General features: G+C 36.5%; 1 pseudogene; it reads left to right on the top strand.

Annotated features, from left to right (window-relative positions):
• Window positions 1-33,779: 33,779 nt before the first annotated feature.
• LOC119545167 lies at window positions 33,780-109,201 on the top strand (annotated as a pseudogene).
• The last annotated feature ends 34,978 nt before the right edge of the window (window positions 109,202-144,179 follow it).

Genomic DNA, 144,179 nt, shown 5'->3' with positions numbered 1-144,179 from the left:
GCCCCAAAATAAGCAAGCCTTCTAGCTTCTGAAAGCATGAGCCAATAAATACCAGTTGTTAAATCAACCCATTGTATGGAATTTGTTTAAACTGCAAGGAAACTAAAACACTTCCTTTATTGACTGCCTGTTTCAGCAGTCATGTGAGCATCAGGTGCAGCACTGAGTGCTTTTGGTACATTAAGTCGGATCTTTAAGACAAACTTGCAAAATGGTCAATATTAATCACATGTAACAGATGAGCAAACAAGATGTTAAAGAGATTAAGTCAGGAGGCCCCAGGTAATCCCTGGTAAATGATAGAGCCAAGATATAAACCCAGCATATAAGACCCATGTACTTGCCTTGGATTCATCTGGATCCAATGTCTAGAGCTACATTTCACAAAATCTATTTGCAGCAAAATAACAGTAATGCTTCTAGCTTTTACATTTAAAAGGGTTCTATGATCAAGAGTGGGAAACATTAAATTAGAAAAGTAATTTATACCAATGTTTATTGAGAGTCTGTAATAAGAACACTAATCCAATCCTTATTTTTGTATAGTTAAGCAGGCCAGCACATAATCCACAAGTGACATTTTCAGGGTTAAAAGTCTAATCTGCGGCAGCACAAAAATTACCTTTCAAATCAGCAGTTAATTCCACTATATCAGTCACATATCAAGGACAAGGGCCTAGATAAATACTCTCCTTAAAGTTTTTTTTAGCAATTAGCAACATTATTCTCATTATCTTCAAAATGAGTTACGTCTGCTCTTACTACATGCTAACAGAGTGGCATGGCACTGGGTTTCTACCCAAACACAATTCATAAATTTATTTTTGAAATCCTTGCCCAGGCATGCAGGACTATAGGCACTTAAGGAATTCTGGTTCCATCAAGTGATGAGAAGCCTCCGTAGCAAAGGCTGGAACAGGCCTGGACTCAAGATCCTCTCTTGCCTACATAGAAAAATGAGGCTACTATTTAATATGCACCCATGTGCCCAGTGAATTCTGCTAAGTACTAAAAGCTACTTTTTCCCCACAAATGAATGACTTAAGAAAATGTTCAAAAGCTTAACTGCATATCCAACCAAACACCCACCATTCTCAAACCTCATGCTCCGTTTTCACCACAGCTATACTAATCTTTTTAAAACCCAGTTCAGACTGAATTGATCACCTGCTCAAGAATTTTGCATGGCACTCTTCGGTCAGCAAGGTAATATCCAAATCCCTTAGCCTATCATTTATGATTTTCCCAAAATATGGCCCAAGACTTATTCACTATTTATACTTTATTTTCAGAAAATATCACAACTTGCTGTTTTTCCAAATGAGCCCTGTACTTTATTATTGTTGGGTCTTTGCTTGTGTTTTCTCCCGTTCTGAAATTTTTTTTTTCACCACCACTTAGCACAATCCTATTCATTATTCATCTCAAAGGCAAATTCCACCATGGAGTCTTTCTTAATTTCCAAATCAAAAGAAAGTTGTACTTTTACTGAACTCTTTGGAAAATTGCTTATAAAACTCATCTGACACATTAATACTCATGATTGTACTTGTATTTTACTATAATCTGAGAGGAGAGAACTCACTCCCTCACTCTCCCCCCACCATTCTACAACTAAAGAAGTTAGGAATTAATGAGGCAGTTCCAGGTCAAACATCTAGTAAAGACAGAAATGGGATTCAAATTAATTTCACTGAATCAAAACTCTGAGCTCTTTTAATAAGGAGAGTAACTTATTTTTGTATGCCAACTCACCGTATGCTCCTTCACACTTTATTTTCCTAGAGTTTTCTCCACTTTTCAATTCCTAATTGTTGGCGTGTCTTCTCGGGTTTTTCATCTTCTCTATGTATACTCACTAACATAGTTTAAAATACTATCTATGTGCTGGTGGCTCCAAGATTTACATATCCAACTTCAATCTCTCAGTTGAGCTGCAAACTAAGATATCCAACCACCTGCTCAGAACTTGCATTTGGGTATAATAGACAATTTAAACTTAAAATATTCAAAGCAGATTCCCTGTTTCTCTCTCCCACCAAAATAAATCCACTTATCTCCTTTATCCCCATCTCACCAAACAGTACACCTTCCACCCTGTAGTTCTTTCACATTTACAAATAACCCACAAGTTCCATTAGCAATTTTCAATATCCCTTACCATTTCTCAGCACCTGCATTCTTATTATGTTAATTGAAGCTACCAAAATAACTTGCCTGGAAGTTACCAAATTCTCATAACTGGGTCCTCCTCTTCCAGTCCTGCCTTATGCAGCATACTTCCACTTTCCGTTATAGACCCACTCACCACTCTTCTCTATCCCACCCTGGGCCTCGGGAGGCTGACTTGAATGGACTGTGCCATGAGGCTCCCTTATACTCTGGCTTCAATTGAGTTTAACCAACAGGGAGCATCAGCAAGTCAGGAGTAGAGAGGAGGGTGAGGGAAAAAGAGATAAATCCCCAGGCTTTTTCTGTGCATAGCGACCTACAGATTGACCTGTTCTTGAACTAAAGATACTGCTCTTCATACAGCTCTTTAAAGCTCTTCCCATTTCTCTAACTGCTCCATTCCTCTGTTCCGGTGGAACCAGGGGGTGGCAAACGATCCCATTTTTGTCTGTAGGTTAATGCCTAATAGTTTGCTGATTTGTTACATCTTTATGAACAGAGCCTCATTAAGCTCTCCACAAACTAGACAATTTGAGTGTGTCATTTGTTTCCAGTAAGGACTCCAGCTGATACACATCCTATGACTTATTCTACACATATCAACAAGAATTATCTTTTTAAAAATAAGTCAAACCATAAATCTTTTCTTCTCAAAGCCCTCCAGTGACTTTGCAATACATTTAGAGTAAGATCCAAATCCTAACTGTGGATTCTGAGACCCTATAGAAGCCGGCATCTGCCCACAACTCCAGCTTCATCTTCTCTTCTCTCCCTCAATCTCTCTGTTTCTGCTGTCCTGACCTTCCATCTGTTCCTCAAGCAAGACTATTTTGAGCTTGTTCCTATCTCAGAACCATTGCATTTTCTATGTGTTCTGCCTGAAATCCCCCTCATGCACAGTGATCATTACTTGCTTGCTAATATAATTTAGGTATCATTTAGAAGGGTATCCTTAATTACACTTTCAAAAATAGTCCTCATCTTTATTTGAGTATCTAGCCCTTTGCTTGACTTTAATTTTCTCCTGTCATTTATCTCCATCCAAAATTTTATTTTGTATTTACCCATTTATTTCAGTATTATTTGATTCATTCACTAAAATATAAGGTTCACAAAATGAAGGACTTTACCTCTTAGTCATTCATATATACAGAGTGTGTAAAGGATGTCTGCCATGTACTAGTGCTATGAAAAAAAGCAAAGAATTATTTGAGCATATGAATGAATGAATGCTTCAGTAGGAATCTAGATAGGTACCATTATAATCACCATTATATAGATAAGGAACTAGTAAATGGCAGGCCTGGGGATATTGAAATATTTTAGTAAAGGCAAGAACTATGTGTAAGTACACCTTTTATTTCCCTTAGACCCCGCACAGTGCTTTGCACATAGACATCCCTCAACTGACTGATGTTCATTAATGATGAGAGCTTTATAAGGAAGAGCAATGTGGAAGCGATGTGGAGACTGACATCTAGAAGGGAAGTTATTTACGAATTTATTTAAAGTTAAGTAAATATTTTCATCTAGTTTTCACAGGGTAAATTGATCATTATAGAGACATTTTAATGAAAGCATCTGTGTCCATTACATTCAAATACTAATGATTTACATATATCTACTTGCAACTGTTTACTAAATTGGTAGATTATCCAGGCCTTCGGTTACTGCTTGTCTTTTGGAAGTTCTGTCCTTTAGACATTTAATGACTTTCTGGTAAATTTATCAAACACTTTATGTAGGAAGAAGAAATTCAGAAATTCATATTGGTCATTTTAAAATTTTTTATTAGTAGCTCTCATATAAGCAAGGGAAAGAATTTTAGAAAAAATATTATGTGAATCCTAACTTTGAATTCAGCTTTGCAACTAATTTTTTCAAACTTGTACTGAATATGTAAATATTGATTGTGTAATATGTGGGATTAAAAAATGTAGATATTTACCCTGCTCTGTATTGTTTGGTTAAGAAACACATACACACAAAGGAAGTAGATACCAAGTTCAAGACAAGATGTTATATAAGACCATACAGGGTATAGTGGACCAGACTTGCATAGGATTTCCAAGGCCATCTAATATGATTTCAAGAATCTTGATTTGGTTTAACCAGATGGTTACAATGGTAGTATGATTAACATCTATAGCAATAGTAATGGAATTCTGTTGTGCTTTTTCATGATTGTGAACTTTAGAATCTTGATACTAGTATAGACTCTGGGTGCATTTTCTTTTTCTGAAAAAAACGATAGCTGTGAGCATTTTTTGGTCACAATATTGTAAAACTACTTAGAACATATATTTCTTGGAATTGAAGAAAAATCCCAATTACAAAAACTTTAGACTATAAAAAATTCAGAAAATTTAATGACTGATTTTAGGAACTGTACACTCAAGGTAAGGCAAAAGAACAGATTAGAATGCCCAAATTTAATTACAATTAGCAATTAGAAAAAAATATATAAATACTTCTCAAAGGTACATAATGCCTTCATATATTCCCTTTATGTAATTCTACATTCTTATGTTCGTCTTAATGTGAAAGATTCTTTAAAATAATTTTAAGCATAATTGTTTCTGGCTGGTAAGTTGCTACTAACTATTCTACTTAAGGACAAGAGCTCTTTTGTGCAACATTTATTACATTAAAATGTTTAAAAAATCATTTCACGACATTTAGTGAGCACTAGGCCCTAAACATATTCTTTAAGATTAAGTTGAGTAAAGAATGATTAAAGTTTCAGATGTTTGAATTCAATGTCATGAACAGCAGTAAAAACAAACTAGGACATTTATAATGATACAGATTATAAGCTACAATGAAAATTTTTATGCATCAAATACAACAGTGGTAAAATTCATAGCAAAAACTATAAGAAACATAGAAAGACTAGAAAAAATTTTTAAGTGATTTTAATTTTAGAATAGTTTTAGAAGTTGCAAGAATATTACAGAGACACACACAAAGGTTTCCTATTGTTAAAACCACTATGGTATATTTGTCACAACTAGTGAGCTATTTATTAATAAATAAAGTCCATACTTTATTCATATTTCCTTTGTTTTTGCCTTGTCTTTTTTCTATTCCAGGATATCCCATCCAGGTTACCACATTATATTATCTCCTTAGGTTCCTTTAGACCTTGACAGTTTTGAAAAGTAATGGACAAGTCATTTTCAGAATGCCTTTAAATTTTGGTTTGTCTGATGTTTTATCTCATGTTTACAGTGTCTTAGGGTTCTCCAGAGTAACAGAATCAGTATCAGATTATAAATAAGGAGAGAGAGAGAGAGAGAGAGAGGGAAATTGATTCATACAATCAAGGGGATTGGCAAGTCTGAATTTTGTAGGGCAGGCTACAAGCTGAAAACACTGATGGAAGTGAAGTTACATTCCCCAAGAGAAGCTGGCTGGCTGGAGAAAAGGCAGAAATTCTTCTTTCTGTCTTCTGAAATCCTCAGTTCTGGCTTTAAAATCTCCAACTGATTGGATGAAGAAAATCCCCATGTTGTTGAGGGCAGTCTCCTTTGTTGATAGTAGATACAGTCAGCCATTAGATGTAATTAACTGACTTAATGATGCAAATCCATCTAAGACACACCCTCACAGTAGTAATCAGTATGGTGCTTGCTTGACCACACAACTGGACACTACAACCTAGCCAGGTTGACACATGAAATTAACCATCAGAGTGTTAATGGTTTTCAAAAGAAAGATCACAGAGGTAAAATGCCATTCTCATCACATATCATGGATATGTGCTATTAACATGACTTATCATGTTAATAAAGATGGCATTAATCTTTATCCCCAGGCAGAGGTTGTGCTTGCAGGTTTCTTCACTGTTGTTCTTATCAAGCTTTCCATACTGTACTGTAGAGGGAAGTTAACATGTACATCTTACAGAAAACAGGTGGACCATTATGCTCCACCTCCTTGAAGGAGCATCTACATAAATTATTTGGAATTCTTCTGCATAAGAGATTTGTCTATTCACCCCATTTATTTATTCAATCATTTATTTATATCAGTATGAACACATGAAAATTTACTTTATATTTTGGGTTATAATCCAATACTGTGTTATTTATTTGATTGCTCAAATGTTCCAGCTTTGGTCATTAAGAGCTCTCTCAGTTGGCTAATATGCCACTTTGACATATTTCTATTGTTTTGTTTCTGAAGACTTCCTTATTTTCTGGCATGGCAAGATGCTCAATAACTCATCTTGTATATTCCCTGCCCCAGCCCTAGAATCAGCCATTTCTCTAAAAAGGTTTGGTTCCTTCTGTTGAAGAATGATACTATAAACTAAGATCTGAATGGTGGGTATGCTGTTAATAATTTATTTGCTTCTGCATCCTCTTAGCAGACAGAGCTAGGAAATATATGTGTTTATACTAACCTGACTATACACATATATCTACAATTAAATCTCTATCTCTATATCTATATCATCTATCTGTCCATCATCCATCCATCTACCTATCTATGTATCTATGTATCCATCTGTCTCAGTTTACCAGGTCTGCTATGACAAATACCAAAGCCTATTGGCTTTAAAAGCAGGCATTACTGTCTCACTCATTTGTCTCACTGCATGTGGGTGATGGCAGTCTCCCATCACAGGATGATCCTTTTCTCTCCTTATGTCTGCTCTTCAGGTTTCTGCTGATGTCTGGCTTCTCTGACTTTTGGTGTCTACTGGATTCTTCTGATTGCAAATGAATCTCCTCTCTATATAAGGCCTCCAGTCATACAGAGTAAGGCCCTTCCTGATTCATCTTAACTAAAAATAACATCTTCAAAAGGTTCAGTTTACTGAGGGGTTCACACCTACAAGAATGTGGATTAAGATTTGAACATGTCTTTTGTGGAGGACATGATTCAATTCCCTACACTAAGATCTATTATCCATCTAGCTATCTAGCTATCATCTATCGTCATCTGTTTCCATCATTATCTAATTTACCTAAAAATATGTTCATACCGATGTCTCTACCTTTCATCTAGTACCACATGGTTCATTCTAGACTTTTGCCTTTGCTTATCTTTACTCTCCCACACCAATATTAAGAAACCTAGATCCTAACATCTGCAATCCATTTACTTATTTCTTCAACCCCAGTATACATGCAGAGTGGTTTTAGAGTTGTTAAACCATAACCCTGTAGGAAACAGCTTTACCAATGAAAGTACCATGCTATGTACAGTTCCTTTATTCTTTAGTCTACAGTCTCTACTTATTTCTTAAATTACTTAGGTAAGCACCTTATTTTCCCAACCCCTTCAGTGTTTATGCCATGTTAGAGTATCATACAGAAGAGTTTCACTGTCCTAAAAAGACCCTGTATTTTAGCTATACAAATCTTATTTCTCCCTAAAGCCTTGGAAAACACTCATCTGTTTCCATTTCTATACTTTGCCTTTTACAGAGTGTCATAGAAATGAAATGATATAGTATTTAGTCTTTTTGGCTCCTTTTACTTAGACATACACATTTAAGATGTATCCATGTCATTCTTTGGCTTGAGAGCTCATTCATCTTATTACTGAATAGTAGTCTGTTAAATGGATGTAGGCTTTTTTAACCCATTCACTTACTGAAGTGCAACCAGTGTTTGAAATTATAAATAAAGCGCCTCTAAAGATTTGTGTGCAGAAATTTGTATGGGTATAAGTGTTCAAATCAGACAAATACTTTTAGGTACAATTGCTGAATCAGATTGTAAAGCTATGTCTGACTTCATGTAAGAGTGCCAAACTGTCTTCTAGAGTGACTGCACCATTTTGCATTCCTATCAGCAACGAATAAAGTGCCTGATGTTCCATATCCTCACCAGCAATTAATACTATTAGTTCTTTTGGATTTTAGCATTCTAATAGGCATATAGTGGTATTTTATTGTTTTAATATTCACTTCCCTAATGGCAAATGATGCTGAACAACTTTTCATATACTTATCATATACTTATCATCTTTTCATATACTTATCATCTTTGATGAGATTTCTGTTCAGAAATTTGACCAATTTTTAATCGAGTTGTTTGTTTTCCTCTTGTTAAGTTTTACGGGTTCTTTGTATATTCTAGATACAAGTCTTTTATCAAATAAGTGTTTTGTAAATTTTTTCTCTCTGTATGTGGCTTTTCTTTTCATTCCGATAGTAGTATCTTTTGCAGAGCAAAAGTTTTTAATTTTAATAAAATCTATGTTATCAATATTTTCACTCATGAATCAGGCTTTTGGTGTTGTATCTAAAAATTCATCACCAAACTCTAGGTCACACAGATCTCCTCCCATGTTTTCTTCTATACGTTTTATAATTTTGTATTTTATATTCACATCTTTGATCCATTTTTAGTTAATCTTTATGCAAGATGTGAGGTCTGTGTCTCAGATTTTTTTTTTAACATATGGATGTCTAATTGTTCCAACATCAGTTGTTGAAAACTTTCTCCATTGAATTGCCTTTGTACCTTTGCCAAAGATCAGTTGGCTATATTTGAGTGGGTCTATTTCTGGGCTCTCTATTCTGTTCCTTGATCAATATGTATATTCCTTCGCCAACACCATTCTATCTTTGTTACTGTTGATTCTTTTTTATAAATTTATTTATATATTACATTTATATTACATAGATTCATAAAGTTATAATAAAGATTTAAGCAGTTTTATTCACATACCATACAATCTATCCAAAATGTACAATTAATGGCTCTTGGTATTATCACAGAGTTATGCATTCACCATCACAGTTAATTAGAGAACATTCTCATTGTTCCTATATATGTGTGTGTGTGTGTGTGTGTGTGTGTGTGTATATATATGTGTGTGTATATATGTGTGTGTGTATATATATATATATTCCATACCCCTTAAACCCATTATTGATGCTTAGCTTTAGTGTAATACCTTTGTTACAATTGATGAAAGAATATTACAATGTTACTGTTAACTATAGTCCTTAGTTTGCATTAATTGTATTTTTTCCCATATACCACCCTATTATTAACACCTTGTATAGTGACAGATTCTTGAAAAAAGTGATACATTCTTGAAATCAAGTGCAATCTTGAAATTGTGTTGTCTTGAACTCAAAAAATTTTTCTCCAACATTGTTCTTTTTCAGAACTGAGTTGGCTATTCTAGATTCATAGACTTTCCATATAAACTTTAAAATTAGTTATGGGTTGAATTGTGTCCCTTCATCCCCCCAACCCCCACCCCCACTCCCCCAAAAAAGATATGTTGCAGTCCTAACTCCAATTACCTATGAATGTGATTATTTGGAAACAGGGTCTTTGCAGATGTAATCAAGTTAAGATGAGATCATACTGAATTAGAATGAAACTTAATCCAATAAGACCCATGTCCTTATAAGAAAATGAGAAGAGACACAGATGCTTACAGAGAGAACACTATGTGAACACAGAAACCTCAGCAGAGAAGGCCAAGTGGAGACGAAGGCAGAGACTGGGAATATATAGATACACGACATGGGAAAACAAGGATTTCTGGCTACCACTAGAAGCTAGGAAGCGGCAAGGAAGGATTTTTCCCTAGAGCCTCAGAGACAGCATCATCTTGTTGAAACCCTATTTGACTTCTAGTCTTCAGAACTGTCAGGGAATAAATTTCTGTTGATTTGAGCCACCGCGTCCATGGTAATTTATTTGGGCAGCCCTAGGAAACCAACACAGTCTATATTTTTAAAAATGTCTGGTTGGATTTTGATTGGGATTGCATTGAATATACAGATAGAGTTGGAAATAATTGACAACTTAAGAATATTGAGTCTTCCAATTCATGAATACAATATCTCTCTATTTGTTTAGATTTTCTTTTATTTCTTTCATCAACTTGTAATTTTTGTATACAGATTCAGCACATATTCATTATATTTATACCTAAGTATTCTTTTTTTGTGCTATTTTAATTTTTTATATGTTTATTTGTGTTTTTACTTTCAATTCCAATAATCCTTTGCTGGCATATAGGAACATATTTGATATTTATATATTGACCTTGTATCCTGCAAACTTGCTATTTTCACTTATTAGTTCCAAGATATTTCTTTCTTTTTTTGGTAGCTATTTTGGATTTTCCCTGCACTCAGTCTCCAGCAGTTCATCAAAAATGCCATTTAAGTGTTTCTTCAAATGTGAGGATTCTTGCAGCTTCTGCTCCAGGTAAGCAAATTTTAGGAACTTTATCTCTGTGGCTCTGCTTGTATCTCAACATTTTGGGGTTCCAGTTCTCTGATGGGTAAAAAATAACAACTGATTTTCAGTTTGTTCAGTTTTTTCTTTTTCTTCCTCTTTTTAAATTATTTATTTATTTATTTATTTGGCCAAAAAGAAGTAAATTTATTTTATTTACTCAGTATTTATTTTATTTTATTCCATTTTCTTTTTTAAAAAAATACTTTATTTATCAAAAAAATTTAAAAATAAACAACATTTCCAGACAAAATAAAACAAAGGTATAGGAAAAACAAATATCCTGAAATAATGTCATTACTTCCAATATGCTACAATATGCTCCATAAATAGGGGGAATCTTAAAATTGAACTAATCACTGTGTTTTGAAATCTATATCCTGAAAATAAAGAACAAAATTTATTTTTAAATGCTTATCAAGTATTTACAAAAGTTGATTATTTAAAAATATGACACCACAAAGTAAAACTTTAGACAGTTTTAAAGCTAGAAAGATTCTTATTATATTTAATATGAATATTATCAAACATGATTTTAATAGTAAAAGTAATGTTATAATTTTATAAGTAAATATTTTTTGTAACTTAACTGGAACTATTATTTACTTTACCACATTTAGCACTAGTACCAGGCTGGTCTATTTTGTTTTCTTAATTTAATAATTTTCAACTACATGTCAATGTTTAGTAAAGCAATATGTGGCTACGAAAATTATGCTAACTGTAACCAAGAATATATAACTTATTTTAGTTTTTAAAAGAATGTTATTTTAAAACATTCCAATTGAAAATAATTGATATTTTTTTAAAACATCAAAATACCCATTTACGAATTTAAAATCCAGTCTGAGTATTTGCCCATCACTAAATCCTGAAATAACTGCATCCAACATTTAGAACAGAGCATAGCAATATATGCACATTTTGTACATCTATAATTTTGCATAATTTTTAAGATGAGTTTTAAAATAGAAGCAATTTGCAATCCCTTTCAGATCATGGTCACTCTTTTCAACCCTATAATGAGAAAATCCAAATTTCTTGTAGGAAGATTTCAGCCACTGTAGAAATCATCAGGATCTATAGCAAGGTTTTCATCCATTATGTTTCTCATTGTTTGTCTCTTACCCAATTTTTCTCTCTGTCTGTTTTGTTGGGGACCCTTGTTTAAAAGAAATACCTAGTTGTACTTCGCTCTGCAAAATCCATTATTGAAATTAGATGTTTTTTACTTCTATGCTTTTTTTTTAATAAAACAACTTTTCTGTGCTTTTGAGTGAAGGAATAGATTGGTTTAAATATTTTTAACCAAGCTGTTTTAGTTTTGCTCAGTTTGTGGCTGACGTAATTGATATTTAAACACTGAGCTTGCAACCTGAGATTTCATAAAGAGCACAACTTTTGAAAATCAACTGAATCATTTGGATATATAGTATGAGTTTTCTTTTTTATGATAAATATTCCTTGTGGCTTTAGGTCTCATATCTTGAAAAGCTTTATGTTAGAATATGAGATAAAGTGAAGATGGAATGACTATTAGAAAGAATTAAAAATCATCTTTATAAACAAGTGAAAAGTAAGAAGGGCACAATACGATTCTGTTGCAGGAATGTTTATATGTCAGTATTTTGAACTCTCAAAAATAAATCAATAATTTTAAATAAGATCTTTCTTTTCAAAAGAAGCTAAAGGGAATAAGAAGAACTTTTCAATCATTTGAGAGAGAAATGAGTCCACTGGGGAACTTAACATGGAGGTTTGATGTGGGTAAAGAAAAAAACAGAGTCCAAAGCAGACTTTTTAAACATATTTAAAATATTTCCTTTTCATTATTTCTTTTAAAGCTTTCAAGATTTAATCAGTGCCATGAGGGATTGAGTAGGAAATCGTTAAAAATAATTGCTCACAATAATCATAAGCAGTCTGAATTAAAATAAGCAGAGAATGAAAGAAGATGCAGTAAGTATAAACTTGCTTTTAAAAACAAATGCAGAGGGAGTGCAGCTGTGAGTGACGTTTTGAAGAGGAGCAAGCTTGCTAGAGAGGAACGTCCTTGGAGAAAGCCATTTTGAAACCAGAACTTTGGAGCAGACACCAGCCACGTGCCTTCCCAGCTAACAGAGGTTTTCTGGACGCCATTTGCCATCCTCCAGTGAAGAGGATGGTGGATGCCAGGGAGTGTGGAAGTCCCAAGTGACACCCAGGCTTCTCATGACATTCTGCAACACACAGGAGGAACCAGCCACCCAACCTGCATTCTGCCCTGAGGAAACAAACACATGACTTACAATCAACACTGAGGAATCTGCCATCCAACTTCCATCTGAAGAGATTAACCCTGCTGTGCATGATAAACCTGTAATCACTTCTTCTGAGCAAACAGCTCTCACTCCTCCATCTGAAGAGAATAATCCTGTTTCAGCAGATGAAACGGCAATGGAATGCTCTGAGAATCCCATGGTGTGCACAGCTTAGAGGCAAGGGTGAAACATGGAAATGCCAAGAGGAATCCACCCCAATGCCAGGTTCCACAAGGAATACTAAAAGGAGCTTTACCAGCTGAGAAAAAAAAAACAAGAGAGAGACTTGGAGAAGGCCACAGAAGTGATGAGTGAGGGTAACTTAAAGGGAATAAAGAGAGGGAAAAAATAGATCTGACAAATAAAATCCAAAGAATAAAATGGTTGATTCAAGAACTGCCTTCACACTAATAACATTGAATAAGAATGGATTAAACTCCCCAATTAAAAGATATACAGATTGGTGGAATGGATTAAAAATTATGGACAATAAATATGCTGTTTACAAGAGACTCATTTTAGACCCAGCAACACAAAGAAATTGAAAGTGAAAGAATGGGAAAAGATATTCTATGCAAGCTACAGCCAAACGAAAGTAAGTATAGCAATGCTAATCTCATATAAAATAGACTTTAAATGCAAGGATGTCATAAGAGACAAAGAAGGACACTATATACTAGTAAAAGGGACAATTCACCAAGAATAAATAGCAATCATAAATGTTTATGTACCCAATAAAAGGGCTCCAAAGTACATGAGACAAACACTGGCAAAATTGAAGGAAGCAATAAATGTTTCCACAATTATCATGGGAGTCTTCAATACACCACTCTCTCCTATAGATAGATAAACCAGACAGAGGAAAAATAAGGAAATTGAGAACCTAAACAAAGTGATAAATGAATTGGACTTAACAGACATTATAGAGCATTACATCCCAAACTACAAGTATATACATTCTTCTCTAGTGCTCATGGATCTTTCTCCAGGATAGATCATATGTTGGGGCATAAAATGAGCCCCAATACATTTTTAAAAGATTGAAATTATTCAAAGCACATTCTCTGAGTGCAGTGGAATGCAACTAGAATTCATTAACAATCAAAGATCTAGAACAGTCACAAATATCCTAAACACACTCCTAATCATTCAGTGAATCAAAGAAGAAATTGCAAGAAAAATTGCTAAATATATAGAGTCAAAAGAAAATGAGAACACAACATATCAAAACTAATGGGATATGAGGAAGATGATATTGAGGGGGAAATTTATAGCTCTACATGCATATGGTAAAAAGGAAGAAAGAGCTAAAATCAAAGAACTAATGGAATAACCAAAGAAGATAGAAAATGAACAGCAAACTATTCCTAAAGCAAGTGGAAAGAAAAGAAATAAAAAGGATTAAAGCAGAAATAAATGATATGGAGAACAAAAAATAAAGAGAATAAATAAAACCAAAAGTTTATTCTTTGAGAAGATCAATAAGATTGGCAAACCCTTAGCTAGACTGACAAAGTAAAAAAGAATGAAGACTCAAATAAACAGAATAATAAATGAGAGGGGGGACATTATTGAGGATCCTAAAGAAATTTTAAAAATCATGAAGATACTACTAACAATTGTATACCAACAACATTTCTTAGAGGAAATGGATAATTTCCTGGAAACACATGAACAACCTAGACTGACCAGAGAAGAAATAGAAGACCTCAGAAAACCAATCACAAGTAAAGAGAAACAGTCATCAAGAAGCTTCCTACAAATAAAAACCCAGGGCCACACTGTTTCACAGGGGAATTCTATCAAACTTTCCAAAAAGAACTGACACCAATCTTACTGAAACTCTTTCAAAAAATTGAAGAAAATGAAACACTACCTAACTCATTTTATGAAGCCAGCATCACTCTAATACCAAAACCAGATAAAGATTTTACAAGAATGGAAACCTAAAGGTCAATCTCCCTAATGAACATCGATGCTAAAATTCTCACCAGAATACTTGTAAATTGAATCCAAAGACACATTAAAATAATCGTATGCCACGACCAAGTGGGGTTCATCTGAGGCATGCAATATAAGAAAATCAATCAGTGTAATACAACACATTGACAAATCAAAAGGGAAAATCAAAAGATCATCTCAATAGATGCTGAAAAATCATTTGACAAAATTCAGCAACCTTTTGATAAAAAAATTCAAAAGCTAGGAAATGAAGGAAACTTCTACAATATGATAAAGGGCCTATATGAAAAACCCATGACCAGCATAGTACTCAATGGTGAGAGACTGAAAACAATCCCTCTAAATCAGGAATGAGACAAGGATGGCTGCTGTCACCACTATTATTCAACACTGTGCTAGAAGTTCTAGCCAGAGCAATCCAGCAAGACAAAGAAATAAAACACAACTAAATTGGAAAAGAAGAAGTAAAACTGTCAATATTTGCAGATGATATTATCTTATAATTGGAAAACCCTGGGAAATTGGTGGCACAGCTACTTGAGCTAATAAGTTCAGTAAAGTGGCAGGATACAAGATAAATCCACTTAAGTCAGTAATGTTCCTATACAGTAGAAATGACCTAATGGAAGAGATACTCAAGAAAAAAATTCAATTCACAATAGCAACTGATAAAATCAAGAACCTAGGAATCAACTTAATGAAGGATGTAAAAGACCTCTACACAGGAAATTACATAACTTTACTAAAAGAAATAAAAGGAGATCTAAAAGGATGGAAAGATATTCCATTTTCATGGATACGAAGGCTATATGTTGTTAAGATGTCAATCCTACAGAAACTAATCTACAGATTCAATGTAATTCCAGTCAAAATTCCAACAGCCTACTTTGCATACTTGGAAAAGCTAGTTATCAAATTTATTTGGAAGGAAAAAGACCTCAAATTGCTAAAAACATAAAAATGAAAAACCAAGAGGGAGGATTTTCACTTGCTGATTTTGAAGCCTGCTATAAAGCTACAGTACAGCATGGTGTTGGCACAAAGATAAAGACATTGATCAATGGAATTGGATTGAGAATTCAGAAATAGACCCCCAGATTTACAGTTGACTGATTTTTGATAAGGCCCCCAAATCCACTGAACTGGGACAGAACAGTCTCTTCAACAAATGAGTCTGGAAGAACTGGATACCCACATCCAAATAATGAAAGAGGAACCCCACCTCACACCCCTATATGAAAATTAACTCAAAATGAATCAAAGACCTCGGTATAAGGGGAAGTACCATAAAACTCCTATAAGACAATGTAGGGAAACATCCCCAAGACCTAGGATTATGAAGTTGCTTCTTAAGCCTTACACCAAAACACAAGCAATGAAAACAAAAATAGATAAAAGAATTCCTCAAAATCAAAAACTTATGTACCTCAGTGGAATTTGTCAAAAAAGTGAAGAGGCAGCCAACTCAATGGGAGAAAATATTTGGAAACCATGTATCTGATAAGAGAGTGATATCTTGCATACATAAAGAAATCCTACAACTCCACAACAATAGTACAAACAATCCAATTATAAAATGGGCAAAAGATATGAACATACATTTCTCCAAGGAAGAAATACAGATGGCTTAAAAACGCATGAAAAAAATGTTCTTCTTCACTAGCTATTAGGGAGATGCAAATCAAGACCAAAATGAGCTATCAACTCACATCAATAAGAATGGCTGCCATTAAACAAACTGGAAACTACAAATGCTAGAGAAGATGTGGAGAAGTTGGAACTCTTATTCATTGAGTTACCCTATGATCCAGCAATTTCACTTCTGGGTATATACCCAGAAGTTATGAAAACAGTGATATGAACAGCTATTTGCATGCTGATGATCATAGTGGCATTATTCTCAATTGCCAAGAGATGGAAACAATCCAAATGTCTTTAAACAGATGGGTGGCTAAAGAAAATGTGTTATATACACAGTGGAATACTATGTGGCAGTAAGAAAGAACAAGGTCATGAAACATATGGCAACATGAATGGACCTTGAAGACATAATGCTGAGTGAAATAAGACAGACACAAAAGGAGACATTGTGTGTGTTACCATTAATGTGAACTCCATGAAAAATGTAAAATAAGTGTCTTTTAACATAGAACATAATGGACCTAGAGATAGAAGCTAGTGAAGAGGGAATGATAATCTAATATGTACAGATATGATAATGAGGGTGAATTTGATGGTATGGAAATGGTCAGGTGTGTAACTATGGTTTATTAATGGAATTATAAGTATCAGTGACTTGTTGAAGGTGAACATGTTCATAAATGGTTGGTTAAAGGCATGTTACCCACACAGTAGCACCATGAACTTAACTGTTATAATGATATACTTATAAGGTTTGACACTGGTGCAGTGGGTAAACAACAGAGTGGTATATGGAAAAGCTACTTATTACATATTAAAAAGTATGTTTAGTAGAAATATCTTACCAACAGTACACTAATACTAGGGATGAATAATTAGCAGCTGATAAGAGCTCTGGGATGTATTATGTTATAATTGTTTAAATCTGTGAGTGATCATTGTACAACTAAGTAAAGATAATGTAAAAACTGATCATTTAGCTTGGGATATAATATATATTAAGTGAAATTGGGAACCCAATACTTAATAAATCAAGGCCTTGACTTGATGCTTGCTCTTGTGAAACTTAGGGTTTTAAATTGGAGGCTGAGCCCTCCTATAATTATGCCTAAGAGGCATCTCCCAGGAACCTCTTTTGTTGCTCAGATGTGGTCTTTCTCTCTCTAAGCCCAACTTGGCAAATAATTGCATTAACTTCCCCCCATGAGGGACATGACTCCCAGGTGAATGAATCTCCCTGGTGATGTGGGACATGATGCCCAGGAAAGAGCTGGGCCCTGGCAGTGAGGGATTGAAATTGTCTGCTTGATGAAAAGGGGGGAAAATCATAAGGAGCTCAGGTCAAAATGTCTGTGAGATCCCAAATAGAGTTGAGAGGCTATTCTGGAGGCTTCTCTTATGCAAGCCCCAAGAACACATCCCAAATGGCCACAATATGCCATGCCCTTACCAAAAGAAGTTCTTAAATATCTAGGTCCCTACCTGAGAGTCAATAAAATATTCACTCACTAAGTTTTATCTCCCAGAAACTTAAATCCACCAGAGTGTTCCTATGCCAGACAAGTCCTAAAACCCAGAGGCAACAGCCTCTTTAAGAACAATAATCAGATGCAGCCCCTTTCCCCATACTGTCAACATTCCCTTTCAATATGAACAAGTTAGGGTGCTCACTGTCTAGACACTCCTGAAAATGGAGAAAAAGATTAAGTGAGAGGAAGGGGTAGCACCAAACAAGATATTATTTAACAAAGGTGTATGTATACTGATACTTTGTATAAGTAAATATATATAATGATATGCTGGGGTGTTGGAATAGCTGAAAGGAGGTAAATGACATGGTGGAAATGTAACCTATAACATTCTTTGAAATTTATTCTATAGCTTTTTGTTGTTTTGTACTGAGTCTTCACCTTTCTGCATATAACCTGTGTTGCATAATAAGGAAACAAGTGAAACTGTGGGAGTGTAACATAACAATTTTTGAAATTGCCTATATAACTGCTTGTTGAGCTGTACATCAAAAGTTAACACATTTCAGTATGCATGTTATATTTTGCAATAATGGAAATAGCTGAAGTTGTGGAACTGTGACCCATGATATTCTTTGAAATTTACTCTCAAACTACTTGTCAAATTGTACTTTGAAGGTTATCACTGTTGTGTATACATCTTAAAGTTCACAATAAAAATGGATTAAAAATGAAAAAAAAAAAAATGCATAATGGAAGGACACAGTTAACACTGTATTTGAAATTATTAGTCACTGGCAAGAAATCACAAGCATTTGAGTTCAAATGAATAGTGTTACTGTTTGTATTCAGTTATCACAGTGGGGATTTTTTTGTTTCCTAAGTCAATTCACAGCATATTAAGGGAGATATTTCCTTAAGTATGTCATCTCTGTGTTAAGGAACTTCTAAAAAAAGCTTTGTGTAAATAGCATTTTATTGTTCTCATAATAGTTTTATTTAATATATTTTAAAAAAAAGAAAAAGAAAACAAAGGATCTTAAGAGACCTGCTTGTATAGACCTGAAAAGATAATGATAAATGGATGACAAAAGAAATGCAAATTTAAACCTCAATGAGATACCATTTCTCACCTCCCGGTTTGGCAAAAATTCAAAGATTTGCCATGTGGGGAAAAGAATGTTTTCATACAATGCTGATGAGAGTTAAAATGGAAACCCTTATAAAGAGAAACTTGACATATAACAAAATCATATAAGGATTTGCCCTTGATCCTGCAATCCCACTTCTAGAAATTTCTCCAACTATGAAACAACATATATGCACAATAATTTATTGTGGTATTACTATTAACAGCAAAATATTGAGAACAACCTAAGTACTCATTCATTGGAATCTTACTGAACCGACCATGGAATATCCACAAATTGGAGTGTCTTAGTTTGCCAGGGCTGCTTTAGCAAAATACTACAGACTGGCTGGCTTAAACAGTGGGAATTTATTCTCAGAATTTTGGAGGCTTGAGGTTCAAAATCAAAGCATCATCAGGGCTATACCTTTCTCTGAAGTCCATGGTGTTCTGGTGTGGCTTGTCAGCAATCCATAAGTCAATCTTTGCCTCTGTCACGTGGCTCTCTCCCTGTGTGTCTCCCACTGACAATGTTAAAATTGCTTCTGCTTATAAGGGCTTCAGTCATCATTAAAACCCACCCTGATTCAGTTGAATTTGACTAGACAATTTGACTAGACTCTTCAAATGATTAAAGAAAATGAAGAAATAAGGGAGCTGTGGAGTCTCAAGGTTGACTGAAGATACATTAATATACAAATGCATTATGTGAATCATGATTAGTCTCTGAATAAAGGAACATTGTCATCATTGTTGGGGATTGAATCATGCCCCTTACAAAAGACATGTTAAAATCTTAATCCTGTGTCTGTGAACCTGTTTGTAAATAGTATCACTGAATATGTTAAAGTGAGTCAAGGTGTGGATGCATTCAAAGATCCTATTTAGGTGTGGCACAATGTAAAAGGGTGGACCTTAAACTATTGAGAGGCAGAAAAACAAGTCAAAGACCTCAAGGATTGTGACAAGCCATTACCAGAACACTACAGACTCTCTGAGAAGGCCCAGTCTTGCTGTCAACTTGATTTGGAACTTCTGGTTTCTAAAATCACAGCCCAAAATTCTTGTGGATTAAACTAACCTATTGTGTGGTATTTGTCGTAGCAGCCCTAGCAAACTAAGACAATCATTAATAACAACAAGACACCACAACTTATAAAGGACATCTTGGGACAATTGAGGACATTTGAGTATGGACTATATCCTTGTTGGTGTTATTGAAGTAATGCTGATTTTCCAGGTGATATTAACTAGTGATATGGTTTTGCAGGAGAATGCCCTTGTGAGAAGCATGCTGAAGTACTCAAAGGTGAAGGGTTATTATGTCTCAGCCTACTATAATGTGTTTCACAAAAAGGAAGTGTGTGTGTGTGTGTGTGTGTGTGTGTGAGGAGAAGGAAAGATGGGAACAGGCATGACAAGATTTTTACTAGTGATAACCTGTTAAATGGTAAGTAGGTTTTTATTGTACTATTCTATCACCTTTTCTGTAGGTTAGAATTATTTCAAAATAAAAGGAAATTAAATATATAGAAAAAGTTTTATATAATTTATATATATAAATAACTTTTAACTTCCTTGTTTCTTTGATCTTGCAATATGCCATAATAAAAAGAATTATCTGGAAATTGTGTTGCCATTATCATTTATAAGTACAGATTTGAATTGTTGTGGCTCACTGAGACCATCACTGGAAAGAAAAATAAAATAAGAAAAGATTATAAAAGCAAAACTTTTATTTTATGCCTGCATAATGTGAAAGTGAGGGAGACTATTGGAGAGAAGGATATTGACAAATATGTTAACAAAATCAAACAATCTGTGCTTTTTTCAAAATAACAAGGAATATAGATTGTTCAGATACTATAAATTGTATCATTCTTTTGTTAAAATTATTGTTCCAGTAATGATAGTTTAACCCCATTAATAAGATCTTTATTAAGAAGTTTAAAATCATCAGAAAATATTGGTATTTACTTTAACAAATATTTCTTGAAAATCTACTATGTACAGAACAGAGATGCATGTTATAAAAGGAATTATGCAGTCCCACCATTCCATAAATAATAGTATTTTCAGTATGTGTTTTAGAAATGACAAAGGAATAAGTAATAGTTCATGTCCTGTTTACTAAAAATGAAAGATTATGCATGAATAATTTATTTTGGTTAGTCTAAAAAAAATCAAAAGTATTTTAAAGTAGAATTAATATGAAAGATTAAACAATGTGGTTGGGATATTTTCTGAAATTTTTCCTTACAAACAATAGTAACTTTTATCAATAAATAAAAGCTTTAAACAAAAACAAACGACCAAATGCACTGCTACCTTTCCAGAAAAATGTGTATATTATTAAGAATGACAGTTTTAGAATCAGTCTTTTTACATTTATATTCTACATCTCTCACTTAATAATTGTGAGCACATGCAATTTACCTGCCATCTCTGTGTTCCTTCATCTGTGTAAAGGATTGAGATAATACTTGTAAATTTCTCACCATAGTGCTTGGCACATAAGAATCCCTCCACAAATACTGGCTTATATTACTCTTACTAACCTTGTTAAAAAGCAATCTGTAATTGTTATATCAAGTATAAATAAGAATAGTTTCAAAGGAGGTGATATAAAATTAGTTAGTTAATGTATGAATTGCAGGAGCAAGACTTATAACAGTAAACATTGTTTATTTATAAACATAAACATTTTCTAATGTACAGGAGTCTAAAAGTAGGATCAAAACTTTCTTCAGGCTTTTCTGTATGATTGCCAAAAAAAAGAAGAAACCAAAGATGAAAAACAGAAGCTGTGGACCATGCATGGCCACTCTAACCTTGGACAGACAGCTTACTTCTGGCTCAATATTTGCCAGCACAGAATACCCTGACCTATTAATGCCCATCTCTTGTAATGGCAGTAGAAGAAAGCTGCCGGAGGCTCCCCATTCACAGGGAAATTCCAGACTCTTTTATTAGGTTGTTATTTATTTTGACAATAGTGAATATGTAAAAAAGAAAGTTAAGCTTTTTGTAAGAATGATTTAAATTAGTGGTTTATAGCTCCTAAAATTAGTCCAATATTGTGTTTTTCTCACATTTAACAATCTTAGAGAACATCTATCCTCTTATGTTTCTATTTGTGTAAAAACAACCAGAGCTGACCTCTGAGGTATTTTCAATTTCCCTGGTATCAAAAACAGAGTTTACCTCCTAAAATTGTTTACCATTTCACTAAATTTCCAGACTGCTACATAGAAGAGAATGATCAGCCATCACAGTTCTGTATTGCATTTGTAAAACTACTAATTCACATGAAACTTTACAATATCCCTGAACACATTTTGCTCATTTTCCCCATCAGATCCAGTTGAGCTGGCATGGCCTGTGGAGCTGCGATAGAAAGACCATTGCTCCAGTTTCCCAAGGGAGCTCCTCTTCTTGTTGACCACATTGGTATAGATTCAGCTCTAGCACACAGTAATCAGATTTATTCAATCCTAAGAACTTTCTTTTTGTCATGTTAATATTTCTGAAACCAGCCAGCAAATTAAAATTCATGTCCATTTGCCTGCCATTTTCTTTTTTCTTGCTTTCTAAGGGTAGTTATTAGATCTATGAGACATCATGCAATTGATGTTTCCTAGTGTCAAGGTACTATGGCCTTTAGCTTTTAGTTTCTATGATTACTAGTTAAATAAGTCTTATCTTAGAAGATATTATAAAGATGTAGTTGCTGTCTATCATAGAGCATTTATGGGTTTTCAATTTTCAGACAGTCAAGTCCTAGGTACTCCTCTGAATAAATTCCTAGATTGTTCTTTACATCTCAGTGGTTGTGGTTGTTACCTCATGGACCTACTTCTTGGAATGGATGAGTGGATGAACCTTGAAGACTGACCTAAAAGCAACCAATTCTAGGCTTGACTGCAGCCAATATGGTAACCTGACACCCATGCACACAGAAGGCAAGAAGCCAAAGGCATGATGTAAAGATGAGAGCAGAGCGAGAGATGAGATAGAAAAGTTAAAACCATGCCAGTGAGCTCCTGAACCTGCAAGTTGGAGCAACAGAAGCCCACTTCTTGGGAGACAACCGCTGGTATGAATGTTAGCTAATTACATCCACTGTTGGAACACCAGAGTGACGTGTCCTGAATGACATTCTAGTTCCCTATGATTCTCTATGATCCCTAACTGGGTGACTGTGTTCTAAATATTCTAAATGATGCCCTTCCTTCACTTTATTATTTTTTCCCTAAACTAAGGCCCTATTACCTGAGCTAGCTAGTTATGACTCCAGAGGAAAAGTTTAAGTAAATAGTATTATTAATATACATGACTTACCAGAGTTAAGGTGGAGAATACCAATTTGTGACCAAGAGTTTTTATCCAATCTAGAAGCCCCAAACAAGAAGTTCTATTATTTTGATATATTCTGGCCTGTGGCCATCAGAACCTGACAGGACACTGACCTGACATCATCATACATTTGGCCCATATCCTTGTTGCCTCTTCACTGAGGATCAGGATTATAAAGTTTTTATTTGTTCCTCAGGCTATATAAACAGATGCCATTGTCTGAGAGTTTCAGGTTGATTACCTCAATAGAGGATAATAAGACATTTTAAAGAAAAGTCACTGCATCAGTCAGATTTCTGCAACTAAAAAGGAAAGAAAAAAGTCACTCTAGGAATTTGGAGTAAAACAAGATGTAACAGACTTAACAGACTTCACAACTATTGGAATGGCTGGGAAAATAATATTCAGGAAAGCCACTGTTGGCTTTTAGCAAATTTGGAAGAGCAGTAATTGCAAGGAAGCTGCTGTCCAAGACATCAGCTGCCTTTAGCAGCAGAATCAGGAGGGTGCCTGGAAGCAGCTGGGAAACCCCTCTGCTTGCTACTTGCTAATACACACATACCTGCTGTTAAAATAAAATAGAGGAGGCCATTAGATGGGCAAGAAGCCTTGGCCAGTCCCTGACCAACAAACCCTGAATCCAAATAACATGATTCAAATTTGGGAGAGGCAACCTTACTCTAAATCCTGGGGCACTAAGTGTTAGAGCTTTAACTCTAGCCAATTAGAAATAGAATTTAGGGAAGGGCCTTCCACCAGAAACTGTCCAAGTCAGGTAATGTAGCCTGGAAATACAATCAGAACTTTCTCCTCACCTGCTTCTGTGTTTGCTCCTCAGCTATCACTAGAGAATACTGACTTTTCTCTCACTCCAATCATTCTAATCTCCCCTGAGCACCTGGGATTGCTGCAGCTGAACCCACATCATGCTGACAAAAGATTCTGGGAAGTATAGTTCCCAGATCTCTTCCTTGAAACCAAAGGGGGAATGTAACAAGGGATGAGAAGGTATCGACTTGGCAACAAACAATCCTACATAACAACTAACGAGCTCCCAGATTATATGGTTTAATAATCCTTATAGTACCTTGTTCTGGTTTGCTTTTGCTGCCATTATCCAAAATACCAGTAATGGATTGGCTTTTATAAAGGAGTTTATTTTGTTACAAACTTATAGTCCTAAGGCCATAAATTAAGACATCAACAAGATGTTCCCATCACTGAAGAATGGCCAATGGAGTCTGGCCTGTCAGCTGGGAAGGCACGTGGCTGGTGTCTGCTGTTCCTTTGTTCCCAGGTTGTGTTTCAAAATGGCTTTCTCCAAAAATAGTCTCTGTTTGCTTCTTCAAAACCTGTGCATCTAAGTGTCAGGGTCCTTCCTCTCCTAGCTTCTCCAGAGCAAACTGTTCTAGCATCTCCAAATGTCTTCAAGCATATCCACATGTCAGCATCAGTGTCAGCACTTAGCTTGTTTCCAAAATGTCCTCTCAGCTGCTCTGAGCTCCTTTTGTTTGTGAAATTTTTTATAGGATTAAAGTGATTAAATCAAGACCCGTTCTGAATGGATGCAGTCCATATCTTCATAGAAATAATCACCCACAGCTGATTGAGTCACAACCCCATGGAAACAATCAAAAGATTCCCACCTAATCAACATTAATACATTTGCCCCCAAAAGATTGCTTAAGAAAATATGGCTTTTTGGTGGACATAGTACATCCAAACTAGCACAGACTGTAAGAGGTAAACAAAATGTTCCTGAGATATCACATCCTTAGTGGTCTTGAGCCTTCAGAAAAGCCAGTGATGAACTTGGAGGGAAAAAGCTTTTCATTTCCCTATCCTGTAAGTGAGGATCATTTGAACCTCCTCCACACAGAGAGAACTACTGGTCAAAGGACAGATGATTTTGCCCATTAGATCCCACTCCTCCTCCTTGATATCAGCATAACAAAGAAGGAAGGTTGAGTGAGGAAGAGAAATGAAGTTAATATTGTTTTTAACCTCTTCCTTTTTCTGGGTCTGTTATTCACGTATCAGACATGAGCTGAAGGAAGGGTAAGGAGTTGAAATGAATGGGAGATTCAAATTTAAATCCAAATGAACTGAGCCTTTAATATTTCAAACTGCATCTAAATACAAAAATGACCCAGAATGCCAGTCTTTGGGGAGAAAGCACTGCCTTGCTGACACTTAGATTTTGGACTTTTCATTCCTTCAAAACTGTAAGCTGAGATAGCCAGGAACTGTGTGGAACAGACACCTGAGGGAAATCTGTGATCAGTCATGCATCATACAACAGTCTGGAACATGTGGAGCAGCTGAGATCAGTAAAACCTGTAAGTTCCTGTGGCCAGGGAGCCTGTGCCCCTCCCCTCCTGGCATGCCAGACTGTTTTGTGGCTGGTTTCCTGAGGGAGGAGAGGGCTGTTGATGCTGGGAACAACCTGGCTCCAGTTGCAGAACTGATTAACAAACTCAGACTGCTGAACAAAAACTCCAACCATAGATAAACTGAGACCAGACACTGGAGAATCTGGGAGCAGTTAGCCTGGTGGAGTGGAGACAGGGCTGGCAAAAACAGCAAAAAAACAAAAAAAAACAAAAAAAAACAGAGACTTTTGGAGTTGGAGGCAAACATAATATGGAGAAGGGCTGGTCTCCAACAGAATCAGGCACATATGCAAACCCAGGAGGCCAGGGCCCTTCTCTGAAAAGCGGATTCCTCTGGTTTCTTGTTTCCTCTTCAATTGCTCTCCAACTCCTTATCTTTTTGCATTTCAATAGCCCATCAGAACTCCTGTGTCAACCTGGCCCCCCTGCAAGGGCAGAATTAAAGTTGTCTCAGAGTAACTATCCAGTTGGAAGAGATAATAAGACTAAAAGGCTTTTTTTAAAAATAGTCTATACTGGGCCTTTCTTTTTCTTTCTCTCTCTCTCTTTTTTTTTTTTTTTTTTGTTATCTTTCTCTGTCTCTGTCTTTTTTAAATAACTATTCTAAGCAGCCCATTACAGAAAGCCTCAAAGACTTGCAATTGGCTGCTGGACTCAAGCACGAGCAGAGCTAAGATAGTTCTGAGAGACAAAGCAATGACTCTAGTGAGGGAGACAATTCCCTAAAGGGCATAATTCCCCCAAGAAAAGGGGGGCATGGTTCAGCTCAATTGGCAGCCTTCCTTCAGGAAACTCAGACACCAGAGGCCGGAATTCAGAAACCAACTTCAGTCAGCCACACCCCTGACAGGGTCAGGGTCACTGGGAGAACTAAAGGCTCCACACTTCCTTACACTGGTGGAGGAGCTGCAGGCTGGCAAGTGCCACCTGCTGGACAGGATAGGAAAAGCAAAGAGGCTAAAGGCTTTGCAGGAGAGTCTCATTCTCAAGGAAACTCCATATGCTCCTCCTGAGACCTGACCATCCCTGGCCTGGGAAAACCTGACTGGGGTTGACCATATCTTAAGAGACCCTCTCACAAAAAGGCTACATAGAGGCAGGGCAAGAAACATAAAAACAAGAGGTGAAAAACTCTGGTCAACTAAGTAGAACCTGAGTTAAAGGTCTAGAATAAGTTGAACTGAACACCAAAGGTTAGAGAACAAAGCCAACCAACAAGAAAACCCAAGTGAAAGAGTGAAAACAAGCTCCATAATAAACTAATCAAGAAAGTCAGATGCCTAGAAAGCTTAAGATAATGAGCCATAATAGGAAACATGAAAATATGGACCAGCCAAAGGAACAAACTAATAATTCAACTGAGATAAAGGAGTTGAGACAACTAATGCTAAATCAATGCAACAAACTAAGGGAAGACCTAATTAAAGATGTTCAAGCAAATCTCGTATATCAATTCAAAAATCAATTCAGTAAACTGAGGGAAGATATGGCAAAACAGATAAAGGATATAAGGAAGACACTGGATGGCCATAAAGAAGAACATGTAAATATGAAAAAACAAATGGCAGAACTTAAGGGAATGAAGGGCATAATAGAGGAGATAAAAAACATAATGGAGGGATACATCAGTAGATTAGAACAGGCAGTATAAAGGATCAGTGAATTGGAAGACAAGACATTTGAATTCATACACACAAAAGAACAGATGGTGAAAAGTGTAGAGGGCGATTAAGGTAGCATGCATGAAGTCCACCTTCAGCTATGCCGGAGATGTGCAACATGGCCGCCAGGGCTGATACAACAATAGCTTAAGTTACCCTCAGCCTTCTTTAGAGAAGTAGTTCACGCCAAAAGTGCTAGTTCGTGCCAAAAATGCTAACCCTACATCTGCCATCCGCCCTAGCAACAGCAGCCACCAATCCTAGACCGCCATGAGCCCTTGCTAGCCACTTCCCCTTCTCCTAGAGTATATATGCTCTGCCTCTTCAATAAAGTTTTGCAGCTTGATCAGAAACCTGTCTTGCTGTCCTTCCTCGTGTCTCTTGTCCCATACCATTCCTCCCTCACAGGACTCGGAGCCTCCGTTGAACGTCCCATGGGCCGGGACAAACTGGAGCCCAACGTGGAGCCCTGAGTTCTGTGAGAGACGGAACGCCGCACTCAAGGAGAGAGGTACCTCACACTTACTGCACCCGGGATCGCCGCGAGGAAGCGCGCTCGCGAGACAGATCCGTTCACCAGTCGATCAGTGCCGGCGAAAGGAAGAAACGGAAAGAAGAAAAGAAAGCAACAAAAGGTAAGCCCCCATCCCCAACATGGGACAAGCAATCTCCCAACATGAATTACATATTAGTCAGGTCAAACAATCGCTCAAGGCATGAGGAACTAGAGTTAAGAAAAAAGATCTCACGCGCTTTTTTTGATTTTTTGTTAAAAACCTGCCCTTGGTTCCCTCAAGAAGGTACTATAGACCACTAATGCTGGCTAAGAGTCAGCGACTATTTAAAAGATTATTCCCGGACCTTTGGTCCTGAAAAGGTCCCGGTTACTGCCTTTTCTTATTGGAATCTAATTAATGAAATCCTAAGAGTCTATTCTTTAGCTCCAGACATTCAAAACCTCTGCAAAAAAGGAGAGGAAGCTTTAAGAGAGCACTCTCACCCCGCTTCAGCATGCAGCTCAGTAATTATTAACATACCTGAAAACCCCCTAAACAAAAACCCCAACAGGGATAGGCCAAATACCCCAACCAGTCAAGCTAGTCTATCGCCCAATCAGCACAATATCGAACCAGAGGCTAAAATTTCTCCCTCTTTGGAGGAACCGGAGGCTAAAATCTCTCCCTCTTTGGAGATCAACTCCCTTCCTCCGTTTCGGCCACCCCCTTACGCACCCGATTTTCCCAAACCATATTCTCATTTTTATCCAGTCACGTCCTTACCTCAGTTTTGCGCTTTGGAAGAGGCCACAGAAAACCTCCGGCTACACGCCGATAACTTTAAAGAAGCCTTTAATCAGGAGCGGCTGCGAGCCGCCAATTTACTCACTGACCTCCGGTCGGCAACTCAAAGCATTGCAGCCCTTGCGCTCCCAGAAAACGCCCACTCATCACGTCCCCATTGCAAAGTCTCGGCTTTTCCAGTTACGCGTAGTCAGACCCAAGACCCTCAAAATGGCGCTGCCGGCTCCCAAAATGGCGATTCTAGTAGCGAAAGCGAGGAAGAGGAACAATCAAATCCCCCTAGTTCTAACGAAGAAAAGCAGGAAGAAGCTAGTACTACCTCAACAGTTAAATATAAAAAACTCAGTTCAAAATATTTAGAAAAATTAAAAAAGGCAGTGAGTGATTATGGCGCTACCGCCCCCTTCACGCTCACCCTATTAGAGAGTCTCAGTGAAAAAGAACTCACTCCTAACGATTGGTCCCAATTAGCCAGAGCTGCCCTGTCCGGCGGTGATTTCCTGTTGTGGAAATCCGATTATGAAGAGCATTGTAAAAAGTATGCCACCCGTAATGCCCGTAAAGCCACCTCTAAAACCTGGACATTAAACAAATTTTTAGGTCGAAGCCCCTACCATCAGAATAATAAGCAGGCTCAATTCTCCCCAGGTCTCTTAGCGCAAATACAAACGGCCGCACTCAGAGCATGGAAAAAACTTCCGCAAAAGGGTGCCGCCACTGCCTCTCTTGCTAAATTAAGACAGGGGCCTGATGAACCGTATAGCGAATTCCTTAGCCGCCTGCAAAACGTGGCTGAGCGCTTATTTGGGGCCAGCGAAAACGAGAGTGATTTTATTAAACATCTGGCCTATGAAAACGCCAACGCTGCCTGCCAAGCAGCAATCCGCCCCTTTCGTAATACAAATCTTAATAATTACATAAAGCTCTGTTCTGGCATTGGGCCCACTCAAACTCTTGGAATAGCCATTGGTGCTGCCCTTCAAAATTTTGCAGTGCAGCATAAAAATTTTATGGCACAAGCAAAGCCTCCAACGTGCTATAACTGTAAACAACCTGGCCATTTTTCAAAAAATTGCCCCATGCCACAAACCAGTTCCTCCTTACCCATTACTAATAAACCCCCATTGCTGCCCTCTATTTGTCCCCGCTGTAAAAAGGGGTTCCATTGGGCGTCTAAATGCCATTCTCGAGCAGACATAAATGGCCAACCCCTTAAGCCTAAGCCCCAGGGAAACTTCCAATGGGGCCAGCCCCAGGCCCCAACCAGAACAAACCCAGGGGCAATACGGTTTGTTCAGCCATCCCCAGTCGCAGTACCTGCGCTCCCAACTATAAACCACGCTGCTATATCGCAGACTTATGGAGAGCTACAGCAGGGAGCGTAGGAGTGGACCTCTGTACCGCCTCCAAATCAATATTAACCCCAGAAACCAGTCCTCTCCTCATATCAACAGGAGTCTATGGACCCTTACCCCCAAATACCTTTGGTCTTATTCTAGGGAGAGCTAGTGTCACCCTGCGCGGAGTCCAAATCATCCCGGGTGTACTAGATAATGACTTTAAAAGTGAAATAAAAATAATTGCAGCCACCTCAAACAATATTATCTCTATTCCTTCTGGCACTCGAATAGCCCAGCTTATAATACTCCCCATTCAGCACATCAACTCAAACTTCAAAAAACTCCAGCGCCCTACAGAGGCCCCTGGATCTTCCGATATTTTTTAGGCACAGCCAATATCCCATAATCGGCCCATCTTACGATTAAAATTAAATGGTAAACCATTTGAAGGAATTTTAGACACAGGGGCTGACGCCACAATTATATCCTCAAATCACTGGCCTAAATCCTGGCCTCTCACGGCCGCTGCCACCCACTTACAAGGAATAGGCGAAGCCACAAATCCCCTACAGAGTTCACAAACCCTTAAATGGGAGGATGAGGAAAGAAACACTGGTACAGTTATACCATATGTTATCCCCCATCTCCCCGTTAATCTATGGGGCAGAGATATCTTAACTGAAATGAAAGTTTTTATGTGCAGCCCTAGTGATACAGTTACTGCTCAAATGCTAAAAATGAATTTTCTCCCTGGCAAAGGCCTAGGCAAAGCTAATCAAGGAATAAAACTGCCCATCTCTATAACACCTAATACAGCTAGAACAGGACTTGGGTTCTCCCAAAATTTACCCTAAAGGCAATTGACATCCCTGTACCCCATGCTGAAAAAATTTCGTGGAAATCCATAGAACCAGTATGGGTTGATTAATGGCCCCTAACTCAGGAAAAAACCTTAGCGGCTATAAAGTTAGTACAGGAACAACTTAATGCCGGACATATTGAACCTACTCAGTCCCCTTGGAACACTCCTATTTTTGTTATAAGAAAAAAATCAGGTAAATGGAGACTGCTACAAGACTTGCGCGCCGTAAAGAAAGCCATGGTACCCATGGGGGCGCTGCAACCCGGTCTCCCTTCACCAGTTGCTATCCCTATCAACTTTTACAAAATAGTTATAGATTTAAAGGATTGTTTTTTCTCCATACCTCTTCACCCAGAAGACAGGCAATATTTCGCCTTTAGTGTCCCTCAAATCAATTTTCAGGGCCCTATGCCCCGGTTTCAATGGAAAGTCTTACCACAGGGCATGGCCAATAGTCCAACCTTGTGCCAAAAATTTGTCACTGAGGCCATTAACCCTATCAGACAGCTATGGCCACAAATCTACATTCTTCATTACATGGATGATGTCCTATTAGCAGGTGAGGACGTAGATAAATTACATTTTTGCTTTCAAGACCTTCTTAAAAATTTAACAGCAAAAGGTCTTCAAATAGCCCCCGACAAGGTACAAACCTCAGACCCTTTTTCTTATCTAGGGTTCGAACTTTGGCACCAACAAGTTTTAACACCCCGCATTCAATTGTGAACCTCCCATTTGCTAACATTGAATGACTTCCAAAAACTCTTAGGAGACATTCAATGGCTTCGCCCCTACCTAAAACTACCCACTGAAACTCTTCTACCACTCTTTAATATTTTGAAAGGAGACGCAAGTCCCTCCTCTCCCCGAAGCATAACTCCAGAGGCAATGCAAGCGCTTACCATCATAAATCAAGCTATCCAAAATCAAACTTGCTTTCAAATAAACTACCACCAGCCTTTAATTTTTATAATTCTTAATACAATTCACACGCTTTACAGGCGTATTCTGGCAATCCAATTTAAAACAACCAAACGGGCGAGGCCACCCACTACTCTGGGTTCATCTCCCAGCTACTCCAACAAAAGTGCTCTCGCCATACGTTGCTCTTATAGCTGCCCTCATAATTAAAGGCCAGCAAACTAGCTGCCAACTGTTTGGAAAAGATCCCGATTCCCTTATTGTCCCATACACCCAGGATCAAATCCATTGGCTTTTCCAAACCAGCGATGAATGGGCTATCGCATGCTCTTCATTCCTAGGCGATATTGATAATCATTACCCAAACGACCCATTAATCCAGTTCGCTAAAATCCACCAATTCACTTTCCCAAAAGTCACTAAAGCAAAACCCATAGACTCTGCTACCTTAGTCTTTACTGATGGTTCAGCAAATGGGACCGCAGCATATGTCATCCAAGGCCAAGCATTTTCCATGCAATCCCCCTATACCTCAGCTCAACTCGTCGAGCTCTATGCAGTCCTGCAGGTTTTTTCCCACCTTCAAAACCAACCTTTTAATTTATACACTGATAGCACGTACATAGCTCAGTCTGTACCACTATTAGAAACAACTCCATTTATCAAACCATCCACCAATGCAGTCCCCTTATTTTCAAAGTTACAAAAATTAATTCTTAAACGGCATCACCCCTTTTTTGTGGGGCACCTCCGTCCCCACCAAAATCTACCAGGTCCTCTTGCGGAAGGCAATGCGCTAGCAGATGCTGCCACCCAATTAATATGTCCCAATCTTTCTAATTCCCTAACCTTAGCTTCCCAAGCCCATGCCCAACACCACCTAAATGCAAACACCCTCCGCCTAAAATTCAATATTACAAGGGAACAAGCAAGGGAAGTTGTTAAAGCCTGCAAAAACTGTGTAACCCAACTACCAGTCCCTCATTTAGGAGTCAACCCAAAAGGGCTCATCCCAAATGAAATCTGGCAAATGGATGTCACCCATCTCGCTAGTTTTGGGCAACTTAAATATATACATGTCTGTATTGATACGTACAGTGGATTCATGCTAGCTAGTTTGCAATCAGGGGAAGCTTCAAAGCATGTCATCTCTCATTTGCTACATTGCTTCACCGTTTTAGGCCAGCCTAAAACCATTAAAACAGATAATGGACCTGGGTATACTGGAAAAAACTTTCAAACATTCTGTCAGCAATTGCAAATTAAGCACATTACGGGAATACCTTATAATCCCCAAGGACAGGGAATAGTAGAGCGAGCACATCGCACCCTAAAAAATGCCCTGTGCCGTCTAGCTGACAGCACCCTCAATCTCACAAAACAACACCCCCGAGACCTTTTACATCATGCTCTTTTTGTTCTTAACTTCCTAACTCTGGATAATGAAGGACAGTCTGCAGCTGACAGACATTGGCATCCCAAAGCACAGATGCAGCAAGCCACTGTTATGTGGCGTGACCCCTTAATGTCAGAATGGAATGGGCCTGACCCCGTTATCATTTGGGGATGAGGCTCTGCCTGCATATATGACCAACAAAAGGAAGGCCCTCGCTGGCTTCCAGAAAGACTAATAAGACATGTTAATCCTCCACTATCAAAACAAGCCCCAAAATCCCCCCTTCCCTTTAACAATAACCTTTCCAGGGAACAAACCCCTCCCTGAGAAAAAATTTTTTCTTTTTCTCTTCCAGCACGTCGCCAACCTTGCTGTAGCCTGCCCAGAATACGTCCAACCTACGTGCAGCTGGCAACCGAGAGAAGCCCAACTTACAGGTTTGCCCCATCACTGAGGCCACATGAACTATTGGCTCTTACTAACTGGCTCTCTGGCCTTGCTGTTTGCAGCCGGATTGGCAGCTGTTGCCCCAAAACATTGGAGCCCATTAGAACGCCTCCTGCTTGCTATAACATACTTGTGCGTTGTAGGGTGCATCACTCTGCTAGCTTGCTTTCCTTAACAAAAAGAAAACCTATAACCCCTATTAGTATGGCCTTGTTAAACCTACTACCATTCAAAATTGCCGCTTTATATCTCCTCCTACCTTGTGTATCGCATGGCATTTTCGATCGCAAAGGTAACCCCCACCAACCTTGGAAATGGACCCTAACGCGGTGGAAAGATTCCAAAATTGTACAAACCAATACCACCGTAGGGCAACCTTCTTTTCTCGTCAACGCCTCTAATCTATTTCCCAACCCCCCCGTTGGCAGTAATGAATACCAATATTATATGTGCCCAGCCTCCAACCCTGGAAAACCGTATTGCAATGCCCCCAATCAATATTATTGTGCCTATTGGGGCTGCAAAACACTAGCTACTGGTTGGAAGCCGTCTAGCGTTGATCACTATCTTACCCTACGCTGGGCCCCCTGGAACTGCAAACCCCGTGATGAGCCCGTTTATTTCAGCACAGACGATAGTTCCCACCTTCCACCTACAGGTACCTGCACTCACCTTAATCTTACCGTGCAACTCCCCACTGATCCTTCCTGGTTAACCGGTCGAACCTGGGGCTTCAGAATCTATAGAGACGGGATCGACCCGGGAAGCCTTATCCAAATAAAAAAAGAAGCAGTACAACAAAAGCCATTCGCCATTGGGCCAAATGTAGTGCTAGCTCCCCCGTCCCCAACATCTCCTCCTCGCAAAACTGCCAGTTATTCCTCTACTACCAACCCAACATTGTCACCCTCAAGCTCTTTCATAGAGCCAATCTATAACTCACTTTGGTCAATACTCCAAGCCACCTTTCTCTCCCTAAACTCCTCCCAGCCTAACCTTACTCGCAGTTGCTGGCTATGTTTCTCTGTCAACCCCCCCTTTTTATGATGCTGTAGCCCTTAATACCTCATTTAATATTTCTGACGAGGACAATCCTCCCCAATGTCCTTGGAATACAACAAAAATCGGCCTCACCATGCAATCCGTTATTCACTCTGGGCATTGTATTGGTAACGTTTCCCCCTCCTTTAAAAAGGTCTGTGCACAGTCGTCCTTTCCATCGCAAGGTAAATTCTATATTCCCCCAATAGGGGCAAGATGGCTGTGCTCTTCCATGGGGCTTACTCCTTGCGTATCAGCAAGAGCCCTCACTGAAACTAAGGAAATGTGCCTCTTGGTGGCTGTGCTACCCTGTGTCCTCTTCCATGAAGAAAAAGACCTTTATCAACACTGGGACAAGCAATCTCCAACCATGCTAAGAAACAAAAGAGAAATTATCACGGCTGTCACTATTGCCTCTCTTTTAGGTATTGCTGGCCTAGCCACCGGAACCACCTCTATCGTTCTCCAAAACCGGGGCCTCTCCCACCTAAGAGCTGCTATAGATGAAGATTTAGCCTGCATTGAAACCTCCATCACCCATCTTGAAAAATCCCTTACGTCCCTATCAGAGGTTGTTCTCCAAAACAGGAGAGGTTTGGATCTGCTCTTCCTTAAGCAGGGAGGGCTTTGTGCTGCACTAGGCGAAGAATGTTTCTTTTACACTGACCATTCTGGCATAGTTAAAGATTCCATGACCAAACTTAGGGAGGGAATTGAAAACCGCAAACGTGAGCAAGAAACCCAAGGAGGTACCTCCTGGGGGCTCAACGGAATTCTCCCTTACCTCCTCCCTATATTAGGCCCCTTTATAACCATACTCCTTATAATATCTTTTGCACCTTGGGCCATAAAAAGAATAATACAGCTAGTTAAGGACCAAGTTGATTCTGCCCTAGGCAAGCCTATTCAAGTGCATTATCACCGGCTTCACCTCGCTGACCAAGATGTGGATCCAGAAAATCTGCCTGCTACCCACCCTTTCGGGTAAGAAAGCCCCCTCCTACGGGAGCAGCATATAACTCGAAAATATGCTTCTAGCTTATGCTATGATTGGTACCGCTGGGTGCGAGGCAAAGCACTGCAAAGGAGGGTCAAAACAATTAAAGGCCATTTTCGAGCTCCTTGAGAAGTATGTCTCATTTGCATAGGGGTTCACTCTGCACAAATTCCCCTCCCCAGAAAAACAGAAGCCACAAACAACTTGGGGAATGAGGCCTCTACTTCCCCCAGCAGGTTAATGCCAAAAGAATGCTCAATCAGCATTCTTCCTCCATCCTTTTGAAAAACAAAGGGAGTAGATGTAGAGGGCGATTAAGGTAGCATGCATGAAGTCCACCTTCAGCTGTGCCAGAGATGTGCAACATGGCCGCCAGGGCTGATACAACAATAGCTTAAGTTACCCTCAGCCTTCTTTACGGAAGTAGTTCACACCAAAAGTGCTAGTTCGCGCCAAAAATGCTAACCCTACATCTGCCATCCGCCCTAGCAACAGCAGCCACCAATCCTAGACCGCCATGAGCCCTTGCTAGCCACTTCCCCTTCTCCTGGAGTATATATGCTCTGCCTCTTCAATAAAGTTTTGCAGCTTGATCAGAAACCTGTCTTGCTGTTGTTCTTCGAGTCTCTTGTCCCATACCATTCCTCCCTCACAGGATTTGGAGCCTCCGTTGATCGTCCCGAGGGCCGGGACAGAAAAGAATGGAAAAATATGAGCAGGGTCTTAGGGAGATTAGTGACAACAGGAAGTGCATGACTATCCATGATATGGCTGTTTCAGAAGGAGAAGAGAAGGAAAAATGGGCAGAAAGCATAATATAAGAAATAATCACTGAAAATTTCCCAACTCTTACAAAAGACAGAAAATTACAGATTCAAGAAGTACAGTGTACCCCAAAAAGAATAGATCCCAATAGACCTATCCAAGACATTTACTGATCAGATTGCCCAATATCAAAGACAAAGAGAGAATTCTGAAAGCAACAAGAGAAAAGTAATCCATCACATATAAGGGAAGCTGGATAAGACTATGTTCAGATTTCTCCACAGAAACCATGGAGGCAAGAAGACAGTGGTATGATATATTTAAGATACTGAAAGAGAAGAACTGCCAACCAAGAATTTTATATATCCAGCAAAACTGTCCTTCAAAAATGATGGAGGGATTAAAACATTTTCAGACAAACAGACACAGAGAGAGTTTGTGAATTCTTATTGGTGCTACAAGAAAATACTAAAGGGAGTGCTACAAGCTGATAGGAAAAGACAGGAGAGGGGGTTTGGAGAAGAGTGTCAATGTGAAGATTATTAGGAAGTGTAAAAAGAAAGAGAGAAAAAAATAAGACATGACATATAAAATCCAAAAGACAAAATGGTAGAAGAAAGTACTGTGCTTACAGTAATAACACTAAATGTTAATGGATTAAACTCCCCAATAAAAAGATACAGACTGGCAGAATGAATTAAAAAACAAGACCTAACTATATGCTGTCTACAAGAAACTCACTTTAGACAAAAGGACACAAAAAGGCTGAAAGTGAAATACTGGAAAAAAATATTTAATGCAGACAGCAACCAGAAAAAAATGGGAGTGGCTATATCAATATCAGACTAATTAGACTTCAAAAGTAAAAGAATTAAAAAAGACAAAGAAGGACACTATATATTCATAAAAGGGTCAATTCATCAAGAAAACAGAGCAATCATAAATATTTATGCACCAAGCCAGAGTGCCCCAAAATTCATGAGGTAAACACTGAGAACACTGAAAGGAGAAGTAGATACCTCTACAATATTAGTTGGAGATTTCAATACAGTGCTCTCATCAATGGATAGACCATGTAGACAGAGGATCAATAAAGAAATGGAGGTGTTGAATTGTACGATAAATGAACTAGACTTGACAGATATTTATAGAACACTACAACCCACAACAGCAGGATACACATTTTTCTCAAGTGCTCATGGAATATTCTCTAAGAGAGACCACATGTTGGGTTACAAAGCAAGTCTCAACAAATTTAGAAATACTGATATTATACAAAACACTTTCTCAGATCATAATGGAATGAAGTTGGAAATAAATAACAGGCAGAAGATGTAAAATTCACAAACATATGAAGGCTAAACAACACATTCTTAGAAAACCAGTGTGTAAAGGAAGAAATTACAAGAGAAATTAGTAAATACCTCAAGGCAAATGACAATGAAAGCACAACATATCAAAACTTCTGGGATGCAGCAAAGGCAGTGCTGAGAGGGAAATTTATTGCTGAGAGCAAAACTTGAGGAATAAACTATTTACCTGGAGGAACTAGAGTAAGAACACCAAACTAACCCCAAAGAAAACAGAAGGAAAGAAATAATGAGGATTAGAGCAGAAATAAATGAAATTGAGAACAGGAAATCAATGGAGAGAATCAACAAAACCAAAAGCTGGTTCTTTGAGAAAATCAACAAAATTAATGGACCCCTAGCCAGGCTGAGAGAGAGGGAGGGAGAAAGAGAGAGGAGAGAGAGCACAGATGCAAATAAATGCAATCAGAAATGGGAAAGGAGACATTACTACTGACCCTGAAGAAATAAAGGGGATAATGAGAGGATACTTTGAGCAACTATATGCTAATAAACTAGACAATTTAGATGAAATGAACAACTTCCTGGAAAAGCATAAACCACCAATATTGACTTGAGGAGCAATAGATGATTTCAACAAACCATTCATAATAAAGAGATTGAGTCACTCATCAAAAAGCACCCCCCCTAAAAAAAAAGCCCAGTATCAGATGGCTTCACATGTGAATTTTACCGAGCATTCGAGAAAGAATTAATACAATCCTGCTCAAACTCTTCAAAAAAATTGGAGAGGAAGGAAAGCTACCCAACTCCTTCTATGAAGCCAATATCACCGTAATATCAAAATCAGACAAAGATACTACAAAAGAAGAAAATTATAGAACAATCTCTTTAATGAATATACATGCAAAAATTCTCAACAAAATTCTCGCAAATCGAATCTAGCAATACATTAAAAGAATTTTACACCACAACCAGGTGGGGTTTATTCCAGGTATGCAAGGCTGGTTCAACACAAGAAAATCATTTAATGTAATACACCAAAATGATAAATCAAAGCAGTAGTAGCATATGAACATCTCAATCAGTGCAGAAAAGGCCTTTGCCAAAATTGAACATCCTTTTTTGATGAAAACACTTCAAAGGATAGGAATAGAAGGGAATTTTCTCAATATGATAAAAGCAACATATGAAAAACCCACAGCTAATATCATACTCCATGGGAAAAGACTGAAGGCTTTCCCTCTAAGATCAGAAACAAGACAGGGTTGTCCACTGTCACGGTTGTTACTCAACATTGTGTTGGAAGTTCTAGCTAGAGAAATTAGGAATAAAAAGAAATAAAAGGCATCCAAATTGGAGAGGAATAACTAAAACTTTCACTCTTTGAAGATGACATGCTTCTATATGTAGAAAACTGAGAAAACTTATAGCAAAGCTATTAGAACTAATCAATGAATACAGCAAAGTGGCAGACTACAAGATCAACATGAAAAAATCTGTAGTGTTCTTATTCACAAGTAATGTGTAACAAGAGGAAGAAATCCAGAAAAAAATTCCATTTATGACAGCAACCAAAAGAACCAAGTATTTAGGAATAGCCTTAACAAAGGCTGCAAAAGTCCTATACAGAGAAAACTACAAGAAACTGCTAAAAGAAATTGAACAGGGCCTAAAAAAAATGGAAGAATATACCATGTTCATGGTTTGAAAGACTAAATATAATTAAGATGTCAATTCTACCTAAACTGATTTATAGATTCAATGCAATACCAATTAAAATTCCAACAACTTACTTTGCAGAAATAGAAAAACCAATAACCAAATTTATTTGGAAGGGCAAGTTGCCCTGAATAGCCAAAAATATCTTGAGAAAGAAGAACGAAGTGGGAAGACTCACACTACCTGACTTTGAAGCATAGTACAAAGCTACAGTGCTCAAAACAGCATGGTACTGGCATAAGGGTAGATATACCAAGCAATGGAATCAAATTCAGTGTTCAGAAATAGACCCTGGTATTTATGGACAATTGATCTTTGATAAGGCAGTCAAGCCAAAGCAACCGGGACAGAGCAGCTTCTTCAATAAATGGTATTTGGAAAACTGGATATCCATTTCCAAAAGAATGAAAAAGGACTCCTATCTCACACCTTACACAAAAATTAATTCAAAATGGATCAAAGACCTAAACATTAGTGCTGAGACCATAAGACTCTTGGAAGAAAATGGTGGGCAATATCTTAAAGATCTTATGATAGGAGGTGGTTTCCTAGACAACACCCAAAGCATGAGCAATCAAAGAACAAATAGACAAATGGGTTCTCCTCAAAATTAAACACTTTTGTAAATCAAAGGACTTTTTCAGAAAGGTAAAAATGCAGCCTATGCAATGGGAGACAATATTTGGAAAGCACACATAATGTAATGGTTTAATATCCCAAATATATAAAGCAATCCTACAACTCAACAACAGAAAGACAAACAACCCAATTAAAAAATGGACAAAAGACATGGACAGACACTTTTCTGAAAAGGAAATACAAATGGCTCAAAAACGTATGAAAAAATGCTCAACTTCACTGGCTATTAGGGAACTGCATATCAAAACCACGATGAGATATCACCTACTAGAATGGCCATTATCCAAAAACCAGAAAATTAAAGTGCTGGAGAGGATGTGGAGACAGAGGCAAACTTATTAACTTTTGGTGGGAATGGAGAATGGTGCAACTACCCTGGAAGACACTTTGGTGGTTCCTCAGGAAGCCATATGACCAGCTGTTCCATTACTAGGTATTTATTCAGAGGAACTGAAAGTTAAGACATGAACAGACATTTGTAAACCAATGTTTATTGCGGCATTATTCACAATAGCCCAGAGATGGTAACAGCCCAAATGTCCATCAATGGACAAGGGGATAAACAAACTGTGGTACATATACATGATGGAATATAACACAGCTATAAGACAGAACAAAGATACAAAACATATAATAATGTGGATGAACCTTGAGGACATAATTTTGAGCGAAGTTAGTCTGAAACAAAAGGTCAAATACTCTATGGTCTCACTAATATGAACTAACATTTATGAGCAAACTTTGAGAATTAAACCTGATAACACAGGCTATCAGGAGATAGAAAGAGGGTAGAGATTAGGCATTTGATGCTGAAGGGCTACAGAATATTCAGCAGGATTAACTGTATAGATTGAGAAATAGATAGCATAATACTGTGTGATGGTAGCACAATATTGTAAGTACGGTGAACAAAGATGTCTGTGAGTAAAGCTGAAAGAGGTGGACTAGGGGCATGTACGACACCAGAGGTAAAGATAGAAGATAAAGACTGGGACTGTTTAACTTAGCAAAAACTGGAGTGTTCAATGATTGTGACTAAATGTACAAATATAAAACTGTTCTTGCATGTGGGAGAACAAATAAATGTCAACCATGCAGAGTGTTGGAAAGGGGATGGTATTGGGGAAAAAATATAATCAAAGCAATCTGAAGTCTATGGTCAACAGTAACACTGTAATATGCTTCCATTAAATATAACAAAGCCAACATACCAAAGCTAAATGTGTATGAGAGGTGGCTATAAGGGAGGGATATGGGATATTTGGTAGTGGTGTTTTTGTCTGACCCTACTATTATATTGTATTGTATGATATTTTATTTTTCTTTTTATTATCATTTTTATTATTCATTAAAAAGAACTTTTTTTTCATAGTAATCAATATGTTCAAGTGCTGATTTTGGTGATAAATGCACAACTATTTATGATGATACCATGAACAACTGATTGTACACTGTGCATAATTGTATGGTATGTGAATATAGCTCTATAAAATTGTAGGAAAAATATAAATAGGGATAAAAGTGCTGAAGAAAACATGGAGAGAGGGATGTATATATTTACTGTTGGTTATGAGGCAGAATGGTGTAGCCTTTCTGTAGTACAGTGTGGTAGTTCCACAAGAAGCTAAGTGTGTGGGGGCCATAAAGTCCTGCAACCTCATTATGGGGCATTATTTACTTGGAGGACCTGAGAGCAGGAACATGAATGGACATTTACACACTGGTACTTACGGAGATTTGCAATGGGTGGAGGTGGCCTAAAGGTACATTGATTGAGGAACAGAATGGTGAACTGTGGTGCGTGCATACAATGGAATACCGAGCAGCTGTGAGAAAGAGTGAAGCACATTGATTGAGGAACAGAATGGTGAACTGTGGTGTGTGCATACAATGGAATACTGAGCAGCTGTGAGAAAGAGTGAAGCTGTGAGACAAGGAATGAGGTGAACAGACCCTGTAGGCAGCAATGAGGTGAATGAATCCTGTAGACAGCATTTTGAGTGAACTACACCAGAAACAAAGGCAAAAGCTACAATGCCTCACCAATATGGACTAACTATAATTTGTAAACTCAGAATTGAATCTTAGAGCAAGCTTATCAGGGGAACACTTATTGTAACAGTCCCTGGATTGTAAGCTCTTACAACAGTCACATCTATTCCTGAACTGTAATGGCTATCACAATTGTGAGATGCTGATCCCTTTGTGTATAACCAAATCAGTCTGTGGAACTTTGGGTATCTGTGTGACACCTGAAACTCAGAGCTAGAGTTCAGCAGATAGGAATGTCAATATTAGCATATACAGCAACTGTTAAAAAAGCTGAAAAAACATCCAGACTTCAATTAGAGATATGAATGAAGCAGATCTGGTTAAGAGTAGGGCAAATCGGGCCAATGGTAAAGGACGATACTGATTGTGTTTTAAAACATCAACTTCCACGTCAGACGAAGGGAAGAGATGTTTATTTGGTGCAGGATTTATATTTCCTAAACAATTTTACTTGTACAGTTTGCTCAAATACCATTAATTACATGAAACTTTTAATAGGAAGTGGGACCTGGTAGGTTTGCATAGGTTAGTGTGAAATAGAGACACATCCCAGAGTAATTTGGGCAGAGAATAAAAATATATATGCAGGGCCCCCCTGAGGCACTGGGGGAAAATGCAGAAGTGTTGGACTTCCTCACCTGGATTGTTGCTGATTCTCACAAACATTGAGCACTGGTGGTTTGATATGCCAAGCCCTCTATCTTGGGGCTTGCCCTTATGAAGGTCATTACTGCAAAGAGAGGCTAAACCTGCCTATAATTGTGCCTACGAGTCTCCCCCTGAGTACCTCTTTGTTGCTCAGATGTGGCCCTCTCTAGCTAAGCCAACTCAGCAGGTGAATTCACTGCTCTCCCCCTTGTGTGGGATCTGACTCCCAGGGGCGTAAGTCTTCCTGGAATCATGGGATATGACTCCCAGCAATGAATCTGGACCCAACATCATGGTATTGAAAACATCTTCTTGACCAAAAGGGGGATGCAAAATGAAACAAAATAAAATTTAAGTGGCTGAGAGATTCCAAATGGAGTTGAGAGGTCACTCTGGTGGGCACTCTTACACACTATACAGATAACCCTTTTTAGGGTTTAATGTATTGGAATAGCTAGAAGTAAATACCTGAAACTATTGAAGTGCACCACAGTAGCCTTGACTCTTGAGGACGATTATATAATAACGTAGCTTACAAGGTGTGACAGTGTAATTGTGAAAGACTTGTGGATCACACTCCCTTTATCCAGTGTATGGATGTATGAGTAGAAAAATGGGGACAAAAACTAAATGAAAAATAGTGTGTGTGGGCGGGTGATTTGTGTGTTCTGTTTTACTTTTACTTTTTATTCTTAATTTTACTTTTTCTGATATAAGGAAAATGTTCAAAAAATAGAAAATAGATTGGGGTGATGAATGCACAACTATATGATGGTACTGTGAACAACTGATTGTATACCACAGATGATTGTATGATATGTGAATATATCTTAATAAAACTGAATTTAATAAAAAAAAACTGTAAGCCAATAAATTCCTATTGTTTAAGCAAAGGAAAAAAAAAAAAAAAAAAAAAAGAGTATTCCCATAACTGAAAGGGGCCTGACAATAATGGGATCTGCATAAGAAGTAGTTAAAGAGTGAGGGATAATTGAGAAAGCATATTTGAAAACAGTGGTTAAAGAAAAATAAAAGCATTTTTTGTTTGTCCTCCACTGAGTTTTGTGCCTTCAATATTCCTTTATTTCTATATTGCAAAGTCATCTACTGTTGTTTGGCCAAAAATTTCTCTTACTTCTTTTCTCATAACTTTTAATTCGATATATTTCTCTGCCTTTATTGGGGTAAAATTTACATACAGTAAATTTCACCATTTCAGGTGAATTTTGGCAAGGACCTGATGAATTACACATCTCCCCTTCCTGCTCAATGTCAGCATAAACTGAGAATAAAAACAAGATTGAATAAGCAGATGGAAATGTAAGCATGACCTTTATTACTCATTACGGCTAATGTGAACACATGGTTTGAAGACTGTTATGTTTATGGATTTGGTAATACTATATCCCTGAAATAGACATATCTAGTGCCAAAAACGCAGTCCTTTCCAGGATAGGATGGAGCTTTTAGCACTAAGCTTACCACGAGGCCTACAGCAGGTCAGAGCTCAGGCATGCTAAGCTCCCAAAGAGAAAGCAGTAGGAAATAGTCTCTGGTATACCAATAAGGTATTTTACATCTTACTCTTGGGGAGGCAATAAAGCATGCTGGATTTTACAGAGAAACATGAATTCATGGGAAACTTGGAAACACGACTACCCGTCTCAGAATTCTCCAGCTTTATGTGCTTTGTAGCTTTAAAATTTTAAATCTATGTTCAACAAAGAGTTTAACCATCACCATCACAGAAGGAAATCAGCAGTTGTGGGTAAGTCTTGTACCCGTTTCATGAGACTGTCCTTGTAATCGCAACCATCTTCTTTTTGTGTGTCATGTTGGGCCCACTATTGGAAAACTCAGATTTTCATACTAGAAGACTCTGAAAAATTTTATTAAATTAATGATAAGGCCACTATCTCAAGGCTGAACATTTAATCCCTATTCTATTATCCATTTCAAATTAAGTCTCTGTTGTTTAACAATGCCTTTGTGAAGGCTCTTTCTGTTCTCATTCACCATATGTGCTGGTAGCCAATGGCAGGCACTGTTATAGCACAACCATCAGTCAGTGCACAAAACAATGTCTTCTCTGTTTTCAGGGAACTTATATTGTGGTAGAAAAAAAATAAAATACACCTATAAAAATATAAATTTTATATTTTTATAAAATTATAAATTAGACATTTATATTTATGTCAGATGGTGATTAGTGCAATAGAGGAAAAAAAGGGGATATAGGGATTAAGGGAATATTATTCAAGATAAAGTATTCAGGAGAGGCCTTTCTGAGGAAGTGACATCTGCACATAAACTTAAAGGAAGTAAGAGAGAGAACCTTGTGCATATCTTGGAAGAGTTCATTGGAGGCAGAGAAAACAGAAAACACAAAGGATCAGAGGCAGGAACACAACTGGAATGGGGTAAAAAAGAAGGAAAGAGTAGTAGAAGGGCTGAAGAGGTGGCAGGGAGGCAGATCACATAAAGCCTGTAGGCCACAGTGAGGACTTTGGCTGATACTCACAAGTTAAAATAAAATGGGAGGCTACTGGAGGGTATGAGCAGAGGAATGGCATGGACATTAAATGAATCCCATTGCGGGTGCAGAAAACAGAATATAATGGAACAGTATGGGAACAATCAGAAGCTCTTGCAAATCCAAGAAAGCTGTGGCTTTGGCCAAGGTAGTAAGAGTAGAGGTAACAAAAAGTGTGAAATTCTGGATATCTTTTAAAGATGTGTGAACAGCTTATGTGACTGGATTACTATGGAGGATGAGAGAAAAAGAACTCAAATGTTTTTGGCCTAATCAACTGGAAAATTGGAGTTGCCATTTACTATAATGGGGCATAGTGTGGAAAGAGCATGTCGGGTGAGGAACTGGTGGGGTAGAAATCAGAAGCTTATCTTTGGATATGTAGCATTTGATAAACCTATTAGATATCCATGTGAAGATTTTGAGTAAACAATTGGATATAAAAAATTGGAGTATGAGCCTAGATGAGATCATGTAAGTAGCGGAAGATAGACGAAATAGTAGGGCCAATCAAAAAGTCCTAAGGACTTTATGATTAAGAGGTTGGAGTGTAAGGGAGAATCCATCAAAGAGAACTAAGAAGGAGTACCCCAATTCCACATATGGTTTGTATCTCAAGTTTCCCAATCCAATGAACCAGTTGAGGCTTGAAGGAGCTAATCAATAACCCTGGGAGACAGACAGAAGAGACAGATTGAGAAACAATGTCTGAGAGTGTTGGAGAATGTTGCCCTAGTATGTGCAAATGGTGGACTACTTGAGATTGGCCCATAGTAAGCACTGAAAATCTGCAGCAAACACATCCCAAAGATGAAAATCTCTGAAAGCAAACAGATCCCAAAGATGAAAAAGCAGAAGCAGCAACCTTCTCCCAAAACTCACAAATTAGATGAGTAATCTAATTCAGTGGTTCTCAGTTAGGGGCATTTTTGACTCCCTGGAGACATCTGATAATGTTTGGAGACATTTTTGACTATTACAACTTGGTGGAAGTGCTACTGAAATCCAGTGGGTAGAGACCAGGAATGTTGCTATACATCTAATAATACCCAGGACTGCCCCCCACCCCACTCCCCAACAAAGAACTATCTGCTCCAAAATGTCTTTAAGACCAAGGTTGAGAAACTTTGTCTTAATGGGAAGGTTTAGGAAGAGGTATATAAGGTTGTTTTGCATAGTTATATTTTTAATTTATGGAAATATGTTGAGATTTCAATTTCTTTCTTTCTTCTTTTTTTTCCACCAACACTGTTTTTAACAGCCATTTATTTTGGGAAATACCACACTAGTTACTTCTAGTAAAGGGGATTTAATAAAAGGAGTTAGCTTTTTGGAGAACTGAAAACATGAAAAAAGGAATACTGGGATCACCTATATATAAGAACCATAGCAAGAAGCTAAGAAACTTTGTTCTGGGACAACAAAAGGGGAGAGGTGTGGTTATCAGAGCCTAGTTGCTTAGAAAGGACCCCAAAAAGCTGAGGCTCAGACCTCTGAGGAGGGAATGGAATTTAGTAGCCACTGTCTGTGTGCCTCAGCGAGGCCAAGGATGCTAAAAGAAGCTGGAGGCTAATCCAACTGCTGCTGTGAAAGTGACTGAGAAAAATCAAGAACACAGAATTAGAGAAAAAAAAAAAAGTCCCTTCCCTTGTTATCTTGCCTGATGATTTCTTCCAGTGACTGTTATTGGCAAGACCTAAGAAAGGGAGATACCTTTCTGGGAAAAATAATTTGTAGAGCTGAGCCACAGAATCACAGAGCAGATCATTAAAGGATGTGTGTAGAGCTGCAAGATAAGAGTTATATAACAGCACAATACTTGTAACCTATTGCTTTTAAGTACTGCATAATATACATCATAGTGAGCACCTATCATATTTTTCTACAGAATTACCTATCCACTCTCCCAGATTGCTCTCAACCACCTGCCACCACAAACTATGTTGAGTTCCAGATTGAATTTTAGATTGTTTGAACCTGTTAAAAAACCCATTACCAGTCTGTAAAGTTAAATCTTTATAGTAACTTTACATGATAGGAGCATCTTGATGGGTTTTTTTTGTTTAATCTTTCAGCAGAACTTCTGAAAATATTAGGAAGAGACAATTAATTGACCTTAAAATTTATTGATCCTGCAATATTTCCCATGTTCAAACTCCTTCACTTCCCAATCGTTCACTTTCAACTTTACCTAGAAAAGGTTCCTTACTATTCATTATAGCCACTCCCTTATATGCACTTACCCCACTCTCCTTGCACTGCATTTGTCTACCATGGTCAAATCCAATTTTGTTTACTGCAGTCTGCACCCAGGCAGCTAAGCCCAGTGGAGGAAAGCACACAACCACACTCACTGGTCTCACCTTAAATTCTGGTCATTACCACAAGTGGACTGGCTCACAAAAGACATGCAGAGAAATGCAAAGAACAAAAGATATTTTAAATTGCTAATAACACCCTAAAATGCACAATCTGATCATGATTATAAACAACTAAATTAAAATTACAAGATACCATTGTTATCAAATTGGCAAAAGCCTCTTATGTTTATGACATCCATTGTGGGAAACAAGCACTTTCTTACAGTGTTCATTCATTCCATTAATAACGCTTATTTATGGATTTTCCTCCATATGCCAGGAAAAATGTTTCTTGGCAATGAGGAAACAGCAGGAAACAAGATAGAAAATGTCTCTGACTCAAGAATTTAACATTTTAGATGGGACAATGGAACAAATACATAAACATATAATGACAGTGATGCAAAGAAATAAATCAGAATTGAAGAACTGAGAGTGATTGGAAGAACAATATTTTCTCATAAGTTGATGAGGGCAGATCTCGGCAAAGGAGAAGCCTAACAAAGTGAGAGAGCATGTCATGTAAGAATATGGGCAAGTTGTCTCAGGCAGCTAGAACAGTAAGTGCAAATGTCCTGAGACAGGGAAGTTCTTGGCCTATTGACTATGATGTAGTTAAAGCAAAATAAGTAACAGGGAGAATGATACTAAATGAAGTAGGAAAAGTAGAAAAGTGCCAGGTCACAAAAGAAATGAAAATGAACTTGTATTTGATTCATCTTCTCAGGTGATTGACACCTTCACTCTTGGAAGGAGTATACATTGGTGCAACATTCTTGGGGAGTCATTTGGTAATATTTTACCAAAAATAAAAGGGCAAAGACTATCTGAATGAGCAGTTCCATTGATAGTCATTTACTCTCAGAAATAGTCCACAAGTATGAAAGTTAATGAATAAATATGTTTATTTCAGTACTGCAGGTAATTTAAAAAAATAACTGGGAACAAACTAAATGTTTTTTAATAGGGCAGAAGGTCGACAATTTATCATCTGAACCAGGAAAATTCTGACAATGGATGGAGTTGCTATCAACAATAATGCTGGGACAACCTGCCTTAGCTAGAATTGTCCATAGAATACAAATGTTCCCTATCAGTGAGTAGCTAGTTAAATGAATTATGGTATATCCAAATGATGTAGTTTTACACCGCTATTAAAAAGATGACCTGTGTAATTATCAACAATTTATCTATCTCATAGAGACAGCCCACATAAAATTTCAAATGGAAAAGAGATGGAAATATATGTGGAGATACCTATACATACAACCAGGCTTGTGTCAGTAGCTGTTTCTGAAGGATATGAAATTGTAAACATTGGTAAGCCCTGGGAAATGAGATATGGAGAAAGAAGAGAAGAATTTTATTGTCTTAAGTGTTATTCTGTATTACTATTTTTTTTTTGCCATAAGCATGAATTCCATTTTGAATTTTTAAAATCACACAAAATAGAAAGCTAAAAAAGATTCTGTTCTGAATGGCTCATAAAATGGTTTTTCTCTCTTATCTCACTATAGCTACTGGCTTCCTTTCCCCTTCACTGAAACTTGTGCTTTAATTTCACTTCCACTGTCTGAGATCAATCAAATAATACTAAAAAAAAAAAAAAATATGTAGAAGCTCTCTTAACTGACCTCCACTTAAGTGACTTGGATTATCCAAGGTTTTGCATTTTCTTGGTAAAATAGGAGCTTACTGCAAGCAAGAGAATAAGCAAGTTTCTAATGCACCTGTACATCTGTGATCCTACCAAGTGGGTTGTATGCTTAACAGGTTTCAGCTGTGTTTGCAACCAAATTAGTTTTTAGTAGTATTTGTTCTAGTAATTATGTAATTGAATTAAATATTGCCTTAGACTTTATGGTATGTGTTATGTGTTACCGTATTTTATATATATTATATATATAATTATATACATATATATGAAATTTCAATGTCTTGGAAAACTAGTAGAAATGAGAGCTAATAAAAATCTTTCAAATTGGTGAGGGTAAGAAGTGTGAAATGAAACTTTAAGAGGAAATAAAAGGAATTTTCCACTCAGATTTCTGTTCAATATTTTATTTTATTTTATTTTTGATACATTTTTATTGTGAAATTTAACAAATATACAGAGCAGTGATATATGTTAAAGTACAATATAATAAGTAGTTAGAGACCAAATTGCAAAGAATGTTATGGGTTACAGTTCCCCAGTTCATTATTTTCTTATTGTGAAATATAAGATACATACAGGAAGATGATAATTTTCAAAGTACAATTTAACAAGTAGCTATAGAGCAAATTTCAAAGAGTGTCATGGGTTACAGTTCCACATTTCAGTCATTTCCTTCTAGCTATTCTAATACCCTAGCATCTAAAATATATGTAAAGACTCAGTATTTGTAGTCCTTTGTTAAATCCTATCTTGTCTGTGGCTACCACTTCTCCTTTAGTCACTTTCTCGATCTTCAGGGGTTTCTAGGCAGTGACCACCCTAACTTGTTCATATGACAAAGGGGTGTCAACACTATGGAGAAGGGGGCTGCATCTGGTTGATGTTCTTGAAGAGGCTGTTGCTCTGGGTTTTAGGACTTGTCTGGCATAGGAACACTCTGGTGGATTTAAGTTTCTGAAAGCCATTGCTACTTGTGTAAGTGTGAGTTGCTAGAGTGTTCATAGGGTTGCCTCTCTATGCAGGCATCTCAAAGAGGGCACTTTCAAAACCACATCTCTGTTCAATATCTCCTCCACCTTAATTCTAAATAAAGAGATGGGTGCCACTATCCCCAGATGCACAAGCAGAAAAGCTACACATCCAATCCCAAACCAATACTTTAATTCTAATTAAAGTTAAATTCTAAACTTTAATTCTAAACTTTAATTTTAAACTTTTAATTTTAAAAATTAATTAAAAAAACTTTAATTCTGGTCTTCAACAGTTCTCTCCCTGGATTAATAAAATACGTTCGTCTACCTTCTTCAAACCCAGCTGCTTCTGATCCATTCTCCACTCTAACACCAAGATTGTCTTTCTGAAAGGTAAATCCAGGCATGCTACATCTGTTTAAACCATTAGTGACTCTTTATTACCTTCAGGATAAACCAGAATTACCCTACCTCCTCTCTTATTCTTTTATCCCTCATTTATTATTATGCTGTAGTCTGATTGAGAATTCAATTTTCAAATACTTATAAAGTTAGATTGCTTTTTAAAGATGTTTCACATCATCTTGATATAATTTCTGCCCATCAAAAAAATAGCACCTAGTTTCAATGTCAGTTGCAATTTTAATTGCAATATTGATTGCAATTACAGATTTGGAAACATGGCATGACTTAATAGTTATGTAATTGACCAATTATGTGGTCCAATTAGAGCCATCATCAACTTGGACTTGAGCCTTTGTTTTATGTGGCTTCCTTCCTCGGTATTAAGATAACAGCTCCTGGAGGGCAGATCTTTGCAGGCAGTGCTCAGGGTTTCTCTTAGAGGTAACACTCACAGCAGAAGAATTAAGGCCTTACTGCAAATACACCTACAGGAAAATTTATAATGTTTTATTTTAGTGTTGCTCTTAAAAATTATTAAGTTCACACAGCTGTCATATAACCTAATACATCCTTGTTCTAGTTTGCTAATGCTGCCAGAATGCAAAACACCAGAGATGGATTGGCTTTTATAAAAGGGGGTTTATTTGGTTACACAGTTACAGTCTTAAGGCCATAAAGTGTCCAAGGTAACACATCAGCAATCGGGTACCTTCACTGGAGGATGGCCAATGGGGTCTGGAAAACCTCTATTAGCTGGGAAGGCACGTGGCTGGCGTCTGCTCCAAAGTTCTGGTTTCAAAATGGCTTTCTCCCAGGACTCACCTCTCTAGGCTGCAGTTCCTCAAAAATGTCACTCTTAGTTGCACTTGGGGTATTTGTCCTCGCTTAGCTTCTCCGGAGCAAGAGTCTGCTTTCAACGGCCGTCTTCAAACTGTCTCTCATCTGCAGCTCCTGTGCTTTCTTCAAAGTGTCCCTCTTGGCTGTAGCTCCTCTTCAAAGGTTCACTCTCAGCTGCACTGAGTTTCCTCTGTCCATCAGCTCATTTATATGTCTCCAGTGATTGAATTTAGACCCACCCTGAATGGGTGGGGTTACACCTCCATGGAAATTATCCAATCAGAGTCATCACCCACAGCTGGGTGGGGCGCATTCCAAAGAAACACTCAAAGAATTGCAATCTAATCAACACTGATAAAGTCTGCGATTACATCAAAGATAATGGCGTTTGGGGGACACAATATATTCAAACTGGCACCATGTGAGCTACAGACACAAAGTTGAACAAAGCATAAACCCCACCCTGAATGGGAAGTGGGAACCATATAAAGATAATATTTTTACTATTTTCCAAGAGTAGAAGGAAGATAAATTATAATTCTTACTATAATGCTAACCTGAGAGGTATATAAAAGTCAAAGAGATAAATTTTATTTTTTTCACTTATTTACTCATTTGATTTAAAAAAAAAAAAGTGTATTTGTTGAATTTCTACTATATACTACAATACTGTAAAAGGCATTGTGGGAAAAGAGGGGAGCAAAAAACAAAAATGATACCTTGGTTCTTACCTTCATAGAACTAGCAGTCTAATAAAAGATGATTGTGCCGGTTTGAAACGGTTGTGTAACCCAGGAAAGATTACGTTCTTTTAATCCACTCTTGTGCATGCAGACTTATTGTGGGTGAGATCTTTTGATTGGGTTGTTTCCATGGAGTTGTGACACACCAAATTATGGGTGGGACATTTTGATTAGATTATTTTCACAGAGATGTGACCCTGCCCATTCAAGGTGGGTATTAAATTAGTTTACTGGAGTCCTTAAGAGATCTCAGAGAGAGAGAGACAGAGCTCAGAGCTGAAACAGAGCCAGATGCTTGGAGACGCAGACAGAAGGATGTCTGGAGATACTAAGCTAAGAGATGAAGCCCAGAATTTGCCCAGGAGAAGCTAAGAGAGGACCCCAGATGCTTAGAGAGAAACACCCTGGGAGAAACAAGCAAGGACACACAGGAGCTGAAAGAGAAGCTAAGAGAGACAAAACACCCAGAGACATTTTGGAGAAAGCAATAGACACCAGAAGCTAATCCCAGGAGAGGCCCAGCAGACTCCAGCCATGTGCCATCCCAGGTGACAGAGAAACCCAAGATGCCATCAGCCTTTCTTCAGACAAGGTGCTGTCCTATTGATGCATTAATTAGGACATTTTCAGGGCCTTAGAACTGTAAATTTGTGAACTAATAAACCCACATTTCAGAAATATACCATTTCTGGTATATTGCATTTTCAGCAGCTTTAGCGAACCAGAACAATGATGTTAATCAAATAGTCACATTGTTGAATGAAAATGTGCAGCTATGTTAAATGTTTCAATGTGGAAACTTGTGCTGCAGTGAGAACACCTGACAATGGGATTTGACCTCATCAGGGTTGGCCTGAGAAGGAATCTTTGAGGGAGTGATGACTGAGCCTAGATCTGAAGGGTGGTAACGAGTTCACTAGGCAGAGTGGGAGGAGACAATGTGCTTCTGGCAAAGGGAACAGCTTGCACAGGTTTTGCCCTATGGTAGGAGGCAGCATATGAATCTTAGGTCCTGAAAGGGCAATCTGTTTGGAGTAGAGAAAGCAAGGGAAATGGGAAATGAAGGTATGGGGCAGGTTTTGAGGAATCACTGATGCTTTTAAGAAGGGACAGGAGCATGGGGAGGTCTGGATGAACAGAATGAAGATACGAGTGCTACAAATAGCCATGTTCCATTGACTACCCTGTGGAGAACTGATTGAAGGGAGAGCAGCGACTCTGGGGAGACTTTCAGAAGGCTTTTACAAGGGTTCAGATGTGAAAAGATGATTGCATACAACAGGATGGTGCTAGTGCAGATGAAAAGAAGTTGAAATTTTGGAGATAATTAGGATGTAAAATTGTTAGACCTTGGTGGATTAGTTAGAAATAGTGAGGAAAAATTATATGCCAATATGAACTCCTTTTTTTATTTTCTGATTTCAGTAACCTGATAAATAGTGTTACCATTCAATGAGATAGGGAATAATATGTAAAACATATAATTTATGATTTATCTGCCAGACTGCTTTTCCCTCATTTTTATTGTAACAAATGCCAAATAGAGTCAAAACTTGATTTGAAAATATTAAACTCACAATATTAAAATAATTTTTACTCTAATTTGGCATATAAAAAAATAATCAGCTCTAAAATATCAGAAAGCACTTATGACAATACATTTATATAAAAGGGTAACAGGCAAGTGGTATATCATAAGTTGATACCTAAGAAAGCCCACAATCCCATCAGCAGTTCATTGGTTTGATATGGTCCTAAAGTAAAGTAACCAGATGATACCAGCGCTTGATTGTTAAACACAGGATGCTCGGGCAGGACTGATAAAGAGTTAAAAGAAAGAGCTGAGGGTTGGATTAATTAATATTACAGCTCTTATCAAGATGATGATAGTTTTTTGGAGATGTTTTGCTTCTAGGGAGTCCATATTAGTGTTGAACATGAAAGGAGTTACAATGAAGGGTCCCCACGCTGTAGTTTTTAAAATCAGTGATCAATTTGGAAGACAAATTTAAATCCTAAATCCAAACTAGGGAATTCTATAGTTTGGTTTCATCAATGCTAAACTTTTTTTAAGTATTATTTTTTATAAACTTTAAAAAAATAATTGAAATTTTTGTATCAGATCCCTCTTTGATGGTGAAGAAGCTGAATACAATAATTATTTGAGACTACTCTGTTTCTTCTGGAAGAAAAGTGGATAATATGAACTAAAATGAGGGAACAGAACTTGATGATGAAGATGATGATATTGATGTTGCTGATAACAATGAACAATGATAGGGATCTTACTAAAGGTCAAAATATTCTATATGGGTTAGCTCACTAATCTTCCCAAGAATCCTTAGAGGTAAGTACCACTATCCTCACTTTACAGGAAGGACACAGAGGTACAGAGACATTAAGCCATTTTGCCTTAGGGAGGCAGCTAGTGTAGCTGAGCAAGGTTTTGAACTCAAGCTTCATATCTGTGATTTGACCCACTGTGATTCATCTTAATGGTAATTTTATTTCAAAATAGCTAAACTCTTCTGTTGCTATTATGTGCTGGAAGTTTTGAATGGAAATGAAGAGTCGGATAAAAGCTTTCCTTTTCCTGGCATATCCTACTCTGAAAACCTGGGAAAAAAGTAAACAAGAAACACCATACAAATGCAAGTTTGAGGTGTTTATCCCCCCCTCCAGTAAAACGCACTTCTATAATTCACTACCAGGTAAGGATTCTACTAGAATCCAGAACAGATATATTTAAATGCAGTAATTGAAAATTTAAAGTTGACTTTTTATCTCTGCAGTACACAGGGCACTATGAACTGAAATGCAAAACCATGCTGAGAGGAAGAATTTACAAATGACTTTTTCACTGGAAAAAAAAAAAGAAAAAATGCAAATTGCTGCAGTATCCTAAATGTAACATATAATTCCCAAAACCAGTTTTGGGCTGCTCTTTACACTACCAACCTGAGCTCATTAATTAGTGTCTCTGTATTTTTTCGATCCTAGGGAAATGAGAATGCAGTGGGAGAAACTGGGCTGTAGCCTCAGACAAGATGCACAGGCCATCTCCACCCCTTATCAGCCATATGACTTGGGCAAGCTATGGTAACCTCTCTATTATTTGCTATCCTCATGTGTGAAGTGAAGATTTTAATTGCAACTACATCTTAACATTTTTGTGAAGATTAAATGAATTAATAAACAAATATTTCTTTTAGAACAGAAATTCACACATAATAGATGTTGAATAGATGCTATGACCCTGAAAATCCTATGACCTTAAAAGAATAGATTGTTAGTCCCTGAAAACAAGAACCCAGGACATTATGAAAAAATCCTAATTATTGGAGAGAATGAAAATATGTCTTTTCCAGACTTTTAAAGAAAGCATTATTAGTATAATTAAATACAGTCGAGGGTGATTTCAATTTAACTATTTAATTTTTTAATTAAAAATCCTTCACGGCTTATACTGATGGCAAACAGAGTAAAGAGAGGCTGCTTTCCAGACAGCAGCCTGAATATATCTTGAGGCTATTGCCAAGTGGGCATCCATGATCCCAGGCTGTGCATTAAACAAAGCAAAAGAGTAACTGACATGCTAGTTAACACAAGCTGAAAAATGACCTTGATTTTCACTTTGTCCCTGACACAGCAAGATGGCTGATTTTGCTATCCTTTACCTTTTTGAATAAAGACCTTAAAACACCATTAAAAAAAAAAAAACAAAAAACACAACAGCACTCTCATAGGTTTGTCTTGAGCAAATATCTCACATGTGTTTATTCTTTTTCAGTGTTCTACTTTCATGTACTGATGTGTCCAAATATTAATATAATTGCTTGGCCATATTATCTTCATTTTGACTAAAATGCCTTTATTTTTGTTTCAGTAAAAAGAACATAAACTCAAAAGTCATAATTCTAATGTATGTGATTCCATCCAAATTTAGATATCAAGAATGCTATGATATTTTAGTGCTGAAATAGATTTTAAGGTTTAACTAATAAAATTTGGACTGGTATGAGGCAACTTCATTTTTGTTTTGTTGCTTGTTTTCAGTGCACTTGATTTAATTATTTAACCACTTGTCTTTTTCCTTTCATTCCTAAAATCTGGTATCTCATAACACCCTTGTCATTGGTTTTATTCTATGACCAATAATCCTTAGAAATAAACTTATGATTTTTTTCTAGAATGAGACTTAGAAGGCCGAAAACTCATTATCTTAATGGTTCTCTCTGCAAATAACATATTAGCCAATCAAATCTGTTCCCATTATCCCACACCCATGCCACAGATAACAGGCAAGGAGGGAAAAGGGACTGTCCTGATGCAAAATCTTTTCCTAAATTCCTCTCCCCCACCACGGACATTCTCTTAAATCCCATTGTCCCAAATTGGGTTACATGCCCATATTCATTTTGCAACTAATACATGCCAAAAGGAAACAACATAATCTTGATTAATTAGACGAATCATATTGTAGTAGGGGCCCACCTTATCTGAACACAGTGCTGCCCATAGTAACTATTAGGTGTGCATCTGGAAGGGTCATCCAAAGATGGTATCCATGCAAAACCCAATTTATATAATTTTTTTTTATTTCCTAATGGGTCACATAATGAGAGATTCCTGCAGACTTTGACCTTTGTTTATGATAACGCTATGAATGGTCACCATCTACACAGGAAAATTGATTTTCAATTACCACAACTTTATTGATAATTCTTTCAACAGTTTGTACATGTAAATGGGTTGAACAAAAACTGAAGGAAAAAAAAAAAAACCCCAAAACACCTCATATGATTATTCAGACTTGCAAAAATAATGAAATTTCATTGTTTATAATTTATTTAATTTTCTCTATAAGGCCCGGTGCACTGTGTGTCTGGTAGATTGCTGGTTGGGTGTGGGGTGGCAAATATACTAATTAAGGTTTAAAAATATTCTGTTTGGTTAAGTGAATGTCAGTTAATGAGCAAAAGCCCATGCTTTCAAAAAAAAAAAAAAAATCCTCTCTTTCTCTGCTCCTCAGAAAATTGAAATTTTGCAGAGGTGTGCTAGAGGCAGGAGCTCATGAAATCTCTTGGCAATATAGGAAAAGCTTTGCCTTCTAGATATGTATTTCCATTTATTCTCCTTTGCATCATTATATTTTCTATCTCTTTGTTACTGTCTTATGTCTTCCTGGTCACTGGGTGCTGTTGCTGAAATCTGTCCCTGATAATTTGTAGTTGGATTTCTTGGCTTTGTCAGGATTTACTGATTACCTTTATTAGCACATAAGGTTGAGGTACAAAGTCTGTTTTACCAATAGTGGACACTTTGTCAGGAGGTAATAAAAATATTATCATCACTGTAAGTGATGCAAAATGAAGAAGCCATGGATTCAAATTGGAAAATAACTAGAAAATAAGCATGCTCTTAATATAGTAGCAAATTTGAGACTCAAAGCAGTTAAAATTTTCAGCAGCATTTCTGTCAGGGCATCTACTACCAAATTTACTATAGTAATTTTCACCCTTGCCTGAATAGGAAAATAAATGCAGCATTAAAGTAATAACTTTAAATATTTTTTATGGACCTTAATTAACCAAACATTTAAAATACCATGTGAGTGGAAAGGTATTAAGCTTAGGCTGGTGATGTTCACAGAAACTTCAGATGTCATTTAGACCAAGAGAGGAAAACTCAAAGTTGCAGAGGGCCCCCAGGCAGGTTATATAAACAGATGATAGGTATGAGATAACAGGCCTTACCTACTAAATGGTAAGGCAGGGGCTATGGCAAACAGGGGAGTCCATGCACCTTCTGAAGGGCAACTTCTCTGTTCAGTTCTAGTTAATTGTTGCTATGCAGAATGGCCAGCTCACTCCGGTCAGCTCATCCAACTTTTTGACAGAATCTAGGAACTTGTATTCCATGTGAAATCACTTAAATATTTTGAAATTGGCAATTGATTTTAAAAATTAAACACATTTATTGCTAACAGAAATCAAAACAAAACAAAACAAGTAAACAAACAAAACCCAAAGAAATATACCAGTCTGATAAACTTACAGGCTGCCAGTTAGTCACCCTGTTTAGAACAACATGCTAATATTGCATATGAAGTTACTGGCATTCAAAGAATTCAGTAATTTGCCCAACCTAATGAATTTACACCCTGGTTAACCCAGGTTACCCTAAATTACCATCTTCTGCTCAAAGAACTTCATCATACTTATCAAATCACTCCATGATACAAATTTAATTAGAGTAGTTTGGTTATAGTCAAGGTGAGTTAAGTGATTTTGCATGTGTGAGTTAAGTACTTTTTATATACCTTGTGCTGAGTTCCTATACATTACCTCATTTAATTTTCCCAGTCAGCATCTTGATAACAGGAAGAGAACCTGGAAACCAAATCCTTGTACGTTGTGAAACAACAATGAATAAGGAAAAGTATTAAGAACAATGTAAAGACTTCGATAGGTGTATAGCCTGGGATTGGCTATAATATGTTCTTTAGGGAAAATTTTCATTTATTGATTAATCTAATTCCAATTAGAGAGCCAAATTTGGTAATAATCATAGAATTACCATACAGAAGGTCAGTGCTTTTTTATTTTTCCAACTATCTTTAAATCCATTATCTGAATGCTTTGATGACTGAGGGTTAACCAGGCTGAGGTAGGTATTGTGCCTCTGTCTTCCTCTATTAAGAACAGGTTACTCTTTGAAACTCAATTCACATATTCCTTTCATACTGGCCTCCTTACTTAAGCCTCCAACAATTGCCTGCTTCTTTAGCATAAGCCTTATGCCTACTTTTTCCATCATTTGTATAATTGCTAAAATCTCCAGTTAATTTTCTATCATGCATTTTCTCAACTCATCAAAATAGTCACCTCATTGCTTTTCAATCACAGTATTTTTGAACCTAACAAGAAAAAAAAATGGGAAAAGGAATGTTATTTAAAATAAAAAAACAGTGCACATGGTTGATAGGATGAATGTATTAGGCAACATAAAATTCTATTGCACTTTTGAAATAGCTAAGGAAATATTGGGAAATGATCACTTTGCTAGATTTTGCTATAAAATTGTATTTTGTTTCCTAACATTTTGTGAAATGTGCACAAAAGTACTGGCTTTGCAGTTTGAACCTCATAGTATAGAATACTCAGTCTACTTTGTGAATGACAAAATTTGCTCTATGGACTGCAATTCACAGGTACTGTGATAAACACTCAGTATAGTGTCAGAATTGGTCAAAACAATGCTTAGAGGCTTATCATTACAGAATCACTTGCTATTTATTAAGATAGTATGTTTCATAATGATTTCATTTCATGTTCAAAGATGTCATATGGTCCTCATTAGGTGTTCATAGACACATAAAAGAAATTGTTCCTTTCCTCCCTTTGATGGTAATTTAATGCAAAATACACTTGCACTGGCAGTATCTTCAAATCCATTTGGTGCATGGGAAAAATATTATTCTATAGCATCTAGAATATTAAAGAATCATCTTCATGAAATTGTAATCTAGATGTATGGATGAGAGAAAGCCTATGAAAACCTGCATATTACTATAATTATGATTTGTTTAAATTGATATGATTTACTCATCAAGAAAAATGTTCATCTTCAATCCAAAAAACACACACAAGCACAGAATTGAGTTATTTTAAGTTAAAATTCTAAAAATATTTAGCTGGGCAATAAGGCATTAATAAATTCTTTAAATCTCTTCTGTATCCCAAAAGAGAAACTCACTAAGGCATATTTAGTTTCTTATCACCATTCTTGTGATTTGTTTCCCCAAATACCGGCCTGAAAATTGGCAGCCAAGCACTTTCATGAAGAGCATCTTATACTACGCTCATCATGCATCAAGGGATACTTTGCACCTATTTTTTTTTCCATCTGCCAGAAATTTAGGCTTCATGTGTAAAATGACAGTATGGGATAGATAGTTGTCATATATCCATTGTCTCTGGTTATTCTGTGATGATTTTGTCCTCTATCTACAGTCATCACTTTTCTTTCCATTTCCCTTATTTGCTCTTTGGTTTTCTTTTTAAGCGCAACTTTCTTAAATCAGTGACCCTGTCTCATGAATATTTATATTGTCCACTCAGGCCCTGGCATGTAGTTAATTGCTCAGAGCTGATACTCTAAAATATTAAAAATAATGAGCAAACTGGGTATGGTGGTTTGAAGCCCTGTGTACCCAGAAAAAATATGTTCTTAAATCTAGTCCATTCCTGTAAGTGTGAGCCCACTTAAGTAGGACCTTTGGATGAGATTACTTCAGTTAGTGTGTGACCCACCTCATTCAGGATGGGTCTCAATCCTATTACTGGAGTCCTTTATAAACAGAATGAATTCAGATAGAGAAAGAGAAAGCCGCAGAAGAAACAAGCTGAAAGTGAAGAAACCTGGGAGAGACCAACAGACACTGCCATGTGCCTTGCCATGTGGCAGAGGAGCTAAGGCTCACTGGCAGCTGGTCTTCGGGAAGAAAGCATGGAGTTGATTATGCTTTAATTGGACATTTTCCTGGACTCTAACCATGAGTAAATGCATTCCCTTTGTTTAAGCTGAACCATTTCCTGATATGTGCTTTAAGTAGCCTAGGGAACTAAAATACTGGGGCACAAAATAATTTCAAACTTACAGGAGAGTTACAAAAATAAAACAAACCCCATGTAGAGAATTTCAACATAACTCAATCCCCACAGATCCACCAATTTTAACATTTTGCCTTATTTATCATATCATTCTATCTCTATCTATTTATCTATTTACCTCCCTATCTCTCCCTCTCCTCCCTTCCCTTCCCTTCTCTCTCTTTCTTCCTTTTAAAGTAGAAGTGGTAAGCTCAGATATGGTAATGCTTTTGTTGTGACTCAATAAAAGCTTAAATACTTATAAAAGGTATGTGTATGTCACTGTCAAGAAAAAAAATGTAATGCCCTAACAGTCAGGAGGCCTGCACTCTCATTCCAGCTATGTTTCTACCAACCTACTCTGGGAAATGGGACCTGTTGCTGATGATCTTTACAGCAATCCTTTCAACTTTACATGATTCTGCTTTCCTATAAGACTCAATAGCGTTCATAATTTGGCAGTTATAGATCCCATTCCTCCTATGCCCAAATTTAAGGGCTTCTCTATAAATTCCTCTAGAATTTGGTGGGAAGTAGAAAAATTGAGAATCATCCTATTCAAAGTAAGTATTGTGCTCTCAACATTTTACATATGATATTTATGCAATTCTTTAATCCTAAAAAGTAGAAAAGGTGATACTGTTTTCTCCATTAATGCAACAAGGACCTGGGGCTCATGGAGGTCAAGTCATGATTAGAACATAGATCTTGTCCAACTCCCAAGCCTATTGTACTTTCTACACCATCAAAAAGTTCATTCAGAGCTCATCTTCAAAAAGGCAATCACTGGAGTTCACAGTGATTTAAATGCTGCAATACAGTTGTTACTGTCTTACTCCTAATGATTTAGCTGCCTAAGAAACAATAATGACAAATTTACGTATAAGTCAGGTGTTCTTAAAGGGTGCAGCAGGTCAGTATATTTTTAATCTCTTCAGGTGATTCTGATAGATCTATCCCCACCTTTACCCCACTGAGACTCTCTATTTTAGAGAAAAAGTTTAGAGGCATGGCTCTTTTAATACGTTATCATCTTGTAGTGACTCTCGGAATAGGTAAATGACAAGGCGACTGAGTAAATGGAAGACCTCCCAGTTCACTGGAAGCTGTTTAGCATTTGCCCAAGCCAAGGGAGCCATAGATGTTGTAAGTATTGTCTGCTTGGGAACCAAACCACACATGTACCTATTCTTCCTGTTGAGTGTAATTGAACCTCATTTGATGGGCAAAGTGGAGAAACAGTTCAGTAATCCTTTTGGGACTCATCTCTACAATTAACTTCAGTGAGAACTTCACATGGAGAAAGGTAAAATTATGGCAAGAGAATTGGGTCAGTTCAAGTTGGTTTTTGGAGCATGTAAATTATTTAAGAAAGCAAAATAGAATCATTATTAAGCCATGTCTTTGAAAGAAGACAATTTGGGACGTTTTTAATTTGACTTCTACATAAATGTTTATAGACTGACAAACATTGGAAAATGTAGCAGTAACTAACAGAAAGAAATGTATATGAGTATTTTTAGTCATTGACATATTTATCTAAACAAAAAAAGGAAATTGTATACACCTGTATTCTAAACTCTGTTCTCCTGTATTGAATTATGAAGTAATTTTCCTAATTCTATATGATTTGTTTCTTTTCTTTTTCTTTTTTTTTTTTTTAACTTGTAAAGGTAGAATTATTAAAAGTATCCAGTTGCCAGTGATGAACCCAGCACTCAAAACATACCTATAGCTTGGCCTGTTCCCAACCAATTAAATCAAAAGCTTTGGGAGCTAGAGTCCAGGCAACTGGGCTTTACAAATCATGCCAGGTGCAGCCAATTCTAAAGTGCAGCCGACCTTGAGAACCGCTGGTATATTTATCATCACAGTGTCCATTTGCAGCTCTCCACCTTCCTGGGAGTTTACAATGCTGCTATTCTCTTCAAAGGCTTCTCCAAATAGCTGAACATGTTTTATTGCAAAGATAAAGGAAAAGAGCAACTCAAACTTCCTGAGAGCACTTAAATAAATCTAGCTATATTTTAATAAACTTAAGATGAGGTGAATGAATCCCAAAGAAATACTACTTATTCTTTGATATCTCTTCTAGTAGCCTATTTTACCAGTGAAATTTTAGCAACACATTATTTAATGAGGCAAGAGTTTGCTATTGAAATCAAGCAGTATTTCTGACATAAGAAGACACTTCACCTTTCTTATTTCATATTTCAGTGTTAGTAAAGGTAGTAAAAATGCCTTTCAGATGCCCTGTTTCTAACATGCACTCCTATATATTATCTGTCCAAAATGAGTCCTACCTCTTTCCAGAAGAAAGTAAAAGTGCATGTAAAATATGTAATTGCATGAGTAATATTCTTAGATGGTAATTGCTTGTTTGTGTAGCATTATCCCAAATATCTTTGGCATTTTAAATATTATATAAATATTAAATGTTATCACAATTATAATTATGAAATGTGGATATCTGACATGTTAATAGTAAACTCCCAAATGTAAATATGTTGTAGGTACACACAAATAACTTAATATTTCAATACTTTGTAATTGAAATGAACAATTATAGAAGAGTAGGTATAGTGTAGTAACATCTCTGAAACAGAGAGAAAATGTATGGGGGAAAACATCACAAATAATACACATCCAAATATTATCAAAGTGTAGAGATTTGAGTAATGGTTTGTGTGTGTATTGCTTCTCTGTGATTTCATTTTTTTTCTATAAGCTTAATTATTTGTAATGAAGAATTTTAAGAATATTTGCTAACCAATATTAAGGATTACATTGATACCATTCCATGGTATATTTGTCTTTTTATCTTGGTAATGGCAAGATCAAAATGATGTTTTGGTTAAATCTAATTAAATCATAAATTAAAAACAAATTAAACACTATGACCAAAACTCAATTTAATGCTTCTCTATTCTTCTGAGGTTTGGACTTTATTTATATGATGCCAAACTTGTAGAAATTGGCACAATTATGGATGCAGCTTCAGACTTTTGTCTATGAAATGGATAATACAATAGGGGCCTGGGAAAATTACTTGTAATTTTCAGCGTTCTTCAAACAAAATATCTCACTAAACACAAGATTCATTTAAAAGCTTGTTTTGCTCAAGAACCTTCAATTATGGTTTGGGTTGGCTCTACACACATTGGCATTACATTCAGAAACTGAGAAGCGAGTAGATTTGTGAAATTTTGAGCATTCTGTTTTATTTTTGCCATCACATATCAGTATAGATTTAGATTGCTAAACTTATATGTGAGGAATCCGAAGGATTCCAAACTTGTACCAAAGTCTTGATCTCCAACCTGTTCATGATTTTCTAAAATTTACATGAAGTGACATTTCTCACCAGGGTACTTTTTTTCCCCACCAAAGATGTTTAAGGCCATTTCTAAAACTCTTAACTTTGATTCATCTTTCAGAGAGTTCCTCGCCAGTACATACTAGAAAACCTCTTTTAATCCATATTCCCCTGTTTGATATGTTTATCTATCACTATTCTAATTGCAATTGAACCAATTCTCCTATGAAAATAAATTCTACATATAGTGCCCACCTTGTTCTGTTGGCTTTCACACTGAATTGGCAAGGGATTACATTAGAGGATCATTCAGGGAGCACTGAAAAAAAATGCAGTCATGGTTGCTTGCCATCCCAGCACTACAGACCTGACATTGATTCCAAAATGATCATCAGTATCAATTTTTAAAGACATCTCCTTCATCTGTCAATGAGTTAAACATAAAATTGATCAGGAGATGGAAACAATGAGGTTCAGAATCAAAACTCAACAATTTCACTAACAGATATATATTGTTCATTTTCTTTGAAATTGAAACAGGTACATTAAGTACAATGGGAGATCATCTTTGATGAGCACACAGTCCAAAAAAGAACTTGCCAGATGACTAAGAGACATAACCAAAATCAATTCTTCGTCAAATATAAAAATAAAATAAAATAATTTTGGCTTTGCTTGGGTTTTTTCAAAACAGAGCCTGAAGCAAAGCTTACTTGCTGATCTCTTTATCTGTGTGGTATAATCCCAGGGCAGCTAGAATGAAGTACAAAAAGAAGTGGTAAGGGAAGCAAGGGAATTAAACAGGTGATATGTTACAAAACTTGCTATAATCTTACAAAAATCATAGCAGCTGCACAAACATTAGCTGCATACATGTAATGGCATAAAATAAATTATGTTTGGTGCCTCTCATCCTGCCTGGCTTAGCCATACGTTTCTCTTTTGAACAACCACCCCAGTTTGTCCTACCTGGGCATAACCTCAATTAGCCAGGCCTGTACCTCTATAGGGTTTGGATAAGAGGTGCCTTTATCTTCTCTCACTGGCCTTGCTGCTGCTTCTGCAAATGGCCCCCTTGCTGGTTCTGCCCTTATATGCTACATAATTTACTAGCAAGGCCCGTATCTTCATATGGCTTGGATGATAAGAAGCTGCACTCAGTTTCTCCAAATGGCACTTGCTGTTTCTGCTTTTTGCACAGTGTAGTTGAAAACTGCAGTCCCCAGGATCTGCCGGAAAGTCCTACTCCTCCCTCTGTGTCATAAGAAAGTTAAGAACCAGAAACCCACATGTGTTTCTGCCTCCCCTCCACCACAGACCCTTGCAGAAGCCTAGGATAGGGGCCCCCCAAATGACCTCATTCTCCCCTCTCCCCCTCCAGGGCCTTTGATCTAACAAAGCTGTCGTTTTAGGCATTCTCTGCATGCTGGCTGGCCGTGTTTGTACCTCATCACCCAAAGAAGTTTCACATAACATCCAAATCAATACAATTCATCTTTGGAGGAGCCATATAAAAACCACATACCAGGGAACAGTTCTTTAGGAGAAGACCATGGAACTTCTCTATCAGCTTTGGCTCTCTGTGGTCAAAAAATACCGTATCCCTTGGGAACTCTATCATACTTCTGGACCGCGTTACCTGACACTCACAGGAAACTCTGAAGAAGCCAGAGTCTCTGAAAAACAAGTTAGATTGGTCCTGATCCTAAAGTAGCTACAGTTCCCAACACAATGAATGCTATAAACGTTCCAGGAGAGGCTGAGGCAGCTGAGATCATTTGGAGATAAGGCAATGATGGCATGGATAGATTCATTCACTGAGCAAACAGACAAAACTAGAATGGGAAGGGGCCAGTGATGTCCAACAAAATCTAGGTCAGTAAAATTGGTAATGGAAGGTAGAAAATCTGGGCCAGTAATACACACACACACACACACACACACACACAGACACACACACACACACACAGGAAATAAGAGCATGCAGGAAGGAGAAATTAATTCTGCTAGAGTAGGTGGTAGAAAAGTTGGGTAGACTTCATGCCAGCATATATGTAATTAGGCACTTAAAAGATAGAGGTTATTCCAAGGGAGAGATTGGAGCGTTTAACAGCACAGAAGTTTAATGTGATACCTTGACCATCCATGCCTTATGGCCAAAGAGAATATCAAATACCAAGCCTAAGGACTGGACTTCATTAATAGAAGTGTGGAGACACTGGTGGCTTTTAGCATGGGATTGAAGAATTAAGCAGGTGTGCTACAGTGAAGTAACTACTGGCAATGTGCTAGAAAGATTGGAAGAGGAAGGGCCTGAAAACAGAGAAACCAGCTCATTTTCCACCTGGGAGATGACGATGAGAGTTTCTGTTAAGTTAGAGAAGTTGAGAATGATTATGAGGGAATAGGTTTTAGAGAAATTTTGGAGGTATAATTCTAATATCTAGTGGTTCCATGTGGGAAGGGGCAGTAAAAGAAAAAAAAAAGGAGTTTAAAATGTTTTATATATTTTTGGCCTAGACTGGCCAGATGTATGTAGTGCTATTTGTTTATGGGCTATATTATAATATAGATATTGCCCATGGGTACTATATGCATTTATAATAACTTCATTCTAAATCACATGATAATTTTGGGGATGAAACGACCTTAATCTGAATATATTCTTGGTTTCTTTCCTATTTTCTTGTTTGTTTGTTTGTTTCCTCAAGGTCCCCACTGCACTAATTATCTCTGCAAGACATTTTTTGAGGAAATGATATCCAATATTCAGTTGGGTATCAAATAACAAGAACCGTCTTCTCCGATTGCTAGTTCCTATTATTGAGAAGTCACATTCACACAATTTTGCTTCTGTATATGTTCTCAGCAAAGGATTTGCACACAAGAGTCATTCCTATTGAGAACTGGGAGTTTGCAAGAGACAAGAAGTAAGTAGATTGCAGAAAATCTCAATACTTTTCAATGAAGCTTTGAGAGGAATGAAGAAAACAAAGTAAGTATAAACATAGGCTTTAAAATCAGGGAGGGAAGAAGCTACATGCTGTGCCAGAGTTACTGATGGCAAGTATTTGGATAGTCTGTTGTTGGTATTATGGTGATATCCAAGATGCAGAACTTAACAACTGCTAGTCGCAAAACCAAAAAGGTCTTGAGCATTTGAACAAAGGAAAAGACAAAGGTAAACATATGTCTTTTAAACAAAGTTCTGTTATGTCAGAGGATGCTCAGTAGAATTAAGGAAATTCTGAAAAGTGTAGAACTCTTAAGTGACTGGACTGGTTTTGACTGAAAATCTGTCTGAAGCCTGAGTCCAAGCTCACTGTTTTAAAGAATGCACTACACTTCTTCTTCCCTTGCTTTGGTTCCTCAAAGCCTCTTCTTTCATGCTTTCCAGTTGTATTTTTAGACTGGCTTTTTAATATCAGAATTAATTAATCTCTCCATTTTTTTTCATTTTCCAAAGATATACAAATAAGGAGTTTAAACAATCAGTAGTACACTAAATACACATAAAGACAATCCCTGCTTAATCCCTTCCTAACCCCCAATCTTACATTCAAATGAAATGTTTTGTTCTTTCTTCTTGAATTCATTTCCTTCTATCTAAACATTTCATTCCATCCAAGCAAGCTATTTCTTAACATATAATTTTGGGGGACTTTCTATTGACTTCCCATTAGGATAGCTGAGAATTTAGCCTATCTACAATTTCCTCTACTTTCCTCATCCTATCATTCAAATAGTAATATTATGAAATTTTTATTTAAACCAATAACCCACTTTGAAAATATTATACATTACTCAGTCTTTGGCCAAGTACTGAAGCATATTTTCCTTCTTGTAAAATTTTCAGTTTGTTTTTTATCCTTCAAAAAAAAATTTTTTTCATGTTCTTTATGTTCTATGTATCTAATCTAAGGCTCCATCATATTTGTCAAATGTATTCATATTAGTTTTCAAGCCCATAAGCAGATAATCTATCTATTCCATTTTCCCCTGGAAACCTATTTCAGAATCTACTGCCCTCCTACTCTAAGCTAGATTTTACTTCTGTAAGCCTAGGAATTCCCTTTACTGCTTTCCTGTATTAGATGCCCTGCTTTCTGGGTCCCATCTCTTCCTGCCCCACACTTTACTTAATTAACTAAATAAATTTAAAAGGTGGTTATTCATGGATCAATGATGAAAGTATTAGATAAACTAGCAATTATGATTAGTCTATATGCTCACCTGAAGTCCATGTTATAAATATAAGCAATAAAGGAAATAAAAACATCTCCCCATGGTTATTTGAAAATGCAGTATTTATTTGTCACTGTCCAAACATAAACCTAGTTCTTCTACTTGTGCACTAGATCCCATCCTTTCTTGCATGCTCACAAATGTTGACTTACAATTATCCCTTCTCTCTCTCTTCTGGATCAATTATCATCTCCCTGTGAACTGAATTATTTCCCTACACTCTATAAATAGTCTATATTATGTTCCTCCTTTGATTCCACATCCCCCCCCCCAGCTAACCCCACATTTCTCTAAACTCCTTTTTAGTAAGACTCCATGTCTTTATTTCACCATCTCCAGTTAGTTCCACCCAAACATTAAAACAAATCTTATTCTACACCATGTTGTCAAATCTGATAGTCATTTGTCTATCCATATCTATGCAAGCTCTTACACATTGAACATTCCTTCCTTCTTGACAGTTTTTCTTCATTCAGATTTTGGAATGCTTTGCTTACCTAGTTTTCCTGCTGCTTCCTGCCTCTTCTTTAAAATCTGCTTTTTAAATTTCTCTACTTCTTCTTGACCAATTAATGTTAAAGTGTTCCAGCTAAAGCCTTTTCTCTCAATGCACATATGCTCCTTTGTAAATCCATCAGCTCTATGGTTTCACATAATATCTATATGCTAGTGTCTTCCAACTGTGTATCTCTAGCCTTAACCATACCTCAATTTCCAGAGTTATATATGTAACTGTTTCCTTGAGATCTCTGCTTGTATCTATCTAATGGCTATTGAAGATTTAACATGTCCAAAACGGAACTACTGATTGTGAACTACAAAGAATTTCCTTGCCCTAGTCTGTCCCACATCAGTAAAATATGCCATGTTCTACTAGACGTTCAGACCATAAAGCTAAGCTAAACATTCTTGATTCCATTCCCTCTTTCCGCATATCCATCTGCAAATCCTATTAGCTTTACACACAGTAAGTAATACCAATTCTCCTCAGAAAGTTAAACCTGTAACTACAATATGACCCAGTAATTCCACTCTTAGGTATTTACCCAGAAGTACTGAAAATAGGAACTCAAACAGATACTGCTCACCACTGTTCATAGCATCATTAGTCACGTGTGTCAAAAGTTAGAAACAACCTGTGCCAGTTTGGATATATCATGTCCCCCAAAAGTCCACATTCTTTAATGCAATCTTGTAGGGGCAGTCTGATTAGTCTGTCGATTAGGGTGGAAACATTTGATTAAATTATTTCCATGGAGAGAGCTCACAGACAGAAGTTGCTCAGAGTAGCTGAGAGAGGCTTTTGGAGAGACGTTTGGGAGCTGACCTTGGAGATGCCTGGAGATGCAGAAAGAAAGACATTTGGAGATGAAGAAAGAAAGAAAGATGTTTGGAGATGCCAGTCCAGAGTTTGCACTGGAGAAACTAAAAGAGGACCCCCAGATACTTAGCGATAAATGCCCTGGGAGAGCAAGGAAAGATGCACAGAGGCTGAAAGAGACAGAGAAGATAAGGAGCAAGACATTTTGAAACCAGAAACTGGGAGCAAAGGACCAACAGATGCCAGCCATGTGCCTTCCCAGCTAACAAATGTCTGGATGCCATCGGCCTTTCTTCAGTGAAGGTATCATCTTGTGGATACCTTAGTATGGACTCTTCTATGGCCTTAGAACTGTAACTTTGTAACCTAATAAACCCCCTTTCCATTTCTGGTATTTTGCATAATGGCTGCATTAGCAAACTGGAGCTATCAACAGATGAATGGATGAACAAAATATGGTACATCCATACAGTGGAATACTATTCATCCATAAAAAGAAATGAAGTTGTGATACATGTTATAATATTGATAATCATGAAAACCTGCCAAGTGAAATAAGCCAGACACCAAAAGTCAAGTATTATATGATTCCACTTAAGTTAAATATCTAGACTAGGCAAATTCACAGATAGAGAAAGAAGATTAGAAGTTACCAGGGGCTGGAGGGAGCAGGGAATGGGAAGTTATTGTTTCATAGGTAAAGAGTTTCTGGTGATGAAAAATTTTGGAAATAGATAGTCATGATGTTTGTATGACACTTTAAATATAATTCATACCATTGACTTTTACACCTAAAATGGTTAAAATGGCAAATTTTATATTATATGTATTTTACCATGATAAAAAAATCAATATAAACAATGTAATACTAATTGTAACCTTTTCTCAATATGTTCACTATGACTTTGGTCTAAATCAGTCACTTCTAGCTAAAATTACTGCAACGTTCTCTTTTATCCCTGTACCTATGCTTGCTCGATAGTAATAGCCAATAACCCTTTTCAAAGAAAAATCTGATGAAAACTCTCATTCCCCTATTCAAAGCCCTTCAATGATTCTCTACCACATTTGGGCTAAAACACCAACTTTTTATTATGGCTTAGAAGGCCTTGCCAACCTCAATGTCCATTTATTCTATTACTTTTACTCTCACTACCTTTTTCTTCTTTAAAAAACAAAGTTCCTTATAATCCAGTAGCCCTTATCTTTGATAAGGATTGTATAACTATAGAGCAAAATAAAAAAAGTCAGTTGCCCGTGTTTTATGGATCTACTTCTGGCTATTTTGTTCTGATCTACTGATCTTTATATCTATCTCTGACAATACTACACTGTCTGAGTTAACCTACTTCTATTGCAAGTCTTAAAATTGGGCAGAGTGCAATACCAGGGGTCAATAAGGAGGGGAGCAGTGGTGAGAGGTATGGGATGTTTGGGGGTTTCCTTTTTTCTTTTTATTTCTTTTTCTGGAGTAATGCAAATGTTCTAAAAATGATCATGGTAATGAATGCACAACTATGTAATGATACTGTGAACCATTGATTGTATACTTTGGATGGACTGTATGGTATGTGAATATATCTTAATAAAATTGCATTAAAAAATAAAACACAGTTCTTGCTCCCACCTCAGGTTATCTTAACTTGCTATTTCTTCTTTCTGAAATTCCTTTCTTTCAAGTATTCACATGACACTCTCCTTCCTGTACTTCCTATCTTCCTCAGAGAAACCTATCTGGTCACCCTATCTAAAAATTAACCTTGTTTGCCTTCCTTTATCCTTTGGCCTGCCTTTATTTCCTTCTGTGAACTCACTGTTATTTGAAACTACATTATTTGTTTGTTTGCTTACTTTACAAGATTCTATCTCCTCCAGTAGATTTCAAGCTCCATGAGGACAGGGATTTTATTCTGGTCACCCATGATCTAGCACAAAAACTGGCATGTAGTTGAAGTTTGATAAATATATGTGAAATTAATAAGTAGATAAATAAGTGCATGAAGGAGTGAAGGAATGAATTGAATGGCAATACACACTTTTCATCTGCAAAAACCTTGTCTGTATGACAGAGGAACTCACTGTTTACCAGATCCATTTCCCTTTATTCCTGGGAAAACGCAGCAGGACCATGTATCCCAGGTCCTGATCAAGGTGTAGCCCTGTGGCAATGAGTGTATATATATATATATATATATATATATATACAGTTTTAGATGTTAAGACATCTTCACTTATTAATTTGTATCTTTTAATGATCATTATCTTAACTAGGTGTGTGAAAAGATGATTTTATTTTACATTTAGTGATTTTTTTTTAAATCATATTTTTTTATTGTCGAATATAACATGTATCCATAGAAGTGGTAACTTTCCAAATGAAATTTAACAAGTAGTTAGAGAGCAAATTTCAAAAAATATTATAGGTTACAGTTGAACAGTTTCAGTTATTTCCTTATTATGATATATAATATATATACACAAAGGTAATATCTTTCAAAGTATGATTTAACAAGTAGATACATAGGAAATTTCCAAAGTTGATATGAGTTATATTACCATAGTTTCAGTTATTTCTTTATTGTGAAATATAACATATATATAAAAAGGTATAACTTTCAAATTACAATTTAACAAGTTATAGAACAAGTTTCAAAGGATACTACGGGTTACAGTTCCATTTCAGCTCTTTCCTTCTAGCTATTCTAGTACCCTAGCAAATAAGAAAAAGAAAATTATATGAAGATTCAGTATTCATAATCCTTTGTTAAATTCCATCTTATCTGTCGCTACCCTTTCCTCTAGTTTAATCACTTTCCCAATATTCAGGGATGTCTAGGCAGTGACCACCCTAACCTGTTTATGTTGAAAAGAGGTGTCAACTTTATGAGCAAAGGAGACACATCTAGTTGATGTTCTTGAAGAGGCTATTGCCACTGGGTTTTGGGACTTAGGTGGCATAGGAGCACTTTAAAGGATTTAAGTCTCTGAAGAATAAACTTAGTGAGTGAAACTTTAAATAGAGTCCCAGATAGGGATCCGGGTATTCTTTAACATTTTTAGCAATACTGTTGACTTGGGCTTATCATATTGTGGTCATTTGGCATATTTATGTGGAGCTTGCATAGAAGTAACCTCCAGGACTCTTGACTCTATTTGAACTCTCTAAGCCACCAAAACCTTATTTTGTTTCCTTTCTTTTCCCCTTTTTGGTCAAAAAGTCACTCTCAATCGCTCAATGACAGGGTCAGGCTGCAATGATCAGTTTTGAAGTGCACAACTTCCAGGGGGGTTTAAAGAAAACTCCAAATGTGTTCTCCCTGCTCTTTGCCCTTATGCCAAGATGTCAATGCCCAGAGCTATCTTGGAAGCCACATGATGATGATGTCAGAGTCTTCATCAGCCTGAGTCTGGGACTGATTGTGCAGAGCAAAGCACACCGCTGACTTCAGACCCCTTAGGACTCTTTACATGTGCGAGCAATAGCCTCTATTGCTTTTGAGCAATCATTTATTTTTTCACCCTAGTTTTGCAGGAATTTCTGTAAAACTGATAAGAAGTAAAGATTAAATATTTAAGAAGTAAATATCAAATTTTCCAAATTTCTGCCTGAGGAGATGAATGCCTAATACTGCATTCTTGTATATTAAACAGGGAGGATGAACCATATAGTCATATAGTATGACAAACAGTATGACAATTATTATGAATCCCCATATTTCAAAGCTTAGCCTACTGTTAAGCCTCCCATGCTCAAATCCAGAGTTAGTCCAGTTAACTCAATTTCTACAGAAGGAAAAAGCCCTTGATCTCCTGGTTGGGAGAGGAGTAATAGCCTCCTGATTGAGCACAAGTGGGAACTCAACTGCTCCAAATAAAAACTTCCAACCAATCCAACCATTTTTTCCCTTTGCACATCACACAAACCTTCTTAGGAAACTTTATTTGGACTGTTAGATGTTTTAGTCATATATTGGTATATCTTTGAGGTCTCTAAAGTTATGACTTCCTTTGATCTGCTAACTCTGGAATAACCACTCCCTTTTCTTTCTGGCTTCATATAAAGCATTTAAATTCTCTTCTGCTCATGCCCGCTCTACCATTTTCTTTGTTCTTTCAAGTCTGTATCTTTTTTGATCCTTTAACACCATGTCATTTTAGTGAGGTTTCAAGAGAGCAAGAAGATAATTTGCATGTAATCAACCTGCCAAGAATAACGAGGAGTTATTTTACCAACTTTACATATACACAAGCATCTTCCATCCTAACGCAAAGCAAGGCAATTAAAAAAATAAAAAAAATCTCACAGGATCCTTTACCCCTTCACGAAATTGTTCTATTTCTCTCCTTTCCTTTAGAGCAGTTTTTCTCACCTGGGGTGATTCTAGTTCCCCAGGGGACACCTGGCAATATCTGGAGACATTTTTGGTTGTCACAACTGGGAGGTGATAACGGCAATAGTGATTGGGAACAAGGGATGCTGCTAAACACCCTACAATACATAGGGCATTCCCCTACAACAAAACAATTATCTGGTTCAAATTATCATTAGCCAAGGTTGAGAAACCCTGCTTTAGAGCCAACTTCCTCACAAAGGAGAATACATGTCCTTTCCTTTTGTTTAGACCTCAAGTCAGGGCAATATGGATTTTTCCCTCCTTTTCTGCCCTTATTCAGCTGCTTGCAGGGTCTTGCTGGTAGGGACTGTTATGGGTAATGGAACAGCAGACCAGCTGGTGTTAAAAATACCTAAATAGAATAACCAAAATCAACCTGTTTGGCTCTTCCCTAACCCACCATACCATAGTCACAAGGTACTCCCAATTTCATCAGGATCCCACAGTCCAAATGTCATGGTAAAACCAGTAGGACTGGCTTTCCCATTTTAAGAAAACCTCCTTCCCTAACTAGGAGACATTTCCATTGTGAAGATCCATTTACACACATAATTTCATCTGGAGTTTTGGGACTTAGGTGGCATAGGAGCACTTTAAAGGATTAAAGTCTCTTGAAGAATGAAATTAGTGAGTGAAACTTTTATAGAGTCCCAGGTAGGGATCAGGGTATTCTTTAAGGTTTTGGGGACTACTCCAGGGGATGGAGAAATAGGTAGTTTTACATAGTTTGCTTGCTTGGGTTAGGGGTGAGAAAACATCCTGACAAAGACATATTGGTTAACTTTTCATATCTGGGAACTCAGGACTTTTCTTAATATTAGCTGTGTGCATATTTACCTTTACACTCTCTCAGTCACTTACCAGTTGTCAATCTTACAGGACCCCACCCTTCCCCATAATTGGATCTGACATGACCTCCTGGCATAGTGGTTTTGAAAAAATGGCTCTTTAGATAACATTGTGTCCTCTAAGCAAAATTAATAAAGATCATGTGACATTTCACTACTTATGTCTGTATTTTAAGAACAGTTTGATATGTCACCAATAATAGGAAAAATGAAGACTCAAACATTCTTTGGGGTTTTAATAAGTTTATTTTACTGGAAGGAAACAAGAAAAATAAAATTAAAATAAGTAATAAGAGTAATTTTACATAGTAAAAACACAGGCAAAGATTATAAATGGCAGTGTAGAAAGATTAGTTTCAAATGAGACTGAATATTTGATCTAAGCACATAAAATTTTTTCTTATTTTATTTTTTTAGCACATTTCCAATTTTCATTATTCTCCTCTCAGATCGTTTCCTTTTAGTCTATTTCCTGAAGTTTTCTAATCCACAGTTTCAAATGTTAGTAATTTTCAGCAAAGCCACTTTAGAGCTTTGCTTTCGGAATGTTGGAGATATCATTATTTAAACCAGGATTGTTCTTTGAGAAATTCTAGCCATTCTCAATGTGATCTCAAATTTCAAATAGCACTTGCATAAATAAACATGGAATGCTTTCAACCCGTTCAGTCATCCCCTATAATTTTGGCTAAACATATTCTATTAGGACCCAAAGTTTATGGGATTGTAATGTAACTTGGCCAATATATCTCAGTGATTGTCTAGATACTTCCTATTAATTTTCTGGTTTTTATGGATACCCAAGTACACTTTCATTAAACCAGTAAGATGAAAGTGTTTGTGGTTCAGTTAACATTTCATATTCTGATCTATTAGCTCTTTCCAAACGCATCTGGCAATTTTGGTTCTCATCAGGCTTCATAGTCCACTGTAATTCCTGTGCAAACTTTCTGGTGGTGCTTGACTTTTCCTCCATAAAAATAGTTTTAGTTGATCATTGTCATTGCTTATTCTTTACCAAAGCAGTAGCCCAGGGCAGAGTGCATTTCATATATAACTCTCTGACATGATCAAAATTTTCTAACTTATTAGAAGTCAATTGCAGAAGCCCCAGAGGTACTCTTATCCTTGTGAGGGTACCGTGGAGCCCAAATAACTGAATTTTTATGTTTAATCTCTTCTCATGGTTGATTATGTAACCCACTATAAATTAATTGGACCCAGTCCCTAAACCTCCTGAGCCTGTTCTGTCTCCATTGTGGCCTTGATAGATCAGAAAAGTAAAATATGTTTAGTAACTTCAATCTGGTTCTCTTCTGCCTACTCTGCAGTATTGCTCTATCAATGCTCTCTTTTAAACCTAGCATTTTCCTCTTTATTGCTCTTTTTATTTATTGACATGCTCAAGTCTCTCATATTATTTAAAAACAATTTCCCCTCAGTCCTGCGTTTCTTCTTGAGATGTTTTTCTTTATCTCCCCTCTCAACCCAAATAAGGCTCTATACAAATTCATTTTCCATATGCATTCCTCCCATCAATGTTTTTCTTTTTCCGTTTGATTAAAGGAAAGTTTACATACAGTGAAATGCTAAGTGTGCCTTTTGAGGAGTTTTCACAAATAAATACAATCTTGTAATTCACACTCCTATCAAATATAGAACAAGTCCATCCCAAAAAATTCCCCGTAACTTTTACCAGACGATTCCTAACCTACCCAGAAGGAAACACTGTTCTGACTTCTATCACTATAGTTTAGTTTTGCCTGTTGTTATACTTCAAGTAAATGGAATCATCCAATAATTGCTCTTTTATGCCTGGCTACTTACCCTCAGCCTAATGATTTGGAGATTGGGCCATGCTGTTGTATGTATTAGCACTTTGCTCCCTTTTATTGCTGACTAATATTCCATTATACAAATATATCACAGTTAGTTAGTTTATCTATTCTCTGGTTGATAGACCTGGAATGTTTATAGCTTTTAGCTATTATGAATAATGCTGCTATAGACATTCTTGATAATGGCTTTTTTGTGGACATATGTTTTTATTTTTCTTGGATAAATACCTAGGAATTGAAATTACTCAGCCATAGGGTAGGGGTGTATGTTAAAGTTTATTAGAAACAGCCAAATATATTTCCCATTAATTTTTATAACACATAATGCTTTTTCATTGATAAATATTGAAAAATACATTCCAAATAAGCAAAAAAAAAACAAAACAAAACAAAACACACAAAACAATAACAAAAACAAAAAAACACTCTCTAAACATCATTTAACTCCCCTTATACTCTTCATCTTCTTGATAAGATCAGAATGACCTGTTCATAGTTAGTGAATCTTTTAAAGAACTCATGTTCTTTCAACTCTATGTGCTATTTTACACAGTTGATAACTCTTTACTTGAAATTTTCTCCTTAGACTTTTGGGACATCTGACCACCTTTCCTTTTCTGACCTCCTCAAAATCTTCTCCCTTTCAAAATTTCTCATTTTAAACTTTCTCTTTATCCATTTCTTATAGCCTGAATTACTTAGTTATCCTCAGCTCTCCTCCCCACCCCCGTTGGTTTCCTTAAAAAATATCATGCACAAATCTGGCTTTAATTGCCATCTACATGCTCAGTGATTCCCAGATTACTATTTTCAAATCAGATTTTTTTGTTGATTTTGTGCTCTAGACATATTTTGGTTATCTACTGGTTGTCTTCATGTAGTTGTAATAAATGTTTGCTGAGATGGGTTCTGTCCACTAGAAGGCATCATTCTCATCTAAATATTTGCTTTACAGTCATCAATGTATTTTACCTCGGATGTATGGAAAGCAGTGACTAAAAGAGAGCCAAAAGACTGTTTCTCTGACGAAACATATGCAGAAGGTGAGTGGTCGTTCATCTGCAGATGGCAGGACTGGGCATCTCTCTCAGCTTCTGTGCATCCTTGCTTCTTTCTCCCAGAGCATTTCTCTCTAGCATCTGGGGGTCCTCTCTTAGCTTCTCTGGGGCAAACTCTGGGTTTCATCTCTTGGCTCAGCATCTCCAAACATCCCTCTGTCTGCCTCTCCAAATATTTATTTATATAATATAAATGTATATCTGTATAACTAAATGAACATATATTTGTATAGATGTGCTCAAATAAAAAATATATTTAATATTTATGTTATTTTGGGTCAAAATCAGGGATTGGTGGAAATACAAAACAAAAAGTAACCACCAATTTGAACCATTGTGATATTTTGGAAATTAGGGTGAAGAAAAAATGGACTGCATGATACAATGCATTAATAAAAATTTCACAATCCTGATGCCTTCAAAATATTCCAATATGCCTTGTAACTAAATGAAAATCCAATTAAAAACCATTTGCTCAAATAGTAGACCACTGAAATTTATAATCCCAAATAAGCTACACAGTTCCCCCAGCCCCAAGCCCTAATAAAACTTGTGTTAACTTTTTACTTCTGGCCTTTGTTGGGAATATTACCAAACAATGATAAGAGAAAAATTTAATATAAGTTGATTTTTTTTTCTGTACCAAAAGAATAGCCATAGCTGCCAGCAGAAGTTGCTTCACATTTTAGGAAGATTAATCAGTTTTACAAAAAGAAGTATAGTGATCTAGCTAAAAGTACTATATAGAACTTAACATGTTTTCCTTTATCTACAAGTCTTTTATTCCTAAGGGGAGCCTTTTTCAAATAAAGCAGGATGTACTCTCTCATTTTAAGGATGGAAAAAGTATTAATATAAAAGATGAAAGCAACACCTTGCTCTTTTTTACTGCTGGGTGTTGAAAAACATAGCATTTCTGCATTCTCTCTCTTTGCCTGCTTATCTCTCTGTCATCCTCCCAATTTGTTAATACGCGATGACTAACTGAAAATGAATCAGTGAAATTCAACCAAGAAAACATATCTAAGGGAACAAATGTAAAAGTTGGTAGCACTAGTTTTTAGTGCACTCAGAAAACATAAAAGAAAACCAAAGCTAGGAAGAAAGCAGTTACTCAGTTCCTCTTATTCTCTTAGGATAGTCACACCTAAGGCTCCAAGCAGACACTTGGGGAAAATTACATTTTAAATTACAAGACAGTGTTTTGCAAATCCACTAATTTTTTTTAATCTTCTCACTGAATCATTCACAAATATATAACAATACACATCAATGGAATCAGCCAGTTTTCATTCATCATCCATCCGTCCATCTATCCATCCAACTACAGTTTCATTTTCAACTGAAAGTTTGATTGAAATCTAAGAGACACTGTTTAGAAACTTGAGTAATCATTTAAAGAACAAGAGATATGCTAAGGGACCAAGATGTATATAACTTTTTCATTATAAGACTGTGGAAGAGTTATTATTTCTTTAGAAAGTGTGGTGTTTTGAAGCTGTTATGTACCCCAGAAAGGCCATGTACTTTTAATCCATTCCTGTGGGTGCAAAACTAGTGCAGGTGGGACCTTTTGATTAGGTTATTTCAATTGAGATGTGACCCTGCCCATTTAAGGTAGGCTTTAATCCTTTTACTGGAGTCCTTTATAAGAGGATAAAGGACAAGCAGAAAAGGCACAGAGAGTTCAGAGAAGCCCCAGAGAAGCTGAGACACAAGGACACACCCACTGAAGCTTAGAGAGGAAACCACTGGAACCAGAAGCTGAAAGCAATGAAACTGTGAGCCAAGGACCAGCAGAAGCCAGCCATGTGCCTTCCCATGTGGCAGAGGTATCTCAGATGCCAGAAATCTTTCTTCAGACAAGGTATCGTCCTGTTAACACCTTAATTTAAACATTTTCATGGCCTTAGAACTGTAAATTTGGAAACTAATAAATCCTCATTGTAAAAGCCAACACATTTCCAGTATATTGCATTCTGACAGCTCTAGCAAATTGAAATGATAAGAGTCAGTAAAACTTCAAAGCATATTAAAGTATACTGAGCATAGTAATATGCCCTCAAATTTGAATTAAGGCTTACTAAAGTTGAATGAGCATAGTCAAATTTCTAATTAGATATCTAGCTTATTTTATCCAGAAAAATAATATTAATCATGGGGGTAGGTTTGAGAGAAAGTTTATAAATGATTGAGATCTAAAAGGAAGTTTTCTCTTTCTTCTTGTTTTATAATCCCTTTTCTTGATTTAATGATCACTCTATCTTACATTTTATGTAATGCTGGCATTTTTTTTTCTTGGCATAACCTCCTAAATTTTAGATACCTTAGGGCAACCACTGCAGAAATATCTGAGAAAAATCATTTTGTAGCTGACCATATGGTAAATATTGGTGAACTATATTGAAGTAAATGGCAAGTCTTTGCTTGCTTGTTTGTTTTATTAGTACCACAAGGTTTTGGAACTCAAAGGGATGCCCTAATTTTATAGATGATCAAAATTTATAGATGATCAGAAAATATTTGATTCTTTAGGACACCAAGAATTATATTGTCAGAAACAAGGCTAGCTGTCATTTTTTATAAAATAATCTGTCTCACTCTTAGTTTACTGTGGAAAATTTCATTCTTGTCTTGGTTTCCAGGCTATTTTATGATGAATACCACAAGCTGGTTTTGGCTTAAACAATAGGAATTCGTTGGCTCATGGTTTCAGAGGCTAGAAGGCTTGCTTCCTCCTAGAGTCAGTAGTGTTCTGGCTGGCTGGCAATCCTTGGGTTCCTTGGTTTTCCCACCATGTGGGGATGTCCTCTCCTTTCTCTTCTGGGTTTCCTTGACTTGTGGCTTCTAGTTCCTTCCCATGGCTTTCTCTGACTATGTCTGGATTTGTTCGGCTTATAAGGAACTTCAGTAATCTGATTCAGACAGAACCTCATTCAGTTGAGTCACATCTTAATGAAAAATTACTCCTTCAAGAGGTCCTATTTACAATGGATTCACATCCACAGGAATGCAGATTAAGAGCATATGTTTTGAGGCATATAATTTAATCTACCACAACCCTCTTCAAAGAAAATTAAGGAAGAAGTTTAAATTTTTCTCCTTTTTTTCTCCCCTAACTTTGGTGTGTCGTTATTTTATGGCTAATTTTCCCATTCATTTGTTTTGCTCATTTGATTATTTTCATTGGCCAGGGTCAGTGGGGTGCCATAGTTTAACTTTCTACCAAATATAACTAAATGAGCACACAACTGGGAAACTCTCCTAAGAAGTACCTTTATCAAAATTTAATTCAATGCAATTAGAAAAGTAAATCCTCATGAAGAGGTAAACTAATTGGCAGAAAAGGTAATCAGCTACAAGTACCACATTGTCCCACCCATATGAATAGCTCATTATTTAAATACTTCTGACTACATGAATATATTGTATTAGATGATCTCTGTGGTCTCTTCCATGTAAAAATGTTCTGATTCTATGTAAATGGATATATGCATGTGTATGTTTGTGTGTGTATATATATATATATATATATATATGTATATATATATTATATCTTTGATAACATCATATTTTAATAAAATGAGACAGCCATCCCTCCAAAAGAATAATTCAGGTTTTTACTCATTAGCAAAGTAGGGAGAATGAAGTAAAAAAATTGATAATATTAGTAAAAGTTTAAAGTATCTGTTTCTTTGTATCTATATTTATAGCTTACTCATAAAGATCTGTCAAGAATGAAACTAAATTTTCTTGTTTTCAAAATTTATAATTTAAAGAAGGGCCCATACGAGCATACAAATGCTGTCTTTTTATTTCATCAAGTCCAGATGCAAAAGGCAGAAATTCCAATAAAAAATGTAAACAGATTTTCTGTAAAAAGTTGGAAACTGGGAAGGATTGAAATAAGAGCACCAAGTATCTTAGCAAATGTGATTATTTTTAATTCTGTTCAAACCTAAAACTCAAAACATTTGACCAATTTTCCAATGAATAAATAAAGAGAAGGCAGTAATCATGCAGAAAATCAAGAGAGCCTTAAAATTTACAGTACTGCTTTTTAGTCATTGTTAGTTATGTATTCTATCTATGCTTGCCACATGGTAAGTCATATGTATTAACTTCCTAAAGAAAAATAATGCCATGATTTAAAACACTAATAGTTAAGTAATTGAAAAAATTATTTTTCCAGGTTCAAAATTGTGGTTAATTTTATAAAGCAATAAATAATCTTTCCCTGAATATAAGTCACAGAAATATGTAGACTCAGGGATAAATAATCAAAGAATAATGGTGGTTTTATAAAGTATGGTGGAAAAAGACCAAAAAACAATTCAATTTAAATATTCCAAACCGTAATAAAACTGTACTTCACTCAACTAATTCTTTGAGATCTCTCCTCTTGGTTCCTTAATGTTTTGTTGTATTTTTTAAAGCAGACAGTAATGCTTTAATGAGGGAAAATAGTTATTTAAGTAATATACAAAAATTCTCATTTTATCTCAAATATATTTATAAGGCAAGTAAGCACAATTAAAATTAAATTTAAGTTGATTTCAACATTAAAAATTTAGTTCATTCAAAGTAGATGTTTAATGTTTAGGGTTGGAGCAATGTTATGGAGTTTTTCCACATGATAATTTTATGCCACAAGTTTAACATCCAGAAAGTAACAATATTAACGGCAATATTGATGACTATCTAAGAAAGAAGAAATGAGTATAATTCTACTATTGTATGATCTGAAAATCTGACCCATTTTTATTAACATTTACATTTTCCCTTTAGGAAAGTAATAGTTACTTCACATCTGCTTTGCTACCATCTTTGTTAAAAGTTATTTATAATTGTATTTTATTGTCCATCATCAGTGGAATTCCAGTTACTATTCTTGCATTGAAAAAAATTACCCGCCAAAACTTAGCAGCTTAAAACAATAACTTTGCAATGTTCATGGTTTCTGTGGGCCTCCATGATATCTGGGACCTCAGCCGAGAAGACTCAAAGACTCAGGATGTCACAAAAGCCATGGACTGGAATTATTTGAAGACACATCCATTCACATCCGGCATCTAGAATGGAAGCTATAACTAGGAATGCCAACCTGTCTTACAGCCTCAGGACAGTTGGACTGTTACATGGTGGCTTAGGGTGACAAGTGCGTGCGTGCGTGCACACACACACACACACACACACACGCACACATGTGCTTTCATGAGCTTGCCTCAGATGTCATACTGCATTACTTCTACCAAACTCTATTTGCTGCTGCTGCCACTAGCCTACCAAGCTTCAAAGGCAGATGACATAGACACTCTCCTCTCGATAAGAGAAATGTCTGACAATTTGGGTGTCACATTGTAAAATCTCCACAGTTTGCCCTGAGGCCATAAATTATTTTAATTTATCCTACATGCATATTGCACTCACCTTCTCCCTAAAGCCATCCGAAGTTTCATCCCATTGCAGCAACAACTCAAAGTCCAAGATCTCATCACATCAGATAAATCAGACCCAGCTATGAATGACTCCACAAATGCAGTCCCTCTAGTGCAAGCCCTCTGACTCATGAACTGAAAGAGCAGGTTGTCCACTAGCACACACACACACACACACCAAGATACAATATACAAAGTTCAGTGGTGGGACAGATATAGGATAATTTCATAAATAAGAATGGGAAAAAACAGAAGGTATGCAATTGTCACTATTCTATAGCAATTGTGAAATTCATTCGGGTACACATTGCCAGTTACTTGATTCTGCCCTCTAGTTACCCTTCTTTTTCCAAAAGAATTGGCTCATGTTTGCAATGAAGTAGCCTTCTCAGCTGGTTTCTTGTAAATAAAAGCTGGGGAATTCAAGAGCTTATTTTATTTTTTATAGTCACTATCATTTTCTAAGCTGATACAATTCCTTCAAAATCTTTATAGTTTTTCTTTGTATAAATTTATGATACACTCTATTAGACAAAAGCCATACTAAAAAAGATCTCTGAGATAAGCCCTTCTCTATCTTGAACTTTCTGTGAGGATGATATTATTAACAGAGAAAGTGGGCAAGGCATACTGTTAATACCCTTATAAAATCTCATACCTATTTGATGGGTTTATGAGACATGTTTGAAAGAGTTTATTAGGGTTTTACAGTCATATGTTTAGCATAACCTTTACCCTGAGACATAATCCTGCTACCCACCTGGATTTGGTCTCTGCTCTGAGATTATGCTTTGAGAATCTTTGTCATAGAGAGATTGCAAGTGACTAACACAGTGAGTCCTGCCTCTTTTTCATTTCCTCTAAATTTTGTTTGAAACTTAAACAGTTTCTTCCTATCCATCCATATCTTATCATACACCACTACAATAAACTAGTTAGCAGTTTCCACATTCTGCCTTAATTCTCCTTACCAATTCCACCAGTACAGTAGGTGCATTTTCTCTTTTCCATGACATTGGTGACAGTGTTGTCAAACTTTCTGCCCCTTACTAATAAGGATTGCCTTTTATTTCAGTTTCCAAAAACAATTTCCTCTCTATCTTCTCAAATTTCACCAACAGTTGCCTCAAAGTTCTTATTGCTTTTACCGGCAGTCTCCTCGAGTCTCTTCAAGCTTCAGTGTGACATCCAGTACCAAGTCAATGGAAAGCTTTTGTTTTTATCACAGGAGAGCTCTATACCAGGTATCAAATTTCTGTTCTAGTTATCACTGCTTTATAACAAACTACCTCAAAATGTAGTAGCATAAGATGAGAATTTTATTATGCTAATGGATTCTCTGAGTCAGGAATTCAGATCAAGCATGGAAGGCTTGACTTGAGTCTGCTCTACAATGTCTGTGCCTTCAACTGAGAAGACTAAAACCTTGGGGTGAGATACATTGCTGGCATATGGGTTCAGTGCAGGATACAGAAACCAGTGTAGGAATTTCAAGCAGAAAAGGATGTGGTATAGGGAACTTGGGTCCAGGAGCTGAAAGAATGAAAGAATGAAAACCAGAAGACTTGGTTTCAATGCCACACTTTGCTAGTTGTGATGCAGAGGTCAAAAACCTCTGCTGCTGTTGCCATCATTCCCAATACCGACTCCCACCCCAGCCATAGCTGCTTTGCACCCAGCCTGGACTCTGGAACATGGGATGTTTGTGAGATTGCTTTTCAGCTGCTATGGCCATAGATGTCTCTTTTCCATGTCTCAGATCTCCTAACTGCAAGGGCCTCTTGTAAATGAAGTTTATAAGTTGTTCAATTTCTTCAGTTAGAAGGATGATGAAATAGAGTTTGAATTAACCAAATCAAACCAAGGATCAACAGTTGGGCTCTTATCTACTTTCTCTGAAACTGGATCACTTTCTCAGAACGTACAATGATGAATAGGCTTTTTACAGCATGCTTTCATAAGACTGATCTGTGCTATTTCTCAGTAGTTCTGAAGATTTTCCAAACTTCAATGATTGATAGCACCTATTCTTACTGTCTCCTTACCTTTATTAATGTATAAATGTCTTACTATTTATTATATTTTTAACTTATAGGTTAAAGCATGCATATGTGTATCTGTGTGTGTATGCATGAGTGTTTTTGGAGTGGGGAGTTTCCTTGGTTCTTTGCACAATTTGTTTTATGTATTGGAGTTTCTCCGATTTAGACTCTTTTTGTTGTTGTTCTAACTGGCTAAAATAATACAAGCACTTTTTTAAAAAAGTAAACAATTCAAAGAACTATAAAGTGAAAATTTGTTCACAAGTCCACACTAGAATTAATCAACTAACTTACACAATTTATACCTCTATTGCTTACCACAACAAAATAACTTTTTGTCAGGCATATTTCTCATGTTTGTGGTCAGATGTTTAGAAGTATAATAGGTATTAAACATTAAAATACACTCATAATTTTTTTCTATACAAAAACATCCAGCAAACATGACCATAGACACTATGTTTTGTTAAAACGTGTGGTAGGTTGAATTATGTACACAATTTTAGACATATTCTTAATATTAATCCACATCCCTATGGTTGTGAACTTATCATAAATAGGATCTGTTGAAAATGTTATTTTAGCTAAGGTGTGGCTCAACTGAATGAGGGTGGGCCTTAATCCACATTACTGGAATATTTTATAAGCAGAAGGAATTCAGACGTAGTTAGAGAAGGCCAGTGGAGGAACCAGAAGCCAGAAGCTATAAGCTGGAAGTCAGTGGAACCTGGATGAGAAAGGAGAACACACAACCTATGAGGAAAGTCAAGGATAAAAGCCAAGGATACAAGCCAAGGAGCCCCAAAGATCACTGGTAGCCAAACCCAAAATGCTATAGACTTTAGAAAGAGAACACTGCCTTACTAATGCTTCAAAAGATTACACTTCTCCTGACCTCAAAACCATGAGTAAATAAATTCTCATTGTTTAAGCCAATACATTGTATGGAATTTGTCATAGCACTCAAATGTATTTTATAAAAACGCTATTTCATAAAACGACAACTTTAAAAAAATATATAAAATATTTGTCAAATGTCAAAACTAATCAGGATCATTATCTAAGTACTTGTTAGATAAGTACTGTGAACTTTTTCACACATCCACACATGGGACTAATGCAAATGACTTTGAGTTTCCAAACTGACTTCAGGTCTATGGAATTGGTAAGTTGGTATACGGGCATAAATCACAACTATCTTTGGTAAGTTGGTATACGGGCATAAATCACAACTATCTTGGCAACATTTATGCAGATCTTATTAATCCTACATAGTTTTATTTCCTTGGAATGCTTGATTACTCCAAATATTTTAGTAACTGTCCATATCCTTTATGAATGAATGAGGCTCTGCAACATATTAAACCAAGATATCAGCATCTCTATTCTACAAGACATTATGAACTCAAAATTTCACAAAGAAAAAAAAGGAATCTGTGGTCAAACATATCCAGAATGTGCTTTTATGAGTTATTATCCTTTTAGAGAGTCAAAAAAAATCTACATATTAATAACTCCATGAAGGATCTTAGTAAACGTAAGTGCTTAGTTTTTTAAATTGCATAAAAGTCTTTTAAACTAAATTCTATAGCATTTTATGAAATGCTATAACTTCTGATTACATTTGATAAAACTATGCTTTTCATCATATCAAGCTACACCCAATCTCTTCCAAAAAGCTCTACTGAAAATCTGTTACTAATATTATCTGACAGAACATTCTGAAATTTCAGCCTGTTTAGTTTATTTTTGCACATTTTTGTTAATTGAGAAGGAAGGACAGGGTTTAGCTCATTGTTGACCACCCAGGTTTTAAAATCATGTCATCGATGTTGGTATAAATTCTTAAAAACAAAAAAGATAACCATCTGTTCTGAACACTTCGACCTCAAGGACAAGTACTGGATCTCTCAAGTTTCTTTCAGTTTCATTAGTTTTGTGTTTGGAAGTTTTAGGATAATATTGCATGCTGACAGTTAAGATAAAAATATTATAAATTTGAAAATGTATCTTTAACTCAATGTTTACTCTTGTTGGGTGGGGCAGGGTGATAGAGATCCAGGAATGATTCTGCTATTCTTGTAATATTTTCTATTTCTAGAAGAAAATCACTCTGCATATACTCTCTCACATCTGTACTTCACGAGGACACCCTAAAGGGTGAAAGCCACGGAACTTAATTTTTATTTTATGATTCTCTTCCTGTTCCATGTCTTTTGTATAATTGTGTCCTTTATACATGGAAAAAGAAGTATCTTCTAAGAATCTGATGGAATTTGAGAAGATAGTAGAAAGTTAAATCGTGTAATATAAGTTTCCATTTTGCACTGATTGCTAAATTCAATGCCTGATTTTAGTTATTCCAAATACTTGACAACTACTACTCTCATTGACACCTTTTAAAATTTTGAAATGTCTAGTTCTTCTCTACATTTTAAGTTGTAAGCACTTTTAGTAGGTATAGGAAGGTGGGTTAGAGTTATGTAAATATAATAATAAAAATGTCTAATTTTTTAAAATTCTAAATAAAGGTTCAATTTATTAGAAAGTATTATTATGAATATTGTATTTTGAGCTATAGTATGGCAAGAAGAATCCTTTGCGATGTACTAAAGAGGTGCCATTTGCAATGAAGAAAGCTGAAAGAAACATCTTAAGGACAGATTGAAATATATAAGGCAAGATGTCCAGATGATTGCTAAGTATGGTGTGTCAACCATACCTCAACATTACATGAGATGGAGGAAGATAATGAAGGGAAATTATCAGTTAGCTCTGGAGTCAAAGGCAAACAGCAGCAAAGAACAATTCAGTCTACATGCAGCTACAAGATATTCTGTGATCCTTCGCTTGGAGAAGTTTGTGGTTAACTCTTTTTTGAATTTGTGTAGGTATAAAGAAAATTACCTCCAATACAACTCCAAAATGGTGCTTTTATTGTTGTCCAGCACACTTTGATTTGTTGTACTTAATACCTTAATCTTATATTCATCTCTAAAATGTGAATGTCCCTCTGAATGTAACACATAAGTCTGAATAAGTTTTTTCAAGATCTTTTTACTTTAAGACAGGAGAGAGAGTTTACTTAGATGTATGAGAATTCCAGAGTATTTGTTAGGAGGTTGGAGAGAGGTTGAGAATAAGGAGAAGTAAGAGAAAGGGAGACATGGAAGAAAAGAAAGGTAGTATTTATCAAGGACATAGAGTATATTGAGAAGACCATTAGAGCTGTTCTCTTTGAAGTTGGTAATGTGGTGAACTAAATGAATCAACTAAGCTTTGCATTCCTATATTAAAAATTACTTCATCACATATTATTTTGATCTTTTACAATCTTTACATTAATGTTCACAAATGAGATTGTCTTTGATTTTCTTATACTATTCTTGTTCAGTTTGAACATCTAAATTTTAGCCTTATATTATGAGTTTGGAAGCTTTCCAATCCATGGAAAAGTCTGCATAGAAAATAGTTTATCTGCTCATCTAAGGTTTTCTAAAACTCACCTATACCACTTTATGAATTTGTGAGAGAATTAAAAGACAAAACTTTTCAGTTTCACAACATTACTGAGACTTGCTCTCCATTAAAATAATTTGTTAATCCACCAATTGTACCATTTCCAACCAGGGCAGATGGTCAGCAGAAAATTCTGCAAATATGAAGGAGGAGGACACAATCTTAAGAATTTTAGTAATATTGATAGATAAATGCAATCATGTAAGTTGGTTACTCTCGTATTCTCTTCTACAAAAATATTGGTAGGATTTATAAATGGCTTAACAAAATATATAAGCATTGAATCAACACATTTATCCATTTTATTTGAAATATGACCTTGTTTTGCAATTTAGCTCTCACCTGTATTGTGATTTTGAAGTTTGCTTAGAGTTTGCCATCTGCAGTCTTTAATCTAAAGCATTTAAATTCAGCAAATATTTTAAGTTGTTCAAACTTTCTGTTTAGGGATTTCTTTCTCCATTCTGTTTATTGAACTTGAACTGCTTTTAACTTTCATCTGGTACCAATTTTAGTCATATTTATCAAACAATTTTTTCATTTTTGAGATAAAACACTTTGTTTTATGCAGAAGGGGAAAAATGAAAGATCTTAAGTCACATAAATTAGGATAGGAAGTTTTTTGACAAAGAGTATCAAAGTAGAGCAGGTCAAGATTCCTTGTACTTCGTCAATTAGAAACAAACAAACCTTTTGTCATTCATGAGTTATCAGAGGAAATACTAAGTTTTGTATATATAATATGAAAAGTTCTAGGTGACAAAAGGAAACTTTGGGCAAGCATTATGGTTTTCTTTTTAATTTGTGTCTTTTTTATGTAAACATGGTCAGCCACTAATAATTCTGTGTTATCTCTGTAACATGTCAAAAGCATTAAGAAATATTCAAATATCCAAATATTTGGAATAATTTTCTCTTTACCTATCAGATCATGACTACATTTCTGGCATTTCATAACTTCAATAGTAGCATGAATGTGTGGAATTTATAATCTGATTTATCCTTTGAATAGTATTCTAGAGTTTACATGTATTCTCACATCATTTGTTCATTTGATCCTCACAAATATACTAGGAGCATCTACAACAAGAGTTACTAATGGCATTTAGCAAGTGAGAAGAATGAGGCTGAGAGAAGTTAAATCCCACATTAAGTGGCCCAGTTGAAACAGGTCAACATGACCCTTCAAATTCAATGATTCCTACAAAACAGGAAAGTAATGGCAGCAAACTGTAATGGTAGTTAGAGCCAGATAGGAAAATATGATGAGAATAATGGAAATAGACATTAATAAAGTCAGTGTCTTACATAGTGTATCTCATTCCATCCTAAAACTTTGTGCGGGAGAAAAGTTCATCTCCAATTATCAGATGTCAACTCCAAAATGTTAGTTATTTTGCCCAAGGTCATAAAGCCAATCATGTTGGATCTGTGAGGTAAGATTTAAACCCCCAACAATGAAAAGGAAAATCCTTTAAAATTTAATAGGAGATGGTGTTAAAAGCTAAATGTTTTAAATACTAAAATGTGTCAGTTTACCTGATATTTTAAAATAATTAATTTTAAATAGATATTTGACAGTTCAGATAATAGAGGGAAACAGTAAGAACAATGCTCTAGGATTTTAGAATATCAAAATAAAGGGCAGGTGGTTTTCAGATTTTTCCTAGTACATCAATGCTTAAATTAGTTCCATGTTCCTTACTAAAGGTTACCAATAACATTTGCCTGAACTTCTAACTACTCACAACTATTATTTTGTCCTATAAAATAAGAAAACAGAACATAAAGAAAAAACAAAGTTAATATATCCCATGATATGGGATATTGTTGCTTTGAACATTTTAAGACAGAATTTATATGAAACCAGATTAATTTTAAGGAACTCCCTGTGGGTTCTGTTTGTTGTTTCAAATTGCTTTAATAGTAAACTTGCATTATTTATGTTTATTAATATTTAGAATGCACTCTGCAAGGATGATTTTCATCTGAGTTATAATTAGTCTCAGCTGATGAATGCAATAAAATGATTATAAACAACTTTTTGAGATCATTATCAATGTCATGAGAGAAAATAATAAAACACTGCTCTAATGTTTTATCTTCAAAGATCTGTTGAAATGAGTTTCAACCCATTTAAAATCTTGCATAGATCATATTAAATTTATGTTTTTCCTTGTGAAGTCATTGAACTTCACATGCCAATTCACTCTTCCAAATCCAACTCATATTTCTTCTGTCTAAAATGTAGAAGCATTGTGTTTGTTACTTACATCTGAATTAAGAGATAATATATACTCTTTGTGAAATATTTAGAAAATGCAGACAGATACACATAACTACATAAATATCATCTATAATCTTATTATGTCGATAACCCTGATTGACTTTTGGTGTATTTTTTTCAATTAGAATGTGTGATAGTACATGTGTGGGTGTGTATATGTGTAGTATATGCACTTCACACAATTGAGTTCATATGAAATATATATACACACACACACACACACACACACATATATACACATATATTATCCAGAAGTTATTTTCACTTAACATTGTAGTAGGGGCTAAGGGCATTTATTTCTCTAAATATTTTTTAACCATTGTTTTTAACTAACTAAAAAATGCAGATATTCCATAGAGAATTTAACCACTTTGCTCTTGTAACTTTAAGTGATGTTTTTAATTTGTCAATATTATGAATAATAATATAACACAGCAACATATTATGATATTGTGTATATTAATAATAACAACAGACTTATTTGAACATTTCTGCCATCTAAATAATTAAATACTGTTTTTGGATCAAAGATTAGCATGAAATTTTTAGTATTCTTCACACATTACAAAGTAATAAACCAGAAAAGTTGCATCCATTTATGTGATCATAAGCAGTATTTGAGTGTACCTGCCTTAAGAATGCTACCTGTGCTGCTCTGAATCTATGTACCCCAGAAATGCCGTATTATTTTAATCTAATCATGTGGGTACAGATTTAATGTAGATAGGATCTTTAGATTAGGTCGTTTTCATGGAGATGTGACCCACCCAATTGTGGGTGGGATCTTTTGATTGGATTATTTCCACGGAGGTATGACCCTGCCCATTCAGGGTGGGTCTTAATTAGTTTACCGAAGTCCTTAAGAGAGCTCAGGCACAGAGAGACAGTTCAGAGCTGACACAGACCCAGATGCTCAGAGACACTTAGAAAATGCCAAGAGACATTTTGGAGACAGCCATTTTGAAACTGGAGCCTGGGAGAAAAGGACCAGCAGATGTCACCATGTGGCTTCCCATGTGACACAGGAACCCCAGAAGCAATTGGCCTTTCTTCAGTGAATGTATCCTTTTGTTTATGCCTTAGCTTGGACACTTTTATGGCCTGAGAACTGTAAATGTGTGAATTGATAAACCCTATTGTTAAAGCTATATTTTGCATTCTGTTGTCTTTAGCAAATGGGAACACCACCTTAAGAATGTTATTGGTAAGAACATTTTCATATTTTATAAATGTAAAAGAGTTATCCATTTTTGTTTAGTCTATTTTCTTCAGTTAAAAGTAAGAAGAAAATCTTGTTTGGATTTTAAATAATCATTTATATAACTCAAAATATTTTCATAATGCATTAGTTTTTGGAAATATTTTTCATTGTTCCAAGTAAAAATCTTCCAGAATATTATCTAATGTATTGTTGTTGCTGACACTAAAAAATAAGTAAATAAAGGGATTGCTTTTAGATATTTTTATTAGTTAACATTAGAACTATCAAATGTTTATTTTCTTACTTCTGCTTTCTTTGAGTTTGTCACTTTGTTATTTAATTAAAAGCATAATCAATATTTTCATTCTTTCATTTAAAAATAAGCATGTACCTTTTGGATATTCCTAAATCATATGTCATATGGCAGTCTATGACTTTTGATATGTTGCATTCTTGCAACTTATTTGCCCAAATCTCAATCAATTTATCATCCCCACTGTCACCTGATAAAGTTTATTTGGGATTGCTTGTACTTTCAGGCAATTAGATTATTTTTTGTTGATACATTCATGTCGCTAACTAATAATTTGGATTAAAGAATATGAATGTGCACAATTAGTTCAATAGAGATTTTTTTAAAACACAAAATGGTAATTTTTCTCTAAATATTTTTTGGATATTGTATGTTAACAAATTAATTGTTGATTTTCTCCACAAATGCATTAATATGCTTCTTGATAAGCCTATTGTACCATGGTCTACTGATTTGCTGGTTTCTCATCCTAAGACCAATTTCTTTAATATTGATGTACTTCATGGGAAAGTTCTTTGCCTTTACTTTTTCTTACACACTTACCTAACTTGATCTCATCCAGTACTATGTCTTCAAATAACATCAGTGTGCATATGTCTACCACATTTATAATTTTAGTCTCAACCTCTCCAATTAGCTTCCCAAACCTACTTGACATCTCCATTTGTGTATCTATTAGCAAGTTCAAGCTTACAGGTCCACAAGAGAATTCATTCAGCTAAATATCATACTTGATTTCTATCTTCATGTTTCCCAACTAACATACTACCCATCAACATGTTGGTATATGTGTATACCTCTACGGCCAGAATATTTCCTTTTTCTTGACTATTACTTTGCAATATGTATGAAGAATCCTAAAAATCTGTCTGTCTCTAATACTCTCCATTTTCAGTCTTTAGAGTTGACCTGTAATCAAACCACTATCACTTCTTTCCTGAATATCTACAAAATCCTGCTGTATGATTCTTCAGATTTCTCTACTTTTAGATTTTTGATCCATTTTCCAGAGATGACAAATCATCTCTGCCATACACTCTCCAAAGGTTTCCCATTATGTTTAGGATAAATCCAGTGTTCTTGTCATGGCTTGCCCTACATGATCTAGTTCCAACTCATATCTTACCTCCTCCTATTCTCTCTGCTTTGACTTCAGGTCATTTGCATTTGCAATCTCCATCAAAATGTTAATCCTCTAATCTTCACATAATTGACCCCTTCTCATAATTTATGTCTCAGCATAAATTTCATATTCTCATATGACTACCTTTATAATGCCGTATCCCCATTCTGCTCCTAATTAACCTGTTTCATTTTGATTATAAAAAGCATCATATTAGAAAAATTAATTATATATTTGTTTCTTTAATATTCTGTTAAATTCCCTGTTAGAATATACATTCTGTAAGAGCAAGGACTTTTTCAAAATTGTGCATTAGAATACCACCAATGACAAAATGCAACAAATAAAAGAAAAACTAGTGGGATCTTTACAGATATTCATTGAACAAGCTACCACATACTTATTGTCAATATATGATTACTCTGTTATATTAAATGAGATCCTTTGCTTTTATTTCAACTAATATTAATATTCTACTTCTGCATACTTTCCTTTACCCAATATAATTTTGCCTAGTTTTTAGTTTTCAATTTTTTGTGTGTGTATCTAGCTTTTAACTTCAACTTCATTATGTTTTAGGTATCAATTGCAATCAGCATGTAATTAGATTTTGTTTTGTAACAGAATTGGCAAGTCTTTTGGTTTTAGAAGATAAGTTAAAGCCAATTATGTTTATTATCCTAACTGACATCTTCTATCACATTTTTGTATGCTTTTATATTTCAATGATGTCTTGTTGATTCTTTTATTTTCTCTTGATTATCCCAATGATTAAAAAAAAAAAGATGAAGGTTCTCATTTGCTTCTATAAGTGCTTATATTTTATATATTTCTTTATATATAATTTTATGATTATAAAAAATTTGTATGTAGCTGTATTTTTGAGTCACCACAAGGAGAGATGAGGACTTGAGGATGTTTCCCTTAACTTGCTCTCTTACCAGTTGTAGCTAATGAAATCTACAGTTTTCCACAAATGTTACTGTTACTCTTTTTCAAACTTTATTATTTATTTCAGTAAATACTTATTATTTAATTCAATAAATTTCAGTAAATTAGGTATTTAGCATATATAGCTATTTATTTACTTCTTTAGACTTCTTAAAGCTTTGATACAATTTTAACTCCTCACCAGACCTTTTATACTGCATATTTGTCTTTGATTCATGTGCAATTCAGATATGTACTTAAAATAATTAATGACATTGTAAAAGCATTGATAATATATTTTATTGAGATTGTTCACATACTATACAACTATCCAAAGATCCAAAATGTACAATCAATTGCCCATGATACCATCATACAGCTGTGCATCCATCACCACAATTAATTTCTTTTTCAATTTTTAGAACATTTTCATTACTCAAGAAAAGAAATAAAGGCAAAAAAAGGAGACTCAAATCCTTCCATACCCCTAACCACCCCACCCCCTCCATTATTGATTCATAGCTTTGGTGTAGTACATTTGTTACTGTTGATGAAAGAATGTTAAAATACTACTAACTGTAGTACATAGTTTGCAATAGATATATATATATTTCCTATATGCCTCTCTATTATTAACTTCCAGTTATAGTGTTATACATTTTTCTAGTTCATGAGAGAAGTTTCTAGTATTTGTATACTTAATCATGGACATTGTCCACCACAAGATTCACTGTTTTATAAATTCCCATCTTTTAACCTCCAACTTTTCTTCTGGTGACATACGTGACTCTCAGCTTACCCTTTCCACCACCTTCACACACCTTTCAGCACTGTTAGTTATTCTCACAACATGCTACCATCACCCCTGTCCATTTCCAAATGTTTAAGTTCACCCTAGTTGAACATTCTGCTCGCAGTAAGCAAACACTCCACCTTCTTTAGCCTCATTCTATATCCTGGTAACTTATATTTCATGTCTATGAGTTTACAAATTATAATTAGTTCATATCAGTGAGATCCTACAATATTTGCCTTTATGTGCCTGTCTTATTTCACTCAATATAGCGTCCTCAGGATTTTTTCATCAACCCTTTCTTCTAAGATGGTTTTGTTCAAACACCATACATTCCATCCTAAGCAAACAATCGTTGGTTCCCTGTATAGTCATGTATTTATGTATTCAGCACCATCACTACTATGTATATAAGGACATCTCCATTTCTCCCCCAAAAAGGAGGAAGAGTCAAAGAAGTCAGACAGACAAAAGAAAAAGAAAAAAGAGAGAGAGAAATAAAACAACAACGAAAACAAAGACATGACAGCTAGAAAGCAACAAAAGGAAAGATAGCATTAACCTAAAGTAGAGTAAAGAGTCAGACAACATCACCAATGCCAAGAGTCCCATATCCTTCCCCTATTCTCCCCCTACCCCATATGCGTTTAGCTTTGGTATATTGCCTTTGTTATATTAAAGGAAGCATAGCACAATGTTTACATTAATTATAGTCTCTAGTTTGCATTGATTGTATTTTCCCCCCAATCCCACCCTATTTTTAACACCTAGCAATGTTGGCATTCATTTGTTCTACATCATGTAAAAACATATTTGTCCCTTTTATTACAACTGTTGAGCACCCTAAGTTTCCCTGAGTTATAGGGTCCCGGTCTTTATCCTTTGTCTTTTGTTCTGGTGTCCCACATGTTCCCAACCTTCCTCTTTCAACCATACTCACAGTCATCTTTGTTCAGTGTACTTACATTGTTGTGCTACTATTTCCCAAAATTGTTTTCCAAACCTCTCACTCCTGTCTTCTCCTTTCTGTCTGCAGTGCTTCCTTTAGTGTTTCCTATAAAGCAGGTATCTTGTTCACAAACTCATTGTCTGTTTGTCAGAGAATATTTTAAGCTCTCTCTCATATTTGAAGGACAGTTTTGTCAGATATAGGATTCTTGGTTGGTGGTTTTTCTCTTTTAGTATCTTAAATATATCACTCCACTTCCTTCTTGCCTTCATGGTTTCTGTTGAGAAATCCACACATAGTCTTATCAAGCTTCCTTTCTATGTGATGGATTGCTTTTCTCTTGCTGCTTTCAGGATTCTCTCTTTATCTTTGACGTTTGATAATCTGATTATTAAGTGTCTCAGCATAGGGCTGTTCAAATTTATTCTTTTTGGGGTATGTTGCACTTTTTGGATCCATAATTTTATGTCTTTCATAAGAGATGGGAAATTTTCATTGATTTCCTCTATTATTGCTTCTGCCCCTTTTCCCTTCTCTTCTCCTTCTGGGAGAGCAATGACATGTACACTCCTGATTTTTGTTTTGTCCTTAAGTTCCTGGAGATGTTGCTCATATTTTTCCATTCTTTTCTCTATCTGTTCTTTTGTGTGTAGGCTTTCAGGTGCCTTGTTCTCCAGTTCCTGAGTGCTGTCTTCTGCCTCGAGATCTGCTGTTTTATGTTTCCATTGTGTCTTTCAGCTCTCGTGTTGTGCCTTTCATTTCCATAAATTCTGCCAGTTGGTTTCTCAAACTTTCAATTTCTACCTTATGTACACCTAGTGTTTTCATTATATGGTCCATCTCTTTTGCCATATCCTCCCTGAACTTTTTGATTTGAGTTAGTATTAGTTGTTTAAGTTCCTGTATCTCAGTTGAAGTGTAAGTTTGTTCCTTTTACTGGGCCATAACTTTGTTTCTCTTAGTGTAGGTTGTAGTTTTCTGTTGTCTAGGCATGATTTCCTTGGTTACCCTGATCAGGTTTTCTCAGACCAAAATGGGCTCTGGTCCAGAAGAAAGAACTGTTCAGTATCTGGTTTCCCTGAGGGTGTGTCTTAGAAAATTGGTACACCCTGTGAGGCTTCGGGTGGCTGTGCTTTTCTGCCCAGCACGTGCCACCTGTCAGCCTGTAACTCCAGACTAGCATAAAGAGGTGTGGCCCATGGCTGTTTACCCCCAAGCTCTGGGGTCTGGTTCTGAATGGAAGGTGGGTAGTAGAGCTGGGCCCCACCCCTTTCCTCTTAGGAAAGATAAACCCCCTGGGGGGAGTCCTTAGCATTTCAGTGGTATCTCTCTGCCTATGCTATCTCCACCATTGTCTGGGTCAGAGTGCTGGGAATTGAAAATGGCTGAGGATTTCTCCACTGAGATGAAACAGGGATAGTAAGCCCCCTTCACGGCCAGTCATGGCCACCCTCTGGCTCTCCAAGGTCGGTCTTCACCCAAAGCCTCTGTCTGCTTGTTGGGGATTCATATCGAGCAGTCCACACTTGTTAATTAAAACTGCAGTTGGAGCTCAGCTGTCTTGTACTCACTCGCTAGCTCAGAAATTGCTGCTCTCTGACTCCACAAGGCTTTGCAACTCGGACCATGGGGGGAGGGGGCTCCCAGCTTGGATCTGCAGTTTTCACTTACAGATTTTATGCTGCAATCTTGGGCATTGTATGATTGGTGTATGATGAGTGGACAGTCACGTTTGTCCCCCTGAAGTTATTCTGGATTATTTACTAGCTGTTCTCGATTGCTTATTAGTTGTTTCAGGGGGACTAACTAGCTTCCACTCCTCTCTTTGCTGCCATCTTCAATAATTTTTTGTTTGTAAGTTTAATGTAAAATATAAAACTAAAATTCTAAGCCATAATTATGTGATGAGGGAGGTTTAAATTGATAGTTAATCAGGCTGAGATAATTAGTTTGAGGAGGAGGATTAAAGTACTATTTTTTCTTCCAGAATTTTTATAACTTTGTCTTTTACCTTTATGGCTTTTGCCCATTTCAAGTTAATTTTTATGTGGCTTGAGATAAGAGTTGAAGTTCGTTTTTTTCCACATGAATATCCTGTTGTTTCAGTGCCAATTTTTGAAAATACCATCCTTTGTCCATAGCATTATTTTGACACATCTTAATCAAAAATCTTTTGATGACACGTGTGTGTGCATATGTAGACTATAAGTGATCTATTGAGAATATGCAATTTTGAAATTAGTGCACTCAAGTGTTTCTTTAATTCTAGAAAATTGTGAAACCCTCTAAAATTCTTTTGAAATAATTCTCCATCATTTCTTACATTCTTTACTTTTGGAAATACAATTAATATATGAATTTTCTAACTTTCCAATTGCTGCTCCCTAACTGTTCTTTCATATTTTGTATCTCTTTGTTTATCTATTTGATTATATATGAATATTCCCTAAATCTTTTTTTTTTTTCTTATAGAGTCAAACATTTACCCTTTTAATAATCTTTTTCTAACTTCATGAAATATGTTTTCATGGTAAGTATGTTTTCAGGATTTCTCATTTGTCTGTTCACTTGGCTGCTTCTTATTTACTTTCTGTATGATTATATTAATAATTTATTTTCTTTTCTATTACTATGGTTCATTAATTTATTTTATTGAACATCCTAAGTGTACTTACTATCTAATGTTAGATTGTTTTGTAAAATTAAATTCAGCTGAATGGAATTCATGTTTATAGAACTGATTTCTTAAATGCATTTGTCAGAAGTAGATTTTTTCTAGTTTGGAATTCTAATATGCTAGTTCATTTTGAGTGATATATATTTCTTCCTTTCCTCTTGTGTTTTTTTTCCTTTAATCCCTTCTGTTTTAGCAGTCTTCCAGTTTCTTCCACCACACACTCCTCCTTTCCCCACTTTCCAGAATGACTTCTCATTTTGGCTCTTGACTGCAGTGATCTTGGAGATCAACCATTTGGTCAGCAAGACATTTCTTGTTTCTGGCAATTTGTACTTTTCCACTTATTTTCACAGGAATAAAGATAGCAGAGAAGCAAGCTAATTCAGCTTATTTTTTGAGTGCTAGAGCCTCATCCTAGTTCCTGACATCAAGCAACAAGGCTAGCGACAGTGTCCTATCTCATGTGGAAACTTTACTTCTGTTACACTAATTCTCAGGTAGTTCTCAGCTTGCTGCTTGCAGACCAAGAATCCAGCCAGACTGTGATTTCACCCATAAGCAAAGAGATTTATCTAAAGGCTTTTTAAACTGTGTTTTTACCAGTCCATGGAAATGTACATGCTGTTTTTGATCCTAGTGTGTTTTCTGATTTCTCTCTTTTTAAAAAAATCCCTTTCTTTTCATTATCATCAAAAACAAATTTAAGTTAAAGCAAGACGGGTTGACTGGTAAAGTTATTCAGCTATTGAAATTTAAAGAAATGATTTTGCTGTAAGTAGGAAGATAGGAGAAACAAATGTGAATTTTTAAATATTAAATACAAATACATAATTCAACATTCAAGTTTTATAGTTGAAATTCTGGCTTCTCTTTATTTCAGTACCTCATTTATGTAAACTCAGTATTGTTAAAAGTGATTCATCTTTTAGAAAGAGGCTGATCTCTATGATTTGCTTGTGATCACAATGACAATGATTGGGTGCTCTGAAGAAACATGACCATTTTGGGTGGTCAAAAGAAAATTTATGTCAGACTGTATCTATGAATTTAGAGTAATTGATTACATATTTAACATAATGAATAAATACTCAAAAAGGAAACTATTTCTACTGAAATATTACACTTTTTTAAAGAAAAAAACTAGAATTGTCCTATCTTAATATAAACATATATTTTTAAAATAGCTGTAAGTCTTAGTAACTGCATTAATATCAGCACCATGTACTCCACACACTGTCTTAAGACACCCAATGCAATCTCTTGTCTATATGTTGCCAGATATTTCACATGTACTTTGAAATTTTCTATATTAAAATTAATCAAGTATGTATGTCTCTAAGAAAAAAAAGAAAAGAAAGAAACTGGGCAGGGCTTTCATTTTCCTCTTTAGGCCAGATCATGCCATTTTGGCAAATTAGATTTGACCTTTGTGTAATTATAAAATTTGCATAGACTACATTTGCTATTGCAAAAAGAGATCACCGACTTTCCAGGGTGTAGCAACGGGAAGATCGTATTCAGTTTCTTCATGTATTATGTGCATATTCTTAGTATGGCTCAACATAAGAGTTTAGGAGTGGTACAGTTGATAGTTGTAGACTCAATATAGCATCAGAAATATCATAGAAAAGGGGAGTTATGGTTTAATTGTGGAGAAAAAGATTTTAATAGAGGGTGGAAATGACACTATAGAGATAAGGGGGATGTCAGAACAGAAAGGAAGTTAAGGCTTTCCATTCACAAAATTTGTTCTACCTGTGGTTGACACATACAAAAATCATCTGAAGAGAAACCACACAGCTGGAATCATGTCAGAGACTAAAGAACTGGTTACAGACTGTGAGCAACGTAAAAGAGAGGTCAAAACAATAGCAATCTGGTGGATTCAGGGATTCGTTCATCAGTTTTATTTTCTAGCCAAGGATTTATTTTTTGTTCATCCAGTTCTGTGTTAATTGAGCCCCTTAATAAAACTCTGTGCTATGAGTGCTTGCTAGATACCATGCAGCAGAGAAAAACTTGCCTGGTTCAGGGAAATAGATATCCCCAGATGTACCACACAGCACACAAAGAGCTGTATAGGGATCATAACCTGGGCCTTTATTATAGCAGTAGTCAGCATGGAAGTTACACATTCAATTGATTCTGGGTTTTATAACTTCCAAATCATTGTTTAACTTGCAGAAGACTTGGAATATAATTTAGCTTCAAAGACAAAACATGATTTAAAGTATTGTACCTAGACAAAGATTATATCCAAATTGCTTAAAAAATAGGATATTTATTTCTGCATTCAAGTGACCACACTTTTAAAATTATTTAAAATCTACCTAATATTCAATATGTATTCCAAGATAAACTTTCTTTCTGAAGCCCCATCACCACCAGCTTAAACTAATCTTTGCTTCCTCTGATTCCTAGAGACTTCATTTATTATGTATTTCCTTAGTTTGTCATTTCATATGTACTGCATTATATTATTAGTTATAGTGGAACTTTCCTGTTCAACTTAACTGTCCACTTTTTTAAGATGGAGAATGTGATTTATTCAACTTTGTATCTCTAGCCCTCAGTGTAGCATATTTATATTACAGATGCTAGGTGTCGAGTAAATAGCATTTGAATGATTACTCCACTTAAAGAGTCAACTATAATTATTTGTGTGTATGATAGAATCCTATGAATGGCAATATGTTCAATGTATGCGATATTTTATCAATATTTTATTACACTTAAATCTTAACACAGATTTGATGGCTAAAAATATTTCCTCAGTTCATCTGGAGACTGTGTAAAATAAAAATTTAAATACATGCATAGCCTTGATATATACATTGTCATGTAAGATGGGGTTGGTTTCATTTATGTGAAGATGGCAAGGTTTTTAATCCACAATGACACATTTGAACTTTGTTTTAAATTGTGATTTATGTGAATAATATTTCAATTTATCACTCAGAGTTTTCTAAACATGTCTTTAATTTATCCTCACCTTAAAATATAAGGAAAGACATATTGCTTTGACTGACTCAAAGTATTGACTAACTAATATCAAGAGAAGATAAGCTCTAGAAAGAGAATCTAGGGGGAGAGCGGTTGCCTAATTACCCTGACCCTCCTGTAATCACCCTTGAATTCTAATTGCCATAACTGTGCCACAGCCACCCTGTACTCTCCTTTTTCTTTATCTTTCTGGCTCACATATTAACAGAATTCATTTCTCTGATTTACATGAACACCTATAAAACAGACTGACTTCCTCAGAGAAGATTTTATGAAATATTTAGCTGGAAGGATGAACAATGAGGATAGTTGCTATTTTCCAATCCTTCCTAGACTTGATATCACCATATGATTACATTCTTGCCAATGGGATATAAGCAGAGTTGTTCTATGTGCATTATGGAAAGTGTTCTTAAAGACGGAGCATGGCGGGTGTGCCGGTTTGAATGTATTGTGTCCCCCAAATGCCATTATCTTTGTGGTCTTGTGGGGCAGACGTTTGGGTGCTGGTTAGATTTGCTTGGAATGTGCCCCACCCAGCTGTGGGTGATGATTTCGATGGGATGTTCCCATGGAGGTGTGGCCCCACCCATTCGGGGTGGGCCTTGATCAGTGGAGCCATATAAATGAGCTGACTCAGAGAGAGGGAATTCAGTGAGTGTAGCTGTGAGTGGTGTTTTGAGGAGGAGCAAGCTTGCTGGAGAGGAACGTCCTGGGAGAAAGCCATTTTGAGGCCAGAGCTTTGGAGCGGATGCCGGCTGCCTTCCTAGCTAGCAGAGGTTTTCCGGACGCCATTGGCCATCCTCTGGTGAAGGTACCCGATTGCTGGTGTGTTACCTTGGACATTTTGTGGCCTTAAGACTGTAACTGTGTAGCAAAATAAACCCCTGTTTTATAAAAGCCTATCCATCTCTGGTGTTTTGCATTCTGCAGCATTAGCAAACTAGAACAGATTTTGGTACCAGAGAAGTGGGGTGCTTTTGCTGCTGAGTCTGCAAATACCAAACATGTTGGAGTGGCTTTTCAAATGGATAAGGGGAAGATTCTGGAAGAATTGTGAGGAGCTTGATGGAAAAGGCCAAAACTGCTTTAAAGAGACTGTTTGTGGAAATATGGACTCTAAAGATACTTCTGATGAGGCCTTGAAAAGAAATGATGAATGTGTTGTTGCAAACTGGAAGAAAGACAATCCTTGTTTTAAAGTGGCACAGTATTTGGCAAAATTGAGTCCTGGTGTCAGATGGAAGGAAGAATTTGAAAGTGACAACCTGGAATACTTAGCTGAGGAGATCTCCAGACTACATGTGGAGGAGGTACCCTGGCTTCTCCTTGCAGCTTATAGTAAAATGCGAGCGGAAAGAGATAAACTTAGAACTGAACTCTTGGGTTCAAAGAGACCAGAAGCTGATCGCTTGGAAAATTATGAGCTTCCAGGGGGTGGAATCCCAGAAGCTACAGCCCAACGTGAGGATGTAACCAAACATGGAACCCAGCCACCATTTCAGTACAAGCCAAGATTGGAGATGTAATTATCCAGAAAGGATTTGTGGAAAGTCCTATTGTCTGATGGCTTTGACCCCTGCATTCTTCATGTGAAGCCAACAGAATTTTTGCGAAATCTTCACAGACAGAGCTGTTGCCAGTCTGGACTGGAGGAGGCAGGCAAGGAACAAACTGAAGGAAAAATTTCTTCAAAGACGGAGCCATGCAGGTTGAGAGCTGGAGTCAAGAGGTCTCGGGCTGGGAGAGAGGAGCAGCCCACACGCATGGAAAGGGTGAGTTTGCCCTGGAGGTCGAGGGCGGGCTTTCCACCTCGATGCTCTGGAAGAGTTTTGCCACCTCAGGTCCCCAAGAGGGTGGAGTACATTTCCAGGGAATTGGGGAGAGCCTGGCTGCCACCACATTGTTCTGAAGGGTTGAGCATATGCCCCAGAGATGGAAGGGAATCCGGAACTGCCCGATGTTTGAGGAGGGTGGGGCCAAGAAGGTGGTCTCCCCAGTGTGTGGATATGTTGGAGCACTCACCCAAGCATTTGGAGAGGAAACAGTTGCCAAAAAGGCCCTTGGGAAGGGTTAGGTTCCTGCTCTCTCAAGCCCCAAGGATGCAACGCTGTTCTGTTGATGACTCTCAGACTTTGAAATCTAATGGAGTTTGTCCTGCAGGTTTTAGGAACTGTTTTGGTCCTGTTAACCCTGTTTTCCTTACTGTTTCTCCTTATGGCAATGAAATGTTATCATGATCCTATGAATGTCCCTCCTTTGTATATTGGAAGCATATAACTTGTTCTAAGTTCACAGATCCACAGCTAGAGGGGAATTATACCTTAGGACTGACCACGCCTAAATTGATTTTGATGGGATTTTGTACTTAACTATTGTTACTGAAATGATGTAAGTTTTTTGTGATATTGTGATGGAATGAATGCATTTTGTATTCGGAAAGATAATGTCATTCTGGGGTCCAGGGGGTGGAATGTGCCGGTTTGAATGTATTGTGTCCCCCAAATGCCATTATCTTTGTGGTCTTGTGGGGCAGACGTTTGGGTGCTGGTTAGATTTGCTTGGAATGTGCCCCACCCAGCTGTGGGTGGTGATTTCGATGGGATGTTCCCATGGAGGTGTGGCCCCGCCCATTCGGGGTGGGCCTTGATCAGTGGAGCCATATAAATGAGCTGACTCAGAGAGAGGGAACTCAGTGAGTGCAGCTGTGAGTGGTGTTTTGAGGAGGAGCAAGCTTGCTGGAGAGGAACGTCCTGGGAGAAAGCCATTTTGAGGCCAGAGCTTTGGAGCGGATGCCAGCTGCCTTCCTAGCTAGCAGAGGTTTTCCGGACGCCATTGGCCATCCTCTGGTGAAGGTACCCGATTGCTGGTATGTTACCTTGGACGTTTTGTGGCCTTAAGACTGTAACTGTGTAGCGAAATAAACCCCTGTTTTATAAAAGCCTATCCATCTCTGGTGTTTTGCATTCTGCAGCATTAGCAAACTAGAACAGTGGTGGAGGAGGGTAAGAAGGGGGGGGCACATCCTCTCCCTTGTTGCTTTCTTCTTCATGTGAGCCAAAATACAGATAACATGAATGCTTTCACCATGGTCTGGGAGTCACATGCCAAGATGTCAGAGGAGCAGAATAGAAGCTGAGATTATTTCATGAGATAGAAATAAACTTTTATTTTGTCTGAGTTGAGTTGTTCAGCTTTCTGTAATTCACCTGCGTACTTGACCCAAATGATATATTGCTGCATTCTCAGTACCAATATATATTGATTCCTTAGTAAATATTGGTTAAATGAATAATACTATGACACCTCATTGACTTATCTAATTGTGTTATGCCCCCTTTTAAGGAGCTGCTTACTGAAACCCCATTCTCATGCTTTCACTCTTTCTTTTCCCACTTGCTTACTATCTTATAGCCAAAGAAGACATTCTAGCCCTACAAGAACAAAAGATAATAAATAACATTGATGGCTCTTTGCTGATTATAAACTCTCATATTTTACCTGGAATTGGTCATCATAGAAGGAGAAAATGCCCAGGCATAGAGAAGTTACAATGAGGACTACACATTTACAGTCCATGTTCTTGTTCCTCAATTTACCCTTGGAACATTTCCCTTGCTTATAAGGACTCCAATCATATTGGATTAAGACCCACCTTGATCCAGGTTAGCCTCACCTTAACTAACAGGATCTTTGAAGATCCTATTTACAAATGTATTCACATCCACAGAACTGGGAGTTAGGACTTGAATATGTATTTGTGGGGGACATGATTCAATCTCTAACATCACATGATTCTCCAGGATCCAACTTACCATTGTCTGATACAAAAAAGGAAGAGAGATTATCAAACCCCTCTGATACTGATGTCTGTCTTCAGAAAAATATTTTCTCCATTGGGGCTGATAACCACTGCTCCTTAGCCTTCTAAAGGTATGCAGTCTAAGAAGGCAATGCATCACCAACATAGTGTATTTTGAATACAAGGACCATCTGCCACATAAATGGCAGTGATAACGTTTGATATGTAAGATGAATTTGACCATCTAAGGAAATGTTATAGAGGCAGGATGTAAAAAAAGTCCATACCAAAACAAAAATGCCTGAGGATTTCTATATTATCACTGTTATCTTGATATTGAATTGTTTATTTTCAAATGGGATGAATCAAGCACCATAAACTAAAACAAACACAGTGTCCTAAACAACTAAATAATAATAATAATGATAAAAACAGCAATGATCTCAGCAATGTAAAGCACTTTACAAGGATTAAAATAAAAGGCCCCCCAAAAGCATAGGACTGCAAATGCCAAGCTCTGGCCTCCAATAAATGGAATGTTCTTGGTTGTTTTGAAAGAGGACTTTGACCAATTGATTCCTGCCTCTCTATTTCTTCCCCAGGCAAGTCAAAGCCATGTAGCTCCTTCAGCATCTGGCAAGCAGGTTGCCTGAACTGGTTTATCCAGATTCATTGTCACCACATGAATTGGACAATGAGGGTATCCATACACAATTCCAATATGTCTTATGAATAGCCCAATATTTCCTTGAAAATGTCAAGAGAATTACTCTTGGCATTTTTTTTTAACTTTAGGTAACTCAGTCTACCTCCCTAGAGGGTATAATAGAAGGATTAAATGAATCCAGTCACAAATAGAGATGCTGTAAGAAGATCATCTACAACAACATGAAATTTCAAGCTAAGTACTTTTATAATTATCCCTTATTTTGGGAAGCTGTTGATATTTACACCATGTTTCCTTGACCTGTAAAAAGTTATCTGAATGTATATGCATATTTGAACTGAAACTAATACTAAGTAAAAATTCAAAAATCTGAGATATTAAAGTTACTTTTGACACATGCACTCCTTATAATGAAGTTCATGATAGAGCTGTATGAGGGTCTTTTAGAAAAAGAATCACTTCAGAGCAGAGTAGGTTTGTTTTTAGAGTTTGAAAATGCCCCTGTGTCATTTCCTAGTTTCTTTCTTCTATAGTTGTCACAGGGATCTAGGCACTGAACCTCAAAAGGGAATCTTGTGACCTCTGAGTTGAGAGCCAGATTCTTGGCCATGCATCTTCCTGGTACAATGTCTGTCATTGGTCCTGATGATTCAGGAGATGACACTGTTCTTGGCACTCAGGTTCCTTTTGATTTCTGCTTCTATGAGGCCTTTTTGCTCCTTATTCAGTGAGATGTGTTGAGCACCCCTTATGTGACAGACACATGTTAGGCTTAGATACTCTCAATGGATTCCTTTTTATCAATACCTAGCAATATGGTAGAGAGAGAGGAAGAGGAGGAGAAGGTGAAGGGAGAGGAAGAGAAAGCATTGTTCACATCATTATTTTTAGGTAATGTCCTCATAGTTTCACCTTGATAAAAAACCCATTACCCAGTACATTTTCCAATATTTCTTCTTCTGGCTTCAACTCCCATGTCTTTGAATTGTGAAACTGCACATAGTTAAAGGTGAAGATTTGTTTTAATGCTTGAGGCGTCAGATCTCTGTCTCCCATTAGATTTTCATTTTATTCTGTGAGCTGTAAATTTGTTGCTTTTACAAGTTGCTAAATCCTGGATGCAGACCCCAATTATAGCTAGGAAATAAAATTTTATAGTGGAAAGACAACTGAAGTTAGAACCAGAAGAGCTATGGGTACGCACAGTTGTAGCAGTTGGTGTGGCCTTCGACAAGTTTCTTAGTCTTCCTAGGCCTTGTTATCCATTTCTGTAATATGTGAATAAGAATGTCTGCCTTATGAGAGTTAAATAAGATAAGATACATCAATATTATTAACACATTACCTATCACATAGGCAGATCTTAATGACTATGAGTTGAATAAAATCAGTTGTCTTTACTATGTCATGGCCTGATCAGACAGGTATGAGGAGAATGCAGTTAAATCAGTGACAGAATTTAAGGTCAACAGAAAGGCAGAATTTAAGGTTATCAAAATTGCCACATGAGTTGACTAGAATACCTAAAATCCCCTATAATTATGATTTTACAAAAAAGGGACTGTACATGACTGATATAATACCTCAAGATGTGGCAATGAAAGCTGGTATTCTAGCTGATGATCACATGACTGAAGTGAAGGGAGAGAATGTAGAAAATGCCAGCCATGAGGAAGTGTTTGAAAAGGTGAAGAAGTCAGGAAGGCATGTCATGTTCCTGCTGGTGGATAAGGAAACTGATAATTACACAGCGAACAGAAGATAAAATTCAAGAGAGAAACAGCCAGTTTGAAAATGCTACTCCACAAGCCCGGGGTTGTGGAGAGTTGAAGTGAAGCAATGGCTATGGGTTTTACCTAAGGGCAGGCCCAGAACAGAAAGGTCAAATCATCAAGGACATAGATTCTGGAAGTCCAGCAGAGGAGGCTGGTCTGAAAAGCAATGCCCTGGTAGTTTCTGTCAATGGCAAGTCTGTGGAAGCCATTGTTCATGATAGTATGGTGGAAATGATTAGAGAAAGAGGAGATCAGACTTCACTGTTGGTGGTAGACAAAGAACAGACAATATGTATAGATTGGTTCATTTTTCTCCATTTCTCTGCTATCAAAGTCAAGAACTGCCCAAAAATTCTACCAAGGAGACTCTAGCTCCTACTTCTTTGGAGATCTCAAGTCCAGATACTACAGAGGAAGCAGGAGATCAGAAGCCTAAACTCTGCAGGCTGGTTAAAGGTGAAAATGGCTATGGCTTTTGCTTAAATGCTATTTGGGATCTGCCAGGCTCATTCATCAAGGAGGTACAGAAGGGCAGCCCAGTCAATGTGGCTGGGCTAGAAGATGAGGACATCATCATTGAGGTGAATAGGGTAAGTGTGCATTGAAAGTGGTGGACAGGATACAGAGCAGGTGGGAAGAATGCTATACTCTTGTCTGTGGAAAGGTCTATGATTATTTCCAGGCTAAAAAAAATCCCTATTGTGTCCTCCATGGGCTGATCCATTGGATGACTCCCTGGAATCCAAAGAATGAGCACTAGCAGAGTCAGAGCCCAACTCATGTACTGCAAAAGAACAAGCCCACAGTACAGCCTCTTTTTCTTCTTCCAATTCTGAAGATACAGAGATGTGTTGAGAAACAAATAATGGCTTGGCTGGTAGCTGTTTCTGCATATTACTAGAAATCCTTTCTCAAGGAATGGATTGCCATCCATTTACTGTCCCTGCTAGAAAAGAACTACTCTGGAAACCAGTTCATCATGTGTGATTGTCTTCCATTGTCATTTGTCTTAGGGGCTGCTATTGCAGATGGCTTATTTATGGTCCACCTTAGAAAAAGCTAAGACAGGAACTAGCATGTTTTTCATGTGATCTTTTTCAAGCTTCAATTTCATTACATTTCCTTGTTTGCTTATAACTCTTACTGTTATAGGCTCCATGAACAGCAAAGATGATTTATCAATCCGTATTATGTGAGAGCTGCCAATTAAAGTATCTGATCAGATAACTCTAATAAAATTATGCCTTATAAGAATGTTGTGGTTGCTAGAATAAATTAACATTAAAAATGCCTTTTGAGTATGCTTGAAAACTTCCCTGTTAACTGATATTACCTTAATAGTGTTTTTCTTTTTGGTAAACTTTTTATGATTTAACATTCATTTGTTTTAATGCCTTTAGAAACCCCAAACACAATGTAGAATAAAACCTTAGTAAAAACACTGACATCCAGATAATAAAGCTTAGGAATTTCCTTAAAAATAAAAAAATAAATTAAAAAAAAGATTCTTGGTTGGCAGCGTTTCTCTTTCAGTATCTTAAATGTGTCATACCACTGCCTTCTTGCCTCCATGTTTTCTACTGAGAAATCTGCACAAAGTCTTATCAAGCTCCCTTGTATGTGATGGGTCACTTTTCTCTTGCTGCTTTCAGAATTCTCTCTTTGTCTTTGATTTGACAATCTGATTATTAAGTGTCTTTGCAGTAAGTCTATTAGTTCTATTTTGTTTGCGGTATGCTGTGTGTCCTTGGATCTGCAATTTTATGCCTTTCATAAAAGATGGAAATTTTCAGTCATTATTTCCTCCATTATTCTTTCTGCCCCTTGTCCCTATTCTTCCTTTCTGGGACAGACACGATGACATGTATATCATGCACTTAATGTTTTCACTCAATTCCCTGAGACCTTCTCATATTTTCCACTCTTTTCCCTATCTGTTCTTTTTTGTGTAGCATTTCAGATGTCCTGTCCTCTAGTTCCTGAATCGTTTCTTCTACCTCTTCAAAATCTGCTGTTGTATGTCTCCATTGTGTTTTTTTTTGTTTTTTATATTCATTTTATTGAGATATATTCACATACCATGCAGTCATACAAAACAAATCATACATTTGATTGTTCACAGTACCATTACATAGCTGTACATTCATCACCAAAATCAATCCCTGACACCTTCATCACCACACACGCAAAAATAACAAGAATAATAATTAAAGTGAAAAAGAGCAATTAAAGTAAAAAAGAACACTGGGTGCCTTTGTCTGTTTGTTTGTTTGTTTCCTTCCTCCATTTTTCTACTCATCCATCCATAAACTAGACAAAGGGGAGTGTGGTCCTTATGGCTTTCCCAATCCCATTGTCACCCCTCATAAGCTATATTTTTATATAATCGTCTTCAAGATTCATGGGTTCTGGGTTGTAGTTTGATAGTTTCAGGTATCTACTGCCAGCTATCTCAATTCATTAGAACCTAAAAGGAGTTGTCTATATTGTGAGTAAGAGTGCCCACCAGAGTGACCTCTCAGCTCCTTTTGGAATCTCTCTGCCACTGAAGCTTATTTCATTTCCTTTCATTTCCCCCTTTTGGTCAAGAAGATGTTCTCCATCCCATGATGGCTGGTCTACATTCCTCCCCAGGAGTCATATTCCACGTTCTGTTCTTTTTTGTGTAGCATTTCAGATGTCCTGTCCTCTAGTTCCTGAATCCTTTCTTCTGCCTCTTCAAATCTGTGGTTGTATGTCTCCATTGTGTTTTTCATCTCTTCTATTGTGCCTTTCATTCCCATAAGTTCTGCCAATTCTTTTTTCAAGCTTTCAAGTTCTTCCTTACATTTGCCTAATGTCTTCTCTAAATCTTTCATCTCTTTTGCCATATCTTCCCTTAACTTGTTGATTTGATTTTTGAATTGATTTGGCATATTTGTTTGAAGCTCTTTAATTAGTTGCTTCAATTCCTTTATCTGTAAGTTTGTTCCTTTGACTAGGACATATCTTCATTTTTCCTAGTGTGGCTCATAATTTTTTTATTTTTTTTTTTTGTCTAGGCATTTGGTTTCCCTGATTACCTCAATCTGATTTTCCCAAACCAGAAGGTCCAAGTCTTGGGAGGACAGTGAAATCAGCATCCAGTTTCCCTGAGGATGAGACCCAGGAGGTTGTAAGACTTTCCTGTGAGGCCTCTAGATGCTATGCTTTTCCTAGCCTGCCCAGAAGGTGGTGCTTGTCAGCCTGCAGTTCTCCACCAGTGTAAGGAGATGCAGTGACATTAATTCTCAGCAGACCCAATCCCCACCAAGAACAGAGGGTAAGTCAGAAGCCAAGCTTAAGCTCTTTCTGTGTTCTGCACTACCCCCAGGCCCTGGGGTCTGAATTCTCTGAGAGAGGGCCACCACTTAAGCTCAGCCCTCCCCCCACCCCTTTCTTAGGAAAGATAAGCCCTTTAGGGAATTTTCTCCTTCACTTGACTTCTTCTTTTGTCTATCTGATTATCTTAATTCCACCCTTGCCTGTCAGTACAGACATCTGAAAATGGCTGAAACTTTCTCTAATGAGCTACTTAAAATGAGTGACAAAAAAAAAAAGAAAAAAACAAATCCCCTTTTCAGAGCCAGTCCCAAGCCCCTCAGTTTCTCTAGTCAAGAGCTGGATTTGGTACCTGGTTCTATGGGCCCCTTTTCTTGGGTCTCAGCCATTTTCCAGTATTCTGAGCTCAGTGTCTCCAAAAGCCTCTGTTTTTATTTACTTATTATTACTACTACTACTATTATTATATCAATCCCACCTCCTCTCTGCTGGGGAGACCTCAGGGTTTCTCTCCTGCTTGCTCCAGGTTTATCTGTGCTTATAGCATGTATTCAGTAGTCCAAATTTGTTAAAACCACAATTGGAGCTTGGTTGAGCTACCTTCCCTTGCTCCCAGGAGAGACAACTTCTTATTCCCACAAGAAAGTGTTCCAGTTCAGCCTGCTGTGCCAGTGGGGGAAGGAAACCAGCTCCACAGTTTGGGGGCTTTACTTACAGTTCTGTGCTGCAATCTCAGTGGTTCCACCCATTCCAGACTGGTGTCCAATGTGTGTCCAGTCACAGACATCTCCCAAATAATTGTTCCAGACTACTTACTAGTTGTTCCTGGCTATTTACTAGTTGCTCTAGAGGACTGACTAAATTCCTCACCTCCCCATGCCACAGTTTTGCCCCAACTCAGTCCTTCCCACTTACTTTTTAAATTAATTCAAATATAATCTGTAGTTGCAATTGGGTGATTATTTTCCAGTAGTCCTGCACAGAAGTCAGCAGATAATAACTTTTCTCAAATGGATGCAAGTTTTCTAAGGCACTATCTCTATTCCCTGCGTTAGATTTACCTTCCTGTTGAACTAAGTTTACCACAGAAAGTCTGCAGTGAGAAGAAACCCCAAGTATTCTGAGCTTGTTTAGAACCTGATAAGCTTCTGTATATAGAGAGTACATTTGTTTTTTGTTTTTTGTTTTTTTTTAATGTGACATTCATTTTTTTTAGTGCCAAACTGAGATTTTGAGGAGACTTTTAAAAGTCTCCATTCTGGCGTGGTCAACTTCCCTGCCCAGCTTAAGAGAGCCATCATGATCTCTTTGCGACTTCTCACCCTGTTGGTAAGCCCCAAATAAAAGTTCATGTATCAGAAAATGCCCAGTGTCTTCTTTGGCCTCTGGACTGGCAAAGCCCTGATGGGCTGCAACAATTGGCAGAGCCAGAAGAACAAAACAGTCACCAGCCTGGAGACTAAAGAAATCCCAGGCACTGATAACATGAACTTGGGGAAGGGAAAGGAGAAGTGCCTGGGATGGATACTGGTGTGGCCTGTGATGTTTATGTGGGAAGAGGTGCCCACCCTCCCAGGGGAGTGGATGTCTATATGGGGATGGGTGGCTACCCTCCTAGATGAGTGGAATCTGCCAAGGAGGTATGGAAATGGTTATAACTCTCTGGTTAGACTACTAGCCATCCTGCAGCAGGCTGCAGGAGCATTGGCCCAGGAGGAATACCAGGGTGGCCTGGACCTTCAATGTGGGGAGGAGTGGCTACCTTCCTGGATAGATGGGACCCACCAAGGGAGTACGAAGGTGCTTGTACCTCTGCAGCAGGACTAGTAGCCATCCTGCAGCAGGCCACAGGAGCACTGGGGATTCAGAAAGAAAAAAAGGGGTGCCAGATTGTGACTGCAGTCAGCTGACCATTGTTAGAGGCTGTACATGCTGCTACTGAGGAAACTTTAGCAGCAAAGGTGGCCATAAGCTGCCTGGAAGATAAATTAAAGCTAGAAAGATATATGAAGCTAGCACAAGCAGAATTGAAAGATGATCTGGATAAAAGTTTAGAAATACTGGCATGCCAGCACACTAGAGTAAAAGGGCATAAGCTGCCCAAATGGCAAGTTAGTCATATCCTAGCCTCCCTAACTGGGACCCTAAAGTGTGTGACTCTGTTGATTCCTCATCAAAAGATGATGAACCCGTCTGGCTGAGAAATTAAAACTGAGGGAAGTAAGCATGCTTGACCTCTGGTGCAACAAAGGGCTAAAATAAAAAAAAAAATTCAACACCCTGATTCCCCTTGGAGGGAAGAGGGCAGGGCAGTAGCAGCAGTTTCTAATCAAAAGGTGTTCATTTAGTCCATTAGTGAACTGGTTGTTATGGCTATGGGATAGTGGCAGAGAGAGCACCTTACTTACCAGGCATGAGATAAGCAAACTGGCCACAATTTCCACTCACCCTTCCCTGTGGCAGCGTCTGTACTCACTGGGAACTAACATCAAGACCCATTCAGTTTTTAATTGTCTGGTAAAGCAATGCAAAGTAATGTGGCCACAGAAAGGGGACTTACCCCATGAACTGTGGTATAAATTACCTCAGAAACAAAAGTTGGTTAAGCTAGGCACTAAAACCTTGGAAGAAAGGGCTATTCAAACACACAAAATGTGCAGAGAACCCTCCACCCCACTGGTAAAAATGCCTGATGGCTCTTGGAAAATGACTATTGATTATGGAGAGATAAATAAGGTAATCCCTCCTTTGCTGCAGCTGTGCCAGACATCACCACATTGCTCCAAAATAATGGCATGAAATTAGGCCTGTTCCATTTTGTGTTAGATCTCGCTAATGCCTTCTTTAGCATTCCTCTAGATTCTTTCAGTCAACCTGTGTTCACCTTCACGTGGGGCAAATGACAATGAACATTTGCTGTGCTTCCACAAGGATACCTTCAAATGTAGAAACTTCCAGCAGAGCCTGACTACTCTATCAAGTTCTTGGGTATTTTCTAGTTGGGTAAAACCAAGGCTATTCCATCAGCTGCTGTTGTCAAAATACAAAATTATCCCACATTGCTTACTTCTGAACAGATAATAGCTTTTCTTGGTTAATTAAGTTATTGGAAACTATTTATAGTCTATTTAGTATGAATTTTAAAACCTTTTTACACCCTAATTGGAAAAGTAAAAGCATTGGAATGGGATTTTCCATGGCAAGCTGTGTTTAAAAATTCTAAGTAAACTATTGTGCAAACACAGGCTTTAATGCGGGTGGACCCCAATATACCCTATGAATTGGATGTGGCCAGTGCTGATATTGGCTTTGGGTGGGGTTTGTGGCAAAGGCAACAGGCTAAATGTGTAAGTATTAGATTCTGGTCCCAACTATGAAAGGGCACAGAACTCAGATATAGTCCTTTGGAAAAGCAATTGTGCACAGCTTATAATGCTCTGTTACAAGTTGAAAGTCTAACTCAAAGGTGCTCAGTGATCTTATGGATGACCATACCCATACAGGTGTGAATACAGGACACTCCAAACAAGCTCCATCTGGAGAGTGCTCAGGTGAGCATGCTGACAAAATGGAAAGCCTACCTCCAAAATGCAGCAATTTTAACAATGGCCCTTTAAGTACAGAGATGCATGAAATTTTAGGATCAGTCTCCTATGTGGAAGAGCAGCATGCCCTGCTTCCTGTTGATCCTCCCGAGGTGGCTCCTCCTTAACCTTAAGTTGTTTATAATTTTTAATTGTTACAAATAAAACTATTATGGACATTTATATACAGGTTCTTATGTGAATACATGTATAAGTTTTCATTTCTCTAGTGTAAATATCCAGAAGTGGGAATACTGAATTATGTGGCAAATGTATAGTTGGTTTCATAAAAAACTGGCAAATTTTTTTCCAAGGTGACCATTAATTTACACTCTCACTGGAAGATTTGAGAGATCCAGCTCCTCTGCATCCTTGTCAGCACTTAACATAGTCAGTTTTATTTTATGTAAGGCATTCTAATGTGTGTACAGTAGTATTTCATCATGGTTTAATTTGCCTTTGCCTAAAGGCTAATGATTTTCATGTGTGTATTTACCATTTAATATATCACCTGTCATAAAGTGTTCAAGACTTGTCCATTTTTAGATTGGGTTGTTTAATTTCTTACTGCTGAGTTTAGAAAATTCTTTATTCTAGATAAAAGTCCTTTCTTGGACATGTGGTTTACAAATATTTTTTTCCCAGTCTGAAGCTTATCTTTTCATTTTCTTAAGTGTCTTTTGTAGGCCCAAAAATTTGAATTCTGATGAAGACCCTTTTTTCCACCCTTTCCTTTGTAGATCATGTTTTTGCTATCATGTTTAAGAAGTTTTTCTCTATGTATTGGTTTCCTTGTGCTACCATAACAAACTACCACAATTTTGGTGACTTAAAACAATGGAAAATTATTCTCTCACAGTTCTGGAGGGCAAATGTCCAAAAATAAAGTGTCAGCAGGACTGCACGCCCTCCAGAAGCTCATGGGAGATTCTGTTCCTGGTCTCTTCTAACTTCTGGTTGTGCCTTAACTTGTGGTTGCATCACTTCAATGTCTACCTCCACCTTCAAACCACCTTCTCTCCTCTGTATGTCTCTCCTTTGTGAGTCACTCATAAGGAAACAAGACATTGGATATAGGGCTCATTTGGTTAATTGAGGATGATCTCCTCATCTCAAGATCCTTGACTTAATTACATCTGCAAAGACCCCCTTTTCCCCCAAATAAGGCCACATTCACAGGTTCTGTGGATTAAGGACATTTTCATATCTTTTTGAGGTTTACATTAAGCCTGCTGTAGTCCAACCCTACATCCTAGAGATTCTGTCATGTATTTTCTTCTAAGTTTTAATAGCTACATAATTTATGTTTAGATCCATTTTGAGTACTTTGGGTATAAGTTGGGATGTTTAAGTTGAGATTTATTTTTATTTTATTTTATATTTTGGCTTGTGTATGTCTATCTGCTCCCATACCATCTGTTAATAACTATTATTTTTCCATTAAATTATTTCTTCACATTTGTCAAAGAAAAGTCTATTAGTTGTATTTGAATGCATCTGTTCCAAGGCTCTCAATTCTGACCCTTTGATGTATGTTTCTATACTTCTATAAATACCATACTGTCTTGAATATTTATATAGTAAGTCTTAAATTTGGGTAATGCAATTCCTCAAAACTTACCTTTCTTCAAAATGGTTTTACATCAAATATTTCCTTTGAATTTCCATACAAATTTTTAAATAAGCTTTTCTATATTTATAAAAAATGCTATCTTTAGATAGAAATTACATTAAATCTATAGGGCAATTTGAGGAAAATTGATATCTTTGTTGTGTTGAGACTGCCACTTATGAACAAACATCTCTACATTTATTTAGGCCTTTTTTTAAAAAAAAAATCAAATTGTGCAATTTTTAGCATACAGAAAATGTGCATATATTTTTTAGATTTATAAATTATTTAATTTTTATGACCTATTATAAAGGGGATTGTATTTTCAATACAATTTATTGAGCTATATTTATGCACCTTATAATCCATCCAAAGTATATAATGAATGGTTCACAGTATCATCTTATAAGTTTCAGAATATTTTCTTTACTTCAAAATAAAGAAAAAAGAAAAAAGAAGAAACCCAAAACCTCCCATACCCCTTATAACCCCCATTATTTTTATATATATAAATACTATTTATATAATTATATATATATATATATATACACACACATACATATATTGCTTTTATTTTAGTACTCATCTGCCCATACACTGGATAATGGGACTGTCAGTCACAAAATTTTCACAATCACACAGTCACAGGATAAAATCTATATAATTATACAATCATCATCAAGAATCAAGTCAAGTCCACTGGATTACAGTTCAACAGATTCAGGTGTTTCCTTCTCGCTATTCTAACACACTAGCAACTAAAAAGCAATATTTATATAATACATAAGAATAACCTCCAGAATGACCTCTTGGCTTTATTTGAAATCTCTTAGACACTAAAACTTTATTTTGTTTCATTACTTTTCCGTCTTTTGATGAAGAAGGCATTTTCACTCCCACAATGCCAGGGACAGTCTCATTCTTGGGAGTCATGTCCCATGTTGCCAGGGAGACTTTACCCCTGGGAGTCATGTCCCATGTAGGGGGAAGGATAGTGAGTTTATTTGCAGAGTTGGATGGAAGAGAGAGGCCACATCGAAGCAATTAAACAGGTTCTCTGGGGATGACCCTTAGGAATAATTAGAAGTAGGCTTAGCTGCTTCTTTGCAGGAATGTTTCATAAGGACAAGCCTAAGGAGTCACTAAATGCTTGTGAGAATATTAGGAATTCACAGGTGGGGAAGTTTAATATTTCCACATTTTCCCCCAATCCCTCAAGTGGACTTTGCACATACTTTTTTTTTTTTTATTTTCTGCCCAAAATACTCTGGGATATATCAGTGTATTACTATAACCTCTGCAGAGAAACAAGGTCTCATTCCCTATTCTAGGTTCCATATAATTATGTTGTTTAAATAAACTGACAAAACAGGTTAAATTAGATAGTCTGCTACAGAGAATAAAAATTTTGTACCAAATAAACACCTCTTAAATAACAGTTAAAACTCAGGAATAGAAGTGACTGCTCTAAGAGTTTATGATCTAGGAACCTTTATTTTTATTTTTTTCATTTTTTTTTTAAATTAACTCTTCCTCAAGGGGGCTCTGCATAGGAACCTTTAAAATAAGCCTTACTGAACATTCTGTACTCTTGCATCATTGATTGCCCCATCTCTGCCCATGTTCTACCTTGGTAACTTATGCTCCTGAATTCAATTCCCAGCACTTTCTAATTATAGTTAACTTATTTTAGTGAAGTCTTGCAATATTTGTCCTTGCATTTCTGGCTTATTTCACCCAACATAATGTCCTCAATGTTCATTCATGTAGTTGCATGACTCACAACTTCATTCCTTCATGCAGCTGCTCAATATTCCATTGTATGTATACACTACAGTTCAGCCTTCCATTCACCCATTGATGTACCATTAGGTCATGTCCATCCATTGTAAACTGTGAATACTGCCACCATAAACACCATTGCACAAATGCCTATTTGTGTCCCTGCTTTCAGTTCTTCTAAGTATATAACAAATAATGGGGTTGCAGGATCATATGGTAACCTTATCCTTAGCATCCTGTGGAACCACCACACTGCCCTCCAGATGGCCTGCACCATTCTACTTCCCCACCAACTATGAATAGGTATATATATCTCTCTCCACATGTTCTCCAGCAATTGTACCTTTCTGTTTTTTTTTTTTTTGATTTTTCATGGGAGTTTTAATTTGCATATGCTATATGATTCCCAGTCTGTTTATTTTTTAAACAGCTTTATGCACACATCATACAATCCATCCTAAGTGAACAATCAATAGTTCCTGGTATAATCACATAGTTATGCATTCACCACCACAATCTATATAAAAATATTTCCACTACTTCCCCAAAAAGAGGAAAAAAAATAAAGAATAAAAAAATAAAAAGAGAAACAACAACAACAATAAAAATCCCATAGCCCTCCCTTATATCCCCCTCTCTTGACGTTTAGCTTTGGTATATTGTATTTGTTACAATTAATGGAAGAATATTACAATGTTACTGTTAACAATAGACCCTAGTTTGCATTGATTATATTTTTTCCCATATGCCGTCTCATTTTCAACATCTTGCAATGTTGACATTCACTTGTTCTCCCTCACGTAAAAATTTCTGATATTTCTATATTTAATTACCATCATTGTCCATTCTAGGTTTTGCTAAGTTATACAGTCCCAGTTTTTACACTCTATTTTCCTTCTGGGGTCTAGCCTTTCTCTTTCAACCATATACTCAGTTCATTATTCTTACAATATTGTGCTTCCATCAAACAGTGTTGTGCTATCCATTTCTGTATCTTTACCATCAATCCTGTTGAGCATTCTGTACTCCTTCAGCATCAAAGGCCCAAACTCTACCCTCTTTCTACCTCCTAATAATCTGTATTCTTAACTTGAAATCTCAGAGTTTGCTCATTATAGTTAGTTCATATTAGTAAGACAATAAAGTATTTATCCTTTTGTTTCTGGCTAATTTTGCTCAACATAATGTCCTCAAGGTTCATCCACATTGTTGCATGCCTTATGACTTTGGTCTGTCTTACATCTATGTAATATACCATTGTATGTACACATAACAGTTTGTTTATCCACTCACCTGTTGATGGGCATTTGGGCTGTTTCCATCTGTTGGCAATAATGAATAACGCCACTACAAACATTTCTGTACAAATGTCTGTTCATGTCCTAGCCTTCAGGTCCTCTGAGTATATATCTAGTAATGGGATTGCTAGATCATACAGCAATTCTATACTTAGCTGCTGAGGAAATGCCACACTACCTTCCAGAGTGGTTGCACCATTACATTCCCACCAACAGTAAATAAGTGCGCCTCTTTCTCTATGTCCTCTCAAACACTTGTAGTTTTCTGTTCTTTTGATAATGGTCATTCTAGTAGGTGTGAGATGATATTTCATTGTGGTTTTGCTTTGCATGTCCCTAATAGCCAGTGAAGTTGAGCATCTTTTCATATGTTATGATCCACTTGTATTTCCTCTTCAAAAAGTGTTTGCTCATTTCTTTTGCCCATTTTTAAAATTAGGTTGTTTGACTTTTTATTGTTGAGTTGTAGGATCTCTTTATATATTTTGGATTTAAACCCTTATCTGATATGTGGTTTCCAACTATTGATACCCATTGCACAGACTTCCTTTTCACTTTCCTGACAAAGTCCTTTGATGCACAAAATTATTCAATTTTGAGGAGATCTCTTATTTTTATCTATTTATCTATTTCTTCTCTCATTGCTCATGCTTTGGGTGTAAGGTCTAGGAAACCACCTCTTATCACAAGATCTTTAAGTTATTTCCCTACATTTTCTTCTAAAAGTTTTATGGTCTTAGCTCTAATGTTTAGGTCTTTGATCCATTTTGAGTTACTTTTTGTGTAAGTGTGAGATAGGAGACGTCTTTCATTCTTCTGGATATGGATATCCAGTTCTCCAAGAACCATTTGTTAAAGAGGTTGCTCTGTCCCAGTTGCTTTGGCTTGACTACCTTATCAAAGATCAATTGTTCGTAGATGAGAGGGTCTATTTCTGAACACTCCATTCGATTCCATTGGTCAGTATACCTATCTATATGCTAATACCTGCTGTTTTGACCACTGAAGCTTTGTAATATGCTTTAAAGTCAGGTATAGTGAGAACTTCCACTTCATTTTTCTTTTTCAAGATGTTTTTAGCTACTTGGGGCACACTGCCCTTCCAAATAAATTTGATTATTGGTTTTTCTGTTTCTGCAAAGTAAGTTGTTGGGATTTAAAATGGCATTGCATTGAATCTATAAATCAATTTGGGTAGAATTGACATCTTAACTATATTTAGTCTTCCAATCCATGAACATGGTATGTCCTTCCATTTATTTAGGTCTTCCTTGATTTCTTTTAGCAATTTTTGTAGCTTTCTGTGTATAGGTCTTTTACGTCCTTGGTTAAATTTATACCTAATTATTCAATTCTTTTGGTTACTATTGTAAATAATTTTTTTCTTGATTTCCTTCACAGATTGCCTCTTACTAATGTACAGAAACCCTACTGATTTTTGCATGTTGAGCTTGTATCCTGCTACTTTGATGCACTCATTTATTAGCTGTAGTAGCTTTGCTGTAGATTTTTCAGGATTTTCTACATATAGGATCACGTCATCTGCAAACATGAAAGTTTTACTTCTTACTTTCCAATTTTTATTGCCTTTTATTTCTTTTTCTTTCCTAATTGCTCTATCTAGAACTTCCAGCACAATGTTGAATAACAATGGTGACAGTGGGCATCCCTGTTTTCTTCCTGATCTTAAAGAGAAAGATTTCAGTTTTCCTCATTAAGTATGATGTTAGCTCCAGGCATTTTATGTATTCCCTTTATTATGTTGAGGAAATATCCTTCTTTTCCTATCCTTTGAAGTGTTTCTTCAAGAAAGAATGTTGAATTTTGTCAGATGCCTTTTCTGCATCAATCAAGATGATCATGTGGTTTTTCTCCTTTAATTTATTGATGTGGTGTATTAAATTAATTGATTTTCTTGTGTTGAACCACCTTTGCACAACTGGAATAAAATCCACCTTGTCATGGCATGTAATTCTTATAATGTGCTGATGGATTCAATTTACAAGACTTTTGTTGAGGATTTCTGCATCTGTATTCATTAAAGAAATTGGTCCTGTAATTTTCTTTTCTTGTAGTATCTTTGTCCAGCTTTGGTATTAGAGTGATGTTGGCTTCATGGAATGAGTTAGGTAGATTTCCCTCCTCTTATTTTTTTTGAAGCATTTGAGCAGGACTGGTACTAATTCTTTCTTCAATGCTTAGTAGAATTCACATGTGAAGTCATCTGGCCCTTGACTTTTCTTTTTTGGAAGTTTTCCAATGACTGATTAAATCTCTTGTGATTGTTTTGTTGAGGTTTTCTATTACTTCTTGAGTAATTGTTTGTTGTTCGTGCTTTTCTAGAAAGTTGTCCATTTCATCTATGTTGTCCAGTTAGCATATAGTTGCTCATAGTCTCCTCTCATTACCTCCTTTATGTCGTCAGGCTCAGCAGTTAGATACCTCCTCCCATTTTCTGATTTTATTTATTTGAAAAAAGAAATCTGCCTAGCTAAGGGTACACTGATTTTATTGATTTGCTCAAGGAACCAGCTTCTGGTTTTGTTGATTCTCTCTATTGTTTTCATGTTCTAAATTTCATTTATTTCTGCTCTAATCTTTTTTTATTTCTGTCCTTCTGTTTGTTTTGGGGCTATTTTCCTGTTTTTTTTTTTTTGTTTTTTTTTTTTTCCTAGTTCCTCCAAGTGAGCAGGAGCAGTTAAGTCCTCAATTTTTGCTTTTTCTTCTTTTATAATATAGGTGTTTAGGGCAATAAATTTCCCTGTCAGCACTGCCTTTGCTGAATCCCATAAGTTTTGATGTGTTGTGCTCTCCTTTTCATTTGCCTTAAGCTATTTACTGATTTCTCTTGTAATTTCTTCCTTGACCTGCAGGTTGTTTAATAGTGTATTGTTTAGTCTCCATATATTTGTGAATTTTCCAGCCTTCAACCTATTATTGATTTCCTACTTCATTTCATTATGATCTGAGAAAATGTTTTGTATAATTTTGAAATTTTAAAATTTATTGAGCCTTGTTTTGTGACACAACTTGTGGTCTATCCTGGAAAATGATCCATGAGTACTTAAGAAACATGTGTATCCTGCTGTTTTGGGGTGTAATGTTATGTAAATGTCTACTATGTCTAGTTCATTTATCGTACTATTCAAACTCTCTTTTCTTTATTGAACCTCTGTCTAGATATTCTATTCATTGATGAGAGAGATGTATTAAAGTCTCCAACTATTAATGCAGAGGTGTCTACTTCTCCCTTCAGTGCTGTCAGTGTTTGCCTAATGTTTTTTGGGACACTCTGGCTCCATGAATACATATTTATGGTTGTTTTGCCTTTTTGGCAAATTGTCTCTTTTATGAATACACAGTGTTCTTCTTTGTCTCTTTTAATTGCTTTACATTGATGTCCAATTTGTGTGATATTTGTATAGCTACTCCCACTCTTTTCTGGTTGTTGTTTGCATAAAATATCTTTTTCCAGCCTCTCTCTTTCAATTTCTTTTGTCCTTAGGTCTAAAGTGTGTTTCTTGTAGACAGCATACAGATGAGTCCTGTTTTTCAATTCATTCTGCCAGTATATGTCTTTTGATTGGGGAGTTTAACCCATTAATGTTTAATGTTATTGCTGTAAAGGCAGTACTTTCTTCTACCATTTTGTCTTTTAGATTTTATATGTCATATATTATTTTCTCCTTCTCTTTTTACCCTTATTGATAATATTCATTTCTACACTCTTCTCCAAACCTCTCTCTCCTGTCTTTCCTATCTGCCTGTAGCACTGTCTTAGAATTTCTTAGAGAGACAGTCTATTGTTCACAAATTCTCTCAGTATCTGAAAATATTTTAATCTGCCCCTCATTTTTGAAGGGCAGTTCTGCTGGATATAGAATCTTGGCTGGCAGTTTTCCCCTTTTTAAATATATCATGCTACTGCCTTCTTACCTCTATGGTTTCTTCTGGGAGATCTGCACATAGTGTTATTGAGTTTCCCTTGTATGTGATGGATTGCTTTTCTCTTGCTGCTTTCAGAATTCTCACTTTTTCTTTGACATTTGACAATCTGATTATTAAGTGTCTTGGAGTCAGTCTACTGGGATCTCTTCCATTTTGGTCCACTGCACTTCTTGGATCTGTAATTTTGTCTTTCTTGAGTTGGGGAATTTTCAGTGATCATTTCCTCCATTATGCTTTCTGCCCCTTCTCTTCTCCTTCTGGGACACCCATGATGTATACTCGTGCTCTTCATGTTGTCATTCAATTCACTGAGACCCTGTTCATATTTTTCCATTCTTTTCCCTATATGTTCTTTTGTATGTATAATTTCAGACATCATGTCCTTTAGCTCACTAATCTTTTCTTCTGCTTTCAAATCTGCTGTTGCATGTCTCCATTGGGTTTTTCATCTCTTCTATTGTGCCTTTCATTCCTATAATTTCTTTCATTCAGTTTTTCAAGCTTTCAAGTTCTTCTGTATGGTCACTCAGTGTCTTCTTTATATCCTTCATCTCTTTTGCCAGATTTTCCTTCAACTCATTGATTCATTTAGAATATTTCTTTGCACATCTTTAATTAGTTGTTTCAACTCCTGTATCTCATTTGAAGTGTTAGTTTGTTCCTTTGACTGAACCATATCTTCATGCTTCCTGGTATGACTCAAAATTTTTTGCTTGTGTCTATCTGGTTCTTGCCCTACTTATATGGAAGGTTTTTTCTTTTCTTTTTTTTTTTTTTTTAGGAGGTCTTCCCAGATAGTATGGATTCCAATCAGATTTTCCCAGGTAAGACAGGCTCAGGACTCAGGAAGAAGGTGTAATCAACGTCAAGTTTCCCTGGGAATGAGACCCAGCAGGGTACCAGTATTTCCTATAAAACCTTTTATGCCGGTTTGGATATATTATGTCCCCAGAAAACCTATGTTTTAATCCAATCTTGTGGGATATTTGGATTAGTTTCTTTCCATGGAGATATGACTCACCCTACTGTAGGTGAAACACTTTAATCAGATATTTCCATAAAGGTGTGGCCCTGCCAATTCAGGGTATGTCTCAATTAGATCATTGAAGTCTTTAAGAGGAATAGGAGCCAACAGGGATGCTTAAAGATGCTTGGGGATGTGAGCAGAAGGACATTGGGAGATGCTAGGCTAAGAGATGAAGCTCAGAGTTTGTCCCAGAGAATCTAAGACAGGACCCCCAAATGCTTAGAGACAAACACCCTAGGAGAGAGAGGCAAGGATGCACAGGAGCTGAAAGGAGCTGAAACACAAGCCAGGAGGAAAGGGCCAGCAGCTACCAGCTATGTGCCTTAACAGCTGACAGAGGGTTCTAGATGTCATTGGCCATTCTTCAGTGAATGTATCCTCTTGTTGATGCCTTAATTTGGACACTTTTATGGTCTTATGACTGCAAATTTGTAACCAAATAAACTTCCTTTAAAAAACAATCCATTTCTGGTATTTTGCATAATGGCAGCCTTAGTAAACCAGAACACCTCTTGATTCTTTGCTTTTTCTATCCTGGCCAGCAAGTGGCACTTGTCAGCCTGCAGCTCCCCACTGGCATAAAGTGGTATGGTGCCTTTAATTCTCAGTTGACCCTGTCCCTGGCAAGGGCGTGGTTGGGACAGAGGCTGAGGCAGAGGGTGGACTTAAATTGTTTCTGTTTTCCAGGCCCTGGGACCTGAATTCTCTGAATGAGAGCCACCACTTGTGCTAGGCTGTGTCCCTCCTTTTGGGAGGAAGATATACCCTTCAGGGAATTATCTCCTTCACCTGACTAGTTAGTTACTTTGTCTCTCAGATATTCCTCACTCTACCCTTGCCTGCAGCAGTGCTGACAACTAAAAAAGTATGCTGCTTTTTCAATGCTGTAAAAAAAATACTTCTCAGAGCCAGTACCCAGCCCCTAGATTTGCCAGTCAAGAGCTGGAGTTGGTACCAAGCTCTTTGTGCCACTTTTCCTGGTGCACAGCCCTTTTCTATAATTCTGCACTCAGCCAACTCCAAATATCTCTTTTTTTTTCCATCAGCCCTGCCTCCTCTTCACCTGGGAGAGACTTACAGGTTCTTTTTTTTTTGCTTTCTCTGAGTTTATCTGTACTCAGAGCTTGTAATCAGCAGTCTGCATTTGTTAATTAAATCCACAGTGGGAGATTGGTTCAGCTACCTTCCCTTGCTCCTAATAGAGCATGCTTCTTTTTCCCATGGGGTAGACTCCAAAACAGCCTGCCAAGCTTGTCAGGGAGGGGTGCCAGCTTCCACAGATTGGGAGACTTCCTTGCAATTCTGCATTGTGATCTTGGCCTTTCCACCCTTTCCAGACTAGTGCATGATGAGTGCCTGCATCCCCCAAACACTTGGTCCAGACAGTTCTTGGCTATTTACATTAAAGGATGAATGAAATTTCACACCTCCCTACAACACCATCTTGCCCTGGGGGGATTGTATTTTAATTTTGATTTCCTATTGTCCATTACCAAAATATATAAATATGATTGATCTTCATATGTTGATCTCATTTCCTATAAATTTCTTAAATTCACTTCTGGTTCCTATCAATATTTTGCAGATTCACAAGTATTTTAACATAGACAATTATGCTTCCTGCCAATAGCAAAAGTTTTATATCTTCCTTTCCAATTTCTATGATTTTTTTTTCTAGCCTTACTATATTGACCAGGATTTCTAGTACTATGTCGAATAATACTGGTGACAGCAGAAAGTCTTGCATTATTCCCAATCTTGGGGGGACATCATTCAGCCTATTACCATTAGGAATGGTGTGAGCTACAGAGTTTTAATGTCTTTTCCCATTATTCAGTTGAGAAAGTTTGCAGAGAGCTTGAGAGTTTTTAACACAGTGACATGAATGGGTGTTGAATTTTATTCACTACTTTTTCTACATTGATTAATATGAGCATCTGTCTTTTTTTTTTCTTTGACTGTTAACATGATATATTACATTTATTAATTTTTGAATATTGAACCAGGCCTGCATTCCTGGAATAAGCCTCAACCATTTGTGAAATTTTGTTCTTTTCATATGTTACTTGATTTTAATTGCTAATATTTTGTGGATTTATGCACCCAAGTTCCTGAGCATTATTTTTGTTATTTCCCTTACTTGGGGTACTTCTATTATAATCTGGGTGAATCTCAGGTTAATTCTGCCCTTATAAAATGAATTGGCAAATGTTTCCTTCTTTTCTATTTTCTGTAAGAGATTGTCATATTGGTTTTATTTCTTCTTTGAACATTTGCTAAAATTTGCCAGGGAAACCCACAAAGAATGGAGACATTCTCTTTGAAAGGTTTTAATTATGAAAGATTTTAACTATTAAATTAGTTGAGTGACTATAGTACTATTTAGATTAGCTAATATATTTTAGGTGAATTTTTGTAGTTTGACTCTTGTGAGAAACTGGTCCACTTCAACCTAGTTGTCGAATTTATAAATGTAGAGTTATTCATAATATTATTTTTCTGTTCTCAATTTATTAATTTTTACTCTTTTCTCCATTATTTCTTTTCTTTTGTTTGTTTTAAGTTAATTTTGTTCTTCATTTCTAGTTTCTTGAGCTGGACCTTTAGATTATTGATTTGAAACCTCTCTTGTTTTCTTATGTAATCATTTTGTGCTATCCATTTCCCTCTAAGCACTGCTTTGCCTTCATTCCATAGATTTGTATATATTGTAGTTTTCATTCATTACAAAATGCTGTATAATTTTCTTTGAGATACCCTGTTGGACTTATGAATTATATGGTAACATGTTGCTTAATTTTGAGTATTTGGTGATTTTCCTATTATCTTTTTGTTGTTGATTTCTAATTTGATTCAGTTGTAGTCAGAGAACCTACACTGCATGATTTCTTTTTTCTTCTAATTTGATAATATTTTCATTGTGATTCAGGTTAGGGCCCAATTAGGTTAATGTTCCAAGTGTTCTTTAAGGAATATGTATTCTGTTATTACGTGGAATCTTTTGTCAAGGTCAATTAGATCTCATTCATTAATGGTATTGTTCAGTTCTTCTATATCCTTGCTAATTTTCTCTCTACTGGTTCTCTTGCTTTATAAGAATGTCATGTTAAACTTTCCAAAAATATATGTGAATTTGTCTATTTATTCTTACCCTGGTAATTCTGAAATTTCTTTGCTCGAAAATCTTCTTTTCCTGATATTAATGTAGCCAATTCACCATTCATTTTAATAGCATTTTCAATCCTTTACCAATACATTAGAATTGAAGTGAAGTTCTTATGGACAGCATCTATTTGGGTTATGTTTTATTGTTTTTGTTTTCCCATTCTGACAGCCTCAGTTTTGTAGTTGTGTTAAGAAAAATCATATTGGTTTAAATTTATGTTTAATACCATTATTAGTATGTTTTTACTTAGCTCTGTATTTTTACTGTTTTCTGTACTTACTCTTCTTATTTGTTTCCTCCTTTCTGCTGTCTTTAGGATTACTTGAATATGTGTTAGCATTCCATTGTATTTTTTCTATTGTGCTTCTGAGTGTATCTCTTTGTATAACTTTAAGGTTACTCTAGGCATTACGATTACAAAGAGTATTAACTTATTGCATTCTATGAGCATCAATATATTTCCAACTTCAAGTAGAATATAGACATCTTCCCATCATTTACTTCATTTAATTTCCTTTATATAAATAGTTGTCTTAAATGCTATCTCTATTACCTTTATACACAATGAGAATTCTCCGTGGATAATATTAAAATTTTTGTTTTCAACTGTTGACCATAATTTTAAAAACTCAAGAGGAAAGGAATAATGTGGTACACAGCTTATGATATGGCTCCCATTGATCCTGATATTCACATCCTTGTGTAATTCTTTCCTTTTTGGTGTGGGCTGAAGTTACTGACTTACTTCTAGTGAACAGAATATGGCAAATTGATGAAATGTCATCTCTGCAATTAAGTTACAAAAGAATATGACTCCTACCTTGTTAGCACCCTGTCGCTCAATGGCACTCACTTCTGTCCTTGCATTGTTGACGAAAGCAAGATGTTATATGGAGAGGCCCACAGAATTCTGAGGGACACCACTGGCCAACAGGTTGTGAGGGAATGAAACTTTAGTCCAATATCCCATCAGGAACTTAATCTTGCCCCAAACCACAAGAGCGAGCTAAGAAGTAGGCTTATGAGAGACCCACAGCCAGAGGATTCCCATTAAGCAGCTCCCATACTCCTGATCCGCAGGGGGAAATACATATTGTTGTTTTAGGCTACTAAGTTTTGGGATAATTTATTACACAGCAAAAGTTTGTGAACATGAAGAGTTCATTATATTCATTGAGATAATTACCCTTTCATGTGTTCTTTCCTCATTCTTTATAGTTCCATCCTCATTCCTGATATTCTAAATTTCCTTCTGTTTATTATTTTTCTGTCTGAAAAATTACTTGAGCAAGTTCTTTACAGCAAATCTGTTGGTGACAAATTCTCTGTTTTCCTTCACTGAGAATGACTTTATTCCACCTTCCTTCCTGAAGGATATCTTTGGTAAATTTGAAATTCTGTGCTGATAAGTGGCTTTTATTTTAATACCTTATTTTTTAGCCCTTTTGGCTAGAGGTAGTGCACTTTGGTTGAGGTTTTCTTTTTTTCTGGGCTCACTGATATTTCTGAGTTGAGGGCTGCTCTGGCACACAAGCCCCCAGGATACATATGAGGCAAAAAAAAAAAAAAAAACAGGGCACTCACCACTGGGTAATTCATACTCAATCAACCTTCTCACTGCTTTTCTGGAGTCTTCTTTAAAACCCTGTATTCAGGATTTTTAGTCCTAATTAGTGGAAGAGGTATGGTAGAATGTGTGTATTCCATCTTGCCTTGAACTGAAATCACCAACCAGGACCATTTATATTTAATTCCTCTTCATGTTGAGAAAACTTTCATTTTAGAAAGTCATTTATGATATGTTGAGAGCATATTGGTTTTAGCTATCCTATACCTCAGTTTCTGAGAAGTAAACATGTTTCTAGCAACATATGTGTCCCAAGGTCTCACATTACAGGAAGATTCTACATTAGCAGCTCTGAGCACTATGTGAGTGTATCAAGGGCAGAGTAGGATTCACTTTAAGAATGAAAACAAACTTCCACATGGCTGTCTTTTTTCAGCTCTGTGCAAATTCACAAGCTTAAATTCCATTTAATTGAACTGAGAAAGTGCCAGCCTCCCACCCACATGCCCAAAAGCCATTCTGCTCACACTTTCTTGTTTGGAGCATTATACTTTTCTCCCCTGCTTTGAAGGAACTCACAGGACATCTGTCAAATAACCCCACTGAAACCTTACACCAGCATATTGAAAATACTCAATTTAAAAATGTCTGTTCCAGAGCTTGAGCATTTTAAAATTAACATCAGTAACTCACAAATCCGTTGCCTTTAATATCTATTAGTAGAGTTTATTTTGTCAAGTTTTCACACTGGCTTCTAAAGACTGTATTTTATTTAGAAGTTAGTAATTCATGCATAATGGATGTATAGTATGCTGATCTCTTTTGAAACTGTAATTTATCCACTCTTTTTATAAGGTAATAAGTTGATATAATAGTGTATAATATATATACACACACATGCAAATACATATACATAAACATACTATATATTTGTCATTCTTATTATTTAGGAAATAAAAGAACATTTTCTTGTGATTCCTAAAAGACATTCATATTATTTAAAGAAGAAATATATTTAAATAAAATACAATGGTTTCTCTAAATACACTATAGACAAATCATCTCCTGCAGCTAAATGTGTGTTTATCTTGGTCTTTATCTTGCCCAAGTTATACATCATTATTCAAGTGAAGGAAGAAGGACTATTTGCCCTTATAAGAGTTGAAAAAGAATAGCATTGTTTGGGGATATATTGGTGACTTGCATGAAACTCTTTTTCTAGTGCTTATTTATATATAATAATGCTGTTTAGAGGATAAAAGAAGAAACCCTGTTCTAAAGATACCAATTTACTAATATGCGTCTAGATGGAAACGATGAGTTTTCTTCAGGACCATGTTAATGGGTTGCTTATTTGCTTACTTGCTTGTTAGAAGCCATAAATAAGTAACCTTGCATTTGAAATGTTATGCTCTATAGCAGATCATGTGTCATTTTTATTTTTCATATACAGAGTGAAATTTTTTCTCCAGGAGTTCTATTCAGTGAGTAGAAAACTTTCTGATATAGCAAAGCAAGAGATGCAAGGTATGGTCTAAGAGACTCATCCAAAAAATCTCAACTGATTTAAATGGACACTGTTCTAGTTTGCTAATGCTGCAGAATGCAAAACACCAGAGACGGATTGGCTTTTATAAAAAGGGGGTTTATTTGGCTATACAGTTACAGTCTTAAGGACATAAAGTGTCCAAGGTAACACATCAGTAATCGGGTACCTTCACTGGAGGATGGCCAATGGTGTCTGGAAAACCTCTGTTAGCTGGGAAGGCACGTGGCTGGCATCTGCTCCAGAGTTCTGGTTTCAAATGGCTTTCTCCCAGGGTGTTCCTCTCTAGCAAGCTTGCTCCTCTTCAGAACATCTCTCACAGCTGCACTGAGTTCCTTCTCTTTGAGTCAGCATGTTTATATGGCTCCACTGATCAAGGCCCATCCTGAATGGGTGGAGCCATGCCTCCATGGAAATATCCCATCAGTTATCATCTGCAGTTGGGTGGGGCGCATCTCCATGCAAACCACCTAATCCAAACGTTCCAACTTAATCCCCACTATTATGTCTGCCCCACAAGATTGCATCAAAGAATATGGCTTTCTCTGGGGGACATAATACATTCAAACTGGCACAGACACTTACCAACAAAATCCTTGCACATAACTTTTAAAAAAACTTTTTCTATAAGGACAGCTATTAAAACTGTAGAGCTATGAGCAGAGGCCTAGATACTCATCAATCACTTTGAAATCTTTTTATATTGCATAGGAGTGGATTATGCATGCATATACATACATCATTCTATCACAACATCCCCAAATCCTTAAGTCACAGTAAAAATGCTAAATACGAAGTTTCATCAAAGTCAGCATGGTGTCATCTGTCCTGGAACATTCTTCCCTTCTGTTTGTGAGCCTTTTAGACCTAGAAAATAAGTCATCTGCTTCCAAAGTATAATGGTAAGACAGGCATTGATAGACATTCCCATTCCAGAAGGGAGACACTGGAAAGAAAACAGTGAACATGGGACCCAAACAAGTCCAAAACCCATCAGGATAAACTCCATTAGATTTCCATGTTTGAGAATCATATATGGATCAATGTTTTGTCCTCCATTCCTAATGGAGCAGGAGCACCACCCATTCCAAGCACTTGTGCAGTGTTAATGCTCTCTGCAAACACTGGGGTGAAGGTCCCACCATCTCTCAGCATTGGGGTAGCAGCACTCTTCCTGAAGGAAGGTGGGTGTGAAGCCCACCCCCTCCAAGCACCAGGACAGGTGGCCTGCCTCCTCCAAATGCAGGCATCTATCTGCCCTTTCCCTGCTCATAGATGGACCCACTCTCTTGGTGCAAGGAAGAGTTTGGGAAGTATTTGAGCAGAATTGATGCTAATTCTTCTTGAAATATTTGGTAAAATTCACCAGTGAAGCCATCAGGCCCTGGGCTTTTCTTTGTGGGAGGATTTTGATTACTCATCCAATGTCTTCATTTGTTATTGGATGGTTGAGGTATGTTATTTCTTCTTGAGTCAGTGAAGGTAGTTTGTGTGTTCCTAGGAATTTGTCCATTTCATCTAGGTTATCCAGTTTGTTGGTATACAGTTGTTCAGAGTATCTTCTTGTAGTCTTTTTTCTTTTTTCTTAATTTCCCCTCTTCATTTCAAATTTTAGTTATTTGTGTCCTCTCATTTTTCTTTGTCAGTCCAAGTAAAGGATTACTAATATTATTTATCTTTCCAAAAGAGAAAAAACTTATTTTCTTGATATTCTATATGGCTTTTTTATTTTCTAGTGCATTTATCTCCATTCTAATCATTGTTATTTCCTTTTTCTGCTTGTTTCAGTTTACTTTGCTGTTCTTTCACTATATCCTCCAGTTATAAGTTGTGTCTGTGATGTGAGATCTTTATTCCTCTTTATTATAGCATTTACAGGTAAAAATTTCCTTCTCAGTACTGCCTTTGCTTCATCCCATAAGTTTTGGTCTGTTGTGTTTTCATTTTCATTCACCTCAAGGTATTTCCTAATTTCCCTTGAGATTTCTTCTTTGACTCATTGGTTGTTTAATAGTGTGTTGTTTACTTTCCACATATTTGTGAATTTTCCAGTTCTCCATGTGCTATAAATTTCTAGCTTCATTCCCTTATAGTTAGAAATGATGCATTGCATGATTTCAGTATTTTTATATTTTTAGACTTGTTTTTTAATCTAAAATATGGTGTATCCTGAAGAATGACCTATGTGCACTAGAGGAGAATGCGTATTCTGCTGTTGTTGGCTGAAGTGTTCTGTATAAAATGTTAGGTCTAATTCCTTGATAGTATCATTCAAGCCTTCTAGTTCCTCACTGATCTTCTGTCTAGATGTTCTATCCACTATGAAAAGCAGCATACTGAAGTCTCCACTATTAATGTAGAACCTTCTATTTCTCCTTTCAAAATTGTCAATATTTTCCTTACTTATTTTGGGGCTTTGCCATTAGGCATATATATATTTATATTTGTTATACCTGTTTGTTGACTTGGACCCTCTATCAGTATATAATGACTTTCTTTGTTCCTCATAAAAGTTTTTTACATATATGCTATTTTATCTGATTTTTGTAAGCCACCCCAACTCTCTTTTGGCTACTATTTGCATGGTATATATTTTTCCATCCTCTCACTTTTGTTTTTGAATTTAAGATGAATGTCCTGTAAACAGTGTATAATTGGGGCAAGATATTTCATCCATTCTGCCAATCTCTGCAGGACTTTCTACTGCCATTTTGCTATTTTGTCTTTGTAAATCTTACATATTTTTTGTACCTCAATTTTTTCATGAATACCTTCTTTCATATTTACTTGATTTTTTGGAGTGCACCATTATTGTCCCTTCTCATATCCTTCTGTATATATATTTCAGATATTTTTTGTGGTTATCATGGGGACATAAATTTAACATCCTAAACCTGTAACAATGACATCTGATTTGATACCAATTTAACTTCAATAGAACACACATATACTTTTCCTTTACCTCTCTGTACCTCCACCTTTTGGTTGTATATATTCCAAATTATATGTTTATATATTGTATGTCCAAAACTATAGATTTATCATAACTTTTTATGCATTTGTATTTTATAACCTGTAATCAGTAAAAAGCAGTTACATATGAAAACATACAATACAATAATATGGTTAATTTTACCAGAGGTCTTTCTTTCTTTATACCTCTTCCAGAGCTATTTTCTAATTTTTTTTTTTCTTTCAGTCTGAAGCATTCCATTTAGCATTGCTTGTGGTGCATGTCTAATGGTGACAAACTCCCTTGGGTTTTGTTTTTCTGGTAATGTCTTAATCTCTCCAACTTTTTGAAAGAAAATCTCATGGATATAAAATTCTTGGCTGGCAATTGCTTTCTTTTTTATATTTTATCCCTCTTCCTTCTTGCCTCCATGGTTTCTGATGAAAAATTAGCATTTAATCTTATTGGGTCATAATAATTTGCTTTTCTTTTGCAGCTCTCAGAATTCTCTGTCTTTGGTATTTGACTGTTTCATTATTATGTATCTGGCTGTGGTTCTCTTTGAGTTTATCCTGTTTAGGGTTGATTTGGGGTCCTTGAAAGTGCATATTCATTGTATCTTTTGCTAGATTTGGGCAGTTTTCAGTTGTTACCTCTTTGAATATTCTTTCTGCCATTTTTTCTCTTTCTTCTCTTGCAACTCCTATACTGTTTATGTTGGTACATTAGATAGTGTTCCACAGGTCTATAGTTTCTTTCTTTTTTTTTTTTTTTTCTTATTTTTTTCCTCTCTGCTCCCCAGTCTGAATCATTTCCACTTTCTTGTGTTTCTATTGACTGATTCTATCTTCTGCCAGCTCTAATCTGCTCTTAAAACTGTACAGGAAACTTTTCATTTCAGTTGTTGTGGTCTTCAACTCCAGTACTTTTGTTTGTTTGTTTAAAAAATGTCTATCCCTTTATTCTCATATTTTTCATTCACTGTTGTCCTGATATGCTTTAGTTCTTTCTCAATGTGTACGCTATCTCCTTGAGCACATTGGGGATCAGGTTTTTGTTGCTGTTGTTTTCATTTTAAGCCTTTGTCCTATACATCCATTGTCTGGTCTTCTTTGTGGATTGTTTCTAGAGTTTCATCTTGTTCCTTTGGGTGGACCATCATTTTCTGTTCTCTTTGTTTGTGTCTTGTCATCTTTGGTTGCACACTGTTCATTTTAATATTTTAAAGTGCTAGCTCTGGTATTTAGTCCCTGAGCTGTTTGCTCATTAAGTATATATCCAGCTAGTTAAAGGACAGAGATTTTCTTGAGTTCCTGGGCTAACAAAAAACAGACAAACCAAGACCAAAAAAAATTGCTGTTCACTGTTTTTCAAATAAGCTCTGAATTAGTTGGTGTTCTCCTTCAGAGGTTAGCCCTCTTATCAAGATAAGTCTAGTTGAACATGAAGTCCAGGGTCCTCTCTCCCTTTTCTGACCCTGAGTCTCATCCTGAGCTTGTATTAACTTGTAGCCTTAGTAATTCCCATTTGCAGGAATTTCAATGCCACTTTTACTTCTTATGAAATAGATACCTGTCCCCTTTCATGGGAGTTTGTTTGTTTTTCTTAAAGCAGGTAATTCTTTGCCTCAGGCTTCTTTGACTCGTTTCTCACATTGCTTTAGTTATCTTCAAGCTGCTTCTGCTTGCAGGGTAAGTTTTGAGAGGGCAAGCCAAAGATGAGTTTTCTGGTTCAATCTATCACGCTGCCACTGGATAGACTGGCACTGACCTACCAGCACCCTGGTATGTACATGGAGTTACTCTGTTCTCTCCAGAACAGGTTCAGGAACCCACAACAGGAGCAAAGGATCACTCTACACCATACTGAGGAGGTGATTGGGGAGGAGCCAGCAAGTGCACTTTGAGCTTCTCTTATCAATTTTAAAACTTCATTTTCTTGATTTGGCACTCACCCAGTTATTAAACTATTTTTCCAAGTTTTGAGGGAGATGATTCTATCAGTTTTGCTAGTTGTTCAAAGATTCCACAGAATCCTGGAGCATTTTATGCTGCCATCTTGGTCCACAACATTACATTTTCGGGATAACACTGAGTCCTACTTGCTCTTACACTCATTTCATTAATGAGGCAACTCACATTCTGAAATGTTAAGTGACAATATGAGTCCTCTAGGTTGCTTCTTTTCATCCCAGAGTTTACTTTTTACACTACAGGAGTCCCAGTGCTAATAACCATGAAGCATAAAAGATCAATAAGTTACAAGGCCAGGTTCTCAAAAATGTTTAATTTGACTGTCATTAAAACAAAAAGAAACAGCATTACAATACATCATATATTATAAGAGATGTATAAATTAAGAATTCTGATAGTTCTAAGGAATGTACTTTCTTCTTACTAGAGGAGATTCTGTTATGGAGAAGTAATTTTAATTTTTAGCAAGTTTAGAAGGATAGGTGGCATTTTGACAGGTGCAAAGGAGGTGAGAGAATCCCTGAAGAGAACAGCATGAAAAGGGAGTCTGCAAAAAATTAAAGTACAGATAATATCTTAAAAAAATAAAGCTAGGAGAGTTGAAATTATGAAAATATATTCAAAGTAACTGTGATTGAAATTATTCTCACTATATCATGGTATAATTCCTATCAGCTTTTGCATTAGTTATATTTTGAGGTGTAATCCAGACTTTAGTGACTTAAAATAATAAATGTTTATTTCACAGTTACTCTGGGTCAGGAAGTGGGATCTCTCATAGAATTGTAGTCAACATGTTGGCTAGTGCTGAAGTTATCTGAAGGCTTGACTAGGATTAGAGGACATACTTCCAAATTGGCTCACTGTTAGTGTTTAGCAAAAGACTTCAGTTTCTCATCTCATGGACCGCTGCAATGGGCTACTTCAATTTCCTCCCAACATGCACCCCCAGAGTGAGTGCTCCAAGAGACAACAAGGTGGAAGCCACAATCTTATTTATGACTAGCCTTGGAAGTCACACACTGCAAATTTTTCAATATCCTAGTCATTATACAGGTCATACCAAAGGGTGAATACCAAGAAGTGGAGTATCACTGGGACCATCTTGGGAGCTGGCTACCACAGCCATCCTTTCTGTATGAAATAAAATCATGGCCTCTGGTTAAGCCCACATTATTAAAAGAACCCAGGAAACCAAGCCAGGAAATGTGCTAAAAAGTTATCTAACACAGATATCTATTCTCACAAACTTCCCCAATAGCATGAAATGAGAAATACCCATAGTCTTCTTCTCTTTGTATATCCCTCTTCCCACATTTCCTTTCTCACCCAAATTTTAAGTGACATAGGTCTTCTGAACCCCCATAAAGAGATTGCTGTGTGAGATGCTATATTCTTAGCCCTTCATCACTTTCTCAATTCAGATTAATTTATTCTTGTATTTTTTTTCCCAAAAACACACAACTGAAAGTTATAAGCTCACCATGTTTATCAGGTACCAGTTAAACATGTAGGGTTGTCAGAAGATCCATTTAGGGACATTTTATCAAGACTATTGCTTGAAAGAGAGGAGGAAAAGCTGGCACTGCTTCTTGGTGCCACAGTGTTCTGTGAAATGACTCAAAATAGTCCAGGTAATGAAGTTGAACAAAAGTTAGACCTTCCTATCTTTAAAAGTCCTGAAAATTTTGAAAATAAAGTGATGTGGCAACTGTCATTATTTGGATTATTTTCTATTACTTGCAGTTTTATTTACATTCACAAACAATGCTCTCTCCTACTGCTTTATCTGTTCCCTCTCTTTTATTAGTCCCAAGTTCAAACAAATGAACTGCTGAAAGAGAAAGTCTTGAACTAGCTCATCTGCTGAACAATTAACTCAAAACAAGCCTAGGGCAGCAAACAAGATTTTAATTGCTTACTTCTATTTCTCCAGTGCCTTGCTTTCTAGGTGACTGTATGAAAAGAGGCCTCACTGAATTCAGAATTGCAGGACAAAATGCTTAATTTCAAACAGTAACCAGCTATGACCTTGATCTTCTTGTATGCATGTCCTCCCTCAGTCCAGGTAATGCTACTTAACAGAGTCACCTGGAGGGATTAAAAAATTATAACAATTATAAATATGTGCTTTCATCAATTGTAACAAATGTATTACACCAATACAAGGTGTTATGAGTAGGGTGGTATGTGGGAACTGTATTTTATGCTTGAGTAACCCCCTAACACCACCACCACCACCCCAAATAGGGGTGAAAGAGAGTTAAAGAGATTATAGACTGCCTTCACTTCAGAGAACTCTTGAAAGGACAGAGGGTGGAAAATAACCACATTATCCTTGCCATCATTAAGCCTTTATTGAATACCACTAAAGGTCTAGATATTACATAGATATTTTTTACCCATTATGAAATGCATACACCTCTTACTTCAGAAACATATTAACGCCATTGCTCTTTCTGTCACTTTTACTTTCATTTCTTATAGAATCTTTTGGGACATCTTAGGTAGCGAGGACTCATTTGCATCGTTTTTCTAGAATGACATTTCATCCTCCTTGTCAATTTATCCCAGTTGGGGAATACGTTTAATCCCAGAAATGACCTCCCTCCTCAGCCATGTGTGTATTGTCATAAGGGCAAGGATTCAATTCATCCCCATCCAGTTTAATGGAAAAAGTAGAAAATGGCAGAGGGATAACTGCAGTATTTGCTTCTGTTGGGCACTAAAGCTGTTACCATTAAAAGGGAGCCACGTTGGGTCCAGCATTATACTGGGCACCTTTGCATAAATTACTCATTTAATATACATAATGCCCAGAGAGGTAGGAAAATGCTCCTAAATTGCATATTACGAACCTGAGATGCAGAGAGATTAGAAACTTCCTCAAGGCTCTATTAGCAGTAAATAGTGAAGGCATATTTGAGCCTAGGACAGCCTTGCGTGAAGCATGGGCAATTTCCAATTTACCAAAACTGGTAGAAATTTAGATTAAAAAAAATACAAAGGCTGATTAAAGAACTCCCTGTCTGTAATTTTAATATTAAAGATGATGAATGATGAAAGTATGAATATGATTCTGAATCGAGAAGAGCTAAAATTGAGTGTGTTTATTCCTTTAAGGATATTGTAATTTTAGGGAACAAACCAACATCCTGATACATAGAAAAGAAAAGTGACTGTGATAATTTCTGAGTGTGATTGGCTTCACTATCATGCTGTGGTACTATTACATCAAAATTCTAAACATATATACAGAAAGCCTAATAGTTTCTGAAGGTGATATAATTTTTATACTCTAAAAGAATATTTTAATTATCTCTACTTTTTTATTTTAAAGTTTAGAATTCTAAAATCATTTTAAAAGAGAAGGGAAAAAAAGACCTTTCTCCCAACAAAATCATTCTTTCCTTTACATATCTACTTTAAATAGTTGTCCCAACAGTTTTATGAAATTGGAACAATAAAATATCCACATTTTAATTTTTTTAATTTTTTTGTATTTGGTATTATATGGTATTATATGGTATGCAGCTACTAGTTTTTATAACAATTTATTTATGTAACTACACAACATTTGAGTGGCTGAGATAATTGATTTTACCTTTTTAAATTAATTCACATTTAAATGTACCGTGTTTTGCTATCATAGATATTGTTGAAATGAATATCAACTGGCCCTAAGATTGTTTCCTTAGGATATATTTCTGGAAGACAAGAGTTAACAATATTTGATATACATGAACATTTTTAATAATATTTATTGCTTTTTAATTACAAAAGTAACACAGGCTCAAAGCAAAACATTTGTAAAACACTGAAAATTTCAAGGAAGAACAAAAACTAAATTTCCCATTGTAGTAGATCTGGTGTTTTGCCCCTCTGGCATTCTCTTTTACCTTTATTCAGAGAAGATCACACTAATTTGGTAGTGGGGGTGACAACTTTTGCAGTACTTAGTGCACATATTTCAAATGGAGCTCAACTCTAAGCTTCAAGGGCAGAATTTTTTACCCAAATCTGACCAACCAACCAACACATGGTCCCTAAACCATAGCAATGGCCTCAGGGGCAGGCAAAAGGTGGTTCAAGCAGAGTGAATCCTGGAATTTACGGAGAAGGTGCCTAAAAGAGGGATTTTCTTTTTCTTTATCAATGGATTTGTTACTGAGAAGACAGAAACTTGGAGCTACTAAGAATTTCCACACATAACTTCAGAAAAATGTTCTCGCAACAAAAACAGAGTGGAATAATGGAGAGAAAGGAAGTCCCTCTAACTTTCTTTTAATCCCTGGATCAACCTTTGCCAGATGTATAATTTGTCTTTTCAATTTCATAGCGCAATTAAATATTATTTTTATTAAGTCCTTTTGAGTTGGCACATGCAGTCAAAAGAATTTTGACAAATGCATCCATTAACCCATAACCCAAAGAATAATCACTATTAATATGTTAGAGCCTATACATCCAGTTCATCTTTAAACATACATGAGTATATGCAACATACTATATATATCATATAACTTAGTTTCTCAGAAAGAAAGAAATCATAAATGTTTCAACATACAATTAAATATTAACCTTCTCCAGATTTTAATTAACAGTAGAGTAGTCCAAGATATGGATGTTCTACAGTTTACATGACCAACTCTCTGCTGTAAGATATTTACAACTTATAAATTTGCAGTATTATAAAACTGTGGTGAATACAGACATACATGTCCATCTCTTATTATTTCTTTTAGTGTAAATCCCTAGAAATAAAAAGGCTCATTCAAAATGTATGCATGTTTAAGATACATAATATTTTGAGTCTGATGACATCATGTTAAAATTTTAGTCTGTGCTGGAGATTTTTTATTTGAAATCTTTCTCTGATTTTAAAACTGCCAATCCTGTTTTTCTTACTCAATATTTTTGTCCATATTTTACTTTTAGCATTCATAAATTACTTCCAGTAACTCTCCTGTCATTAATAGGGTTGGATTTTATTTCTGAACCCAATTTGAATTTCTTAGTTTATTACTACAGGAAGAAAATTCATGTTTGTATTGTTATAATAAATGAACTGGGTTTCATTTTTGTCATCCTATTTTACTTGTTATTCTATTACATATTTAAAAAAAATTTTCAGCTTCCTTGTTTTTCTATCTTTTCTATATTTGTATCACAAACTATGCTTTCTTTTCCATTTTTAAACCAGTTATTTGGAAGTCATACATTCTGCTTTAAATTCTAGTAGTGGGACACACATCATACACCAGTCTGGAATGGGTCAAATGGCTGAGATCACAGCATAGAATGGTAAGTAAAGCTCCCTAAATTGAGGAGATGGTGCCCCTCCCCCACTGGCATGGCAGGCTGAGACAGAACACTACTGAAGTAGATAGGAGCAAGGAAAGGTAGCCCAACCAAGCCCCAATTGTAGTTTTAATTAAAAATTTTGGACTACTGAATACAAACTATGATATTCTGGAGCAAACAGAAAAGGAACCCAGAGGTCTTTCCTGGCAGACAGTAGATGGTGCTATGGAAAGAAAAAAACAAAAACAAACAAACAAACAAAAACAAAAAAACAAAAAACAGACTTTTGGAGGTGGCTGAGCTCAGAATACTGGAAAAGGGCTGTGTCCCAAGAAAAGGGGCACATAGAACCAGGTAACAACTCCAGTTCTTGACTGGTGAAACTGGGGGGCTGGGGATTGGCTCTGAAAAGGGGATTTCTTTCTTTTTTCCTTTTTTTCTCTCATTCTAAGTAGCTCATTAGAGAAAGCCTCAGGCATTTTCAGTTGTCAGCTCTGACCCAGGCAAGGGTGGAGTTAAGGTTGTCAGAAAGAAAAAGGAAGAAGTCAAGTGTATGAGATAATTCCCTAAAGAGCTTATCTTCCCTAAGGAAAGGGGGCAGGGCCTAGTTCAAATGACTACCCTTTCTCAGACAATTCAGACCTTAGAACCTGGGGGAAAAATAAAAACAGAAACAGCTTAAGCTTGGTTTCTGACACTCTCAGCCCCTGGCAGGGGAAGAGCCTGCTGAGAATTAAAGGCACTGCACCTCTTTATGCTGGTGGAGAACTGTGGGCTGACAAGTGCCACCTGCAGGACAGAAAAAGCACAGTGTCTAGAGGCCTCACTGGAAAGTGTGGCAATCTGCTGGGTCTCACCCTTAGAGAAACCCAATACTGAATACATCCTCCTCCTGAGACCTGGGCCAATCTGGTCTGGGAAAATCTGATTGGGATAATCAAGGAAATGACATTCCTAGACAACAAAAAATTGCTAGTCACACAATGAAAAACAAAGATATGGTTCAGTCAAAGGAAAAAAAAACTCACACTTCAAATGAGATACATGATTTGAAGCAACTAAAGATCTTCAATGAAATATACTAAGTCAATAAAAAAATCAAATCAACAAATTGAGGGAAGAGATGGCAAAAGAGATGAAGGAAATAAAGAAGACATTAGACAAATGTAAGGAAGAACTTGAAAGTCTGAAAAAACAAATAAAAGAACTTACGTGAATGAAAGGCAAAAAAGAAAGATGAAAAACACAGTGGAGACATACACAAAAAATTTGAAGAGGCAGAAGAAAGGATTACTTGAACTAGAGTACAGGACATCTGAAATCTTATATAAAACAATAGATAGGGAAAAGAATGGAAAGAAATATGAGCAGCATCTCAGGGAATTGAATGACAACATGAAGCAAAAAAATGTATGTGTCATGGGTGTCCAAGAAGGAGAAGAGAAAGGAAAAGGAGCAGAAAGAAAAATGGAGGAAATAATCACTAAAAATTTCCCATCTCTTATGAAAGAAAAAATTGCAGATTCAAGAAGTACAGCATATCTCAAAGAGAATAGACTTGAGTAGATCTACTCCAAAAGACTTAACAATCAGATTATCAAATGTCAAAAACAAAGAGAAAATTCTGAAAACAGCAAGAGAAAAGGGATCCATCAATACACAGGAAGCTCAGCAAGACAATGTGCAGAATTCTCAGTAGAAACTATAAAGGTGAGAAGGCAGTGGTATGATATATTTAAAATACTGAAAGAGAAAAACTGCCAAGCAAGAATCCTATATCCAGCAAAACTGTCCTTCAAAAATGAGGGGGAGTTTAAAATATTTTCAGACAAACAGACACTGAGAAAGTTTGTGAACAAGACACCTGCTCTACAAGAAATACTAATGGGAGCACTACAGGCAGATAGGGAAAGACAGGAGAGAGAGTTTGGAGAAGAGTGCATAAATGAAAACTATAAGTAAGAGTAGAGAGAGAGAAAAAAACAAAAATAAAATAAAATATGACATAAAACCCAAAAGACAGTAGACATTAAATTGAGGGTAATTAGCCAGAAACAAAAGAAGGGGTACTGTACAGTCTCACTAATATGAATTAACATTGATGTGTGAAATTTGAGAGTTGCAAACACAGGTTATCAGGATATAGAAAGAGGTTAAAGATCAGGCATTTGATGTTGAAGGAATACAGAATGTTCTACAGGATTGATTGTATAGATCTAGAAATGGATAGCATAATACTGTGTGATGGTAGCACAATATTGTAAGTACTCTGAACAAAGATGAGTGTGAGTACAGTTGAAAGAGGAAGCCTAGGGGCATATATGACACCAGAAGGAGAGATAGAAGACAAAGACTGGGATTGTATAACTTAGCAAAACCTAGAGCAGTCAATGATGGTGATTAACTGTACAAGTATAAGAATGTTTTTCAAAGAGGGAGAACAAATGAATGGCAACTTTGCAAGGTGTTGAAAATTTGATGGTATAGGGAGAAAATACAATCAATGTAAACTAGAGTTTGTAGGTAATAGTTACATTATAAGATGCTTCCATTAATTGTAACCAATGAAATATACCAAAGATAAATGTCTATAGAGAGGGATATAAGGAGTGGTATGGAATTCTTGGTGGTGTTGTTTGACCTTTTAATTTTATTTTACTTTTATTTCCTT

Source organism: Choloepus didactylus, chromosome 10 (assembly GCF_015220235.1).
Source record: "Choloepus didactylus isolate mChoDid1 chromosome 10, mChoDid1.pri, whole genome shotgun sequence".
NCBI classification, from domain to species: Eukaryota; Metazoa; Chordata; class Mammalia; order Pilosa; family Megalonychidae; genus Choloepus; species Choloepus didactylus.
The sequence above is the reverse complement of the archived record's forward strand: the minus strand, read 5'-3'. Positions and strand labels throughout refer to the sequence as shown.